Below are 144,179 nucleotides of genomic sequence, written 5' to 3' on the forward strand. Positions count from 1 at the left end.
GTTTATTAGATTTTGAGAATACAGTGATATCATCTAAGTATATTACTAGGAAGTCATGGATTTCCGTAGCAAAAGCTATATCCATAGCTCTTTGAAAAGTGGCCCCTACATTCTTTAATCCAAAAGGCACCTTTTCATACATGAAAGTGGCCCAAGTAGTAATGAATGCAGCTTTAACCTGGTCATCTAGGTGGACTAAGATCTGATTATAACTAGAAAGCCCATCCAACAATGAGATTCTAGTTGAACCTACTACCCTCTGTAATACGTGATCCATTTTGGGGAGAAGGTAGTTGTCCTTGAGTGAAACTTTATTGACATTCGTATGGTCAGCACACAGTCTAATTTCACCAGCTTTCTTTCTTGTGGGTACCAAAATTGAAACCCAATCAGAGAATCTAATTGGTGGTATTATTTTGGCTTCATACATTCTCTTGATTTCCTTTTCAATAGAAGGCAATAGAATAGGATTAATCCTCCTAAGCTTCTCTCTAAAATGTTTCTGGTTTTCTTTTAAGGGGATGGTATGTTGTATTATGCTGGTGTCATAGGACTTGAGGTCCTCATAACTCCAAGCGAAAACATCTTGAAATTCCTTTAACAGTTCAATGTATTTTACTTTTTTAGTAGGAGGTAAGGATTTTTAAAGTTTTATCAATTTAGGATCTTCCTCAGAGCCTATGTTACACTCCTCTATGTCAGATTTTAAGGGTTCCATTTTTAGTTTTCTAGGGACATCATTTGAATCAAACAAGTCTTCCAAAGGGGTTAATCCTTTGGGAAAAAAGTTGTCTTTGTGATTAATGATTTCAGAATCTTCGTCAATTATCTCATCAATTTCAACTTGCTTTAGGCCTTGATTATCTGATTTTCTAAACTTTGTGGGATGGAATCTATCTATCTCTTCATCTTCTAATTTGTTAATTTCTATTTTATCTATAAAATCAAGATCTAAATTTATGTCAGCATCTATGTTGCTAGTTACAAATTCCTCATCTAAAGTTAAAAAATTGTTTATTTGTTGATCATTAGCAAACACTTACCTGTTTTTAAAGTTATCTTGGATAGTAAGTCTGTGCCTAACCTCAACATTTTATTGATGGTTAGGTTGAAATGGTAACCTACAAGTGTTGGCAAACATTGCTAAACTATGAACCTGCATATTATGTTTCCTTGGAATGAATGCAAGCTTAGTTTCTAAAAAAGTGTTCAATATTTCTATAACAGTTCCTCTATAAAAACCTAACCTAGGATCTCTAGTAATATATACAATGTTGATTTGTTTTATAACCAACTCAGAATCTCCCATAATAGAAACTCTTAGGGCTCATAACCTTTTAACCAATTTGAGACCTAAAATAAGTGCTTCATACTCAGCCATGTTGTTGGTGCATTTGAAATTTAGTCTGTAAGCATGGCCCTCTGAGTAATCATTCTCTAAATTTTAAATCCACACTCCTCCTGCTGCTCCTAATTTGTTCACTAATCGATAAAATTCAAGATACCATAGTATTTCATGTTCATAATTCTTATTTTCTAGGGGAACAAAATATTCTTTGATTAAGGTATCTTGATCATCATTTTTATTTGAAAGCTCTTGAATTTGGACTATTTGATTTCTGCTGCAACTACAGTTTCTTTTGGTTCTGAAGTAATGTTGTTTGAAGTATTTTCTTGGTTTGGTTTAGCATTGTACATAATGAAAGAATCGATTTCAGAATGCATGGAATATATAGGAATGTTCTGAGGCCTCTCCTGGCTACTCACTAATATTTCATCAGGGTCTCTCTATACAATTTTTTAGGATGTGCAAAGACTGAGATTGTGGCATATGATGTGTCAAGTTGCAAATATCCTTGTAGTTTCCCCCCCATGATCTAGACAGTAGCATGCCATATTTATGCGGTATATCAGCAACAACTATGTCCATAACAATGGTCTTAGTAGGGTATTGTACTAGGGAAACACATAGGTCTATTATTAGTCCTAGGCACTTAACATGACTTGAATAAAATGAAAACAGGTCCTTGTAAGGCCATTTGATATCCAATTTCAATTTCTCCATAAGATATTTAGGCACTAGATTGTGTGAAGCCCTAGAGTCTAGCATAGCATTGTGTAGGATTTTATCGTGAATGTTAAGGCTAATGTAAAAGGGTGGTATACCTCCTTCCACTAGTTTTCCATTAACATCAGGACTGAAAATAAGCTTAGGCTGATCATTAAATAGTTTAACAGAGTCTTTATTCTCAACAAAGTTTAAGTATTTTCTTATTTGAGATTTGTAAGTTTCATGTTTAATCAACTATGTTAAGGGAATCGAGATTTTCAATTTGGCCACCTCTGCCCCCAAATTGAAAGGTAAAGGGAATTTCTCTATTTGAATGTTTGGAATTTTAACAGCAGGGTTTAGAGTAGGTTTCTCCTATTTTTTTGTATTTGAAGTCTTTTTTTGTGGTTTTTCTAATATAATGTTTGGAGTTTCTTCCAATGTCTCCTTGGAGGGATTGAAGTTGATGGTTGATTATGAGGGGGTTGGTCACTGGTTATATCTACAATGGTGGGACCAGAAGGGTTCTGATTTGGTATAGAGAGGATTTGGAGAGTTTTTGTAACTAGAACTACTTTACTTTTCTTAGGTTGACTTGGTACTTCTTTATTATTTTGGTCAGGAGTATCAGTGTTCTTTTTACTCCTAAAATTGCATTGTTTGTGCACTTTGAAGATAGTAGAATCATAGCCTTGATTGTAATCAAATGATTCTCCTCATTGTGTCTGCAATTGCTGAAGGATGTGTAATTACTAATCATCTTGAGTCAAAAAGACTTTTCCTCATCATGTAATCCCAGTAAGTTAATTTGGGTGTCTTGTTCAAGGTATTCTGAATGGGATGCCTCAGCAAAGTTTTCTTGAAAAGGAGGCCTAATATTCTGATCAGGCCCATTTTTTCCAATGTTTTGATTTTGATTATTTCTAAAGTTTGGATTTCTCACTGGAGGTGCCTATTGATTATCCCAGTGAGGCTTTCTTTCAATGTTCTCCATCATATCCATCAGTTTTTTCATTCCTTTGGCTAGGGCATCGATTTTACAGTCAAAGGGTGAGGCTTCATCTTTCAAGGGTTCTCTCCTTTCATTCCTAACCCTAGCTCCTTTTGCTAGAAAATTAGCTTCTACACTAACTGCTACACTCTTCATGTCTTCTAGAGTTGGAGGGTATTCCGAAAATGAGACCTGAGACAATTATTAAGGTATTATAGACTCATGTTCATGGATGGCCTATGTTACTTTGTGCAATGGACCGATACTCCTGGGCTATCTCTCGTGGTCTAGCCTTTAGTGGTGACCTCTCTATTATGTCTTCAAAATAGAGTTTTACAACAATGAGCTCAATTTGAGCCTCGACACAATAGATACAACAACAAGAGGTTTTCTTGAGCCCATCAAGCCTCTCTGAGTACACAAACTCTCTCTATCACTCTCTATCTATGTCTTTGCTCTATCTCAGTGCCGACTATCCCCATTTTCTCTTTGTCTAAGGCTTTAAAGCCAATCGGCACTATCTGTTCATTTCACCTTCTTGGGCTCTATCGTTTCCTGACCTCTGTCTGCTCAGACCCCCCTCTGAGCTTTAGCAATCATTGCTAACACTTTCAGCGATGGTGGCCACCTGTTCTATAACGAAATGGTCATCAAGCCTTTGAAGTCCTTCGAAATCACTGTTCTTTATTTATGCAAACAAATACGTTCAAACATAGGAAAAGTCCTCCAAGTATTGTTCATCATACTTCAAATATTATGAATCTACCTTATACTCCTATCAGGTTTACCTTTTGATCACATCACATCTCCACCATTGATCTGGGAGATCCAAGTCCAATGGTTGTGGTTCATTTCAGGTAGCCCTTTCATATGGGGGTTAATTGACCGATAAGGGTGGTTTTCTCTCTCCTCAACCTCGACACGTTGCAGCCATTGTATGAGCTCAGGCGGAGCCTAGCCCAAACCACTTACCGCCTTTGTCCCTCCTGAAATCCTACCTGTTTTGTGATTTCCCTTTTATATATATAAAAAAATAGAACATGGAATCCCGCTCATATCAGACTTGAAATAGTATTCAATAGCATTAATAAACCCTTTCGGGTCTGTAACATCGCATTGGCGCTTTATCCCTTGCATTTCATTTTTCTAACGAAAATATGGTTTACACTGAAAAACCGTTGTTTCCGGAATTGAAATATTATCAAATATCGTCCATAGTTTTATCAGGTCTGGCTATCGTGGTTGTTATAGCTCCAAATATCACCCTTGATATTTGTGATACTACATTTATGGCCTAGGGCAACCCCTCCTTCCAGACATAGTCCAAATACTTAAAAAACAGTGTTTTATTCCATGTACGCGACATTGCCCTTAGCTAAACCTGTGTGTACGTGGGTCAGTGTATAACCAACTCGCGTATATGTCATAAAACACTTAAAAAAAATTGAATCTCCTTAATTTTTGGTGGAGATCACGGGTTTTACCTGTTTATTACCTATTAGTGCTCATGACCCCAACTGTTCCCAACGAATTCCCAACTATAAAACTACTTTGGGAGAAGTGTAAAAAGACTTCAATGGGAAGGCGTTAGGGGGGAGAGATGATAGAGAATTACTCTGCTAAGATTATCACTGATCAAGTCTGAATATCCCTATGCTTCCAGCACTTCCCCCATCATAGGACACCCTTGTTTCCTTGAGTTTTGATGTCATTACACTAGTATAGATATCCTTGTGTGAGTCATGGAAGGATCCCTTTGAAGACATGGGATTGGATGGACTCGAAGGACGGTTCCACTTGGAGCCAGCAAGAGGAAGATTCAAGTGATATCATTCCTTGTTTTTGTTTAGTTATCTTCAATAAGGAAACATTTGTCCTATTCCTGAAATCAATCTTCTTTATGCATAAGATGTTATTGTTATGGTTTACATATGAATAATTGTTTCAATGTATAACCATCCTTCAATGAGTTATGAAGTTTATTTCTATATGATAATTTGTCCATATATTGCTATGCTTCTTTGAATTGGCTATTTTGCAGGTTCAAGGATCGAGAGGAACTCCAAGAGGGTTTGGACCCTGGCTGGATCTAACCAAATGAAGGACCCCCAAGTGCACCTCTCTTTATGTAGTTTGTTGATTTAAGTATCATGTCTACATGGAATGCTTGTCTTTTACTGTAGATAACCCCTTAGTCTGGTAGGGTGCCGACCCAAAGCCTTAAGGGACTTACTCCCTTAACAGAATTGGCAACTCCACTAAGGAAAACAATATTCTTGTTCCTAGTTAAGGTTAATTTAAGTCGATCAGGGCTCAGCTATTTATTTTCTTGTTGTAACTGATTTGTCTGTTACTATAGGAACTCAGACTTTAAGTCTGAGTAGTTTCTTCAGACCTCTTTTTTGTTTTTCTTGTGAACTATTATATACGCAGTTTTGTTAGGTTACAGTAGCATATGTATGCAAGTTTCCCCATATGAACCCACTTATACATAGGTTTATTTGGGTTGAATCATGTACACATGCAACTATGTATTGACACAGTCGTGTATACCCAAATTTTCCAAGATTTTTTCAAGTATTTCTGTCTCAGAAGATTTGTTTGCTGGTATGAGTATTTCCTGAGCAGTCAGTTTTTGTTTTCAGTCTTTTGTTTTGCAGCAAGTTTATGGTTTCGAATTATCTCATGTTGTGGAAAGTTTTAGTCTTGTTTTGCTTTGTTGCAAGTGTCATCATTTGTGTTTGAGCACACAAGATTTCTTTGTGAGAATCTTGGTTGTTCTAGTCTTCCAGAGAAGAAAGATTAACTTCAACCTTTGTGACAAACTTTATCTTTGTGATCTTCTTGCTTTATGTCAAAACTACATCTTGTGGTGATGTGCTTTTCTTGCTTTCTGAAAGTTGTTGATTGATGATTTTGAAAGTTGTCTTTCTTGTTTTTTTTATCATTGTCACCAAGCTCCTTTTGCTACTTTTTGGTCATTCAAGCATCTTGAAACACCTATTTTGTTGAGTTTCCGCCCATATTGATTTGATAACTTGCAAAGTGTTTTTGTTGCCTATTTTTCAGTCTTAAAGTCTTCAATAGTATTTGGAGCACTTTTGAAAATTTATGTTTTTGCTTTTATGAAAGAGAAAACTTCTTAAGAAAAAATAACTTGGTTGTTGCTTTCTTTTGCCTTGTTTTGATTTGGTTTCTTTTTATGAATGAGAGTGCATTTTGTTTGTCTTAAGATTTTCTTTTAGTGTTTGGACAAAAATTATCATTAGGAACTTATATTCTATCTGAACATCTAAGGTGGCTAATTAGAAGCGATAAACAATTTGCTTTCATTCTTTACTTTAGAGTAATATTAAATTCTTGCATCTTTATTACACCTTGCATTAGGGTAGTTTGCATGGTTAAAGCTTTAGTAATATTTTTGTGAGTGTGAAGTGTGTTGCAAGAAAAGAAAAGAAAAAAGTATTTTGTTTTCTAGGAGTTTCATAGAACCCACATAGAATTCTCTTTTCATCGAAGGAAAATGATTTCATTCATGTAGTTAATTCTTCATTGATTCTGATTGAGTCATACACACATCATTAGTTTCACTTCCATTTTGTCCCTTTGACTTAAAAAGAACAACCTTTAAAATCAAGTGCTAATAAAATATATTAGAACTTTTTTATATTGTCAATTTAGACACAACAAGTTTTAGGATATTTAGGGCCTTTGATTAGGCGAGTGGAGAGAAAAACACTCCAAGGGCATTTGAAACTATCAAACATAGAAGTCTGAATAAAGATTGCAAATCCAATAGTGTTGGGGAGACCAGGAAAGCTTCGGATTTGGGAGTTGGGCACGAGGGTTTTGAAAGATAAGGAAGAGAGATACCCCCTCTCCTACTAGTCGGATCTTACCTCAAGATTGTTCCACCTAGCTTCTGACACAAGTTGGTAACCTTAGTTGCTTATCCTAGGATCTACACAGGTGGATACAAAGGGGAATCCCATGGCACCTCAGGTCAACATTGTATCACTCTCATCAGTACTTCTGGAGGGCACCCTTGCGAAGCTCGGGGGCTTGCACTGGCATAGGCGGTTGTTTGGAGGTTAGTGTAACTTCCTTTGATACCTTCAATGGCAGGCCTGGGAAGTCATTATCCCAGACTATCTTCGGAAGGCCCCTACTTCATTTTATTATATTTTGGTGTCTGGTCCTCATCACCCGGAGTGGAAATACTTGAAAGTTGTTTAACTTGCTGACTTCTCTAGGGATTTTATAGTTGTGTTCTCTATGCTCCTTGTATATAGTTCGCTTTAGGTATTTTTTCCTAGTCACTTTTGGATTTTCAATTCTGAGTGAATGACCTACCACTTTGTCGATTTTGAAAGGCTTTTGATCTTTTTTCAAAAGTTGTGGAGTTTCCTCCTCAACGAAAAAGGTTTTCAGTGTGTGTCTATCTTCCTTGAAAAGTCATCTATGCATTCTTGTAAGGGAAGGATCTGCGAATAAATTAGATATGGCCCATATTCCCATGGAAACCAACCAAGGTACCCTCCCAAAAGGGGATCCTTGTGCTTTTACTTTCTTTGGAAACGCTGGTACTCCCTTGATCACCACTTTGAATATTCCTGGATTGAATGTGGGACTACCAGTTTGGCTGTGGTCTACTCCAAATGTTCCAGATGTTCTTGAAGCTTCTCAGATGAATGATTTATTTCAGGGGCATCATATGGATGTTAATTGTTCATATTCTTTCAAAGAGAAATATAGGATTCCTCTTTCTCCTCTTCTTGTAATAAGAAATCTAAAAAGAGGAGAAAGAGGAAGACGAAGAAGAAGAATAATTCTATCCATTCATCATCAACCTCTGTTAGCCATGTTGAAGATGAGCCTTCAGCTACTGCAAGTCATGTTGGGGGCACAAGTCTAGTCACTACGAGTCATACTAGCACCTCACCATCAACCTCTGCTAGTCATGTTGAAGATGAGCCTTTAGTCGCTGCAGGTCATGCTGGGGGCATAAGTCTAGTCACTGTAAATCATACTAGCAAAGAGTCACTGACCTCTGCAAGTCATGTTTAGGACTCTCCGCAAACCACTGCTAGTCATGTTGGTGGAATGGATGTTGATAAGAAACCTCGATGTAGAATTTTGAAACCTAATTTCCCTTGTAAGATATGCAAGGGAGAGCATCTTACTCATTTGTGCCTTGGTATTCGAGAGGTACAAAGGATATGGTCTGAGTTTGAAAGTTCTTCTACTCCTCGATCTGGTATGGTTTCCGAATAGTCCCATCAATGATTGGTCGATAATGTGGTTGAGCCAGTGCAATCTATGGCTAATTACACTCCTCTTTTGGGGGCTGAAATGCCTAACAAAAGAGTCTGTTTGATTTCTAGTACAGAGTCTTCTGGTATGGGGGCATTCAAGCTGCTTCGAATGTTCCCCATCCAAGTTCTAGGAGTGTATCCTTTGATTGGGATAGTCTCGTCAAGCCTCATCTTCCTTCCACTGCACCTTTCCAAATAAAGGTCAGAGTTAATTCCACAAGCGTCTATTGATATATGGTGGATGAATGATCCTCAGCAAGTATTATATCCTCTTTGACTTCGAAAGAATTGGGTTCCCCAAAGTTGTTGACAGCTGAAAGTTAGTTGTTAGCCTATGATAGAAGACCTAGTGAATCTATGGGTGTTCTTCCTCAATTGCCCCTTACATTAGGTGGGAAGACTGTCTTAATCGATATGATGGTGGTTGATAGCCCTTTAGACTTTAATATGCTACTTGGGTGTGATTATGTCTATGCTATAAATTTTGTGGTGTCTTCGCTCTCTCTAGTGATGTGCTTTCCTCATAAAGGGAATATTGTCACTATTGATCAGCTTGCATATGATAATTACCACCTTAATTCGAATTTACTGCATAGTAACCCTTCATTTGTTCCAAGTGTTCAAATAGACTCTACCGCGCCACGAGTGAATTATGTGACAATGAATCCTCAATGTTCAATTGCTTCGAAGAAGGATCCTTTGACCTATTATTCTCCTTCTTGGGACTTGTTCTCGACAGTTAAATGAGAGATTCTTCCTATAGGGACATGGGACCCTCTAATTCCCTCTTTTGATCCTTATAGTTCTCACGATTTCTCAAAATTTGATTTGCCGTCATAGAAGGAACTCTTTGAAGCTATGAGTTTTGACTACCAAATGAGTCCTTGGCTTGAGCCCTGCAAGGGGTTTGTCTAGCAGAACTATTATGCATAAGAAGCAAGGTTGCGTGGTTCCGTGTACCATAATGTATATATAAGGTATGCATTTTCAAGTTTTGTATTTTATAACACGATATTCTATATGAAGTTTATATGTGGGATGTATTAACTTCTTGTATAGTATTCCTTTTATGTTTACAGAACTTGGAAGATTTCCTCTTTGGAAAAAGTTATGGCTGATCCACTCTGAGAGGTAATGGTTCTCGAAATTGGAATATTGGTTAGGTTTTTCCACCTGCATTGTGCACTTATCAGTTTCCTTTCCCATTTTGGCCTTATGTTTGACCCCACCAAGTTATGGTGCAGAACCTTCTCATTGCTTAGAAGTATCATGACTTGTGTGGTAGAGCCTACCTTATCATGGGTGCCCTAGATAGTACCTTGTTGTCAGCTGACACCCATTCTGATTCATTGTTCTTAGGCTCAGGAGTCCTCTTTAGTGTTGCCATGACTTATGTGCTTCATTCTGGCCTCATACCCTAGAGGCTCCTTCATGTTGAGTTGTATTACTGCATTGCATATTGAGTATTTGCACCTTTTGGCCTTTAACCGGCTTCACTTGGACTCGTGTTTAAGCCAACTTTTGACCAAGTCATCTGTAAAATCAAGCTTGCACTCCCTTAACTTCTGCAACTTGACACACTATGACCCATCGAAGGAACATACCTTTGAGTGTCTTTGACCGGTTTTTTCCTCCCTGTATTGAGCATAGGATTGTTCCAATCCCAAGAACAAGATCATTTGCTTCACTGACACTCGTTCTTTCCACTGTATTATAGAATTTTTTTATTCCTTTTCAAGATTAATGAAAAAGACAAAAAAAATTATATATTCCAAAAAGAGCTAGAATGGGGCAATATTTCCATTTATTGTTGGCAGCTAGAGTCATGTCACCATTAAACAAATCACTCAAACAAAGTGTCTCCTCCATTTGGGTAGGATTTAGCTTGACTTAGGTATGCCTTAACCTTGTTGTTGAGTCAATCCTCCTCCAATTGGTTATCTCTTCCAATCATATGGATAGTTCTTTCATGCCTTCTCTGTGACGAGCTTATACAAAGCTATCATATGCTGCCACAAAGTCATTATTTGAGTCGTGCTTTTGTTTAAGAGAAGTAAGCCTGAGTCAGCCTCTCTACAGTGTCTTTTGACTCATTTTTCAGTCGGCCATTCATGGTTTTCAGTACATTATTTCGTATCACATCAGCTATATTCGTCCTTTACTCGTGCCAGTTTGAGAAGGTTCCCATTGACTTCTTACTGGCGGGTCTTGTCCTTAACGATCACGACATCTCGCTCTGAGGACAAACCTAGAGCCGCATCGTGGCACTATTTTCATTATTGATAGGTCACCTTGTGCTCAACATCGATCAATATCATGGGTCTTCGATTGAGTGGTTTCCCTTGTGTTACATGTTAGCATACATTGTCACACATTAGGATTCGTGTAGTACCTTGGTTTCCATTTGACCCTATTGGTGGATGCCTCACCTCTATGTCAGCTTTCATTATTGGTTGGTTTAGAGGGTTTCTGTTGTGCACTAGCAACATCTTGTGTACGCCGGAAACATGCTTTGGTTGGGTTACTACATTTTTTTTGTTTGATTCCTTCCACATTATTGGCCTGCAGGTTACACTCGTAGTAGATTGATGAAGGATGCCTTAATGCCTTCCTTCTAATAGATCTTTCCCTATCAACTATGACTCATTGCTTTGGGGCAAAGGTCTACAATCCATTTCACAGTACCTTGGGGTTTTCAGTCATCTATGGCAGATCCTTTGCTATCGACACTGGGAGGCCATCATTATCTCCTGATTGATAGATTCTTTGAGGTGTTCAACTTCAGATCATTTATTCGCACTTGTTAGATTGTACTGGGGTACCTTGTCTCTCATTATCATTATCGGTGAGTAGTCTCGCATTTGTTAATGGTATACATCAACGATCAGTAATCAAGAAATTTCTCACATCGTTGACTTCAACTCATTCATTCCCATTATGTAGAAATGTACCATGGTGGTCGGTGAACACCCTGGGTTACATCAACATTCATTGGTTCACCTGACAATTGCTCATGTTGCTACTAGTTAACACCATTCCACCATATATGTTGCAGTCATTCATGGCAACATTGTATATGCTGACACACGAATTTGTAGTGTAGTATCATCTTATTCCATCATGTTCATTTGGTATTATTAGGATCAGTTTTTGACATCAGTGATCAGCTTCACCTTTCAACTTCATTGATCTTCTTATATGTGATATTCAAACATGTACTTGTTCGATCGTGATCATATGATCCATTATGTATTTACAGTCTCCTATACTTATATACTTAGTGGATCCACTTGTGCTTCATATGCAGACATGCTTTACTTTCTCTGTGTTGGGTCCCTATAATACTAGTGATTACCCCATTACTATTGTAGTTATACCCTTTATTTATATTGTTGTGCCCCTATTACCCCCATATTGTTATTTCTGTGCCCCATAGAATCCCTCTATTGTTATTTTTGTGGCTTTATATTATTATTGTTAGGTCAGCTCGATTATATTGTGACTCCTTAGACTCCTGTATATAGAAAGGAGGTTTTGTCATTTGTATCATCCAAGAATTTTTCATTTATGTAATGTAAATGAGGTTGCCCCCTCGAAGAGGCTGAATCATAAGGCGTTGATCTTTCTTTTCTACCTTCTCTTGAGCTGGTTTCATAACATTTGGTAACAGAGCTTTGGATTCTAGGGTTTTGCTGCTCCAAACAGGTCATCGTGGCATTTTCGCTATAACGTTTTTTCTGTGACATTTCAGAAGTCGCAAAAAAAACCCATTTGAGAAGAAATCGCTCTGAACCTTGGGTCTGAATTTCAGATCTTTTCGCACGATATTTGCGGAGATATGATTTGAGGAAATTGGTCTTTTTGCAGACTCCTGAATTACATTCAAAACAGGTGACCTAGGGAAAATCATCATAACTTTCTCCCTAGGGATCGGATTTAAATTTCGTAAGAAGGTGTAGAAAGAGGATAGACTTTAGTTTCTTGTGTATCTGTTTCAGAACCAAAGGTCAAAAATTGTACACGTGGAACTTCATACAATTTCACTCTTCTGGAAAGGTCTATAATCAGGTCATCTTGGGAGAGTGTGCATAACTCTTTCTTGGAGAATCCAATTTGGATCAGACTGGTGGCATTGGAAAGAGGACACAGAGAGCTACTATAGGTCAAAATTTCAGAACTAGATGATTGGAAAGTACAGAGATTCATCAGAGGCAATATCAAGCTCCTACAAAGTGAAAAATGGTGTGTATATTTTTTTAAATTTTTGCTTAAGCTTGGTTTGAAAATTTATTTTGAAGGAATTCAAAGGGCATAGTAGAGCATTATTATCGGTAACTGATTCCCCGAGGAAAGAAAATGCAAACACCTAGTAAGGAACCTGAAAGCTCTAGCATGACTCATGAAGAAGAGGAAGAAATGCAACATGATATATCAAAATTACAAGACCAAGTGCAACAACTGTCCCTTGCACAAAAAGGAACAAAATCTAAGATGGATGGTTTAAAGAAAGATGTAGAAGATAATATGGATGGTTTAAAGAAAGGTGTAGAAGCTAAGATCAACTGTTTAAAGCAAGGCATAGAAGCTAAGATGGATGGCATGGAAGCTAAGGTGAATGGCATGGACGCTAAAATTGATGGCATGGATGATAAGATGGAAGAATTGAAGATAAATATGAATAAGTTGCTACAAGAAATGGTCACTAAGGGTGAAAGAGTACTAAAGGAAACTCATGATGGGAACAAAAGAAATGTTAATCATGATTCCATAGACTCTAATTTTGGATCGAAGACTCACCATGTTCCAAAAATCGATATGAGGAAGTTTGATGGCAAGGATCCCGCCACATGGATATTACAGATGGAGCAATTCTTCGATCTCAATAATGTGCAAAACACACAAAAGGTACGTTTGGCAACTTTATATTTGGAACCAAATCAGTTTGTATGGTATCAATGGCTTTGTTTTTGTAAACAATTTATCACTTGGGCAATTTTTACGAAAGAATTGATAGCACATTATGAGGATACAAAAAGCAACACTTTTTTTAGCCAATTGATAAGTCTCAAACAAAAGGTTTCAATAATGGAGCACATTGAGGAGTTCCAAAAATTGAACATAAGGGTAAAAGATATTCCAGAGGAGCATAGGATTGATGTGTTCATAGGGTCTTTAAAGGATAATATCCAACATGATGTGCGCCTTTGGGAACCCGATTCATTAGAGAAGGCATTCAAGTTAGCAAGAAAAATGGAAAGCAAAATTATGGCAACTAGGAAGCAGACCATTCACAACTATAAAGACGGAAGTTTTGTTGCCCATAGTCTTCCACAACCTACAAGGTTGACACCACAAAAATTGGAAGAGAAAAGAGCAAAAGGGCTTTGTTACAATTGTGATAGCAAATACACAAAAGGTCATAAGTGTGCTGAGAATAAATTATTCTACATAGATTGTGAAGAGGAAGAAGAAAAGGAGCAAGAAAGGTCAAAAGAAGAGGATATATTCCAGGAACAAAGCCTAGATGAAGAACAAATAAATCCGACCATATCTTGTAATGCATTGGCGGGAATTACCACTCCTCAAACCATCAAGATAGAAGGACAAATCAAGAAGAAAAAGGTAATACTGTTGATTGATTCAGGAAGCACCCACAATTTTATTCATTGTAGGGTAGCAAAAGAATTGAATTGCTTCCTGTATCCAGCACCAGTGTCAAGTGATGATTGCAAATGGAGGAACAATAAATTGTTCTGGAAAGTGCCATAATATCAAGCTATCCATGGGAGAATATGTATTGACTAGCCCAATGCTTTCCATTCCAATGGGAGGTGTTGATGTTGTACTAGGAGTCCAATGGCTACAATCCTTGGGTACAATAGCTTTTAATTTTCAAGAACTTTTCATGAAATTTTCTGTGGAAGGAAAGGAAGTTGAATTAAGGGGTATTGCAGGGAAACCAGGAAAGATAATCAGCTCTAATGGCATAACAAAGCTTCTAAAAAAGGAGCAAAGAGGTGTAATTGCACAATTATGTTCGCTAGATGTTTCCACATTGGAATCATCTATTTCTCCAGATCTCCAAAATGTCCCGGACAATCATTCCAAGGTATTTGAGACTCCCAAAGGTCTCCCACCTATGCGTGATCATGATCATGCTATTCATCTAATTCCAGGAAGTGTTCCTCCAAACATCAGGCCGTACAGATATCCCTATGTCCAAAAAAGTCAAATTGAACGTATGGTTGCAGAAATGCTAGAGGCTGGTATAATTCAACCGAGTCAAATTTCTTTCTCAGCTCCAGTAGTATTGGTGCACAAGAAGGATGGATCATGGCTGATGTGTCCAGATTATAGGGAGCTCAACAAGCTTACTATTAAAGATAAGTTCCCCATTCCTGTCATTGATGAATTACTGGATGAATTGCATGGATCAATTTACTTCACCAAGTTGGATCTTCATTCGGGATATCATCAAATCAGAATGAAGATTGAAGACATTTCGAAAACAGCATTTAGAACTCATGAGGGTCATTATGAATTTTTGGTCATGCCTTTTGGCCTTACCAATGCACCTTCAACATTTCAAGGTTTGATGAATTCAATTTTCAAACCATTGCTTAGAAAATTTGTGTTAGTATTTTTTGATGATATACTAATCTACAACAAGTCTTGGAAGGATCATGTTGAACATGTTGACATGGTGCTACAACTATTGGAGGAGAAACAATTATATGCAAAAAGATCCGAATGTTTCTTTGGAGTCTAGGAGGTGGAATATTTGGGTCATATTGTATCTCATGAAGGAGTTAAGGTAGACCCTAACAAAATTAAAGCCATTAAGGAATGGAAAATCCCCACATCCATAAAGCATCTGCGAGGATTTCTTGGGTTGACAGGGTATTATCGCAAGTTCATTAAGAATTATGGGAGAATAGCAGCACCTCTAACAACATTATTGAAGAAAGATTCATTTTCATGGACTCTGGAAGCAACAAAGGCCTTTAAACATCTTAAAGAGGCAATGTGCCAAGCACCGGTCTTAGCTACACCGGACTTCACAAAAACCTTTATTGTGGAATGTGATGCTTCAGGAAATGGAATTGGTGTTGTTCTAATGGAAGATGAAAGACCCATTGCTTTTGAAAGTCGTCCAATCAAGGGAAGGTTTTTAAGTAAAGCTATTTATGAGAAGGAAATGTTGGCAATACTCCATGCACTTAAAAAATGGCGACCCTACCTAATGGGAAGACACTTCTAGGTAAAAACAGATCATGATAGCCTTAAATACTTTTTAGAACAAAGATTATCCTCTGAAGAGAAACAAAAGTGGGTCACAAAGATGTTGGGTTATGACTTTGAAATCATCTACAAAAAAGGGAAGCAAAATGTGGTGGCAGATGCACTCTCAAGAAAGGATGAGGATATGGAAGCATTGTTGTGTGCCATTTCTATTATCCAACCAGATTGGATAAACAAAGCAAAGGAGGAATGGAAGAATGACGAAGAAGTGTGGGCACTTATTCGAAAGCTACAACAAGATTCCAGTACTTCTGATACATTTAGCTGGAAAAATGATTCGTTATGGTACAAAGATCGCTTATACCTCTGTAAGAATTCCTAGCTAAAACAAAAGATTCTTATGGAATTGCACACTTCTCCCTTAGGAGGGCACTCAGGATTTTTAAAAACTTACCACAGGGTTAAGAAGGAATTTTTTTGGGATGGCCTTAAATCAGATATTCAAAATTTTGTGGCGGAATGTTTGGTTTGCCAACAAAATAAAGTTGAAACAATTAAGACATCGGGCCTATTACAACCTTTATCCATTCCAAGCCAACGTTGGGAGGAGGTTTCAATGGATTTTATCATAGGTTTACCCAAGTCTGAGGGAAAGAGTGTCATCATGGTAGTAGTTGACAGACTTACCAAGTATGCACACTTTTGTGCATTATCACATCCATTTAAAGCCAGTACAGTTTCTACTGCATTTATGGAAATAGTTCAAAAGCTACATGGAAACCCAAAGATTATTGTAAGTGACAGAGATTCCATTTTCACTGGAAATTTTTGGACAAAATTATTTTCTTGTCTTGGTACTCAGTTACCTCATAGCTCATCTTATCATCCTCAATCTGATGGGCAAACTGAGATAGTAAACAAATGTTTGGAAGGATATCTTCGTTGCTTTGTATCTGATAAATAGACACAATGGGTCAAATGGTTGCCTCTGGCTGAATGGTGGTATAACACTTCCTTCCATACAGCAACAAAAATGACCCCATTTATGGCACTTTATGGGTACCAACCACCATCCATCACATCATATTTAAGAGAAAATTCTAAGGTTCAGGCAGTGGAACATCACATCGAACATCAACAACAAGTCCTCCAACTCTTAAAGGATAACCTCGTGTTGGCACAAAAGAGAATGAAGCAACAGGCAGATCAACATCTCAGTGAAAGAAGTTTTGATGTAGGTGATTGGGTATTCCTACGGCTACAACCATATAAGCAAATGTCCCTAAAGCAAGCTAAGAAGGATAATAAATTATCACCAAAGTATTATGGTCCGTACAAGGTGTTGCAAAAGATTGGTACTATGGCATACAAATTGGAGCTTCCTGCAGCTTCTCGATTGCACCCAGTTTTCCATGTTTCATGTTTAAAGAAGGCTATAGGCGACAAGCTCCCAGTTCAAACAATATTGCCAGAACTTGACGAGGAAGGAAAAATTATATTGGAACCAGAAGCAGTCACAGAAACAAGAACTCGACAGCTACGAAATCGATCAATTTCAGAGTATCTTATCAAGTGGAAGAACTTATCTGCTGAAGATTCCACATGGGAGGATGAAAATTTTATGCAGAAGTATCCAGAACTACTCAAGCGTTGAGGACAACACGTTTTTGAAGGAGAGGGGCATGTTGGGTCCCTATAATACTAGTGATTACCCCATTACTATTGTAGTTATACCCTTTATTTATATTGTTGTGCCCCTATTACCCCCGTATTGTTATTTCTGTGCCCCATAGAATCCCTCTATTGTTATTTTTGTGGCTTTATATTATTATTGTTAGGTCAGCTGGATTATATTGTGACTCCTTAGACTCCTATATATAGAAAGGAAGATTTGTCATTTCTATCATCCAAGAATTGTTCATTTATGTAATGTAAAGGAGGTTGCCCCCTCGAAGAGGCTGAATTCTAAGGCATTGATCTTTCTTTTCTACCTTTTCTTGAGCTAGTTTCATAACACTCTGAGCATGGGTATGCCTGCCTTAGATAGTTTTTCTTTCTAATCTCCTTTTGTGGCTTGGTAGGTTGAAATCTCGTGAAGTCCTTCTCCGTTTTTGACAGGTTTCCTTTCCATGTCCTTAATATGCTTTAGCCATCATGTACCCCTTTTGACCTCATATATTAGGGGACATATGTTATAGCTCCAAATCTCACCCTTGATATTTGTGATGCTGCATTTATGGCATAGGGCAACCCCACCTTCCTGACTTGGTCCAAATACTTAAAAAATAATGTTTTATTCCTTGTAAGCGACATTTCCCTGAGCTAAATGTGTGTGTACACAGGTCAGTGTATACCCAACCAGCGTATATGTCTTAAAACACTTAAAAAAAATTAATATCCTTAATTTTGAGCGAAGATCATGGGTTTTACTTGTTGAGTACCTATTAGTGCTCATGGCTCCAACTGTTCCCAATGAATTCCCAACTAAAAAACTACTTTGGGAGACGTATAAAAGGAATTCAATCGGAAGGCCTTAGGGGCGAGAGAAGAGAGATAATTACTCTACTGAGATTATCCCTGATTAAGTCTTAAGATCCCTATGCTTCCAGCGCTTCCCCGATCACAGGAAATAGTCATTTCTTGAGTTTTGATGTCGTTTCACTAGTTCAGATATCCTTGTGTGAGTCATGGAAGGAGCCTTTTGAAGACTTGGCATTGGACGAACCCGGAGGACAGTTTCACTTGGAGCCAGTAACAAGAAGATTCAGGTGATATCATTCATTTTTTTGTTTTTGTTATCTGTTCTTGTTCCTGAAATCAATCCTCTTTATGCATATGATGTTATCGTTATGGTTTACATATGAATAATTGTTTCAATGTATAATTAACCATCTTTCAATAAGTTATGAAGTTGATTTCTATATGATACTTTGTCCATATATTACTATGCTTCTTCGAATTGGCTATTTTGCTGGCTCAAGGACCGAGAGGAACTCCAAGAGGGTTTGGGCCCTAGCTGGATCTACCTGAACGAAGGACCCCTAGGTGCACCTCTCTTTTCATTGTTTGCTCATTTAAGTATCATGTCTGCATGGAATGCTTATCTTTTATTGTAGATAATCCCTCCCTCTATTAGGGTGTTGACCCAAAGCCCTAGGGGACTTAGTCCCTGAACAACAGTCATGGTTATTATCAGCCCCGCTCCATTGGAATGTTTCGATGTGATGTTGTGATGTGATTGACCGCAATCGCACATCACACATACCCCAGGCCATTCTAAGCGCTTATTTGTATTTGTTGATAGCGATACTGTGACGCAACTTGGGCCATCAATCTTCGCACTTGATCGATGGTCCTTGTTGACCTCACTGATTGCTATCATGTATTCTTTGTTGTCTCTGTCGATAGCCTCCCTTTTCCACTGCCGATTGTGATTCATCAATCAGATCTGGACCGTTGATCGGCCAGATCTGATGGCTCTGATTCAAAGTTGCTTTAAACTGTCAATACTCTTTTTTTCAATTATTTCTCTATGTTTTTTCCTCTCGATAGTGTTATCCGCCTTCTTTAAAGGTTTTTCTTCATGCAATAATTTTTCTCTTTTTAAGTGATTTTGAAGACTTAGATAGTTCTTGGATCCATTTTGGATCATGCCTTCCCACTCAAAAAGCTTTTGGACCACCAAAAGTTGGTTTTCAACCATCAATCAAGTGAGGATACAACTTCCTCACTTTTCCAATTTCCATCCATCATGCACTGCTGGGTTTTCAACCTTTAAGTCCAATTCTGAGGTACTCAATATCCCCTATGTGCATAGCTCTCACCTTTCTATCCAAAACTGTATATTCCTGCAACTCATTAAGATATTCAGGCAACAGATCATCAATATAAGGCAATTGACTTTGCTCTTCGATATCTTCAATCAATGTAGGCTCAAACAGTCTCAAATGTTTTGCATTAACCACTGAAGAGATGTGCACGTAAGCTGGAAAATCAAGGCAAAAAGCGTTCTCATCAATTTTTTCAAGTATCTTGAAAGGCCGATACCTTATTGGCTTAAACTTCTTCCCTTCACCTTGCATTCTGTCTTTACTGATGTACATATAGACTTGATCACCAACTTGGAGGCGATGCTCAATCCGATGATTATCATGCCTTGCTTTGTACCTTGACTGGCTCTTTTGCAGCTATTCCTGCAATACTTGGTTAATTTCTTGGATCTATTCAATGACCTTGGTTGGTCTGTCCACATCAATGTGTCCATCAACCGCTATGTCTTTAGTAAAGACAAAATCCAAGGGTGACCTTGGTGTAAAACCAAAACAAGTCTCAAAAGAAGATCTTTGTGTAGAATAATGTTTAGCACGGTTGTAAGCATGTTACACATAACATAAATGATCATCCCAAAGCTTGGTATGCTTGCTACAATAGCCCGTGAGCAACTGGATCACTGTCCCATTGACCACCTCTGTTTGGCCATCTGTTTGTGGATGAAAGGTTGTGCTCTTCTTCAGTCTTGTGTCCATCAATTCCCATAGACTTGACCAAAACTTCCCAACAAATAAGGAATCTTGATTAGATACAATAGAAATGGGTAACCCAAAATGAACCCAGACATGCTGGAAGAACAACTTCGCTATTTGTTCAGCTGTAATCTACTTGTTACAAGGTATTAAAATACACATTTTGCTGAACCTATCCACAATAACATATAAATAGTCATGACCTTTTCTAGATTTTGGCAATCCCCCAACAAAGTCTATGGAAACACTTTCTGAAGGATAGGAAGGAACTGGAAGTGGAGTGTACAAGCCTAATTTTCTATTGTTGGGCTTGCATTTAGCACACATGGTACACCGTTTAATATACCTAGAAATCATCCCATGCATTCTTGGCCAATAGCAGAATCTTTGCAGCTATGTAACTATTTTACTTACACTAAAATGACATAATATTAGAGAAGTGTGTGATTCTCTGATTACATTGACTCTTTCAGTTTGTGGAATGCATCTCTTTCCCAAATGATACAAGAGTTAGTCCTTAACATGATAATCCAATTCTTCTACTTGTTTTCCATGACTTAAAGTTGCATATATATCTTTAAAATCTACATCTTGAGCATATTGTTCAATGTAGCTTTCATGCAATACTGAATTATGTTCAAGTATAGTAGATGCATTTATGATTGGTTTGGAAGACATATCTACAACTTTATTATGTATGTCTTTCTTATATATCATGACAAGATGAAACTACTGTAGAAAACCCATCCACCTATAGTGTCTTGATTGCTACAATTTAGTTTGTGAGTGCAAATATTGAAGTGGTTGATGATCACTATGTATAATTGTTTCTTTGCCCATTAACTAATGTTTCCACTTTTTTACACTTTGTACTAATGCATACAATTCTTTTTCATATGTGGCATAATTAACTACTGTAGAATTAAATGTCTTAGAATGATAGCATATTGGTTTACCATGTTGCATCAACACTGCTCCCATGGCATAGTCACTAGCATCTGTTTCAATCTCAAATGGTCTTTGAAGATCTGGCAGTGCTAGTAGTGGTGTTGTACTAATTTTTTCTTTCAAGGTGTCGAAGGCTTTCTGCTATTTGCCTCCCCAATGAAACACCTTGTTCAATCCTGTTAAAGCATGGAAGGGAGTTGCAATCAAGGAAAAATTAGCAATGAACTTTCTCCAATATTGTGTTGCCCTAAGAAGGTCCGAACTTCTATAGCAGATTTGGGTTTAGGCTAGTTTACAATGACTACAACCTTAGAGGGATCTATCTTCAATTCACCAGCCCCTACAATATGACCCAAATAATTTAACGATGTTTTGTAAAATTCACATTTTGATAACATAACATAGAGATTTTCTCTTTTCAAAACATATAGAGTCTACTTTACATGCTTCAAATGTTCTACCCATGTTTTACTAAAAACAACAACGTCATCTAAATATACAATTACAAAATCATCAATAAAAGGCCAGAGTACATCATTCATAACTCTCATGAAAGTGGCAGGAGCATTAGTTAAGAAAAAAGACATAACCAACCATTCATACAACCCTTGCTTTGTTTTGAAAGCAGTCTTCCATGCATCTTATTCTACTACTCTGACCCGATAGTAGCCACTACGTAGGTACAACTTGGAAAAGTAAACAACTTATTTCAGCTGATCCAATAGATCATCAATGCGAGGAAGGGGATAACGATTCTTGATCATTATTTTATTCAGCACTCTATAATCAATGCACATCCTCCACGAACCATCTTTCTTTCTTACCAACACGATCGGAGATCCACATGGTGATGTGCTTTGTCTTATGAACCCTTTGTCAAGCAACTCCTATACCTGCTTCCTAATCTTTGCATTCTCTAAAGCGGATAACCTTTTATACCTGTAGCTGTGATTTTCGTTTCATCACATGATTCTGACCCCAAATCTTTCTCTATAGCAGCAACAATATTCTTCTTCTTGCCATCGAAATTCTTGGGTTTCAGTTCTGGATGCAAAGACTAGCAATGTTCATCATCATGTCCATCCTTCTTACAGTGAGTACTTGAAGGTTTGTTTTTCCGTACAGTGTTTTCCTTCCTCTCTTTCCATTTCTAATTCTTCTTTTCCTTGTTCTTTCTTGCAGTGGGTTTTGATGATCCCCCAATCTCCGGGTTGACATTATTACCTCTAACCTCTAGATGTGTAGCCTAAATGGATACCTCATCTATGCTAGTGCCGTTAAACATGAGAATGGTGTGCCTCAAATAGCTATGCAGACCACCTATATACTCCAGCAAAGTTTCACCTGAGTCTAGAGAAATGCCTAGAATTAAAGCTCCTTTTCTAAATTCCTGGGTATATCTTTGTACACTTTTCCTGTTTACTTAGTGAAGAGTTTGCCAACTCCTCATGGCTTGCTGCATATAAGCTAGTGGATAGAATTATTTTTTAATGGCAAAAACAAATTCACTCCTAGTAGAATGAATTTTACCATTCTTCTTCAAATAAGCTTGTGTCCTGCCTTCCCACCAAATTAGGGCAGTTCCTCCAAGGCGAAGGTTTTCTAGTTGAATCTTTCTCCTTTTGGAATCGATGTTCTGCACCCTGCAATATACATCAATCTGTCTAATCCAGTTATCTAGCTTTTCTACATTTAATTCTCCATCATATATTGGAAAGTCAAATTTTACATCTAATTTAATCACAGAAGTCTTATTCTTTTTATTTTCAGGGCTAGAAGGAGGTGTTGATGGAGGAGGTTCTTTGCCTTTCCATTTGCCTTCTAAATGGGAAACTAGAAGACATTCCTTTACTCTGTCTGTTTGAGATTCTGAAGGGCTTTTCCCTTGACCTTTCTTAAATTCTCGGTACATTTCTTCTACCATGGCTCTCATGGTCATGAAACTGTCCATGAACTGAGTTTCCGATTCCAAGGGAATTTCTTCTATCATTTTCCTCCTAGGATAGACTCTTCCAATTTCTGGGTTACCCTCAACCATTTCTCCTTCCTCTAGTTTGATATTTGACCTAGTTAGCATTCAACAATCCAGAACAAGCTTGTCTAACCTTAGCAAACCTAAATCTCTGATACCACTTGATCTAAAAATGAGACCTTAGACAATTATTAATGTATTACATAATCATGTGCATGGATGGCCTATGTTACTTTCTGCAATGGATCAATAAGATTGTGAAATACATAGACAATGAAGCAGTAAAAGGAACATAATAGACAACACACATAAACACAACAAGTTTAATAAGGAATTCACCCAACACTCTTGGGTTATGTCTCCTGGTCCAGCCTTCAGTGATGACCTCTCTATTATGTCTTCAAAATATATTCTTACAATAGTGAGCTCAATTTGAGCCTCAACACAATAGATACAAAAACAAGAGTTTTGCTTGAACCCCTCAAGCCTCTCTGAGTACACAAACTCTCTCTATCACTCTCCATCTCAGCACTACCTATCCCTGTTTTCTCTCTGTCTGTGGCTTTAAAGCCAATCGACGTTGTCTGTTCATTTCACCTTCTCAAGCTCTCTGGCTTCCTGACATCTGTTCGCTAAGATCCTCTATGAGCATTAGCAATAATTACTAACACTTTCAGGGATGGTGGCCACCTATTTTGTAATGGAATGGCCATTGGGCCTTTGAAATCCTTTGAAATTGATGTTCTCTGTTTACAAAGAGAAATACATTCAAACACAGGAAAATTCCATCAAACACTATTCCTCGAACTTCAAATATTATGAATCTTCCTTATACGTCCTATGAGGTCCGCCTTTTGATCACATGACATGTCCACTGTTGATCTGGGAGATCCAGATCTAACAACTGTGGTTCATTTCGGGTGTCCCTTTCGTACGAGGGTTAACTTATCAGGCAGGTTTCTCTCTCTTGAGCCTGGACATGTGGCAGCCATTGTATGGGCTCAGGCGGAGCCCGGCCCAAACCACTTACCACCTTTGGTCCTCCCGAAATCTTTCATGTTCTATGATTTCCCTTTTATATAAAAAATACATTAAAACATGAAATACCACTCATATCCTTGAAATAGTATTCAAGAGAATTAATAAACCCTTCTAGGTCTGTAACATCCCATCAATGCTTTATCCCTTGTATTTACCTTGTTTAACAAAAATGTGGTTTACACTGAAAAAATGTTGTTTCGAGACTTGAAATATTATAAAATATCGTCCATAGTTTTATCGAGTTTGGCTATCATGTTCATGGTTATTATCAACCCCACTGCATTGAAATGTTCCAATGCGATGTTGTGATGCGATTTACCACAATTGCACATCGCACATACCCCGGGCCGTTGTAAGCGCTCCTTTGTATTTGCCAATAGCAATACTACGATGCAACTTGGGCCATCGATCTGCACACTTGATCGACAGTCCTTGTTGACCCCACTAATCGTTGTCACATATTCTTTGTGGTTTCCGATGGTAGCCTCCCTTTTCCACCACCGATTGCGATTCATTGATCAGATCTAGATTGTTGATCGGCTAGATCTGATGGCTCCAATTCAAAGTTGCTTTAAACCACCGATACTCTATTTTTCAATGATTTCTATATGTTTTTTCCTCGTGATAGTGTTATCCGCCTTCTTTAAAGGTTTTTCTTTGTGCTATAGTTATGATCTTTTGAAATTATTTTGAACACTTAGAGAGTTCTTGGATCGATTTTGGATTACAGGGTTTCTCTCTCTAAGTTGGAATGCCATATCAGTGTCAAACCCATTATGAAACTTTGTCCGAGCTAAGCTAGGTGGGCGTCTAAGTTCGACTATTATTGCATTGTATATATTGTTAAATCTAGTAAAATAGTGCTGGATTGTTTCATTTGGTCCTCTCTTGATGTTTTCATATTCTGAAAGGATCTGCAGAGGATTCTTTTTCTTTTCCCATCTATTTAAAAATTGCTAGTAAAATAATTCTAAACTATCTATACTTTTAGCAGGTAAAGATCTCAACCACATCCTTACATCACCAGCTAGAGTATGAGAAAAAATTCTCATTTGGACATCTCCAAGATCAATTTAATGTAATTCAAAAGAACTTGTCATCTTTCTTTTGTGATGTTGTGTTGTATAGGGTCCTATGCCATCAAATTGGACAATTTTGTTCTGGTAGTCTTGTGGCATGGCACCTAGTGGAGTAGGTAACACAAGAGGGGCATATCTATTTGCCATGCCTCTAAGTTGCGCAGGACTGAGAACTCGAGTTGGGGTAACACGGGATGATATAAACGTTGATGGAGAATTGGGAGTGATAGGTGTTTGATGGGTAATAACGGGTTGGTGGGGGAGAGAAGGTATGAATGAAGGTGTGGAATTAAATTCATAGATGGAAGGGAATAATGGTGAACTAAAGGGAGTTGAAACTATTTCAAAGGGTTCAGGGATATTAGCAGTAGCGACAGATGACTAAGGGGAATTTACAATATATTATTTGGACTTCAAGTTCAGTTGTAAATCCTAGATCTAGAACTATGTCATCATGTGCACTCCTAGACTTGGTTCTAAATAGGGAAAGGTCAAAAGACTCATCAAAGGGTATGTCTTCTAAAAGCAACCACTCATCAGGGCACGAACCTTCTCTAATTGAAGGTGTAGGACTGACTGAACTTTCTTGTCTTCTGGACATCCTTAAAATAAGATTAGGATTATCAAATAATTGAGGAGGGTTTAAATCAGGGTTGGCCCTAGTATAGTGAGTTCTCCTTGAAGCCAAATTTCAAGATTTTTCTAATTATTTCTTTTCTGTGAAATTTTATAAATAACTTCTAATAAAACATTCGGGAGGCTTGAAATAAAAATTTGAAATTTCTCAAAGGTTTATTAAGACTGAGGATTTGATTCCCCAGTATGGTCGCCACTATGTTATCACTAGGAAGTCTTCCCTACAAGTTATCAAAAGAAGGAATAATCCAAGGTAACCACAAACCTAATCTCTTAGACTTGTGTTGTAGCCAACCTAAGTCCAAAGAGGGCTCTCTCTTTATAATTTAACTTTGTTTTGGGTGGAATTTTAGGCTAGTTCTTAGTGTTCATAAGGTATTGAATTTGGTTGGATGGTGTAATTCTAGGAACATATGGATGGAGCAAGGCCTTCAAGCCATTGGGCTATGGAGTCAATCAAAGGATGGCTTAACTAGACCAGATCACTAAAGGGACTTTTCACAGGGCAGGCTAGAAATGAAAAGGGAAAATCTTCAGGTTCAATGGATAAGATAGTCCTAACTAGGGTGAAAGGGCAATGAACAATCCTTAGACCGGGGTCAAGATGAAGAGCAGGAGGTGATCGTGCGGAAAGGGAAACTAAGAATCCTTTACTATAGACCGAGGGGGAAAACTGTGGAAGTAAGGGAGCATGAAAGAATTCCCTAACTAACATAGTTTAGCAGAAAACATTAATAATGTAAACAGTTAAGATAGAGAGCATTAAAGCCAATTCTGAAATATCATTCCTAGTTTACCATTGAGATTGTATAGAAGAAAATATGATTATTAATAAACATAAAGGAAAACAATAATACACATTATATAAATTACTTATTTGATTTCCTCTTTACACAAGAATCCTATGAAATGTCTTTACTTTATTCCTTGATCCAGCAAGCCAATCTAGCTGTTATCACTGAAGAAAAATTTCTAAATTGTTCACATCAGTTCGATTTTTTGCCAAAGGGTTGGTGTCGATTTTGGGTCTAGTCTTTTCATCTGGTTTTAGAGTCTAAATAGTTTGAATAGGAATCTTGTTAAGAGTATTGTTGGTATATATAACGGGGTCAATTCTCTGTTTTAGTCTATCATCGGTCCCACATCTCACATGGATATCATATGTCCAAACTCATTTCAAAGCCGAAATTGTCTAGGTGATTTCGTAGCACCTGTAATCATTTTAAAGTGGTTTTGCAGCACATAAATCCTTTTTAGCAGTTTCGCAGCGCAACATGTTTTAGATGATTTTGTAGCGCATAATTCATATTTTGCACTGGCTGCACTACGAAATTGGAGATTTGTTCGAATCCATATCCATTCTTTCACAGCTGTCATATCCATCAAAATCCATCAACAGTTGTCAGCCTATACACTTCGTCTATCATATCCGATAGTGCTGTAGTGCTAGCTACAATAAATTTGTTTCGTCTAGTCTTGAGCCATCTACATCTGTTGGTGACACGTGCTCCAATACTGTTTTCATCAGATTATAAGCATTTTTATTGTCGCTACAGTGACCTTTCATATGTGAAGAAATTGAAGCTTGAGATGCTTACAGCCGTGGCAAATGAGAGTAATACATATGATATTGTGACGGAGCTCAGTGAATATGCTGCAAATGTTGATTTGGCCATTGCAAGAGAGTCTGTCCGAGCAGTTGTAAAAATTGCATTGTAGCAGTATGATGTCAATGCCATTGTTGACCGCCTTCTTCAGTTCCTAGAGATGGAAAAGGATTATGTCACTGCAGAAACTCTGGTTCTCATGAAAGACCTTCTAAGGAAGTATCCGCAGAGCGTGTAATTAAGCCACCTAAACAAGCAGTTTCTGTATTTGTTGATACTCAAAGCAGTGAAGTCAAGGACCGTATATTTGATGAGTTCAACAGTCTTTCTGTTATTTATCGTGAGCCTTCATATATGTTTATTGATAAGGAACACCAGAGGATAAGGATAGATTTAGTTTTCGGAATTCCTTTAGTTATGGGACATTGGCTGCAGCTAATCGTGTTGAAGGAGCTCTCTATTTGGACTTTAGAGAAGATGGAGTTGATGACAATTGGATCATCAATCATAAAGCAAATATAGAGTCAAGTTCCAAGGTGATTGAGGAGCCATGTTCATCAGACTTTGATTATACTCTTGTACAGCCTCCTTCCATGCGGAGCCTTCTTTCTTGGAAAAAGAGGAAATTGAATTTTCGGTCACCACGAGCAAGGGGAGAGACGCTGTTGAATAAAGCATATGGAGAAGAGGGTGGAGATGATATTGATTTTGACCACCGACAATTATGTTGCCCTATCGACTCTCTTGCTTTGTATCATAAGAATGACAATGGAGTATCGCAGGACAGATGTGAATGTTTAGACTTTGGGGATGACGATTTCACCATAGGCAGCTGGGAACAGAAAGATTTTATTAGTAGAGATGGTTAGATGAAGTTGTCGTCTCAAGTTTTTTTTTTTTTTTATTCAATTGATCAGCGTAGTGAAAAGGCTGCGGGGAGAGTGCTTGTACTGCTTTGGTGACTGTTATTGTTGATTGGTTGCATGATAATCCCAATTCCATGCCTATAAAATCTCAGTTTGATACCTTGATACAAGATGGATCTTTAGAGTGGAGGAATCTTTGTGATGTATAAGATTACAGAGAGAAGTTCCCAGACAAACACTTTGATCTGGAGACAGTATTACAAGCAAAGGTTGAAAAGGAGGCATACTACATCGTTGACACCCTAGGAGAAAGATTGTTTGAAGGGTGCAACCAGGCTTATGTCTTGAAGTTTGATAAGGAGACAACTGCCTATCAGTTGCCAGAAGAACAGAAGTTGGAAGACGAAAAGTGTGGCAGCACACATCAATCTGCACCAACAGAGAATTTGAAATCTATACCTGTAGACATTTCAAAACCTTCACCAGCAGCCAATGGGAATTGACAGGGAATGGGCAGACACAATAGAAAACATCCTGTATGAGGATTCCCCTATGCATTCTCCGATGGAGAGCACAACCTTGAAGGATTATTCTAATGGAAGCATAGATTATTCCAGTGTTGCAAATATCTCTGATTCATGTTCTGTTTCACAAACTAATTCTTTGCAACAAGAAGCATATGCATCAACTGGTCACCGGCAAGATAATGTTCATACAGGGAGCTCTTCCAAGCAGTTGTTAGTTCAATGTGCAACTGCAATATCTGAAGGTAAAGAAGAAATGGTATCACATATAATCACAAAATTGAGAGAGACAGTCTCAATTCAAGGAGACCCAATGGAAAGACTTGCAACTTACATGGTGGAGGGTCTTGCTGCACGAATAGAATCTTCAGGAAATGGAATATACAAAGCTTTGAATTGTAAAGAGCCACCAAGCACTGATACTTTATCTGCCATGCAAATGTTATTTGAAGTTTTCCCATATTTCAAATTTGGTTGCATGGTGGCCAATGGTGCAATTTGTGAAGCCTTCAAGGATGAGCAGAAGGTTCATATGCTAGATTTTGATGTTGAGCAGAGTGATGCAAAGGTTTTTTTTTTGTACCATCATTTTGCTGCAGAAACGGGAAACTTTCTTTGTAGGTCAGAAGATAGAATAATCCTCTTTGATCTGCAACAGAGGATTGTACTTGGAGACCTCCATACTCCATTTGTGAAATACATTGTATGGTCAAATGATATGGAAAATGTAGCCTTGCTGAGCAAACATGCTATCATCATTGCAAGCAAGAAACTCGTACACAGGTGCACTCTACATGAGACTATTCGTGTTAAGAGTGGTGCTTGGGATGAAAATGGTGTTTTTATTTATACAACCTTGAATCACATTAAGTATTGCCTTCCGAATGGAGATAGTGGCATCATTAGAACACTTGATGTTCCTGTTTATATAACCAAGGTATCAGGGAATTCTGTCAGTTGCCTGGATCGGGATGGAAAGAACCATGTCATACAGGTTGATGCCACTGAATATGTATTCAAGCTGGCACTAATAAAAAAGAAGTATGACCATGTTATGAGCATGATCAGGAACTCTCAACTTTGTGGACAAGCAATGATTGCTTACCTACAGCAGAAGGGATTCCCGGAAGTGGCTCTTCACTTTGTCAAAGATAAGAAGACACGTTTCAACTTAGCAGTGGAGAGTGGAAATATTGAAATTGTTGTTACTTCTGCAAAGAAGATAGATGATAAGGATCACTGGTATAGACTTGGAATTGAGGCCCTTCGGCAAGGGAATGCTGGCATTGTTGAATATGCTTACCAGAGAACAAAGAATTTTGAAAGACTTTCATTTTTGTATCTTATTACAGGCAATATGGATAAGTTGTATGATTGTTTTCAAGTTAGAAAGAGAAATACCTGCCTTTGTTGTTTATGAGGGTAACCTATACTACATCAAAGATCGTTTTCTGCGGGCTTATGAATTTTCAACTCAAAAAGACACTCAACTTATACCAATAAGAAGGCCTGGATCCACGGGAATGAATCAAGGACCAAGATCATTGTCTTACAGTCCCTAGGAGAATGTTGTCCTGGTATGTTCAGATGTTGATGGTGGATCATATGAACTTTATCTTGTTCCAAAGGATAGTGTTGGCAGAAGTGATACAACACAGGAAGCAAAGAGAGGACTTGGAGGATCCGCTGTTTTTGTTGCTCGCAATCGATTTGCAGTCCTTGACAAGATTCATAACCAAGTGATGATAAAAAATCTTAGAAATGAGGTGACTAAGAAGTATAGTCTTCCAGCAACTGTAGATGCAATCTTTTATGCAGGTGAAAAACTTGTCAAGCAGTGCGAGGATCAACAAGTCTATTTATGCAAAGTTTAAAGTAGATGAGCCAAAACCATGTCAAGAGCTTGCAGAACTTTGAAGTGGAATATATGGCCCCCATGGTATGGACGTAGCAAATATGCATGTTTTCGTGGGAGAAACTGGTGATACAGATTATGAAGAAATGCTAGCCGTGCCAAATGGTTTTTCCCAAATGAGAGAGAGCCTTTTTTATTACAGAAGTAAACTTCGAAGGCAAAGGGTAAGTCCAGATTGGGGAAATGCAATTCCGCGCCCAAAGCAAAGACTTCAAGAAAGCAGTCAAACCATGTTCAAAGGTGTTAGAGTTTGAATCACAAATTATGGAAAGACAAATGGCATATTTGCAGATGCAGCTAAGCCAGCAGGAAAGTCTTCCTTAAGGAAATCATACAACAATTTTGAATAGCTTCAAGACAGTTGAAACAGATATGTCAGGATAAATGAGGCTCAAGACAGTCAGACTTTGATGTTAAACTGCTGGTAAAGAAGCATAATGCACAACAGTTTCGTGGCGCGCTACGAAACTGCTGAAGCTGCATAATTAACGTTCAGTTAACCAAATTTTGAAGGACTTTTCAATCAGCATTAAAATTTTTTGGCAGTACACATGTTCATCAAAAAAGCTTACAACGCATCGAGGACGTGGCAGTCTTACACATCTTGGGTAATCAAAGGCTAAAGAACATGCTTCTGTGCATTCGAAGATTTTGGAAAAAACTGAAGCCGAGAAGCAAGGGTAACTTCCTAATATTTCTGAGCAGTTTAAGAGTTTCAACATCCAAGGTCAACATGGGGCATTAAATACCTATCTCAGCCATCTCAGCCAAACTGAAAGAGGACCAGGTGTCAAAGAATGAGGAGAAGCCATGATACATATAATATGGAGTTAGGGTCATAGTAGATTTAGAACTCTTAAAAAGCTCCAGTCAACACTTTATTGTATTTATTAGTTAGTTAAATAGTTGATAGGTGTCATTAGAGGTAGTTATTGAATTCCCCTCATGCTGGAGGAGGAATCTCGATCAGTTAGAATAAGAATTCTATATATAGCTGAAACAGAAATGTAATGAGGGTTGGAAAACTTTATGACAAAGCATTGTATTTGGCTTATGTAAAGACAGAGTTTCAGTAATATAATTTGGCTTTACTTCTCAGGATTCATGAAGGATTTCTATGTTCAGAATGTGTGATCTTGTCCTTTCCTAAATTTTTACAGTTGTATAAATGTATAATCACTCAAAATTCACTGATTGTGCTCTGATTTCCTGTATGCATTTATAAACTGTGGTTTCATATGAGTTGTGTTTTGAATATTCAAATGCTGAATGCCCTGACTTCTATGTAAAGTCAAGATCCTTGTTTATTGAGGTGTTGTTGACTCCATAGGCCTAATGGAAACTTGTTTAATGTTTTTCCAGCATCTATATTTGTCACAGTTATTTCACAAAGAGTTAGCCATCTTATCTTAATCAAAATCATTAACCCATCTAGAGAGAGCCCTCTCAGGTTGAGGAGGCTAAGCCTCAGCCTAAAGTAGGTTTGAAATAGTTACTTGAAGTCTTCCTAGTCTGCAGCCTTCCAGGGCCTGATTTTGAGATAACATTTTGGTGCGTCTGCCGGGAGCCTGAAGTCTATTCATTCCCGAAATCAAGAGACTGAACTTACGAAGGTAGCAGGAGCTCAGAAATCTTTTTGAGGCTGCAAATCTACCTTGGCGACTCCATTGTTGAAGAATTCAAAATTCATACATTCATGGTGATTCCAATGGAGTTATGAAGGACCCAGATACTACCATTCATATTTCAAGGTATGCATGCATAAATTTTTCAGGAATTCATGGTTTCCCAAATCATTTTCCCAAGGATGCATATTTTCTAAGGAATGGTCCAAAATTCAACGGAGAAGATTTGGGTTTAACTTTGAAGCATCTATCTGAGTTCTGTGATTTTATCGAGCTTCTTAGAGTTAAAAATGAAGATGTTTGCATTATGTTGTTCTATGATTCATTTCAAGGGAAATGCAAACAGTGGATTGAAAGCTTTCCTGCCAAATCCATTAAGTCATTTGAAGACTTTTGGTTTATGTTTTTGGAGGAATGGATAGATAGATCAGAGTTGGTGGCAAAATCTCCTTCAATTCAAGGTTTCAAACAATGGAATAATGATCATAGTAATGGAGAAACAGATGAAAATTTTTCTTTGTCCTTGTCCTCGTATCTAAAATCATTTGAGTGTAAGGCAGAGGATAAGATGAAATTTTTGAATGAAGTTGCTAATGACATTGAGAAAGACATTGAAGGTTTACAAGGTCAAATTCAGGCATATAGTCTTCATAATCATGATCATTATTTTCAGAAGCTTTCTATGGCAGAACACAAGGAGAGAGTGTTGCTTCCTTTCTCTTTCACGATTGAGGAAGTGTACGCTGTTGTTGAAGATCAGTTTGCACAACCAGAAAGTTACAAGAATCATCAAGCTGATCATGTATTCTGGGATCCTATAGCTAAATACATGGAAGAGTTTTACTCTCCAGTGTTTCAGCTTTTCTATGAAGATCAGAGGCAATTTCAGTGGCAGTGGTCATCACAATATCATAGTTACTCTGAACTCCGAGGCAGTAAAAAAACTCAAATATCAGATAAGACAAATGATTGGCTGCATTGGAAATTTCACATTGATTGAGCTGAAAGAAGTTTGAAATTGGTAGGGTAGGTAGGTAGGAAAATGCACATAAGCTCAAGGTTGATTGAGCATTTTTTTCAGTAGATGTAGATTTCTTTCTCCTACAGTGGTCATCAAGCTTAAGCCCGAGGTGAAGGCCCAAGAAGCTGGAAAGGGATGTTTGTCAAGCAAATTTCCGTTTGTCATATAAAAAAAAAATAATGCACTGGACCTACGAGTTCTTAGTGTACTACAGGAGCACACTATCCCAAGTGGAGCCACTGTTATCACTGAAGAAAAATTTCTAAATTGTTCACATCAGTTCGATTGTTTGCCAAAGGGTTGGCGTCGATTTTGGGTCTAGTCTTTTCATCTGGTTTTAGAGTCTAAATAGTTTGAATAGGAATCTTGTTAAGAGTATTGTTGGTATATATAACGGGGTCAATTCTCTGTTTTATTCTATCATTGGTCCCACATCTCACATGGATATCATATGTCCAAACTCATTTCAAAGCCGAAATTGTCTAGGTGATTTCGTAGCGCCTGTAATCATTTTAAAGTGGTTTTGCAGCACATAAATCCTTTTTAGCAGTTTCGCAGTGCAACATGTTTTAGATGATTTTGTAGCGCAAAATTCATATTTTGCACTGGCTGCGCTACGAAATTGGAGATTTGTTCGAGTCCATAGCCATTCTTTCACAGTTGTCATATCCATCAAAATCCATCAACAGTTGTCAGCCTATACACTTCGTCTATCATATTCGATAGTGTTGTAGTGCTAGCTACAATCAATTTGTTTCGTCTAGTCTTGAGCCATCTACATCTGTTGGTGACACGTGCTCCAATACTGTTTTCATCAGATTATAAGCATTTTTATTATCGCTACAGTGACCTTTCATATGTGAAGAAATTGAAGCTTGAGATGCTTACAGCCGTGGCAAATGAGAGTAATACATATGATATTGTGACGGAGCTCAGTGAATATGCTGCAAATGTTGATTTGGCCATTGCAAGAGAGTCTGTCCGAGCAGTTGGAAAAATTGCATTGTAGCAGTATGATGTCAATGCCATTGTTGACTGCCTTCTTCAGTTCCTAGAGATGGAAAAGGATTATGTCACTGCAGAAACTCTGGTTCTCATGAAAGACCTTCTAAGGAAGTATCCGCAGAGCGTGTAATTAAGCCACCTAAACAAGCAGTTTCTGTATTTGTTGATACTCAGAGCAGTGAAGTCAAGGACCGTATATTTGATGAGTTCAACAGTCTTTCTGTTATTTATCGTGAGCCTTCATATATGTTTATTGATAAGGAACACCAGAGGATAAGGATAGATTTATTTTTCGGAATTCCTTTAGTTATGGGACATTGGCTGCAGCTAATCGTGTTGAAGGAGCTCTCTATTTGGACTTTAGAGAAGATGGAGTTGATGACAATTGGATCATCAATCATAAAGCAAATATAGAGTCAAGTTCCAAGGTGATTGAGGAGCCATGTTCATCAGACTCTGATTATACTCTTGTACAGCCTCCTTCCATGCGGAGCCTTCTTTCTTGGAAAAAGAGGAAATTGAATTTTCGGTCACCACGAGCAAGGGGAGAGACGCTGTTGAATAAAGCATATGGAGAAGAGGGTGGAGATGATATTGATTTTGACCACCGACAATTATGTTGCCCTATCGACTCTCTTCCTTTGTATCATAAGAATGACAATGGAGTATCGCAGGACAGATGTGAATGTTTAGACTTTTGCGATGACCATTTCACCATAGGCAGCTGGGAACAGAAAGATTTTATTAGTAGAGATGGTTAGATGAAGTTGTCGTCTCAAGTTTTTTTTTTTTTTGCTTCAATTGATCAGCGTAGTGAAAAGGCTGCCGGGGAGAGTGCTTGTACTGCTTTGGTGACTGTTATTGTTGATTGGTTGCATGATAATCCCAATTCCATGCCTATAAAATCTCAGTTTGATACCTTGATACGAGATGGATCTTTAGAGTGGAGGAATCTTTGTGATGTAGAAGCTTACAGAGAGAAGTTCCCAGACAGACACTTTGATCTAGAGACAGTATTAGAGGCAAAGGTTGAAAAGGAGGCATACTACATCATTGACACCCTAGGAGAAAGATTGTTTGAAGGGTGCAACCAGGCTTATGTATTGAAGTTTGATAAGGAGACAACTGTCTATCAGTTGCCAGAAGAACAGAAGTTGGAAGACGAAAAGTGTGGCAACACACATCAATCTGCACCAACAGAGAATTTGAAATCTATACCTGTAGACATTTCAAAACCTTCACCAGCAGCCAATGGGAATTGACAGGGAATGGGCAGACACAATAGAAAACCTCCTGTATGAGGATTCCCCTATGCATTCTCCGATGGAGAGCACAACCTTGAAGGATTATTCTAATGGAAGCATAGATTATTCCAGTGTTGCAAATATCTCTGATTCATGTTCTGTTTCACAAACTAATTCTTTGCAACAAGAAGCATATGCATCAATTGGTCACCGGCAAGATAATGTTCATACAGGGAGCTCTTCCAAGCAGCTGTTAGTTCAATGTGCAACTGCAATATCTGAAGGTAAAGAAGAAATGGTATCACATATAATCACAAAATTGAGAGAGACAGTCTCAATTCAAGGAGACCCAATGGAAAGACTTGCAGCTTACATGGTGGAGGGTCTTGCTGCACGAATAGAATCTTCAGGAAACGGAATATACAAAGCTTTGAATTGTAAAGAGCCACCAAGCACTGATACTTTATCTGCCATGCAAATGTTATTTGAAGTTTGCCCATATTTCAAATTTGGTTGCATGGTGGTCAATGGTGCAATTTGTGAAGCCTTCAAGGATGAGCAGAAGGTTCATATACTAGATTTTGATGTTGAGCAGAGTGATGCAAAGGTTTTTTTTTTTTGTATCATCATTTTGCTGCAGAAACGGGAAACTTTCTTTGTAGGTCAGAAGATAGAATAATCCTGTTTGATCTGCAACAGAGGATTGTACTTTGAGACCTCCATACTCCATTTGTGAAATACATTGTCTGGTCAAATGATATGGAAAATGTAGCCTTGCTGAGCAAACATGCTATCATCATTGCAAGCAAGAAACTCGTACACAGGTGCACTCTACATGAGACTATTCGTGTTAAGAGTGGTGCTTGGGATGAAAATGGTGTTTTTATTTATACAACCTTGAATCACATTAAGTATTGCCTTCCGAATGGAGATAGTGGCATCATTAGAACACTTGATGTTCCTGTTTATATAACCAAGGTATTAGGGAATTCTGTCAGTTGCCTGGATCGGGATGGAAAGAACCGTGTCATACAGATTGATGCCACTAAATATGTATTCAAGCTGGCACTAATAAAAAAGAAGTATGACCATGTTATGAGCATGATCAGGAACTCTCAACTTTGTGGACAAGCAATGATTGCTTACCTACAGCAGAAGGGATTCCCGGAAGTGGCTCTTCACTTTGTCAAAGATAAGAAGACACGTTTCAACTTAGCAGTGGAGAGTGGAAATATTGAAATTGATGTTGCTTCTGCAAAGAAGATAGATGATAAGGATCACTGGTATAGACTTGGAATTGAGGCCCTTCGGCAAGGGAATGCTGGCATTGTTGAATATGCTTACCAGAGAACAAAGAATTTTGAAAGACTTTCATTTTTGTATCTTATTACAGGCAATATGGATAAGTTGTATGATTGTTTTCAAGTTAGAAAGAGAAAGACCTGCCTTTGTTGTTTATGAGGGTAACCTATACTACATCAAAGATCGTTTTCTGCGGGCTTACGAATTTGAAACTCAAAAAGACACTCAACTTATACCAATAAGAAGGCCTGGATCCACGGGAATGAATCAAGGACCAAGATCATTGTCTTACAGTCCCTAGGAGAATGTTGTCCTGGTATGTTCAGATGTTGATGGTGGATCATATGAACTTTATCTTGTTCCAAAGGATAGTGTTGGCAGAAGTGATATAACACAGGAAGCAAAGAGAGGACTTGGAGGATCCGCTGTTTTTGTTGCTCGCAATCGATTTGCAGTCCTTGACAAGATTCATAACCAAGTGATGATAAAAAATCTTAGAAATGAGGTGACTAAGAAGTATAGTCTTCCAGCAACTGTAGATGCAATCTTTTATGCAGGTGAAAAACTTGTCAAGCAGTGCGAGGATCAACAAGTCTATTTATGCAAAGTTTAAAGTAGATGAGCCAAAACCATGTCAAGAGCTTGCAGAAATTTGAAGTGGAATATATGGCCCCCATGGTATGGACGTAGCAAATATGCATGTTTTCGTGGGAAAAACTGGTGATACAGATTATGAGGAAATGCTAGCCGTGCCAAATGGTTTTTCCTAAATGAGAGAGAGCCTTTTTTATTATAGAAGTAAACTTCGAAGGAAAAGGGTAAGTCCAGATTGGGGAAATGCAATTCCGCGCCCAATGCAAAGAATTCAAGAAAGCAGTAAAACCATGTTCAAAGGTGTTAGAGTTTGAATCACAAATTATGAAAAGACAAATGGCATATTTGCAGATGCAGCTAAGCCATCAGGAAAGTCTTCCTTAAGGAAATCATACAACAATTTTGAATAGCTTCAAGACAGTTGAAACGGATATGTCAGGATAAATGAGGCTCAAGACAGTCAGACTTTGATGTTAAACTACTGGTAAAGAAGCATAATGCACAACAGTTTCGTGGCACGCTACGAAACTGCTGAAGCTGCATAATTAACGTTCAGTCAACCAAATTTTGAAGGACTTTTCAATCAGCATTAAAAGTTTTTGGCAGTACACATGTTCATCAAAAAAGCTTACAACGCATCGAGGACGTGGCAGTCTTACACATCTTGGGTAATCAAAGGCTAAAGAACATGCTTCTGTGCATTCGAAGATTTTGGAAAAAACTGAAGCCGAGAAGCAAGGGTAACCTCCTAATATTTCTGAGCAGTTTAAGAGTTTCAACATCCAAGGTCAACATGGGGCATTAAATACCTATCTCAGCCATCTCAGCCAAACTGAAAGAGGACCAGGTGCCAAAGAATGAGGAGAAGCCATGATACATATAATATGGAGTTAGGGTCATAGTAGATTTAGAACTCTTAAAAAGCTCCAGTCAGCACTTTATTATATTTATTAGTTAGTTAAATAGTTGATAGGTGTCATTAGAGGTAGTTATCGAATTCCCCTCATGCTGGAGGAGGAATCTCGATCAGTTAGAATAAGAATTCTATATATAGCTGAAACAGAAATGTAATGAGGGTTGGAAAACTTTATGACAAAGCATTGTATTTGGCTTATGTAAAGAGAGAGTTTCAGTAATATAATTTGGCTTTACTTCTCAGGATTCATGAAGGATTTCTATGTTCAGAATGTGTGATCTTGTCCTTTCCTAAATTTTTACAGTTGTATAAATGTATAATCACTCAGAATTCACTGATTGTGCTCTTATTTCCTGTATGCATTTATAAATTGTGGTTTCATATGAGTTGTGTTTTGAATATTCAAATGCTGAATGCCCTGACTTCTATGTAAAGTCAAGATCCTTGTTTATTGAGGTGTTGTTGACTCCATAGGCCCAATGGAAACTTGTTTAATTTTTTTCCAGCATCTATATTTGTCACAGTTATTTCACAAAGAGTTAGCCATCTTATCTTAATCAAAATCATTAACCCATCTAGAGAGAGCCCTCTCAGGTTGAGGAGGCTAAGCCTCAGCCTAAAGTAGGTTTGAAATAGTTACTTGAAGTCTTCCTGGTCTGCAGCCTTCCAGGGCCTGATTTTGAGATAACACTAGCTTTGATACAATATTACTTTAACTTGATAGGAAAATGTTTATAGAAATGTATTTGAATCCACCCTAAATACTTCAAAAGGTGAAGCATTTATACAAAAAATATTACAAAATATCTGATAACGTTTTTAGAATTAGTCTAGGAAATCAAAATATCTTCAAGCATGAAGATAGAGACAGATGGAAAAGTCCATCATGTTATCACTTTTATTGTGATAGTGCTGGCTCTTTGTGGTTCAAATTTGAGCTCTTTAAGCTGGCTGATATTTGGATGTTGGAATCATATTTTTCTTTAACCTTTGACTGATACTCTTTAACCTTTTACTCTTTGACCCTGTTTATCTGTCTTTTCACCTGCTTTCAGATTAACTGTGATAACTTATAGTAAATCTATCATTTTTTCCCACCATTCATCTTAAGGTAACTTTACCTTGAGCATCCTTCTATATATATCGTATGCCTCAGTGTATTTGGAAAATTTTGGCTTCACGACAAATAGATCTTTCACCTCATGCTCTAGGAAGAATAGATGTTCTAAAGTATCATATAATACTTTTCCTGTTGGCAATGCCTTGACTTCTGAAGTGCTTGATTCTTCCTTCGACAATTTCTTTAATCTATCAACATAGTCCAAATGAGTCATAAGTTTTTCATTTATTACCATGGGACTGGGAAGGCCTTTATCGCTCAAAATTTGAAACTTTTCCATGAATCTGTCAATGCAAACCTACATGCTATGCTATTTTCCCTCTAGGTTAAGCATAAGGTTTCTTTTAGAAAGAACCATTTTGATTTTAATGATGGCTTCTATTATGTCCTCCACACCAAGCTCATTTAGTTCATGCATGTTCTTACTGTTCAAGAATTGGATGAGTTGATTAGCATCTTCGGGCTAGTCTCTTAGGTCTTCATTTACCTCTGTTATTGCTTCGATGGTCACTTTCACCAATTTGGTTTGCTAAAATTTTACTTGAATTAATGGCTAAATATCATTGACAGAGTCAATGATATTGGCCTAGAGAATTTCCCTAGTTTGTCCTAGTGGCCTTTGTAATGTTAGATCCTTCTCTAGGACCTTAATCTTGTCTCCCATCCTTAGGGCTTTTTGTGCTTCTTCTTTCTGTTGTACTTGGTCAAGATACCAGTCAGTTTCTAGGCTTGTTACTTTCTCTCTATGCATATTAAGTTCTGTTGCCTGGATGGATAATTCTTCCCTCGCTTTCACTAACACTATTGCGTTTTCTGTTGAGAAACCTGTAGTTGTAGACTCAGTTGTAACTAACAGTGCTATAGCATGTGGACCTGTTGGTGCTAAAGAGTCTCCCAATGTTGAAGGGGCTAGAGTTGTTACCATGCGAATGGCAGTTATGGAGGTAGTGGCTAATTCATTCTGTTTGTACTTAATCAATGTGCCCAATTATTTCTTTGTTTCTTTCAATTGGTTATTTAGCTTTAGGACCAAGTCCATGAGCTCCTCTTGTCCCTTTTGTGTTTCCAAGACTTCTACTATTTGTGGATGATAAAATGGTGGAATTTTGAGTTGCTTCCTCAAAGCCGCTATGTCATCATTCTTCTTCTTTATCAACTTTTCATTGGCCTTTACATCTTTGGGATCGTGTCCCAACTCAATGATTAAGTCCTCTAAGGACTTGATTCTGGTGTCTTTTGCCTGTGAAGAGGTCTTATCCAATTGGAACTGAATGGTTATATTATTCAAGGAGTTCTACAATTGGTGGGTTGTGATGGCTTTCCTTGTAAGGGAGGAGTAATTCATTTCCCCTATCTGTTTGTGCAACTCAATCTAGTCAATAGGATGTATGTCCTTTACTAGCACTTCAAAATCTATCTTCTGGAAGTCAATTGTTGATCTTTGTTGTTGTGTGGTAGGATTCATGAATGTCATTTGCATTTTTCGTTATTTCACATCATAGGCTGACATCAGCCTTTTTTTGTTGGTAGGTTCCATCTTGACATACTGTGCATAAGTCTGGGCCTTTAGCCTTTCGTTCCTGGCTTTGATGTCCCTGTACCTTTATCTGATATCCTAATCTTTGTACGTTGGCATCCTAAATGAGGACACTTTGATACTCTTTTGTCTCTCCAACATCTGAGTATTGCATGTGGAAGGTTCTAGTGTGCCCCTAGAAGGAGTGGCATGCCTACTTCTTTCATTCTCTGTGTTGGTGTCTCCTACTCTCTCTTCTGTGAATGCCTGCTAAGAGACAGGATTTAACCTTTGCCTTTTGACTAGGCTCGTTTCGGCATATGTCTGTATGGTTTCTTTACCTGATGTAGTTGCCTCTTCCCTGTTTCTTTTGAGGTTCTTCTCCTCATTTAGAGGAGTTTGCAAGGTAGGGGGAGTACTCATTATAGGCTCTGGCAGTCTTGTTTGGATCAGTTCTTCTGATAACTCTAGTTGTTCTAACTTTTCTTGTACCGAGGATTTTCCTTCTATGGGTTGTTGAGTGTGTTTATGTGATTCTCCTTATGCTTGAGATTCTCTTGGAACCTATAGGAAAGAACCTTCATCAATCCTTTTCTCTAGATCAATTACTGCATTTTCAACAACAACCACAGTGCTATCTCTGTCCACTAGAGTATTCTCCACCCATTCCAACTGATTTTCATATTTCTCTATTCCAGGGATTCGGTGGTGAATGTAGGGAGTCATCTTACTTTTCTATCTTCTATTGTAGATGAAGTCACAGGGGTCAAATCTCCACGTGAAGCTTTGTTTTAGTTTGAGTCTCTGAAGGATTTCTTCTTTTTCTCTTCCAACTTCTCTGCTATTGCATACAAAGGGGCCTACTTGATCTTTGATTCTGAGTTGTGCCATATTTTTGGCTTTAACAAAATGCACCTCATCTCAGTTGATTATCTGCCTGTAGTACTCGAGATAAAATAACCACAATGGGAGGTATCTCGGCAGTTTATATGGGGCAAAATCACAGTGATAGATCCTATTTTCTGTGTGATTTTGGTACAAGTACAAATCTCCCCCTTTGTGTTGTCTTGACAGCTACAGGATCCCCCTGATATCCGAACTGATTCTTGGAGGAGGACTTCCTAGTATCATGGTCACTACTAGATGTACAAAAAGTTTAAAGAAATATCTGTATGGATACAGGGAGTCATGCTTATGTACCAAAGGAATTCAAAAAATTACTGACCTAGGACGACCTTTAGTGTCAGGCTTTTGGAGAATGAATGGTAACTTGTCAGCTTGATAGTATAAGAAAAGGTGGTACAAAACTGGAGAATACTTAAACACTCTTCCATTACTCATTCTAAAAAATTGTTCATGCATGCTATCTACTATGTACTTGGCATAATCATACATTACAACAGGGGGCTATCCTGGAATGAAAATGGACATGAAGGCTAAAATAATTTCATCTATGTATTCCTTGGTGGTAAAGCCTAACACACAAGAAATCATTGCTACTATATCTTTACTAAATGGGGAAAACATGGTAGCCACATGAGGAGGAGGTTTTGTTGGGACATGCTTTTCCTCCCTGATGAAGGTCTGAAGCATTTCAACAATCTTGGCAGTGGTAAGCTTCAGGAATTTGTCTAGTAGGTCTCCAATTGAAATAGGGCTTACATTCTGACCTGGTTGTAGTTGCAACATTTCATTGGTTGGCTCGACAGTGATGGTGAAAAGTATGGTTTGGTGAGGCAACGTCAATACTCTTTCACTTGGAATGTAGTTTTCATGGCAATAATGAATGATTTTAGGGAAAATGTGCACCTCATGGAATTGATACTTGGGAAAATTAGATTCCCACAGACCTATTTTATCAGCTTGGTTTAGCTATTGGTCCATGTATTGGTAGTACAGTTTAATAGGGGCTTCAAGGATAAAGGTGTCCTTGATTTGGAAATATTTATCGGCAAGGGGGAGGTGGTCGAGATCCAAGTGAGGAGTAGTAATTGGCCTGACATCCATGGAAATAAGGGCAGACATTCTTAGTTCTTGTTGATTTAAGAATGGGGGAAAGTAAATTTCCAGTTTTTGAGGGTACTAGGGTTTTAGTGTAGAGTAGGTTGGGGCAGTTTCAAGTTCCTTTCAACTAATATTTCTTTTAATTTTTAAGAAACTGAGTAATTTTTCTAGTGTGTTATCCAAGGTTTTTTCAGTGGATTTTGGTCTAAATACCTAGAATTTTGAGGAAAATGTGTTTTGAACATGTTGACTGGAAACTACAAATGGTCGAAGACATTTAGCATTGGCTGGAAGGTGAACTAAATTTTCAATGGCATCTTTAGGGTGGCCAGTGGACATAGACTGTAACTTCAACATTTGTAGGTGTGTGTATGGCAGTTTTAATTAAATTCTCGATAAAAGAAATGATTTCAGGGTTTTGGCTTTATGTGTAAAGTCAAATTTTTGTCGGGTAATGTGAATAGTGACAGTTTTGGTATTTAGTAGGGTGGGGGGGTGGTAAGCAATTTCCATCACACCGCTTTTGGGCACCTGGTGGTATTGGGAGGAGGGCACCCAATTCCATTCATCAAGAACCATGTCACTTTGGGGGACCAGCGAAAAACATCCCATTTTGGGTGGGTAAGGTTCAGATTTCAGGCCCTCTTGATATGGCTAATAGCCGTTGAATCAATGGGAGGTGATCGCATGGTGATCAGGCATGGGACTTGTATAGAGGGTAATGGAGGGGCCCGAATGATGTTTAAGCACGGAGGGATTTAATTAAATGATGGATTAAGGCAAGGTTAGGGCATTGGGGCGATTAACAGAAGGTTAACTTTTAATTAATCGTAGATCGATTAATTACATGAGTTGTCAAGGTTTGGGGCAAAGTATATTTTATATTTAAAATGGGTTAGGGATATTAAATTAAAGGGTTTTAATATAACTATGTGAGAAAGGGTCTTTTCTTTGGGAATTAATATATATAACTGTTAGAAATTAATATGAGAATGGCGGAAATAAAATTGCGCTAAGTATAATGAATTCTTTGCATTTATTTTCTTTTAGCATACATACATCATAACTTAGGCTAAAAAGTATTTTTGGGTTTTTTGAGGAAAGGGGTTTTTGTCGTGGGGGTGATCACTTTTCCTAGGACAACAAGGTTTTATCCTTAGGAAAAGGGGTTTATTAGGGGAGAATGAATGAATTGTAGGGGGTTAGTGTTTATGAGGGGTTTTTAGTACTTAAGATCTATAAGTCATTGGGACGAGTGTCTGGTCCCTCCAAAAGTCATAGAAATGCTCTTAGCCCCTTTGACTTTAATATTTTGGGTACTTGAAACTTATTTTGGGAAATTAGTTAAGTAAAATGTGAAATGAGTGAGGGGAAATCAATCAATTTGACTTTGTGAACTTTATGCCAGTCCAATTTCTCATCCATAGTTAGAACTTTAGTGATGAAGGTCATCAATATGCTTTTACCTCACATTCATCACAGTTCTGCAACCTTTCTTCTACTTACCCACCGACTCATCCTACCATTTTTACTTCTGTTTATTAGGGTGCATTTGAGCTAGCAAACCCTTATCAAGCATTTTTCTTTCTTTTACAATGGTAACCTAACTAAATATAACCTTATTACATCCAAGGGCTCAGATTAAACAGTTGAGATCCTTTATTGACTCTACCTATCTACGTATCTGCCAAGGTTACACTGTTTGGTCAGATTTTATTCTCTATCTATAAGCATGAAATTGAAAGCATGAAATAGCTAAGTTTAGATATTTCAACTATCATGGATTTTGGCATAGGTTACAAACTTCACAAAATCATTTATTTTGTACAAAAAGTAAATAGTCGTGGCATTTTGACTTGCACACTTTCATGGTGTTTTCTTTCTTGGGGTTCATTTTTCATCATTTTTGACCTTTTTTATTCTTTTTGTCCTTTTATTTTTCTTTTTAGACATACTTTCTTTACATTTTTTTATTTTTTGAATATGGAAAACATTTGCAAAAAAGCAAACGTATGTACATATTACTGGTTTAATCTCAGCCGTTCAAAATTTATGAATCCTATTAGTATATGAACCTAACATAGATGTCAACACCCTTGTGTCCTTATAGAGGATTTGAAAATAGTGCAAGTTGTTACCCTCAAAATATTGCTTCCTCTACTTGGGTCCTCTTCTCACCCACACTTATGAGTTATGGGGGGTATTTGGCTTCACCCTCTCACAAAACATGTCGTTGAATATAATGTCATTACTGAGCTCTTAATCGAGCCCAGTCACCTTGTCATATGCCACTTCATTTTTCAGCTTGACTCTCAGGTCATCCATCTCTATTCCTTAAGAAACTAAATTGTCCCAAGCTATTTCTTGATGGTATGTTTCTTAGAACATTTATTTGATTTTATTGATTATTTTCATATTCCTTGATACCAAAACTGATTGGTTGATTCATTAGCTAATTACGTGTTGAATTTGAGTTTGTCACATCAATATTTTTAACAATGCACATGATACATTAAACATTCATTGTACATACATATCATTCACAAAAAAAAACATAAAAGTTGTCATTGTATTATAGATAAAAAAATATTGGGTACATAGTTTAAAAACTAATCAACTAATGCCCTCATTCTTATGCCATACATATGTGGATCCATAAAAAGCACACACCCCTATAGTACTACCTCTACACAGAGGTGCTCATGATAACATAACACCACATTCAGAATCTGGCAAAGTAGGGACTGATGATAGGATAAGTCAACACCAACTATATTACTTTGCCAACGTCTAGTGGTATCTTCGATACTGCTCAGAGGAACACCTAAATTAAGCCCCTCAACATTGTGGGTGAACTCTCACAAATCCTGGTCCCTATCCTCTATCTTTGTTGCAAGTGTTGTTGCGGCCTAGTTGGGTGGTACATGTGTACTTAAGAGAGAATACCCTACAGGATATATAGACCCCACATTTTCATATCATCAATTATTATGTGTTAATACATTTGTACCCATTCAAAAAAAATGAAATATTCCAAAAAATCAAAAAATTAAATCCAAAAAATTAAAAATAACAATTTTCTTTACTTCTATTATAAAAATCCTCACGAGGGGGCGGGACTGTGCTTGGATCTCCCTCAAAAATCCACTTTGTCATAAGGATAGTCATCCACTACCAATGTGTCTACCCTCAACCACTTCCAATATGTGTCCAGGTACTGGTCACTAGTGTGTACTTCAACCTCCCTAGCTATGATAGAATGCCACCTCACCATCCGAGGTTTAGTTGGTAGCGGATTGGCCATATAATCAAGAACCATTGGTCTCATGAGTGGGATCTTCTCAAAAAAGAAACATACAAGAAAGCTCTCATAGCCACATATCTGGTCTCTACCTCTCTTATCTTTATCAGTTGAGCTTTTACATTCTCCAACATTCCTTCACACCAGTTGCAAAGGGTGGGTTCTAAAAATCTTATGCAAAGCTCAAAGTCTGGTTTTGTCACAATATGGCGAGCTTGAGTGCTAGCTACCCTAGTTATAGTATATGATAAAGTTTACAAGGTTAGGTCTACTACATCATCGATATACATCTCCTCTTTCTCTCTTTGCACATGTTCCCTACAATGTTGTCACTTCAAACTCTGAACTACCTCTCCAATGGTACTTCATGCCACTGATAATACAAATGGAGCCCCCTACCCTGAAAAATATTGTGAGGAAGTAAATTTCCCCCACCTCTATGGGGAATGAATCCAAACCAACAATGAATTGTTTGGTATACACATCCCATCAATGAATGATTTCACAAAGAAGAAAGGTCTGTTTTGTCATGCTCGGGACCATAAAACCTTTACTAAAATGCAATTAGGGCATTGATTGTTGGTAGATGTCCCATGGCTTGAATTTCATATTGATTACGCTATATCTCCCTCCACTCCACCATGATTTCTTCTGCAACTACAACCTAGACTTCTCATTCATGGCTGTGTGTTGGCTTGATGGGGCATGACCTAGGTTTAGCATTAAGCAGCCAAGGAAATCCATAAACCACTGGCCCTTTCAGCATCATTCGATGAAGTGCGGATTGAAGTCTCACTCGAAGTAGTATGAGGGGATGCAAGAATCAAGTTTCCACACCATCAGATGGTTATCATGTCGATTATATTCCCTAACCCTTCCTTCGTACAGACCGATAAGACATTTAGGGCTTATTGATGTATTTCTCTTATTCTTCCTTGAAGCCTCCGCAAAGGTCTCTAATCATCCTTCACGAATCTTAAATAGATAGATTAGGCCCTTAAGTTCCTCTATAATTACTCTTACTTCTATATTTAATCAAATTCTCTTAGTTTCGTACTGTCTTAACATGTAATTATAATTATCGTGTGTGAAGAGATATTCTTACTTGCATTCATATAACAAAGAGAAACATATAGATTCATGCATTAGAGTAGTTAAGTAGCATGTAGTTAACAAAATTAAAATACACAGGTAATTCTAGGATACTTCTCTTTATTGATAATCTAGATTCCCTATACAGACTCTGAGTACCCTGCGCACATAGCTACATGGGTCCACGGACTCATCTGTAGACGTCTACGCTAGGCCTCTACCCACTCAGCTGCAGAGCCTCTACCTACGCTAAGAAACATTTCTCTTAGCTCTCACAAACCCATCAACTTACTCAGAACTCTACCAAAAACTTATGAACTGCCTTAGATTGTTATAAGACTCCATTATTATACAATCCCATCGTCTGCGGACCAAGCACAGATGTGATCAAGATGACGCAAACTATCTAGACTAAGGGTTGAAACCCTTTTTGGGGACAGATTCCCAATAGGCCCCCAACATAAATTTGGTGACTCTCCCTCGAGTCACTCTACTAGCATGGAGATCCTATCGTGAAGATCTACCAGCTCCACCTGTACCACTGCGACTTCGACGGTGCATTGTGTTGCTGCCTACTTTAGCTGCTCAACCAACTACTCTGTCATTGGATCTACACTGTCTACCTATATTCTCTACTATGTAGCCTGCAGACTGGCCAATTTCCATTCAATGGAGGTAGTGAGTACATAGGCCTCCTCTAGCTAAGGCCCCAATATTGCCTTGAGTATTGTCTCCTTACACTGAGCTACATCCACCTATTTTTTTAGTTCCTTTGCTTCCTACAACTTCGCTAACCTTTATGTAATGGCGATGGTGCATGCCGTCACTTTAGCCTCATCATATCTTTGCTACAGCTCTCACACCTCTGTTTTCAACCTTTGTAAAGTGGGCTCCTCCTGTAAGTTGGTGACTACTTCAAGCGACTGCTCGAAGAGTGTAGTGGACTCCTTCATGACGGCATCTATAGCTGGTACTTCATCTTTGACAGTGGTCGCATTTCTCTTTAACCTTTGGTGGATTCAAAGGCTGGGCCCTCAACTTGAGCTTTGTAGTTTTAAGGTTCAATTGAAACTGAACCTTAGCCAGCTCTGTTCTCACGTCATGCACTTCGGTAGCAAGCCTCCGAATTCTCACATCCACTCACGCATCTTTAGGAATATCCAGATCTAGCATAGGCCTGCATGCCTTAGCCATCACCTTGGTCATGTGCTCATTCTTTTCCATGGTGGCCTTAGGAAGGTCAATGATAGAATTCTTGTATGCAACCAACTCAATGTTGTTCACCTTCTGCTCATTGATAAAATTTAGGGTGCACTATTCTCGAGCCCAAAATTCCACGATCACACCATCTTGCAAGGTGTGAATGGCTTCACTTTGAAGCGTGGAAAAATTTGGCCCAACCCTCTTGAGGGTGCTGACACTGGCCCTCTTATCTTCTACTTCTACAGTCAATGCTCCATCCGGCAGCACCATGGCCGGAGGATCTAATGTGCACATCATTTCTACTGCCTCCAATGTTTCGGGAACCAAACTAGTTGACGCTGCACTGCTTTTCCCCACACTGGTATGTACCTATGATGCCTTGATCTGCAACTCATGTAGACCTATTTGAATGGCACTCAAGGCCAGTTGTTTTTGCTTCTTGAACTATTGCAGCAGTTGCACGGTCGCATACCTCACCGCATTTCCAATATCATTGAAATCACCCTCTATCAAGGTGATTTGGTCGAGGGACGTTTTGTTGGCTTTGGACTTCTTATGTGGTACTGCTTTTTCCTACTCCCTATTATTCTTAACCCGGAACAGATTAGTCTCTGGGTTTGGTCCTCCCTGGTCGGATCGCTTCTCTTCTTATTCTGTCTTCGGGGAAGGAGATTTCTAACTTGTATCTGAGTAGCACTCCTCCTCTTCTTCCAGACCTTATGTCTTGTTTTTGGCAGTGGACTCCACTTTGGCATTGTCCTCAACCTCTTTTTTCCTCTTCTCAGCCAACTGTTCCATCGTTAGTCTGGCCTCTTCCTTCTTACACTTCGCTAGAGACATGCTAGACCCAGTTGTCAAGTCTAAGGTGGTGCACCAATCTATTAGTTAGCGGTCGAGGACCGCTGCGGTCGCGTCATTTGTGGTAAGGTATGGAAGGTCATACCACTTTTTCTCAGCGTCTGTTCACGTTCACGTGGACACACATTGGAAGTCTGCCTTAAACTCCACATACTTTTCCAACTGGTTGAAGACATTCAGTGACAACTGCAGTTTGTAGTTGATGGCCATGTTGATACTCATCTCCATCAAGATTCAAAAGATCTTGATATCCTTAACCCTTTGGGTATCCCTGGTGGCCCAGAGTAAAGTGAACTTCGGTGCTTCTAGTAAATCCTACGCGACTGGGGGAAAACTAACTATCGTTCGGTAACTCCCATACGAGCAATACTATGGTTAGTAGTAGCCATGCATAGTGAATCGTTTTGTTGTGGTCCTACACCTATCTACAGTTACTGATGAACTCATTGCAGAGGAAGTGTTCCTAGTTGAATTGTATGCCCTTCGTGCAATGGATTGCTAATGGGACAACCCGTTACAGCACTTCATCTGTGCGATACTTTCTCATAATTTTGCCTGCCAAGATCTAGGTGGATACTTTGACCACAGGGTCAGTTATACTAGAAATGGAGTAGCCACATGGTTTCTTGACGACCTTAAATTTTTCCTTCATTTTCTCGATGAGGTTATGCTCACCTGTCTTTCTGATGAATTCCATGGCCAGATTTAATACTGAATGAGGTAGTCGAGTGATCTTATGGATCAGCATGTCAGTGATTAGTATTGGTTCTTCCAACCATAGGCACCCATCGAGTACCAAGCATAAAATTTGTCTGATCACTATCATGGTTATGGGTGCACGGTTGAAATGCAACACCCATAGCATGTTTAGAAATCCTCCCTTGTCCACCCCTTTTATCAATTTCCTTGGCTCCAGTGCGGTCACACCAGTGTCCTTATAGAAGACACAACGCATGAAATAATTAGTCGCTAAGTGGGGAAAGTGCTCTATATCGGACAAATCACAATCCTATAGCTTTAAAAGGGGGATGCATGCTAGGCATGGTCTATGAAATGTGATCTTGTCTAGCAGCAATGGTGTATGCAGCGTGACCTTTCTCTCATCAATGTCCTTGGGTACCTTTGCCTTACCTCGGTGCGGAGGAATGTCTTCGAGTAGTTTAGAGATAGCGTCGGACCCTTCAACGTCAACTTCCTCGGCCCCCATGTCAATTTTATCCCCACCCATATTGATTTCTTCACTATCTTCTTCAGGTTCCAAGTCAACTACATTTCCCTTCTCCTTTGCGGTGGGCTTTTCCTTTAGCGAGTGTTTTTTGGGTGACACTCGCCCCCGCAATGTTGCTTTCTTCTTATCTTTCTTCATTTTCAGACCCTCTTTGGTTGTCTTAGGCCTTAGCCTGGGCGACCTCGGCGATTTGGGTACCTTTGTAGGTACTTCAACACTTGCTATCTCCAAGGTAGCTTCCTCAGCTACCATTGCTTCTCTAGCACTCATGGTTTCTATGGTCACTGACATGATAATAGACAAAAACTCCTGCATTTCCTTTGGAAATGTCTCAAACATTGAACTCGCTATCAAAGTTTCAAAGTAATCACGGTTCATATGTGCCCGAGAGCTCAACACCTCAATTCTCAAAATTCCAAGTGTTTTTCGTTGGGTAGCCACCTATAATTTATAGGAATTTTTGAATTCAAATCTAACCATTCACCCAATAGTTTTTTTATAAATGTTTGACTGGCGGTAGATTTTCAAAGACCTTGCCCTTAAATTCTAACTTAAATGCAGCCCCCCATTCCATAGTCATTTTCCCACTATCAAGTCATGAACAACGACCATAACGGTCATTTTTGGCTTCCCTAAGTGGTCGCTTCTTCGATAGTGCAGCTCCCCATGCATTTCTACTGACACTATGACATTCCTTCACTCCACGGAGTTGCCCAATTACATAGCTCCACAACCCAGGTAGTGTATTTTATAGCCTCACACCTACTTTTAGATACCTAGAGTGCTAAGATTGTGCTTCCATCATGTAGTCATCTAGCCGGATTGCTGGTGTATGGCTTTAATCGACTGCCATTTACCCTCCTTGGGAATGGATATCCATTCAACTTCACCAACTAAAATACTCCACCATCGGTAATCTCCTTGATTGCATAAGGCCCTAGCCAATGCATCCAAAATTTTCCTGGAAATTTATCAAACCTGTAGTCATATAATAGAACAAATCATTTACCTTAAAGGTGCGCAGTTTGATGTGTCGATCGTGCCATGACTTTTCATGCTCCTTTTGAACTTTCTGATGGAATGTAGCTAGAAATATATCCTCTTCAAGCTCTGTTATATGTATGAGACTCTCCTCGAGGGCTCTAGGATCTACCATTCCTATGAATTCACTATGTGTAGACTAGGTACAATGTACTCAATAGGCATCACAACTTCTACGCCATCAACGAGTTTGAATGACTTTTCTCTAGTCAACTTCTTGAAAGTCATTCTATCAGACCATAGCACGACAGGCACACACACATCCCAGTCATTTCTTTCAGCGTCTTTGCTAGTGCTCTCTCCCATATTTTATTAAACACTTACATCATCCCATCAGCTTGTGGATGATATCACGTGCTCTTCTAATGGTAAACCTGAAATTCCTCTGTCATCTCACTTATCATCTCATTAAGGAAATGCATACCATGATCGCGCATTTAAATTTTTGGACAACCAAACCTTGTCAGTACGTGCTCAAAGATTATTTTTGTTGTTTTCGCACTTGTACAATCCTTCATAGGTTGTGCCTCTCCCATCTACTTAATTACTCAGTCGCGGTGATGATGTACTGTGCGCCTGTCTTCTTTCCTAAACATTGAATTTGTCCCACAAAGTCAATCACCCATTTATCAAAGGGATGTAATCATACCTATGGATTCAGTGGCAGCTCATCCCTATGTAAGGGTCTACCAGTCCTTTGGCATGCGTCGCATGCCCTACAATACACTTTTGAATCCTTATGCAAGGTCATCTACCACAACCCAACGCGTAGAATATTTTGTGCTATTGCTTTTTCTGCATAATGACTTCCCATGTCTCCGCCATGAGCCTCAATGAGGACAGTGTTTCATTCAAACTTTGGCACAAAACATCGTAATATTTCATCTGATCCCATTTTATACAAGTGCCTTGCAATGACAGAAAAGTTTGTCGCGGGCACCACAAGTTCCTTCTACTGTTGACCTGTATATCCTTCTGGAGTTGTTCTTGTCGTCAAGAAGTGTATAATATCTTCAAATTGGTTGTCCATGATGCGCAATGCAAATGGTTACGCATTATGTAAACCTTCCTCCAAATTAGTAGGCTTTTCTCTAGTTTCAATGCACGACAGATGATCTGGTCCTACATTCAATCATCCTAGTTTCACAATGACTTCAAAGTTATATTTGTCGAATGACAACAACCACCTGCATATATTGCCCCCAAACATAGCCTTGTTGACCAGGAATTTCAATGCGTAATGGTTTATATACATCTTAAAATGTCAGCCAAAAAGATAATGCCTAAACTTCTAAAGCACGTACACCATAGCTAATCCTTCGCGCTCTGTTATGGAATAATTTTTCTCAGCTTTGGACAACTTGCTACTTGCACACGCTATAGGGTGATCCAAGTACCCTTCATGAGCCTGTGTCAGTACCAGTACATGGACATGAAATTCCTTCTTCCAATCGAGGATGTCTAGGATTACCGCGGTGACCATTTTCTCCTTTAGCACATCCATGCTCTTCTGGAATTCTTCATTCCAACATAATGTAACATTTTCCTTTAATATTTTTTCCATCAGCATGGTGATCTGGGCATAGCTCTTGATGAATTTCCTATAGTATCCTGTATGCCCCAACGTTGCACGCAATTTTTTCACACTCATTGGTGCTTCCAAATTTATTATGAACACGAACTTTGCAGGGTCTACCATCAAGCCTTCTCTGCATACCACATGACCCAGAAAGATCCAAAAAGGTACATAGAACAAACATTTCTTCAAACTGAGTGCTATCTGGTACTTCCAGCATGTATCTATCATCAAGCGCAGACTTGCCACATGGCGCTTTACCAATTCAAACAATGTCCAACTGTCAAAGTATATGTACAAAAATTTGTGTGTCGTTGATGCGTTCTTCAACCCAAAAGGCATCATCATATACTAGAAGAATCCCCATTTAATCACTAAGGTCATCTTACTTCTATGCTCTAGTGTGATCTTGATTTGATGGTACCCAGAGAACCCATCACTGAAGGAATATGCTTCTTGGCAGCAATTGGAAATTGTTTGTCGCATGTTTCCCAACTACCTAACAGGTAGCACACCATAGCATGGGCCCTTTACCTGGCCCTACCATAGCTTCTGGCCTCAGAGGCATTGGTATTCCTGCTGCAACATAATTTGTGAAAAATGGATGTTCATCTTTGTCATGCCCCTAGCTTTTCCACTTTAGGCACTACACTTCTTCGCACACCTCTCGCCAAGCTGTTCTATCTTTTTTCATACTTTGCATTTCAAGCCAAAGGTTCTGTAACTGCATATGAATTTGCTAAACTCCCAGATTATCATTTTGCATTGGTGTATAGCACAATCTCATCGTGATTTCAAGAGCTTCCGTTCGGGTCCCAATCTTCTGTTGTGTTAACGCAAGCCTTAGATGGTGCAGGAGGGAGGTCACAAACCATTCGTAGTGCTGCCCATTAGTCAGATTCATCTTAGCCTCATGGATCATACACTTCAATTTCCGATCCAAATCCCAAGGTGTCTCACCAGGCTTCATCATGATCTCTTTGAATCCCACAATTGATTGTGCTTTATACTTAGGTCTACAGAATGCCTTACTCAGTGCAGTTTCGATATCTACCAACATGGACTTTGGGTTATCCGTGCAGTACTTAATGTACCAAGTCAGTGTGCTGTCTTGCAAAGCACTAACCAACATCGCTTTCTTCATTTTATCATTCGTGATACCCGGAGCTTCGCATGCAGTATTTAGGATGAACCAAAATTGGTCTGGATCTTCATTTCCCACGTCGTTGAACACATATAGATTTACAGAGTTCGCCATATTGAATGGTGGCGGAGGTGGCAGTGGTGTGGGTGAGGGTGTAAGCAGTGGAGGTGAATATGGATATGGTGTGGGTGGATGAGGTATTCACGAGAATGCTTGCTTTAGCATATAAATAGCACTCTACAGACAAGATTTTCCTGCTCCCTCATCGTCACTCAAAGGAGGTTCAATCAGCGGGCTATATCCAAGGCCTTTTCTTCCTCCTTCCATGAAAGTTCTTTCAATTCGCATAGCCCCAAACATCAATGTAATTTTATAACCCACTTTTCACAAAATAACATCTTAATCCAAGTATTTAATGATTTTAAATACTTACCTTGCGGCCCTTTGAAGAAGTGGCACTCTGCTTTGCTGTAACTAACCAAAGTATCGATCGCGAACACTGTCATAAATCCCCCTACGATATGATTGAGCCAATGATTGACAACATGCATGATCTTATCTTCAGAGGCTTCCAATCTCCGCACTAACTCCATGGTCCATACAATCAGATCATCAAGCCTCCACCTTCCTTGTCCCTCTGCCAACTTCATGATTGACTCGTATGGTTCAGTAGGCAAAGAAAAAAAATATTTCATGTATCTCTGTGTACATGTATCTATCTAACCACTATTCTTTCGTCAATCATGGATTCCTATTTTCTTGTGCCAAAAATTCGTGGATCTTTCTACCCAAACAGTCTTCGATCTCTTTCTTAGTTGGATTCCAATGATTTGAAATCAAACATCATTTTATGAAGATCCTAGTCCCAATAACAAAACCATTTGTTGCCTTGATGGGCCCTCACCTAGTTTCAACGTTAAGTAGCCATGAAAACCTCTCCACTACTAGCCCTTTGGACATCAATCCACGGAGTGCGAACTAAAGTATCACCTAAGGCAGTATGGGGGGATGTAGGAACCAAGTTTCCACACCCTAATATGGTTGTGATGTCGGTTATATGCCCTAACCCTTCTTTCGAATAGACTGATAAGCCCTTTACGACTTATCAAAGTATTTCTCTTCTTCATCCTTCAAGCCTCTTTGAAAATCTCTGATCATCCTTCGCGGACCCTAAATAGATATATCAGGCCCTTACGCGCATATGTAATTACTCTTACTTCTATATTTACTCATATTCTCTTAGATTTGTACTATCTTAACATGTAGTTATAATTGTCACGCATAAACAGATATTCTTACTTGGATTTATATAACAAAGAGAAACATATAGATTCACGCATCATAGTAGTATTAAAACATAAACCTAGTATTAAAAATAACATAATCGCATTGAGTTAACAAAAGTGAACTACACAGGTAATTCCAGAATAGTTCTCTTTATTAATAATCCAGGTTTCTAGTATAGACTCTGATTACTATGCGCACATAGCTGTAGGGGTGTGCATACTCAATTGCGGACTTCTATGCTAGGCCTCTACAGACTCAGCTGCAGAGCCTCTCCCTGGGCTAACAATCTTCACTCTTAGCTCTCACAGACCCTTCAACTTACTCATAACTCTACTGAAAACTTACAAACTACCTTAGACTCTTTGAAGGCTCCCTTTTTATACAATCCCATGGTCTGCAGACCAAGGGTAGATCTCATCAAGCCAAGACAAACTATCTAAACTAAGGGTGGAAACCATTTTTTAATGTTTACATCTTCGAGCTCCGTTACAACAAAATGTGGAGACTTTACATTCTTTACACAAAACTTTGGGCTTTTAGCACCAAAACTTGGGCTTTTAACCGCAAAATTGACCCCAGGTGACCCATTCCCAACATCGTGTAATTAACAAAGCAAGCCCCTGTAAAAAACTGAAAATTTGAACTTGGAAAAAAAAAATAAAAATTACATCCTGAATGCTAACTTCGAATAAAGAAAATTTGGACACAGTTACTCGCATGGCACAACATGCAAGGAAATGTGCTCTTTCATTCGAATTCAATCCTTTCCATGCACGTGACCGAGAAAATGTTTCACGAAAAAGTAAAAATTTCTTCAAGAAAAATCTATGGCCAAACGAAACTCATGCTTGATTGATTGATAGAGGGATGAAATCTCAATATGATCCTTTCTTGGCTCCTCTTACTCCTCCTCTTCCCAGTACACAATATATTGGAAGTTCTCTCTTTCTCTTTTCCTCAAAACACAATGACAAAATGAGGAGGTATGTGTTTCTTTATAATACGTTTGGCATATTAGAGAATATTCGAATTTTAATTTTTTGGCTTGAGAGGGTTTTGGCATTATAATTGTTTTTCTAGTTTACATTTCAATGAGGTTTTGTTAGTGATCCCTTTATTCTCCTTCTTGAAGGTCCCACTTCAATCAATGCGCTTGATGTACATTTTCTTTACTAGAATATAGGGGTAGGTCACTTCTTTGTCTCCACCGCATTCTGACCATCAATGCTATTTTTAGGCCTTTGTTCCCACCCCATTATGTTCCACTCGTAGCCCTTCTCCTTTATGCACATAGTAGCTTGGTAGTAGTGTGTAACTTCTCATGGATACCCTAGTTATCACCATTTTTCTATCTTGGTGTCCATGTAGTCATTTTATTACCTTTCAAAATCCCTCGTTTTGAACCCCCATGACCTATAATATGAGCCTCGCGTCATCTTCTTCATCGTATTTATGGCCTTTCCCCAAGAAGATTTCACGCTTTATCCCTTGTTATTGCCACTTTTTCTCAGCCTATTTTTGGAATTTGTGCCTTGGTTTTTCTATTCCATCGTCATAGTCTGCTCAACCTACCACTTTCTCTCACTTGGTGTTTTACCCTTTCTTGCAGAAACTGATGCGATAAGTGGTCCTATTAGACAACCTCTTATCATCACTATGTCATGAGCAGTTCCATCATTACGAGAATTTGTTTCCATCCTTTATACCACTCATTTATTCAGGAGGGGTTTCCTTTAAGCTCCTTTTAGACTCCTTAATTTAGAAGATATTGCCGAGTAAACTTGTCTCGTTCATGCTTGTAAAATTACTTGAAGGATCATCTATCTCATATAAGCTTAAACCTTTTCTACATTGATATGGACTAGTTATGAAAAAGGAATACCCTAGTCTACTATGTATAGGAAGTTCTCACTTGTATACTTTTATCTCTCTTTTCGGATCGAGGGACAAGTTTACGAAAAAGGAATTTATAAAAAGAGAAGGGAGGGAATATTTATTTCTATTAATAATCAAATGGAAACATTATTTGCATCACCCTTAAACATGAAAACTGCCTATTTTATTATCTCATAGTTGTGTTTGAGTTAACCTAGGAGTCATACCATCCATATGAGTGTCTCTACTCCTCTGACTAGTTACTCCTCCAATCACATGGAGCGTGCCTCAATGCCTCCTGCATCATTGCATGATATCACATTTTTCTCATTAGTCATGTTGTTGAGTCACTCTTGTGTCGTGTTGCTATGTGTTCAAGGGATGTCTCAGCCTATGTTAGCCATTTGCAATACCATATTGACCTTTTTTAGTCGAGCATCCTTGTGTCAGTTGTACTTCATCACTTCATGATTTAATCCTTGCATTACATCGACTTGGTATGTTTCATGATGTTTGACGGGGGATACATTAAATCCCTCCTTCGATAGATGTTCTCCTATCGACTTGAACTCATTATCTAGGAGCTTGATGTAGGATCCAGTAGTACATTTGAGCTTGTAGACCCTAGTGGAAATCTTCCTCACGATTAACAATGGGTTTACATCATTGGATGTTGATTGGTTGGGTCCACTAGTGTTTCATTTTAGCTCATGATTCACACTTCGTGGAATGTAATAGGTACCTTGGGGTCCCTTTTCCTTATTGATGGATTCCCTTGCATATGATATTGTTTCACCTCATTGGCTGGTCATAATGAATTTTCTATCAGGTTGCATATCATATCATCTATTGGCATGGTGTCCACTCATACCATTGGGGTTATGGTGAACACCCTAGGTTAGGGACATCTCATTGTTATATGACATCCTTCTGAGGTTCCGTTGGAGTTATGTATCATTTATCTACTTTGAGGACTATCTCAAGACACTTCTTTATTTCCCATGTGTCCATAGTCCTACTGATATATCTTATGACATAGATCAACATTGTATTTGCTTGTGGTTATGCTGTATTTATCAAATCAAGTGGATCCACTATGTATGAATGTCATGGCCATTTTCTAACGTTTCAAGTCACGGATCCATAGTGTATTTTATGGTGGCCATGCTCATTATCTTCTTCTGACCAATAATGTGTATGCTTATCTCAGTGATGTATTAGTACATATGATAATTTAGCTCCAGAGTCCTCTGAATGACATCTGTGTCTTTGTCTGCTCACTCTTATTTCTACCTCTGAGCTTTATCATAATTTATTTCGGCCATTACCTTCTCGTATGACCTAATAAAATAGGAGAAATCTATTATCAACCCCTTTTTCACCTAGGTTCAGTGTTCCTTAATCATCATTTCCATTTAATGTTTTCCACGCCTTAGACATTATTTGTCTAGTCATATATCCCAATCCCATGAATGGAGGTCCATGAGAGTGACTGGAACCTCCCAGTCACTTTTATGCCTTCCTTGTTTGAGTGAGTATAACCTTTTTTAGTATTTTCTATGCCTACAACTGGGGATGTCTTCTATAGTGTCTTGATCCTTAGGATATTAGTTTGACTCAACAGTTAGTCAAGCTAAACATGACTTATCGTTTAGAAATTTCCATGACTTCTCATCGTCTTGATCATCTACATTGATCCTCTTGGGATGTCTCTTTTGCCTATTTATACTAAACCATTTGAGAGGGCCAGGCTAGTTTTTGGAGAGCCGAATTTTGTGAGAGATAGATATATTGAGTCTATTCTGGCATTTTGCTACTAGAGAGCTAGCTTGTGAGGTTATTATTCTTGGGTTATTAATATTCATGCTCATTCCCTTGTCATAGAGGGAAGACTTTTCCAGATCACGTAGAGGAATATTTGAGGTGAAGATATAATGTTGTAATCCAATTTTGATCTCACATTAATAGAAATACATCTTCCTTCCCCATATTCATGTGTATTCAACAATTCTTCATAGCTTTTTATGATGCTTTGATCTAACAATCTTCGGACGAAGGTCACTTTTGGTCTCTATATTCTTGTAGTTGTATGTAGGTATCGATATTAATTGCAAATGATGTATACCTCTCAAGTGGAGCACGGGAGTCTGCATCAGACTCAACATCCTGCCCCAACCTCCAAGAAGGTCAGGTGCACACATTTTCCCTTATAACATCTGGGAATGTTTTATTTATACTTCATTGAACATTGGGTTGAGAGTCAATTATAGATATATTTTCTATTTTGATTTTTGTTTTTGGGTATCTTATTCCAATGAGCAATTGTATACCAATAACTCGCATCTAAATTTTGACACAACAAATGCCTTAGAGATTAACACCTAGGCCCATCCCTTCATATTATCTCTGATGAATTATATTTGAACCAATCCCTGTAGTTTACTTTTCAAATGCAACAAAAGCACCATCATAATGAAATTATGAAACTCAAGAATCACCAACACTATTTACCTCAGCTTCCAATTCTAAAGTTGGTGATGTTGGCTTCAGTAAGACTTAGTTTCTCTTCAACTTTTCCAAGGGATCTCACATGGATTGTAGTTGAAGCTACAATCCATGCTTCTACTCTTCTCCTTATCCTAAAAGTTTCCTCAGTTTAAAATTATCTTCTTGAATGCTTTGGGTATATCCTCATGTTCTTGGATACATGTAGTCTTGGGTGCTCTTATAATATTTGGTGCAACATTTGCTACAATATTTTTCTCATTTCTTAAATCATAACCCAAGTCAATTGGTCCATCTCCCACAATCCTAATAGTAGTGATATTGATGTCATCACCTAATTTAGAACCTAGGCCAATTCATCCAACACCTTAAAATTCAGAAGTTGTGACCACCACTTGATTGTATGAATCAGATTCATGGCCTTGTTGTATAGTAGAAGTTGTGTTATGTTGCCCTTTTCTTACATTCCTATTTATCTTCAATTTTTTATATAGTTGCGAGAAAGTCTCCTTATCATGCTGTTATTTCTTGGAATGAGTGCAAGAGGGATTTGATTCCTTTTCCTTTTTCACTATTGTCTTCTTCACATGGTTGTCTTGTTCATACTTTACCCTACTTTCAAAGTGAATGGATTTGACAATAGTCAAATGAGGAGTAGTGGGTTCAAACAATAAAAAAGAATGGAAGAGATGATTATGTAAAGAACCAACATATTTAATAAGAATATTCGGTGAATTTAAATGAATCCTGAATGCCAAAGATTGCTTCCAAAATTCCTTTGTCAAACTTTGAAAATTTTGACATTTTCCTAGTTTTGAATGTTCCGATTCTATCATATCTTTCTACTGCTAACCCAACAGATAAATTTATCCTTTTAAAGAAGAAATAAATTTAGAGTAATAAGAAAGGAGTTTACCCACTGATTTCTACCATTCTAAATTTTTCTCTCCTACCATACGAGAATGGTGCCTTCGATTCAAAGAGATGATAACTAGGCCTTGAAATCATCTTCCTCAATCTGTGAATCTAGAAATACACTTCAATCTCTCTAATCCAGTTTTTTAACTTTTCTGCATTATATTCTCCATTAAACATAGGAAAAATAAAACTTTGCATCCAACTTAAAAAAATTCTTTCTAGAAGCATTTTTATTGTGTCTATTAGAATGATGAGAATCTAATGATAAAGAAGATGAACATTCACTTGAAGATGGAGATGTAGGGTCAAGAGGTTCTCCTCCATTTTCATGATTTACTGAAGCATTGTCCTCTAGTTTCTCTTCCTTCTGATTTTCCTTCTTTGCCAATTTTTTCTCGTAATGTGAAATTAATTTTTCTACCTTATCTACCTTGGTGTGGAAATATTTCCAGAACTCTTCCCCACTCTTGGTATGAACAACATTATCTTCTATTTTCCTTCTTTGTGTTGCATGTCCAACCTCTAGATCAAAGTATTTATGTTTTCCTTATCCCTATTTGAGTTTATCCCTGTTTATCATGTACATTCACAATTCACATAAGCAAGAAGACCACTAAGATACCAAACTTGTTCTAGGATCTCTCATTTATCAACTTTATCTAAGATATTTTATTTGGTTGATGTTAGCATAATGACATGAAAGAGCATGTGAAAACCATGTATGAAAACACATATATAAGAATACATTTAAAGGAAATTATAAAGATAATGCACACAATGTTTGATAATTAAGTTCATCAAATGTAGACTTTGTCTCCAGGCTCTCCTTAACTAGTGGGGAGGTCACTTCATTCTTGTCATCAAAAGGAAAGAAAGAACATAATTGATCCGGATCCTAGTGGGAGGTGCCCAATATCTAAAAAAATTGAAATTAGAGAAGAAAAGAGGAGAACACGCAGTAAACAAATTCCCAAAGAAACGTTTTTTTAGTTAAAACAAGGAATAATTGTAAAATCAACATTGTGGTGCACAATCCTTCCTTTTGCAAAATTTTACTTGTTACTTATAGCCTTTTGTTTTGTTACAATACCAAAAGTAAACTCCATCGGTAGGTAAATAATATGGTTGAATAAATACCGTGGGTGGATGTCACTTACAATACCATGGGTAAATTCCATTAGTGGATAAATACCATGGCACAATGAATACCATGGCTAGATTCCACTTACACTACCATGGATAAATACCATGGGTGGTTGCCACTTACAATACCATGGGTATATTCCATGGGCAAATGAATACCATGCGTGGATGTCATTTTCCTTTTCGATCATTCCTCCCTCCATAAGAAGCAATAGTCCCCATTGCATGAAGTTCCCTCTTGAGAAGCCTCTGTTGAATATGAAGATCCACTGAAGAGAAGGGTTTTCTATGGTTAACCAATAACCATGATGAATGGAGATTTGAGGATAGAGATACCTTGTAATTCTTGTGATGAACTGTGATCCTAGTAGTGTGAGGCCTTGAAAATGGACTTCAATGAATCATGGGTTTATGGATGTCCCATAACAATGAAAAATGAAGATCCGAGGGTAGAGATACCATTTAATTCTTATGACCAACTATGATATTAATAGTGTGTGCCTAGCAAATGGACTTTGAAGACAAGGGTTTTGTGTGGTTGATCAATAACCTTGATGCTGCAATTGATGAAGTAGAAGGTGTCTACATAGCTTGGTGTGGGAGGTAACGTATCACAAGAACCAAATTCAAAGTTTCTATTGAGAAACTGATCAATATTTAGTAGGTGCCTACTAAAGTAGGGTGGGATGGCAGGTCTCGAAATGGAACCCACTATAAAATGTTACTCCAGATATAAAAAATCATGGTTTCTGGATGGGGTATAGAACCAAGACACACTATATATGTAGCTGAACTATAAATGTGCTGCAAAATTGTAATAAAAGTTTCCATGGGTGTTGTATATTCTCCTATCAATAGAGATGTTGTGAAACCTTCTTTCACATTATAGACCTGTTGCTAAAAATTTGTTGAAAACGTCTCCTACATGTGATGACAACAAAATCCCTCAAAGACCCATTTGAGGTATTAAAGAGATATTTCTATTGATATAATAAACTTCAAATTTCATGACCTATGGAGTGAAAAATTATTGTATTAACTCATAGTACACGCGGTTGCTCAACATTCTAGACATTTGTAACTTCAATTGCTCATATCTCTCAAACCAGGAAACAAAATCAAATTTCGTCTAAAACCTATTGCCGATAATGGAAAATGAATTCAAATAAGATATTTTGCACCTTCTATAATTCTATATGGAGGTCTTAGAACTTGCATTAACGTTTCTGAAGATTGCAGGAAAATTTTGAAAGTGTAATATGCTTTAAAGCGTCATTCCCATGGAGTCGTGACCTGAATCTGATACCATTGATCTAGATCTTGGGGCGTGGCCCCCAATATCAAAAAAAATGAAATTCTAGAATAAAAGATGAGAACACATAGTAAACAAAACCACACATAAACTTGTTTTTATTAAAAGAAAGAATAATTGTAAAAGCTACGTTGTGGTGGAAAACCTGTCGTTTTACAAAATGTGACTTGTTACTTATAGGCACTTTTTGGTTGAAATACAATAGATAAATTCCATGGGCGGGTCAATAAAATCGGTGGATGTCACTTATAATACCATGGGTAAATTTCATGGGTGGATAAATACCATGGGAGTATGAATACCATGGATTGATACCACTTATAATACCATGGATAGATACCATGGGTGGATTCCACTTACAATACGATGGGTAAATTTGATGGGTGGATGAATACCATGGGTGGTTGTCATCTCCATTCGTATCAATAAAAAAATGCATCATTATAATTCCAGCCTAAGAGCGATTTAAAATTCAGTTTCTTAGATCATAGTAATCATAGTTCAAGTAAAGCTATCCCATCCTCCTAATACTTTTGAATATAAACATGACCTACTTTTGAGAGACACATTTTTTCTAGAACTTTCTGACCAACAATTAATGATGAAGGATGGTTTCTAGCATGTGAAGAAATTTAATCAACTAATAAAACACTCATAAAATAAATAGCAGAAATACACCCAAACCAGACATGGTAGAAAAGGCCGGAGCCTCACTCTATTATATTCCTCACACTCTCAATGTAAACCAAATAGTGGTACTAATACAAATAAATACATGAGGAAGTTTGTCTCAAGGTAGTATGTCTATATTGGACACTATGGTTGAGAAAATATCTCAACAACACACTAATCTAGGAGCCTAACTAGTTAGAGAGAATCTCTCAACCAACTAGGCCTAAACTAACTCCTACCCATGAGGAAGAAACTCAATCTAGAAATGTAGGATTAAATCCTAACTTTCATGATTTTAATTAATTTAATTATTTGGACTTAGAATTGTTTTAACATATGAGTGTGAGGCTAGCATTCCCCCTCACAATGATAAGTCCAAAATAAGAACCTGGTACAATTTCCAAGTCGTCATGCTGAAAGTATTCATCCTAAAAAATCGCTCCCTAAAAAACACCGAAGCTGGATGATGAAAAAACACAAATCTCAAGATAACATGAGTCAATAGCAAGTCCGACTCATCTTTGAATTTTGCTTGATGACTCCATCACGTGCCAAGTTGCAAATGGATCCATCTGAACTTTCATTTCAATTAGCATCCTTTGTCCACTGACAAAATTTTGATGATGCACACTGGAGAATTTTCTTGTCCACTGAAATAATATTGAGAACGCTGGCTACGAATTTGTTGATGTCAAAACTCTCACTATTGTTTGTTGAAAACTACCCACTATTTATTTTGTTGTTGAACACCCACTGGCTAATTTGTTGATGATTCCCACTATATGATTTGAAGATGCCCACTAGCTGCTTTCGATGATGTTGTTGAGACTTTCAGTCTCACAACCACCTTCAATTCCATTATCATTTCCCCCCTCTGTCAGTTGAGAGAAGAGACAATTATTTTCACTTTATTTCTGAACTCCCCCCATTCAGGTGTAGGAGAGTTTCACCATCTTCATTTTACTATAGAATTGGTCTTCGTGTGAGATTGAATACTTTGGTAACACATAGAAAATTGTTTCACTATGGATGACCACTTCCAAGGATCAATCCATGAGTAATTGATCTTCACTCTGGATGGTTGATTTCACTTGCATCATCTTTCAGATGAATGATTTTTCTTGCCATAATGGTGACAAGGATGGAGGTCAAAAAAATTATTTTGCATATGGCCATTTCGCTTACAATGGTTACACTTAACCATATTCTCATTACTGTCTAGAAAACCAACACTTACAAACTGAATTGGCTTTGAGAAATCTGGAAAAAACAAAGTGTTTTCTTTGTTGTATCCTAGGCCATGTCGATCTTTCTTGAAGGAGATTTCTTCCCAAAGTCTAATCACCTATTTGGAAAGACTATCCTGTCATTTTTCTTCATACTTGTGGATGTTACTAACATTTTTTCATTGATTTATTAAACCTTCTGTATCACACTGCGCATCAAGCATTAACAATTTATCTATTTGACATGCTACATCAATTTGTCTTTTGTACTACTTGTTGCATCATTAAGTAGTACAACGAGTTGGATAAGATCACGTGTGTCATAGCTAACATCAACTTGTCTGATTAGTTCATCTGTGTCACATCTTTCATTAATATGATGAATAAGATCACTTGTATCACAACTTCCATTTGCTGTTGTGATGAGGTCTTTTGTGTCACAACTTGCATCTATCTTCTCTACACCATCTACATCTAGTAAAACTTTCTTTTCACTTAACTTAATTAGAAGTGTGTGAGTGAGTTTTTGTTTCACTTCAAGCTCAATTTGAAAGTATTTCACTACTTCTAATGTACTAGTCATTTGATTGATTAAGGTTTGATTATGCTTCAACTTCCATTCCAGTATTTCAACTTTGTTCTGTAACTCATGATTGCAATATTTCAAATATTTAATCTCCATTTCTACACTTCGAAGATGTTTTCCTCCCTTAACCATGTTGTTCTTTTACAAGTTCACTTGAACCTGCTTTAATGAATTTCACGCTCGCTTGATTTTCTTCAATTAACTTCACACTCGCTTGAATTTCGTACAAGGATGACGGTGTCAGATACCACCGAAAATGCACCCAATGTCTATAATGACAAGTTCAAATGATATTGAATCAATTGATTCACTTAATTGACTTAGTTGAGGAGAATTGACTCACCTTACCTCCTATAAATTCACAATTTTGGTGTCGGTTTCGACAGAGAATACTCCTTTACAATTCAACTCAATTTTATGTGAATTTGTTTACAACTTAACTTACAAAAAATAGATTTATTTGAAATTTAGACAATGACTAAGTGTCATTGAATGTTGATGTAGACTTTGCCTTGGAATGCTTGAGTTTTTAGCTTTATTAACTTGATTTACCTTGAGGGAATTTGCTTGTTGATGTAGAATGCTAATGTTGCCAACTTTGATAAAATGTAACGATGTCAATTTTGTTTATGTGTTGTAGTTGCGCAAATGCATGTGACTGTTTGTAGTTCACTTGATTACATAAGCTTGAATGAAAATGATTATGTGCATGAAATTCACTAATTTGTTGTGTGCTATAGGTGTATCATATTAGAAGGATACCACATGAATGTTAGTGTCAAAACTAGACACAAAACAAAAACAATATCAAGAATCATGCACGATCACAAACACTCTCACTGTGTACCTAAGATCCCCTTAATTAAGTATTGAAGTACATCAAATTTTCATCTTTGAGGCAAATTGTCTTCAAATTCTGGATGTTCACTTACTCAATCTCTCTCAAAGTAAAATATTACTTTGGAGTGCAACAATGAATTTGTGTAAAAAAATTCACTGATCACTCCAAATACAAAATATGGCACTTTATATGTATTTATAAAGGGTCGTGCATTATGAAAAAAATGAATTTATGAAAATGATCACTTTTCCGTAAAAGATTTGAGTAAAGTTTATCTAATGAACACTACACATTAACCAATATTCACTTACTAGGACACATATCTCCATCACAGTTGTATCTCCATTGCTCCTCCACACAGGTTCAAATGTCATGTTTGTTTGTAGAATCAAAAACTATTAAAATTCTTCTTCTCTCTTTTAATCTGATGGTGGGAAAATAATTTTGGTAGCATTCATTCACATTTGACTAGATTATAACCATGATTGGCAGCAGAGATCTATGCTAGGATTTTCTGGGGTTGTGAATGGACTTGCTCTGAGATACTTTAGCAGATGAATATGGCGAATTTTACGTCCTTCTGTTGCGCAACACTGATTGTAACTCAACATCGAATGAGTGCCTTTCAAATATTCACATACAGTGATCATCACTCCATCATGTGCTAGGTACATTGATTTTTAAGTCACACTTTCAATACAATTAATTAAGTTCTCCAACAAACAGCTAATGTTGATTTCATACCTCTCTGAAATGGTGGCTGGGAATTGAACTCATGATAACCACTTTCTGCTACCAGAATTACTAAATGTAAGACAGTTGTTTCTTTGCAGTTGACTTTTTAAATTTAACTTCAATTTCTGCTCCTTCACTCTCAAAATACTAAATTAATCAATCAAACAAATTCCTACAATGCATATTGGAATACACTCTTTGCAATGGAGGCACTAACTAATACCTAAACAATTTGAGCCTCACAATTTATGTAAAAATCACATAATTATCGGTGAAGAATCATCCTTGTAGCAGTATGAGTGCGAAATGATCATATATTCTGATATGAATCTAATCCATGGTCTTCTAGATACTGAAGAAACCTTTCTCAAAGACGCCTCAGATAGATTTAATAATAGAGTGTCACCAATGCATCTTCATGAAAGTTTGGAAAGGGCCTGTTGAATCCATTTCTAAAGGCATACCACATGCGGAGGCATGCAGGAAGCATGTGAATGCAACATTTCAACAAATTAAGCCCGATGTTGCCTGAAGGATATTCTAGTCCCCCATGAAGAATGTGAGACAAAAGTGACTACTAGGAAGAGGATGATTTTCAGCATTTTGTTGACTACTCCAACAACACGCTAATAAAAAATTTACACACGCAAAATACAATCTATCCATAAATTTGACACCATCACAACTTAGGAAAAATGTAATTTCTTTAAAAGAAAATGGCTACCACTCTCTCACCACAAACACACAAACTTGAGGGATGCTAGAAACACCCAACCATCGACAACAACACGACCTCTCCATGACATGGTTGAGAAAGCTATCAACCCAAAATCCATCAAAATGAAACCTTCTGTAAAATCCATTGCTCAATAAAATGTCACAAAATGCCACTTAAAAAAATGAACATGACTACACCTTTCTCAAAGCAATTTCCAAGTAGTATTGACCCACTTTTGCAATAAAATCAGACTATCCTAGTTTTCATGTGTTGTGTTAAATCAATGAGTTCTCTCTCAGTTTTAAAATCTATATCCTAAACACTTGACTTCAGATTTCTTCTCTCGATTTCCATGCCCAAGAACTCACAAATCGAGTTCATATGTCAAACCCTTCAGGCAGGTATGGAACTCAACACTGTTTGCTCCTTAACAATCTAAAACTGCAATGCTCCTTAGGCCCAAATTATGAATTCACTCAATGATCTAATAGTAGATGAAGAAATTTAATCAACTAATAAAAATCTCATAAAATAAATAGTAGAAATATACCCAAACCAGACCTAGTGGAAAATGCCAAAGCTTCACTCTATTATATTCCTCATACTCCCAATGTAATCCAAATAATGATAATAGTACAAATAAATACATGAGGAAGTTTTTCTCAAGATAGTACATCTATCTTGGACACTATGGTTGAGAAAATATCTCAACAACACACTAATCTAGGAGCCTAACTAGTTGGAGAGAATCTCTCAACCGACTAGGCCTAAACTGACTCCTACCCATGAGGAACAAACTCAATCTAGGAAGGTAGGATTAAATCCTATGTTTCGTTATTTTATCTAATTTAATTATTTGGACTTAGAATTGTTTTAACATATGAGAGTGAGGCTAACAACACAATGTACTTTCCTATTTTTCTAGTGTAATTTTGTCACTCCTATCAAGGGTTATATATATATGATAGGTTGATCACTTGATTGAGGAATAATTTTTTACATACATAGTTATATTTCCTTCTATGTTTATGTATGTCAGATTGATTACTGGATTGGTGAACGGTGTTTTATATAGTTATATTTCCTCTTATATGTGGCATCATTGATTATCTGTATTAGATGGTTTTGGCTAAGTACAATGTTATACATATGTTTTTATGTTTGTATCTGATTTATGAAGCAGGTGTATGACATGGATGGTGATCCATGATTGAGACACATATACCCATGGATTCTTATGGATATGCGGAATAGATGGCTAATTATGATTTATGGATGATACATGATTTGCATGATTATATATGACTAATATTGTACTAAGCAGGATGTGGTAGGGTAACTCGTCATTTTCCAACAAGGATGTTCAATTATGTATGACTCTAGAAGTCATTTCTTCAAAACCAAAATGATTGTGGAAGCCATGCACCATTCTAGGTAAAATGTGATTAAGTTAATTTCGTTATGAAATGCATTTGATTCCTTTGGTCTATGAGATTGTAATGTGTGCAGGTCTTTGAACAAGGCCTTACCAACGAACCATCAGATGGGTAAAAGCTCACAATCAATAGCATAAGGAGAAACACAAAGTTTCAAAGCATAATAGATGAGAGGGAATGAAAATTAGGGCGTGGAGTCCTAAATCCAATAAAGATAAAGACGTGGAGTCTTGTATATTTAGGTTGTGGAGTCCTGAATATTTAAAAAGATGAAGTTGTGGAATTTTGGATCTTTGGAGTAGATCAGGGCTCGTAGTCCTCAATCTACTAAGCCACGAAGAAGCATGAAATAGGGGTGTAGAATCCCTATTCTCCAGAATAAAAATACCACTCATGGATGGATTTTCTTAAATAAAATTTCATTCTCACAATTTAGGAATGACTTTTTAAAAATAGAAAGTCATGTCTAGCATCTCAAGCATGAATTTCCAAAAATAGTAAATCACATTACATAAATTGGTAATCAAGAGAAGTTGAAGAAAAAAAATTTAACTTATCTTTAATCAATCCTAATAGTTCAATCTCGATTGCATCCTCAATATTATTAATATTATTATTATCTTTTACGAGACTATGATATTATTATTAAAAAGGAATTACAAGTCAATTTTATCTCCTCCATCAATTCACACATCTCCTTCATGACTCTCATGGATCTATGTAACTCTCTCTCTCTCTCTCTCTCTCTCTCTCTCTCTCTCTCTTAAATAATTCATTATACTCTATTTCATGCACTCATCAAAGAATGACATATTCATTTTCACTCATTATAAATTTGTCATAAAATAGTCCTATTACGCTCTCTTTAATGCATATGTTACAATCTACTTAACTAAGGGATGCATACATCTCCTTAATGGCATAAGTTACACTCTTCTAAATGGAATCGAATACATGCACATTACTCCTCCTTTATGACAAGAATTTGTTTCTCCTCCTATATATGAGTCTGATGTGTTCTCACTTGGGGATTATGAGGCCAAGAGTGGAAGAGACTTGACGAAAATAGTGAGAAGGAGAGATATGGATAGTATCCAATTGCTTCCATAATAAATCTGAAATTATTGTTAAAATCCTAAGATCTCTAGCTATTGAGGTTGGTCGTGAGTGGTATTGAGAGCAAGTGAAGATTTTCTTCCTTAGTTTGCCTTACAAATCTCTCTACTATTGTATTTTGGTACTACTTGTGATCTTTTCTAGCTCGGGGCTTCTAGGGGGATAATTTCTTCCTAGATATGGTTGGGATGAAAACCCTGTGGTTCACAATGAGTTGGTAAGGATATTGGAGCTAGAGAAAACTCTCATTGGAGCTGCAGCATACTCCCATTTTTTTGAGTTGTATAAATTCACTGCGAGGTATGTTGATAACATTATATTATGTTTCCTTTTGTAGTTGATTACATGGTTTTTCTTATTTTCTTGTTGAATGAAACTTAGATGTATATCAAATGCTGCACAATAAATGTTGAAGGAACTTTGCAATAACTGTAGTTCATTTTATGTAAGTTTTTTTTTTTCATACAATTTCATTGCAAGTGGATTTACATCATGTCTTAATGGTTGAAGCATTCAGGATATCATGAGTTGTATGAAAACATGTTAATAGCATAAATTTGGTTCTTCCTTCTCTTTTTATTGTTGTAGATAAGTTTACACAATATATGTTTGACAAAAGGGATAAATGAGATAGTATGAATTTGTTTTTGGTTGTGGTTTTAAATAATCACATTTCTGGGAATTCTTGTTTCGATTTATTTTAACTTCACGGGGTATCTGTACCTTATGGCCATGCCGCCTCAACTTTGATTTCAAAAAATAGAGTTTTAGAATCCACTTCTATATTTTACAGATCTGTTGCTGCTAACTGGTGGTTTGTCTTGCTGCCTTTTTTTTGTAGTTGTGATTTACCTGGTAATCTCTTTTTATGAAACTAGTTTGTTATATAAAGTTGGAATTATAATATTAAAGTATCAATGGTTAATAAATTGATAGTTTAATAAACTTGTGACTATTTGTTTGATAGCTTAATAGATATCAGCTTTTCTTGTGACTACTAACCATTGTTCAAAATTCTGAATGGATGTAGTTACATCACTACGAGTTACTTGAATAAATTCATAAATATTTATAGTCATTATGTTCCTAAATTTTTGTATATGCACCAATCAAGATGGATGACAATTCTACTCATGTATTATTTCCACTTCTTGGCATTACTAACAAAGAAAAAGAAATTATGTAATCTTAGATTCATGTTAGTTAATTTTGGTGAAATTGCCTTCAGGGTTATGGTTGCAAGTGTTTGAAAAAATGCCTTAATGGCTATACATTTCATGCCTACAAATTATTTGACATAATGGTTCAATGGTTGTAGCTAAGTACATCTATGAATTGTCTATAAAAATGACTAGGTAAATTTAGGATTTGCAACCAAGGTGTTTCTGGAAATATCTCAAACATGATGATTCTATTGAATTAAAAACCATGGAAGGCAAATTGGTTAGGTGGAATTTTGTAATTGTTAGGTCAGATATGAATTCATAATAATTGGAAAACACTCATTTAGAAATTGAATTATCTTGTTTTTCTTCCCTTTGTTTTACCAAAGAATTCATAGGCATATTATCTAAAACAAAATCAAATTAGTCACTCTTAAACATGTTTAACTGCAATAGACTGAAAATTTACCTTATTGGAAATTTTTTTGTAAAGATTGATATTATTTATCCCACTAAAGACTCTGTCATTTAAATGTGATTTCAAGACTTATGGTTGTAAGTTTCGGATCTTGAGGAACCATGACCCTATAGCCTTAATTAGAAATTTAATATTACCATCGGTTAGTTCGTTAGTAGAAATTAGTATGTAGTGTGAAGAATACCAATAAAAACAAATATAAAAAATATAGATATATGAACTTGCATTAACTTTTACATCTTAAAAATTTAAACTTAAATTGCATTTTGAGTCAGCCTTACTATAATACTAATGGTTGCTAAGGTGGAACCTTACATATGGTATCGGAGACGAGTTAAAACTCTAGGACCTAGGGCTTTCCTGCTAATATTTATTTACATACCTAAATCTTTCCTTGGTCATGTTAAGTAATCATGGAGAGAACATCAAGGAGGAGGAAGGAAGTCTCATCTCCACCTCCCCAAGGTAAATAATCTGAGAAAATATCCATCGGAGAGGTAAGGGATATGATGTTATCTTTCCAAAATATGATTGAAGTCTTGATTAGTAGGGTTGGGGGAAATCCTTCAGTTCCTGGTTCTTCATTCCAATTAGAGAGGTAAGAAATACCATCTCATGGAGATGTACATAGAGAGTTGGAAAATGTTAAGCTTCCTATCTTTAAGGGTACCACAAAAGGGGGGGTAGCAAAAGCTTGGTTGGAAAATATTTGCCTATGTTTTGAGTTGGAGAATTATTCTAGCAACCAAAAGGAAAGTTGGCTATATACCAACTTAAGGATACTGCACTATTATGGTGGAGGAACATAGAATCCAAATTTGGATACTCCATGCCTACCTTGACATGGGATCAATTTGAAGAAGAATTTTGAGCAAGGTAGCTTTCTGTTGAATACTTGGAGAGGAAATTGAACGAGTTCCATGGTCTTAAGAAAGGAAGTAAAAAATCCTTGAATATGAAGCACGATTCATGGAGTTTCTTAGATATGCTAGCCATCTAAATACCTAAGCCCTCAAGGTAAACAACTTTTTGTATGGATTGAATCCTCTTATAAAGGAAAAGGTGTGCATTTTGAGGCCTACTACGTTGCATGAGGTAGTGCAAAAAAAAATTATAGCCGAGGAAGAATTATTGGGGAACAAAGGGGGGATAAAACCCCAAATCTATCATTCCATGGGAAACCTCCTCGAAAGGGAGGTTAATATTTAAGACATAAGTCAGGTGGCTCACATCGTCAGGGAATTCAAATGAATCATAAGTTTAAGAACCAAAGAAATAACCCAAGGCAACATCTTCAGCAAGGTAATGCTCGCACTCAAGAATCACCTAATAAAAGGGTAAAATTTATGAATGTTGCTCCCACTAATGGATGCTGGACTTGTGGAGGACCTCATTATGAGTGATATTGCCCTGAAAAGAATAATAAAGCACAATCAGAGTAAGAAAAAGCCAATGTTAGAGATATGGGCAGAGCCCATAGGATTCATGTAGTTGTGTAAAATCATCAGGTCAAGCATCAGTCTACAGTTCTTGAAGTATGCAGTAAGCTAAATGGTATGGTTATTACTATTTTGATTGATCCTGGTGCAAATGAATGTTTTATTTCTCCTAATTCTTTATTGAAATGTAAATTGGTGGCGATAGAGAAAAATGATTTTGATCAGGTTTAGATTGCCTCAAGGCGATCTCAAAAGGTTGAATGATTAGTGCAAAAGTTCCCTTTAGTCTTTGGAGTGTGTTTCACAAATGTGAATATTTATGTGAGGCCACTTGGCCACTATGATGTGATAATTGGGATGGACTGATTTGAATTCAACTGGGCTGTGCTCAGTTATCAAAGCAAAATCCTTCAATTTTTGAGTGATGAGGGCCAAGCTATGGTTACCCATGGGGAAAGGAGACATGTTTCTTTAAGACTTATCTCATTCTTGCAGATGAAGAGAAGTATTAAGAAAATATGTCAAATGTATATTGTAATGAATTTAAATGAGGGAGAGCTTTCGTCCATTGAACAATATCCTTTCCTTTCAGAATTCTCTGATGTCTTTCCAGAGGAATTGCCTAGTTTACCTCCAAAGCGGGAGATTGACTTCTCCATAGAGCTAAAGCCTGGTACCAAACCTATATCCAAATCCCCCTACCGAATATCTATTGTTGAACTTTGTGAGTTGCAAGTGCAACTTCAAGATTTATTGGACAGGGGTATGATTAGACCTAGTGTTTCAGCTTGGGGAGCTCCAGTGGTATTTGTATAGAGGAAGGATGGATCTCTTCGGCTCTGCGTTTACTACAGGCAATTGAATTGAGTAACTATTAGAAATCAATATCATTTGCCTTACATTGATTATCTATTTGATCAAATGAAAGGAGCCACCATATTATCCAAGATTGATCTTTGATTTGGATATCATCAACTCAGAGTTAAATAATAGGATATTTCAAAAATTGCTTTTCTAACTACTTTTGGTCATTATGAGTTCGTCAATGTTCCTTTTGGGTTATATAATGCCCCATGAGTGTTTATGAATCTAATGAATGGTGTATTTAGGAATTACTTGGAAAAATTTGTACAAGTGTTCCTCAATGACATCCTAATCCATTCAAAGTTCCCAGAAGAGCATGAGCAACACCTGAGATTGGTGTGACAATGCTTAAGATTAAACAAATTTATGCAAAAATTCCAAATGTTCTTTTTTCCAATTGAAAATCCATTATATTGGACACATTATCTCCAGTGAAGAAATTTTTGTTGACTCAGCAAAGATCGATGCAATTCTAGAATGGCCAACACCCTCTAATGTGCATGAAGTGCGTCGCTTCATGGGTATGGCAGGATACTATTGGAGATTTTTGGAGGGGTTTTCAAAAATAGCTAGCCCTATCACTTCATTGCTTAGGAAGGGAGTATGATTCAATTGGACAAATGAGTGTGAGAAAGCATTTTCAAAACTCAAACAATGTTTGACTACAACTCCGATACTTAAGGTTCCAGATATTGATATACCATTCATAGTATGTACCAATGAGTCAAAATATGGATTGGGTGTGGTATTATCACAATATGTTAGGGTGATTGCATATGCCTCTAGGAATTTAAAGACGCATGAGGGAAACTATGCAACCCATGATCTAGAACTAGCATCTATAGTTCGTGCCTTATGACTTTGGTGAAATTATATGTTGGGAAGTATTTTTAAATTGAAAATAGATCACAAAGGTTTGCAACATATATTTACTCAAAGTCATCTAAATGCTAGGCAAAAAAGGTGGTCAGAACTCCTAAGTGAATATGATTTTGACATATCTTACATCAAGGGTACATTGAACAAAGTAGTCGATGCACTCAGTCGAAGACAACAAATATTTTCAGTAATTCCATTGTAGATTGATTTATGGGAGGAGATCTTGAGGGCAAAAGATGTATATGAATGGTGCAAGAAAGTTAAAGTTTCTCCTTCTGGGGAGGGAGCTAAGAAAAATAAGGTAGAAGGATATTCTTGTGATGACGACGGTATGGTGAGAGTCATGCAAAAGATTGTAGTTCCATGTCAAGATGGGCTTCATGAGCTCATTTTGAAAGAAACTCACCATGTAACATATATGGCTCACCCAGGAGTCCAGAAGATGTATGTTAATTTAAAGAAAATTTTCTTTTGGGAAAGCATGAAGAATGATGTAGCAAATTTTGTGGCAAAATGTTTGGAATGTGAGCTAGTTAAAGCAAAACATGGTCATCCAACATGATTGTTGTAGCCGCACAACATTCCTTAGTCCAAATTGGAAGAAATATCTATGGACTTTATTGTTGAATTACCTGAAACAACCAAAAGGCATATCTCCATTTTGGTGGTGGTAGATAAACTTATTAAGAGTGCCCATTTTATACCCATTAGAGATACTTACAAAGCACCTGAAATAGCACAAGTATTTATCAAGGAGGTGGTTAGAATTCATGGTTTTCCTAAGAAAATCATATTAGATACGACCTCTATATTTATAGGAAGATTTTGGACTAGTTTCCAGGGAGACCTTGAGACACAATTAAATTTCAATACAGCTTATCATCTAGAGACTGATGGCCAAACTGAAAGAGTAAATTAAGTGTTAGAAGACATGCTCAGAATGTACGTAATGGATCAAAAATATATGTGGGAATATTATCTTCCTCTAGTGGATTTTTCTTATAATAACAGTTATCACCTCTCCCTTAGTATGGCACTTTATGAGTTGTTGTATGGAAGACCATGCAGAACACCTTCAAGTTGGGATATATTAGAGGACAAAATCTCAGTAGCTCCTGAAATTATTCAAGAAATAGAGGAACAAGTGTGTTTTAAGCAAAATATTAAAGAAGGCATAGGAAAGACATAAGAGCAATGCTAATATGAGTAGAATGGATTATAGTTTTAAAGAAGGGGAATTTGTTTTTCTTCGAGTAAAACCTCAGAAAATCTCTATTACATTTGTGAAACAAACTATGGTTCTCTCCTCGATTTGTTGGGCCTTTTGAGATCATTGAAGCGGTTGGACCTATGGCATATTGTCTTACTTCACCACCAGTTTTTCATCATATGCGTGATGTATTTCTGTTAGCACTCACGTTGTTCCCTTTGACTCCCAAGGGAATACGGCCGAGGTAACCACAGACCAATCTTTGGATCACAGGTTCTAGCCTACCTTGTTATAGACATTTTTGTGCCTCGCGTCAAGGAGCATGGAATGTCAATAATTACAGGGATCCTCAGTCCCTAAACATGTTGTTCTTACCCCTAAAAGAACAAGGTCATCAAACAACAGCACTTCCAATCAGTTCTCCACCTGAAAACACTTCAAAACAGGCTTATTTTGGATCATGTCAGCTGCTCCACTGAGCTTCTGCGCTGGAATGCAACTGTCCCTCCTTGTACCTGCGCTGGAAGTCAAAAGTAATGAAGGCTACCTGCGCTGGGCGAGATTGGCCAAGTGGCACAGTCATCCTGCAAGGTGTGAACTGCCCAGGAAGCTTCCAAACTGACACTTGGTTCATAAGATTCACCATGTGATGAGTAAGAGGTACTTGATCACCATGTGTAACCAAGGATCTCCAAGTGGACTCAAGAACTGAAGATTAACTGAAGAGGGAGAGGACACTAGTAAGCTCTATGCCAGCCTCAAGCTGACTCATCCTCTCTTCTTCTCTCCTATATATAGAGCTCTTCTATGAGGTCTAGGGAGGCTGGAATTTTGTGTTAAGCAAGGAGGTGCTGTTGGATTACAGTTAGAGCTATTGGGTGATTGTTTTACTAGAGGTGAAGAGGAGAGTTCTTGCTGCTGGGGAGGTGCTGCTGGATTGGAGCCATCATTGGTTGTAACCTTCTCAGAACCCTGTTACTTCTATCAATAAAGTTTTGCATGTTCTCCTATATACTTTTATTGCATTGATGTATTGTATTTACATGTATATTTGATTCACCCTAATCCATGATTCAGTTATGAGTACTTGTATCTTGTAGTTTCCTCTCTTGTTTTGTGCAGGATCTGTGTGTAGCTGGACCGGCAAAGAGAGCAAGGAGCTGGGAACAAGAGACAAAGAACGAGAACAAGGATCGACTAAGCGAAGGACACCAGGTTAGTTGACCTTCTTTTCCTTCTCTCTGTACTTTCATAAAGGAAATCATCAAAGCTTTACTTTCAGTTGTTGCTAAAGACTGTCACCTTTAGAGTAGGGATAGGGTCATCCGCATCGGATACTTTTCCCCACAACAAACTGGCGACTCCGCTGGGGAGCCTAGTATCTTGTTGGTGTTTGTAGTATTTTGCTATTCATTTCTTGAAGAAAAGAGTACCAAATCGAAAAGCTTTTGACTATATCAAAAGCGAAGTAGAGGGTCTGCTACTCTTGCTCATTTGCTGAGCAGATTCAAGATTTGAAGAGCTTATCTACAAAAGACTCTTTACTCTTTGTGATAGATCTTCATCCTCTTGATCATCCCTTAGCCTGTACTTGACCTATAGCTTTTTATTTCAGCAAAAACAGTACATTTTTGAGCTTTTTATGACCCGGAAAACTTTGTAGATGAAACTCTCGTGAGTCAGTGCAGGCTGTCCACTGGCAGTCTGCATTACAGCGCAGGTGCTCCCTTCGGGAACTGCGCTGAGAGTCAAACTGGCAGACTAGAACCTGCGCTGGTCCAATTAGCCATTGTCTTGCTCAGCTTTCCCTTTGTGTCTTAGCCCTGTTTTCACTTGTTTTTTGCTGATTGCTTGCTGGTCATTGTACTTGCTGTAAACCACTTCTCCTTGACATTATTCCGCCTCAGTTGTGTGATGAAACTGTGAATGTTCTTTCAGTATTTCTTGTTTCAATTACAGTTTCCCATTGTGAAAAGCGAACCAGTATAGTTGTGGCCTCTTAGATCCTGAACTGTAAAAGTGTCTTTGTGATCTTATGAGCTAGTTTTATTACTGTTCATGGCTGTTTGAGTTTGTTTGCTCTTCATTTCTATGGTTTGAATCTATACATTTCTTGTGTTTAAACAAGTCTATCATAAGGTGTCTTTTTGATTGTGGACAAGCTTGTTTATTTCTACTTGAAATTAGATTCAAAATCATACAACAGTTTCCTTTTTGTCTAGCATCAACATTAAGGATAACGAAAAGAAATACATGCATTGTGCATTTTGCATTTGACTGTATGCTTGACGATTTAGGAAAATGTGCATTTTAGTGTGTGTTCTTTGATCTGTGGAAAAAGTTGTGTCCTTCTTTTCCCTCAGTAGATTAAGGTTTTCAAAGTTGAAAGATTGAAAAGATTTGCTTCTCATTCTTAGATTGCATATAGGAAGTTGTATATATACATCTCGTGGCGAACCTGAAAGGCAAACTGTTAAGAAAGATCAACATTAAAATAAACTCAATTTACATAACAACGCTTTGGAATTTAACGCAAACATCTAGAGGTCTAGGTAGAGACGTGTTCCGGCGTCGTTAAACATAGTGACTGTCGATCTCTACGAAGGTGGGTGATTCCTCCTGAGAGTCGGTGGCACTAACACGGACTTGAGCTCCCGCGTACCGTCACGTATATTGGGAGACCCCTATAGGCTTTTATCCTTTATCCTTAGGAAACCGTGTCGGCCGCCCTACTGATCGCGATGCAGTGAACACAGCATTCACGAAGATCGACCACCCGTACCGTAAAACGTATTCTGTGGTTTCGCGAAAGGTTTGGCACACCCTCTGCCTAGATCTCCAGAGCAGTTTCTTTTGGCCTTTTTCAAACTCTATAACTGAAAAAGTCCAACCGAGCATTTGTCACTTCGGGCTCGTTAATACATCGAAGGCGACTAGAGTCATCTTTAGCTTTTTCTCGACTCTTAAAACATGAAAAAGCAAGTTTGTGTCTAAAAGCGTCATTAATAAAAATTTATTTTAAGCGGAACATAATCACCTGTTATTCCCACGTTGATCTTTCAGTTGAAAAGTATGGAGCCCACCAACCAAGGAAGTAACCTTGGCGGAAGTCCAAATCCCTTCTCCTCTTGGGGAGATGTTGGTGCGCCTCATATGGCTACATTGTCGCTTCCAGGATTGACAATCGGCCTCCCTGTATGGCTCTTTTCAACTAATGTAGTCCAAATCGCCACTAATCCTGAGCAGTCGAATCAACAGTCAGAACAATCTAGAACTACTCACCAGCCTTCCACTTCTTATGATACTTCTTCTGATCCTTCATCTTCGCAAGGTAGAGCCGGCAAAAGTCAGCCTCCCAAGGAGAAGAAGGAAAAGAAGAAGAGAGAAAAGAAGCAGAAGGAGCCTCTGGCGAAGGCGACTGGGGGCAAGCAGAAGAAAGCTGACAAAAACCCACACACTGCACCGACCGGGCCTAAATCGCCATGTGTCATTTGCAAAGGGATCCACTTCCATCGTGATTGTCCTTGTATTCCCCGGATACTAAGGGACTGGTCCCCAAGGTTGCACAATCCGGTAGCATCAACCTCTGGTTGTCATGTTGATTGCATTCCGTCAACTAGCGAGAGTGAAGGACGAAGAAGGGGACCAAGATCACCCTGTCTATTGTGTGAAGGCAATCATGCCATCCACAAATGTCCATTCTTAGATGAGGCAAAGAGAGTTTTGGAAGATCGCCCGGTGTCACCGGTGCAACTTCCTCCTGGATACCGAAAACTCGCGCCTAATCCCTCGATAGTTGAAAATCCAGTTGAACCACTCAAGTGGTCAGCTGAAGTGTCGGTCATTGAGAATGAACCTATTGAATCTAGACCAGATAAAAGTCTAAAGGTCGAAACGGCAGTTGACCCGGTTCTTCCTTCAGAGGTTCTATCGTCCAATGACTCCGTCATTGAAGACCCGTCTCCAAATGACACCGTCGTCGAAGAGTCATCTTCATGCGACACCCTCACTGATGAGAACAAAGATGACACCATTCAGGTTCTCTTCATCAGCACCGACTCCGATGAGCATCCGGGCAATGCGCCCATTCCTTTATCGCAGGAAGGAACATCATCAGAGTCATATCCGGCCGTATATTCGGTCCCACCACCAAGCAACCTGGTTGTATCCTTTGATTGGAATCAACTAGGCAGACCCCGGTTACCAGCCAGCACACCATTCAGAATCATTGTCCAGATCTATAGAATGATTATGGCTGGTACTATCATTGATGAAGGGGCGTCTGTGAGTATCCTTTCCTCTGTTGCTTGGAAAGCACTGGGTTCCCCAGCGCTTTTACCTGAGTTGAGAAATCTCTCAGGTTTTGATAAAGGAACCAGTCGACCATTAGGGATCCTCCCCGATGTACCTGTTACATTGAAAGGGAAGACCGTCAGGATGAACATGTTGGTAGTTCAAGGACCCTTGGATTATAACCTACTCCTTGGACGCGACTATATTTATTGCATGGGAGCGATAGTCTCCTCACTCTTTAGAGTAATGTGTTTTCCACACGAAGGAAGGGTGGTCAAGCTCGTAGACCAACTTTCATTTCCAGGATCTCGCATTGCAAATAGTCAAATACCAATCCTAAATGGTCTGTTCACTCAAGATTCGCCTCCGCCCCCGGTCCTCCTTCCCGATGAGCGCGAGTGATTCGGAAAGAAAGACTAGGACCCAGGGGGCATGCACCCTGGTCTGCTTCGGGCAGAAGAAACTCCGGGTATAAGAAAGAATTTCCGCAGAAGAACATGACTAGTCTGTACCCCGTCCGTAGGAAGTGGGGTTGTTCTAGAATAATGATCTTTTGTTAAAGTTATGTGTCTGGGAATCATTCACCTTTGTCTTAAAAAGTGGGCAATGCCCAAGTAGGAATTCCCTTATTGCAACAAGTAGTCACCATCTTTGAATTCAAGCCTCGCCCATCGAAACATATGTTTTGAAGGATAAGCAGGGGCAGTCTACGAAGAAGGAGACCGTATTGTTGTGACAGAGGGTAACCATCTTTGGACAACCCAATGATAGACATCGTCGAAGAAAGAGATTGATTTACGGCAGCAAATCGAACCTTCTTTGGAATAATAAGAAAGAGGCAAGCCTCCCTCAATAATGCCAATGTTTTATCTTTGAGTGATATTCTTCTATTGTCACAAATAGCTGTTTGTTAAAAGTGGGCCGATGGGAAGCCTGAGTACTGCGTAAGACCCCTTAAAATAACGAGAAGACAAGTATCGTTAGCATTAGATTGGCAAGGTGACAAGTAAATGTGAACACCCAAAGAAAAGCAGAGGTAGGGGAGAGGAGGGGCAGCCTCGAAATTCTATCCTATACCTGGGGGCATGCAAACATTCTGGAGTGCAAGCTAGGGGCGGTTATTTATCTGGTTTTAAGATTAGCCGTTTCCAAACTTGCATGAAAGAAGCCTGTGGGGCAAAAGTAAAATTTGCCAAAAGTGAGCACAGCTGTGGTAAGGCATAAGCTCTATAAAAATTGGTCCTTACAGGAGGCGTTCTTTTTATGACTGGTATATCGAGCAGTTTTAGCATATAGTTCATGCTCGTTAAAAAATAAATGCAAATCCGAGCAGTTTTAAGACTGAATTTATGCTCGTTAAAAAATAGAAAAGTGTGAGCAAAAGTTTCCCCCAGAGTTCAAGCTCATGGAAAAAATGAACCGGTAAATGACCTTTTGAGATCGTAAATTCATCAGCCATAAGAGCCTTGGTCGTGTTTTCATCCATCACCTCCACCATCATTTGGCCGATCATTCACTTCCATTTGTGTGTTTACCTCTTTTGAGAAACAGCTGCGAAGAGTGATTTCACCTAGCCATCCTTGTAACACTGCCGTGATTGGAAAATTCCAACCTGTACCTGGAATCTGTAGCTATCCCTGTTTATCACTCGTTCCTCAAAAGACGAGTCTTCTTTCAGCTCTTTTCACTGACTTGTAAAATATGAAAAGTTTGCCGAGCTTTGGCCTTCCAGCTCGTTAAATGACCGGAACGCTATCCCTCCTCTAAATTTTAATCTTTTTGGACCTGAGGGATTATTGCACAAAAGGATCGAGCGCTTGTCTTGTTCGGCTCGTTAAAAGTACCGAACAGCCATCCCTTCTGTATTGTTTTATACTTTTTCGGACTTAAGGGATTAGCTGACGAAAAAGGAATTATGGAGTTAACTTTCTGTACCTTTTCAGACTCTCTAAAAATGAAAAGGACCGAGTTTTCCTTGTCGTTAGACTCGTTAAAATGATTAAATAGCGACAAACTTGTCTTTAGACGAGAACGAGTTTCCCTATCGCTAGGCTCGTTAAATCGTAGCGATGGGCTTGCCCGAAGGGCAGGTTATAGAACAAGCATATGTTATCCTCCTCAAGCTTGACAAAAATAAAGAGGTACTGGTCAGAAATGACTGGGGAAAAATTGGGAGAACATTCAAAGTTTAAAGGTAGCAAGTCACTCTTGAACATGACACTTTTCCTCCGTACCACATCGGGTTGGGTTGTTTCATTCACCGGTCTCATCACCATGGTCCTCGCCACACCATCCACATTTGGGGTAATGCTACCGATCCATCGCATCAGTGTCGTTATATGTTCAAGAGGGGTCATTCTGAAAGTGTCAACCGTGTCCCATCCACTACCATACACTATCCTTCATCCATTCATGATCGCCACCCTGAATCATATGTCACAGTTTGTTTTCACCTCCACTAAATTCATTAGCTCCGTTCCGTGTCAATGATGTGGGATTCATTAAGGCCCTCCTTTGACGGATCACTTCTTGTCGACTTCAGCTCATTATCCAAGAAGTTGATCTAGGAACACCCCCATCAGTGCTTTGAAGCTTGCATGCCTCAATGGCAAGTTTCTCACTTCCGGCGACAGGTATACATCAATGACCTTAACCCAGAAGATTTTGCGTGGCGTTCGACACCAAGTCCTTTATTCACGCCACGTGAATTGTACTGCCGTACCTTGAGGGTCATCGTCATTATTGGTGATTCCTCTCGCACTTGTTAACGTTTTTCATTATTGACCGGTAATCAAGCGATGTCTTTCCATGTTCGACTTCAGCGCAATTCTCACATGGATCGACTTGTACTTAGAGTGAAGATCGAACGAGTTTGAAGACCCCGGATCTAGTTTCATCCATCCGGGCTGCGATATATATTCAGGAAATATAAAAGCATTTGCCATGTACATCATTGCAGCAGATGATCGTCCTATTCAAAGGATGATAATTTCAGCAGAAAATTATCAGTCTACCTTCAGACGATCGTCTGTCATATGTACCAAAATGTATTTATAAAAGCTGAGCATGGGAATGCCCGCCTCAGCTAGATCATGAAAATTGAATGAAAAATAATGTATTGTATTGTATTGTATTACAGGGCACTCTCCTCAGCACTGGAACGAACTTCGGACCCTCTAGCTAAAGCATTTCACCCGATAAACGGCCTCATACTTTAGGGGGCAACTGTTATAGACATTTTTGTGCCTCGCGTCAAGGAGCATGGAATGTCAATAATTACAGGGATCCTCAGTCCCTAAACATGTTGTTCTTACCCCTAAAAGAACAAGGTCATCAAACAACAGCACTTCCAATCAGTTCTCCACCTGAAAACACTTCAAAACAGGCTTATTTTGGATCATGTCAGCTGCTCCACTGAGCTTCTGTGCTGGAATGCAACTGTCCCTCCTTGTACCTGCGCTGGAAGTCAAAAGTAATGAAGGCTACCTGCGCTGGGCGAGATTGGCCAAGTGGCACAGTCATCCTGTAAGGTGTCAACTGCCCAGGAAGCTTCCAAACTGACACTTGGTTCATAAGATTCGCCCTGTGATGAGTAAGAGGTACTTGATCACCATGTGTAACCAAGGATCTCCAAGTGGACTCAAGAACTGAAGATTAACTGAAGAGGGAGAGGACACTAGTCAGCTCTATGCCAGCCTCAAGCTGACTCATCCTCTCTTCTTCTCTCCTATATATAGAGCTCTTCTATGAGGTCTAGGGAGGCTGGAATTTTGTGTTAAGCAAGGAGGTGCTGTTGGATTACAGTTAGAGCTATTGGGTGATTGTTTTACTAGAGGTGAAGAGGAGAGTTCTTGCTGCTGGGGAGGTGCTGCTGGATTGGAGCCATCATTGGTTGTAACCTTCTCAGAACCCTGTTACTTCTATCAATAAAGTTTTGCATGTTCTCCTATATACTTGTATTGCATTGATGTATTGTATTTACATGTATATTTGATTCACCCTAATCCATGATTCAGTTATGAGTACTTGTATCTTGTAGTTTCCTCTCTTGTTTTGTACAGGATCTGTGTGTAGCTGGACCGACAAAGAGAGCAAGGAGCTGGGAACAAGAGACAAAGAAAGAGAACAAGGATCGACTAAGCGAAGGACACCAGGTTAGTTGACCTTCTTTTCCTTCTCTCTGTACTTTCATAAAGGAAATCATCAAAGCTTTACTTTCAGTTGTTGCTAAAGACTGTCACCTTTAGAGTAGGGATAGGGTCATCCGCATCGGATACTTTTCCCCACAACATACCTGCAATCAGAGAGGGCTCTCTCTTTAGAATTTAGCTTTTTTTTGTAATGTTTTAGGCTAGTTATGATGCACTGAATTTTGTTTAAACTTTTGGTTGAATGATATCTTCCAACAGCTGAAATGCAATGTTCAGTTTTTTTTTTGTTTTTAGTCCATTGGGCATTGGAGTCTGTGATTATGTGTTGCTTGAGGTATTTAGTGAGAATGATGATACTGCAGGGCCAGATGGGCACTCATGAAACAATCTTCAAATTTGGGAATATGGACTGTTACCAGCCAGTGAGAGGCAACTAAGAATCTTTCACTATGCTGGTGATATGGAGAAACGAAATATTACTCAGGAGCAACTCAGAATTCCTGAACAATATTTACTATGAAAGATTCAGTATAAATGTGAGCAATTAAGAATTTCACATTCATAACTAATTCTGAAGAAGACATAATTAACAGCAGAGATTGAGGTTAGGGTGCTCAATAAACAAATCCTGAACTATTCTTTTTCTCTAATGCTAAGAATAAGAAATATACAACATAGGCATATTATGTAAGAGAAAAGCACATAATGACACGGTTCAGAAAACTTATTGTAACATGAAATAACGCAGGAATCCTGCAGCAGCAAGCAATCTCATCACAACACTTCAAACAACGCAGAACTTCAGAAATTCCATCAGCTTCTTGTATTGAAAGTCTGAAATTTCAGTATAGCTCTTGAGAAGAGAAATCAACAACCCCAACAAGTTTATGCGTGGGGATATATATACAACTGTTTTACAAAAATATCTTAACGATGAGTCATTTGATTAATAACTTTCTTTACCAACTCTCCAAAATGGCAGATTCAATAGTTATTGCTACTTTAAATGAACAATCAATGGTTGTTCACTTCTGTCAGTAATCCTTTGACTTTTGGAGGCAACCGGGGTCGGTCGAGTGCTTTGCATTGATTTTGAGAAATCTGCCTTTTACTGCCTTGTCATGGTGCGGCTGTCTTAGCCTCGTCATCTGCATTTGTAGGTCCTGCTTTGGTCGCCAAATTTGATTTCTGAGTTGGCCTTTTTCGCTCCTTTTCCCAGTCAGAGCAACTTATATCAATATTTTTGAAAATGCTGACTTGTGATTGAAACACAAAAACCTGGTAAATAAACCTGTTTCTTCACAGCAAAGTTTGTATCATGCCCATCCACCATTCCTGCGTAGGCAATTGGTGTCTCAGGATTTTACCTAAGGTCTCATCTGCCTCATTGTATTTGTAATAGTTTGGAGGCACTTCAAAAAGATGTTTAATCTCATTCATAATAAAGAATAAATTCTCTAGCTTGTCATAGAGACTCTGCCCAGATGGAGGCTCTGTTTCCTCTGGGGTACTTGCTGATGCAGTGATCTGATTTGTGGCATATGTATTGACCCTTTTGGCATAGTTCTCATGTGATAGTAACCTTCCTGCACTAGTTACCAAGCTGGGAAGACCTCTGTTATGTAATGTTGTGATTTTTCCAATTAATTTATTCACATCTGCCTGCATTTCTTGACACCTTCTGCCCAATGTCTGCACATAATTTCTTAATCTAAGCACCCTCTTTACTAGTAAAAAAGTATCAGTTCTACTGGTGATACCCATTCCTGCCAGCTTGGGGCCAGTGCGATTGTTAAGGACATTAATCATCCTGTTGGCTATTTCAGGCATATTTTCTAGAGATGCCCTGACTCTCTGATTTTCTGATTGGGCCCTGCCTATGAGATCCATATGCTCATGGATAGTTTAAATATACTGCCTCTGGTATGTAATGGATTGACCAATGTTGGCCCATAGGATTTTCTTAACTTCAATTATAACGTTATCAAGGGAAAGCTCTTTCTCTAGTTCCTTTATTCTTTTTTCAAGAGCCCTTACCTCTCTTGTTCTTTCAGCTATGCTCTGATTTGATTTATCATATTTTTCTTCAATAGCAGCCAATTGTTCTTTGGTCTCATTCAGTTCAGCCATCTGTGCTTCTAGTGCTTCAAGCTCCTTCATCATTTTCTGCATGCTAAGGCTGGGCACCTGTTCTGATGTTGTTGTTGGTGTTGTTACTTCTGTAGCTGGTGCTGAACCTGAAGGGCATGCCTCTGATGTTTTTCTGGTGGGAGGACCTGCTGCAGTAGTTACAAGTGGCACACCTTCAATGGATGCAGATGTCTGTGCTGGCTGATTTGGTACTTCACCTTGTTTTGTTCTTATTGCTACTTCTAATGCACCCTCTGTCTCCATCAAACTCTTATATAAACTCAGGAGTAAAGCAACCACATCCTGATCCTTCTTTTGTTCTGCAACCTCTCCAGTCTGAGGGTGAAGGGTAGTTGGCAGGTTGATATGCTTTCTCAGAGCTGCTATGTCTTCATCTCTTTTCTTCAATAGTGCCTGCACACCCTTGGGGTCTTTTGGATCATGTCCCAGCTCTATAATAATTTCTTCGAAGGACTTGATTCTGTTGTCCTTGGCTTGAGATGATGCCTTTTCTAATTCTAGTTGAGCAGTAGTATTGTGTAAAGAATTTTGCAATTGGTGTGCTAATAGAGTTTTATCAGCCAATGTGGAATAGAGCATCTCCCCTATTTGCCTGTGTAGCTCGATCTGGTCCATGAGGTGGATGTCTTTGGCGAAAATTTCCAAATTGGTTCTGATATAATCAGCAGCTGATTGAGGTTGCTGCATAGTAGGCCTAAAATGACTGAGAGTCATTTTTTGTTCTTGAATATCATAAGCAGACATTAGCCTCCGCTGATTAGTTGGTGCCATCTTTAAGAGTTGATTGTAGATCTGGTATTTGAGAGGCTCATTTCTTTTCTTGATGTCTATGAACTGCTTCTTGATGCTAGAGTCTGCCTTGGATCGTTGCCTTGAAGAGCTTACTTCTGCCCCATGTGGCATCTCTTGTCCTTGCTGCAACGAGCTGGCCGATGTTTCAACGCTAGGAGGGAGCATAGTATCGGTTGGTCTCTCCGGCAATTCCTCCTCCGAAAAGGGATTTAGCCTTTGTCTCTTCTCACCTTGCTGATCCATTGAAGTAGTAGGAGGAGTATCTTCTTGCCTATCTCTTTTCCTCATTCTTTCCTCATTAGCTGGTGTTTGTAAAACTGTAGACTCAACTGTTACCTCCTGCCTTGGAGGGATTTTCTCTTGTGTTTGCTGCTCTGTGGAGGCAGGTGCCTTAGCCATGCCTTCTTGCTGTTCTACTTGCTGCTCTAAATTAGGAGGTGACTCCTCTTGTTGTAATGCTTTGCCTTTAGCCATGTTTGTTGTTTGATTAGTTGCTTTGGCAGACTGCTGGGGAACAGTGGACGATGAGGTAGTTTCTCCAAGATGCTGAGGGGCTGAAGACCAAACCTGTCCAAAATATTCCAAGTCAACTGCTTTTTCTAATTTCTTAATGGCTCTTTCTGCTAATTCCTCTTCAGAATAATCCTCCACTAATGTGCCCTCTCTCCACCATAGTTGGTTAGCATGTTTTTCAATTTCTGGAATGCTAAAGTGATCATAGGTAGCAAGCCTATACTTGATTCTTCTTAGGCTTAGGAAATGGTTAGGGTCATAGGGTGCCCAATAGAAGCTTGTCTTGAGGAGGAGGCCTTTTAAAATTTTGTCTGCCTCTTCCCAAGCTTCTTCCCTCTTGTTAAAGATAAATGGACCCAACTGGTGCTTAATTTTCAGCTGTGCTTTCTTATTTCTGCTATGAAAGTGGATCATGTCTGCTTTGCCAAACTGCTAGAAGTATTCTAATGCAAAAGGTCTCATGGGAACATACTTTGGCAGTCTGTATGGGGCTAGCTCACAGCCATATATTCTGATCACTGTGTGGTCTTGGTAGAAGTACCAATCTCCAATACTATAGTTCTTTGAAATCTGGAGGATTTTCTGCATATCATCGGTGAGTCTAGGAGGAGGGGAACTCTGCAGCAGGGACAAGGCTGGATGAATGAACAGGTCAATGAACTCATAGTAGTTGTATGGTGAGTAATGAATATGATGATAGACTGATGTCCAAAACATTACAGATCTTCTATTTCCCTTTGCATCTAACTTCTTGATGGAAACAGGAAAGCTATCAGGATGATTGTACAATAGCAGATGATATATATAAGAGGTGTATTTGAATACCCTCTCTCTCTCCAGGTTCATGAACTGTTCATGAATCTTGTCAGCTATAAATGTAGCATAGTCATACTGGACAACAGGGGGTTGTCCTAGAGTGAACATGGATAGCATTACCAAGGTTGTCTCATCCACAAACTCACTGGTTTTGAATCATAAGGTGGAGGATATCTTGTCTACTAGTAGTCTCCCTATGTCATTGAACCGGTCATGTAGATATTGGGGAGGCTGCCGAGGCTGGAAATTTGGGAGCATGAACAATTGGCCAATTCTTGTAATTTGTGTGTTGGACAGCTTGGTACCTTGCTCCAGCAAAAGTTGCATAGAAAGAGGAATCAGTGGATTTGCAGATTGAAACTGTAGCATTTGGTTGATGGCTTCAGGAGTGATATGGAATAATATAGAGCCTGAAGGACTCAGAACAACCCTTTGATTGGGGTCATAACTTGTGCAACATTGGTGAATCAAATCAGGGAACTCATTCACTTGAGGGAGATAATAGATTGGTAAGTGGGACTTCGAGGTTCCCAGGAGGTCAGTACCATCTCTGTGTTTTTTCGTTAGCTCACAAATGGTCTCTATGTGGTATTTGTTACATAGTTCAACTGTTTCTTTCATTTGATAATCTCTGACAACAAGGGCCAACCATTCTAGGTCTTTATGTGGGGCATTCAAAGGTGCAATATTCAATGCTACAGGGGTCTCCATTGTTAACTGTTATTTGGAGTTGTATTGAACTTGAATTTCTGGAAAAGGTAACACAGAGCAGTGAATTTCAATGGATAAGGCAATTTGCAGAGAGAAAACAGGTAAATTGGGGTAAAACAGAGTTAAAATGCTCCTGAGGAAGGCTAAAAGATCCAATGCTGGGACTGAGTTACAGTGGAATTTGTTTGGTAATGGCTTTAAGTCGCAGATTCACAATAAGCTGTGGAAGCTTGGTAATTTTGAACAATGGGAGCCCCTACAGGTGAATTTGGGGCTTAAAGTGGGAGATGGAGGTTCTTCCTGCTTAGGACTTTTTAGCAGTTCTTATGTTTTCCCTTTTCTCTCATTTGATACAGTGAACTTGGAAGGACCAGGGTATGCAGAGGGAATTGATAAATACCTGGGGACTGTGTGGCCGATGGAGTTTGAAGGTCGATTGAACACACGGCGCCGACAGCTAGGGAGCAAGCTTTGGAGCTGGCAGACAGGTGACGTACACGGCATGCAGGAAATACAGTGCGCGTTTGGTAAGAAAAATGGAAAAAAAAACGATTTTTCCGCAATAATATGGAAAAAATGATATTTGGCACCTTTTTGATGGATGACATCAGCATGACGTCATTGGTCCGGTCGGGTACGGAGGAATGACGTGTCGATTGGTGATTGGCTTGTGATGGACGAGCGACGTGGCGGACAGGTCGGAGAAATGGCGGAAGGTAGGGTGACGTAATGCTAATGCGGAGATGACATGGGGCGGAAAGGGAGAGCGGTAACAAAGGGTGGTTAGCGGTATTATCGGACCACTTAATGTATGGGCCTAGTAATGGTCAGAGGCCGCCCACTCCAGTAACAAATGGGCATGCGTCCCAGGCCCTACGTCACCCTCTGACAGATTTTGGGTGGTAATGGACGGACGGAGGGGGTGGTCCGAAATTGCTGTGGACAGTCGGATGGGAGGGCCCGGATTTGACGGATGACGGGCCGCAAACATGTCAGCATGATACGGCAGGACCCGACGGGTATTTCCTTAATATTTTCTGCTTTTTGGTGAGGCACGCCGAAATATAAACATTGGGAAAATGGATTAAAGTGGGGTTTTGTTTTTCTTAAATTCACATAATGAGCGAGGACAATACGATACTGCGGTTTATAAGGTGAATAAGGGTTATTGAACTAACCAAATTTTAATTTAATTCCCAACTAGAGTATTAACCGAATACATGAAAGCCTTTGATTCTGTAATGTTTGCCGAAATTTAAATATATGGCTATAATGCCCAAGGGGGGTATTGACATATTTTTTGGTTTTTTCACAATAATGTTTATAATAGTAGGGGAAGAGGAGCAGTTAGGGAGTTAGATAATAGGGTTAGAAGTCAATGTGAATTGGGGATGTGAAAGATTGAAGGTGAGGAATGGTTTTCCACCAGAAATGTGGCTTCTTTTCGGAGAAGAAGGTCAAAACTTGTCATGAATTTTTCCAAGGAGAAATACAAGGAGGACTATTTTAGGAAGGTCCTAAAGTCCTCAAGGGAATGTTAGAAAGAGAGTCTCTAGGGAGAACAGGGGAAGTTAGGCATGCTTCCATATTTTGTCTTCAAAATGCTGCATAGATACCTATGCAAATGCTAATATGTGCCTTCTTGATCAAGGCCAAAACTGAATAGAATCAGGCTTCTGCAACTTCTGGCTACCTACCCAGCTTAGTACCTAGCATTTTTTGTTACTTCAGGGAGGGTGCACTTAGACTTGCAAGCCCTCATATGCTATTTTCTTTTTTATTTCCCTCCTATCTAAATCTACCCTTATATCTTACAAGGGCCCAGATTAAGCTGATGGGCTCCTTCCTTTCTCTATCCAGCTACTCATCTGTCAAGCTTGAACTGTTTGAATAGGTACTCATTCTCTAGTCTAGAACAGGCAATTTAAAACATGGCATGGCCCAGTTTGAACTGTTGAGCGATCCATCAAGATAGCAGTGGCATTTGGGTTGGCCACTTTCCTGGTCTTTTTATGGGGTTCATTTCCATTATTTTTTCTGACCAATTCATTTTCTTGCCTTTTGATTATTCTTTTAAGGCATACCCTCTTTACATGTTTTAACTGTTTGCTTCTTTCACAAAAATGGAACCTTTGTATCATCAAAGATGAACATTTTTGGCACTCCTACTGTCAATCATGAAAAATGAAACCCTATTGGTATAGGAGGATAACAGTGGCTCCACTTGGGGATGACTTTTCCAGATGAAAAGTCAAGATCAGCAGGTCATACTGCCTTGTTTTTCCATTCTTCTTGCAGTCTGAAACTTTCCATTTGTTAAAGACTATCCATCTGAATCCAAGAAACTTGTATGAAATACTCATTAAGCTGATCTACTGTGAAATCACAACATTGTTCTTACCTTGCTTCTTTGAGTGTTTCTCATCACCTAGATAGTTCCCAAGTACCTTCTCTTGCTTTCCCATGACAAGGTCAATAATATACATAAAAAAAATGCAGCACCTTAGTCTTTCTCAAAATCTACTTCATTTGGACCTTCATCTATCCGCTGTAAATAAACATACTGGAAATACAAATTTTATGTACAATATACAATTGAGCAGTGCTTGATCAAAGGGGGTCAAAATAATGCTTGAGCATCCTCCCATTGACTGGGCCTTCCTCAGTGTTTGAGCCATCCAAACTCTTTAGAAAATAGGTTTAATTACCTTGTACAACATAAATTACATAAGGCCCCTTCCACAAGAAGTCAAATTTACCATGTTTTCCTTTGTCCTCCCTCCTGGAATCCCATCTCAGCACTTTGTTTCCTATAAAGAAGTCTTCAGCTTTGGTTCTTTTGTCAAATACTCTTTTGAGCTTTTCATGCAGTACTTGGGTTCTTTGATAAACTTCCTCTCTTGTTTGCTGTAGGTGGATTGTCTGATTGATCCTTCTTTGAATGTCATTGGGCTCAGCTTGTATTTCTTGTAGCAACTTGATTATAGGAATACCTAAAGATGAAGGAAACCTTGCTTCCATTCCATAAACTAGTTCATATGGACTTGTACCAATGGATCTCTTGGTGGTCAATCTGTCTGCCCACAGTGCATTCACCAACTTCTTATGCCAATTTTTTTTATTTTCCTCCAAAACTTTCTTGATGATGTTGATGAGGCTTTTATTGGAAGACTCAGCTAGGCCGTTACCTTGAGGATAGTAAGCAGTGGAATGACCTAAGGTCATATGATATTTGTGGCAAAAGCTGATCATCTTTTTGGACTTGAAAGCGGTAGCATTGTCTGTGATAATTTTGTCTGGACAACCAAACCTGGACAAGATGTTGGTTTCTAGAAATTATATAATAATGGAGTCATTGGCCTGTCTACAGGGGATAGCTTCTATCCATTTGGTGAAATAGTCTGTAGCAGTCAGAATCCACCTATGCTGGCCATAGGATGGGGGGTGAATTTCACCAATAAAGTCTAAACCCCATTGCTGGAATGGTCTCTCAGTTGAAACAGGTTTGAGTGGTAAAGGCAGCAGCTTTCTCTTGCCTTCAAAAATTTGACATTTGTGACAAGACATTACAAATTTTCTCACATCAGTAAACAAGGAAGGCCAATAAAATCCAGCCCTTAGGATTTTATCAGCTGTGGATTTCCAGTATAAGTGTCCTCCACAGTCACCTGCATGAATGTCCTTGAGGACATTGTCATTTTCATCCAATGTTAAGCAATTAAGTAAGATTCCTTCATGATTTCTCCAAAACAAAACATTGTCTATAATACAAAATTTTGATGCTTTCATTTTCAAGAACATTTTCTTAGTTCTGGACAACCCTGGAGGAGCTTGCAGGTTTAGCAATACAAAACATATATCAGCATACCAAGGAGATTGCATAAAGGCTTGGTTGATTTGTGGAGTCGCCATCTCCTTTTCGTTGTCCAGTTCATTAATGTCAAGGGCTTGGAAATTGGTTTCAGTCATCAGCTTGGCTAGACCTTGTCCTTTTATCAGTTTGGTAGGCTTGATTTCCATGTCATATTCTAAGATATTGGCAATCCACTTGCCCCTTCTACCTTCAATTCCTTCTTGGGTTAAAATGTCCTTAACCACTGGATTTGGGATGTAGGAAATGACATGAGAGCACAAGATATAGATTCTAAAGTCTTTGATTGCTTTTACCAATGCATAGGCTTGTTTTTCCATGATCTGATACTTCAAGGGGGCATCTCTAAGGGCTCTGCTAAAGAATGCAATGGGTGTTTTACAACCTTGGTCATCTTTTTGTAACAGAACAACAACAATTGTATGCTCAGATGCAAAAGAAAAAATGATGAAATCTCTATCAAACCTAAGGCTTGTTAGGACTGGTGTGTTTGTCAATGCTCTTTTGATATCCTCAAAAGCTTGTCTAGCTTCCATGGTCCATTTGACCTTGGAATCATTTTTCAGCATATTGTTTAACAGTCTTGTGAGCTCAGCCAAATTAGGAATGAACCTTCTCAAGAAGTTAATTTTTCCTACAAAGCTTTGTAGTTCTTTGATGTTTCTCAGATGAGGTACTTGTAGGATAGCTTGAATTTTGTCTGGATCGATCCTAATACCATCTTTTGAGATTATATGCCCTAGGAGTTTACCTTCTTCCAGGCCGAAAAGTGATTTTTTTGGATTTAAAGATATGCCATATTTTCTACAAATTGTGAAAACCTGCCTCAAGTGTTCTAAGTGTTCTTGGTCTGATTTTGAAAAGGCAGTAAGATCATCCAGGTAGATCACCAAAAAATCATGAATTTCCTTGGCGAAGGCTATATCCATTGCTCTTTGGAAGGTCGCCCCTGCGTTGTTAAGCCCAAAAGGCATTTTGACATATTTGAAAGTTCCAAAAGGTGTTGTGAAGGCAGTTTTGTCTTGATCATCCGGGTGTACTAGAATCTGATTGAATCTAGAGAATCCATCTAATAATGAGATCCTAGAGGCTCCCCCCACCCTTTGTAGGATATGATCCATCTTTGGTAAGGGGTAATGGTCTTTGAGAGAGACTTTATTCAAATTTCTTAGGTCAACACACAGTCTGATCTCTCCCGTCTTTTTCCTAGTAGGCACTAGGTTTGAAATCCACTCTGAGAACCTGATTGGAGCAATGATTCCTGCTTCATACATACGTTTCACTTCCTTTTCAATGAGAGGAAGGAGCACAGGGTTCACTCTTCTAAGTTTTTGTTTGAAAGGCTTTTGGTTTTCTTTTAAAGGTATGGTGTGCTGGATGACTGAGGTATCATAGGATTTGAGGTCCTCATAGCTCCAGGCAAAGACATCTTGGAACTCTTTAAATAACTCAATGTATTTCAATTTCTGATCAGGTGGTAATGCTTTAGATAATTTTATCATTTTGGGATTTTCTGTAGTTCCAATGTTACAATCTTCAATTTCGGCATTCAGCGGTTGCATTTTTGGTTTTCTTGAGATATCATTTGAATCAAATAGATCCTCCAAAGGGGTTAGATATGTGGGCATAAAATTATATTTTAACTCAATTACCTCTGCTTCTGTTTCAGCCAGTTCATCTTCATCTATTTGTCTCAACTTTTGTATACTTTGGTTGTTAAAGGTGGTGGGATGCAAAACCAGATTAGCTATTTCAGCGGATATATTCTGTGTAATTGTGTGTGCCTGTTGTTGATCATATCTAGTGGTTGAATCAATGTTAGTTCCGGAGAATTCCTCTTTTAGAGTGAGGAAATTATTTATTTGTGTGTCACTCTCAAAGACTTGCCAATTCTTGATGTTGTCCGGAACTGCAGGTCTATGTTTGATTTCAGCAGTGAAAGTGTAATTGGGTTTGAAAGGCATTATGCAAGTGCTGGCGAAGGTTGCCAAGCTATGAGCATGTAGATTGAGCTCTCTAGAAATTTTAGTTAACTGGGATTCTGAGAAGGTATCAAGTACCTGGATAGCTGCTCCCTTATATGCTCTCAACCTTAGATCATTTGTGGTAAAGTTTCCTTTCATCTGTTGTATGATCAGATCTGAATCTCCTAAAATTGAAACTTTGGTTGCACCCAAATTTTTTATGAGTTTGATACCTAACAAAAGGGCCTCATAGTCATCCATATTGTTTGTGCATCGAAAGTTTAACCTATATGCATGACCCTCAGCCTGGTCATTGTGCATATTGTGGATCCAGACTCCTGCTCCAGCTCCTAACTTGTTTACAGAACCATCAAATTCTAAGTACCATAAGGTTTCATGATCAATATTTGTAATGAGATCTTTAGAAAGTTCTATCATGGGCAGATTGGTTTCTTGCAAGTTGCTTGATACATTGTGCTCCTTCATTATATCAGTTTTGCCTAAAGTCCTTTGGTCTTGGGGGGAAAATTGTTCATTTAATTCCTCTATCTTCGCTGCCGTTAATAGTTCATAATAAACCTTGTTGCAGATGTCAGCATTATAGAGAATAAATGAATCCATGTCAGAGTGTATTGAATAGATTGGGAAGTTTTGGGGTTTCTCTTGACTGCTTACCACATATTTCATTAATGTTTCGCGGTATAATCTCTTTGGTTGTCCGAAGACTGAAATAGTAGCATAGGACATGTCTAATTGCAAAGATCCTTGGAGTTTGGCCCCTCAGGATCTGGACAAGAGCATACCATACTTAGGAGGTATGTCAACTACTACTACATCCATCAAAATTGTTTTGGTTGGGTATTGGACCAGGGAGACACATAAATCTTTAATCAAGCCTAAGCACCTGACTTGGCTTGAATAAAACGAGAATAGATCTTTATAAGGTCTTGTGACGTCTAAGTCGAGTTTTTCCATTACATATTTGGGCATTAAGTTGTGTGAGGCCCCGGAATCAAACATTGCATTGTGTAGAATCTTATCATGAATGTTTAAACTCACATAGAAGGGTGGAACCCCTCCATTTGTTGTTTTTCCATTAACCTCAGGACCAAACAGTAACTCCGGTTGATCATCTAGGACATTGACAACATCTTTATTGTCTGATATTTGGAGTGACCAATTAATCTGTTGTCTGTACACTTGATGCTTGGCCAATTTAGAAAGAGGGACTGATATCTTTAGCTTACTTATTTCTGTTTCCAAGTTAAAGGGCTTTTCTATTTGAATCTTGGCATTAAGTGCAGCAGGTTTTTCCTTTTCGGCTGGGTTGTCAGTGGTCCTTTCTTCATGGTTGGTATTATTTTGAGTGAAATTGGTACCATATTTGTTTTCCGGGGTGGTATCTGCCCTTGCCTTTGAAGGATGGAGTGGGGCTGGCTGGTTTTCAAAGGGCTGTTGTTCTGAGATATCTTCCACAGTGACTTTTGTGGTATGTGGGTTTGAGTTGCCAGCAGATTGTGGAAGGACAGTCTTGTCATTGGTATTTTTTGGCTGCTTACTGTCCCTTGGTTTAAGAGGTTCAGGTACATCTATAGTTCTAGTCCTTAGTTTATACTGTTTGTGTACCTCATAGACTGCTGCATCATAACCTTCTTTAAAATCAAATGATTCTCCTGACTTAGTGTGAAATTGATTGTCATTATAAACCTCTTGATCTTCTTGTGTTAAAAAGACCTGATGTGAGGTTCCTCAGTTGGTTCGTTAGATGTTGAGGCCTCAACATAATTTTCTTGGAAAGGAGGTCTAATGTGCTGGTCAGGATCAGTCCTTCGAACATTAGGATTTTGATTCTTTCTAAAATTTGGATTTATAGCATTGCTTGGTTGACCTTCCCATGATGATTTTCTTTCTATGGTTTCTACCCTGTCCCCAAGTCTGTCCATACCTTTGATGATTGCATCTAGCTTTTGCTAAAATGCTGAGGGTTCTTCCTTAAAAGTGGTTCTTCGTTCAGCTCTTGCCCGATTTCTCTTGGCAATCAGATTTGCCTCTACACTTATAGCTATGTTTTGCATGTCTGGCAGGGTTGCAGGGGCTCTTTCCCTTAGTTGATATGCCATATCAACATCAAAACCATCTGGAAATTTGATTAAGGCTAAATCAGGTGGTGGCCTGAGATTTTGAGGAATGGCATTATAAACAGTGTTGAATCTGGTACAATAATCTAGGACAGTTTCTTGTGGGCATCTCCTTATGGTGTCATACTCAGATAAAATTTGTAGAGCATCCTTTTTCTTTTCCCATCTGTTCAGGAAGGATTGATAAAGAGCGCCCGAATCAGCTATGGAATTTGCAACAAGTGCTCTGAACCAAGTTCTTACTTCACCTGTTAAACTTTGGACACAAATTTTCATTCTCACATCATCATCATCTATTTCATAGTTTTCAAAGTAATCTTGCATTTTCTTGGTATGTTGTAAGGTAGTATATGTATTGGTTCCATCAAAATAAGTGATCTTACTTTCGTAGTCCTGAGGCATGGCCCCAGGATTAGCAGGTAGCTGAAGGGGGGCATAACGATTAGCCATATTTGCAGGGATCAATGGGACAACAGGTAGAAGGGGAACAACTGGAACAACACGGACAACAATAGGAGTTTGTGTATTGGTTGGAGGTGTGAATAGTATATTTTGGGAAGCGGATGAGGAAGAGGGGGAAGACCGGGTTATGTGAGGATGAACCGATGGTTTGGCAGGGGTTGGGATATAACTTTGCTGAACTACCTCAGGGCTGGACTCAACAAATTCTTCTGGTTCCTTTTGGTTCCTAAGAGTCTTGGGAATCAGATTAGGGTTATCGAAAACAGGTGGAGGATTTGGGTCAGGATTTGACCTAGTATTCCTAGTTCTCTTTTTAGGAACCAGCTTCTGAACTTGTTTTTAGTATTTTTAAGAATATTTTCAGAATGGTCAAGGAACTGCTTAAATTTTGGAACCGCTATCTAAAGCAGACAATAGTTGAAAAAATTGTTCTATCCCCAGTGGAGTCGCCAATTATGTTAGCACTCAGGTTGTTCCCTTTGACTCCCAAGGGAATACAGCCGAGGAAACCACAAACCAATCTTTGGATCACAGGTTCTAGCCTACATGCAATCAGAGAGGGCTCTCTCTTTAGAATTTAGCTTTGTTTTGTAATGTTTTAGGCTAGTTATGATGCACTGAATTTTGTTTAAAGTTTTGGTTGAATGATATCTTCCAACAGCTGAAATGCAATGTTCAGTTTGTTTTTTTTTTTAGTCCATTGGGCATTGGAGTCTGTGATTATGTGTTGCTTGAGGTATTTAGTGAGAATGATGATACTGCAGGGCCAAATGGGCACTCATGAAACAATCTTCAAATTTGGGAATATGGACTGTTACCAGCCAGTGAGAGGCAACTAAGAATCTTTCACTATGCTGGTGATATGGAGAAATGAAATATTACTCAGGAGCAACTCAGAATTCCTGAACAGTATTTACTATGAAAGATTCAGTGTAAATGTGAGCAATTAAGAATTTCACATTCATAACTAATTCTGAAGAAGACATATTTAACAACATAGATTGAGTATAGGGTGTTCAATAAACAAATCCTGAACTATTCTTTTTCTCTAATGCTAAGACTAAGAAATATACAACATAGGCGGATTATGTAAGAGAAAAGCACATAATGACATGGTTCAGAAAACTTATTGTAACGTGAAATAAAGAAGGAATCCTGCAGCAGTAAGCGATCTCATCACAACACTTCAAACAACGCAGAACTTCAGAAATTCCATCAGCTTCTTGTATTGAAAGTCTGAAATTACAGTATAGCTCTTCAGAAGAGAAATCAACAACCCCAACAAGTTTATGCGTGGGGATATATATACAACTGTTTTACAAAAATATCTTAACGATGAGTCATTTGCTTAATAACTTTCTTTACCAACTCTCCAAAATGGCAGATGCAATATTTATTGCTACTTTAAATCAACAATCAATAGTTGTTTACTTCTGTCAGTAATCCTTTGACTTTTGGAGGCAACCGGGGTCGGTCGAGTGCTTTGCATTGATTTTGAGAAATCTGCCTTTTACTAGCCTTGTCATGGTGCGGCTGCCTTAGCCTCGTCATCTGCATTTGTAGGTACTGCTTTGGTCGCCAAATTTGATTGTTGAGTTGGCCTTTTTCGCTCCTTTTCCCAGTCAGAGCAACTTATATCAATATTTTTGAAAATGCTGACTTGTGATCGAAACACAAAAACCTGGTAAATAAACCTATTTCTTCACAGCAAAGTTTGTATCATGCCCTTCCACCATTGCTGCGTAGGCAATTAGTGTCTCAGGATTTTACCTAAGGTCTCATCTGCCTCAGTGTATTTGTAATAGTTTGGAGGCACTTCAAAAAGATGTTTAATCTCATTCATAATAAAGAATAAATTCTCTAGCTTTTCATAGAGACTCTGCCCAGATGGAGGCCCTGTTTCCTCTGAGGTACTTGCTGATGTAGTGATCTAGTTTGTGGCATAGGTATTGATCCTTTTGGCATAGTGCTCATGTGATAGTAACCTTCCTGCACTAGTTACCAAGCTGGGAAGACCTCTGTTATGTAATGCTGTGATTTTTTCAATAAATTTATTCACATATGCCTGCATTTCTTGACACCTTCTGTCCAATGTCTGCACATAATTTCTTAAGGTAAGCACCCTCTTTACTAGTAAAATAGTATCATTTCTACTGGTGATACCCATTCATGCCAGCTGGGGGCTAGTGCGATTGTTAAGGACATTAATCATCCTGTTGGGTATTTCAGGCATATTTCCTAGAGATGCCCTAGCTCTCTGATTTTCTGATTGGGCCCTGCCTGTGAGATCCATATGCTCATGGATAGTTTCAATATATTGCCACTAGTCTGTAATGGATTGACCAATGTTGGCCCATAGGATTTTCTTAACTTCAATTATAACCTTATCAAGAGAAATATCTTTCTCTAGTTCCTTTATTCTTTTTTCAAGAGCCCTTACCTCTCTTGTTCTTTCAGCTATGCTCTGCTTTGATTTATCATATTTTTCTTCAATAGCAGCCAATTTTTCTTTGGTCTCATTCAGTTCAGCCATCTGTGCTTCTAGTGCTTCAAGCTCCTTCATCATATTCTGCATGCTAAGGCTGGGCACCTGTTCTGATGTTGTTGTTGGTGTTGTTACTTCTGTAGCTGGTGCTGAACCTGAAGGGCCTGCCTTTGATGTTTTTCCGATGGGAGGACCTGCTGCTGTAGTTGCAAGTGGCACACCTTCAGTGGATGCAAATGTCTGTGTTGGCTGAGTTGGTACTTCACCTTGTTTTGTTCTTATTGCTACTTCTAATGCACCCTCTGTCTCCATCAATCTCTTATCTAAACTCAGGAGTAAAGCAACCACATCTTGATCCTTCTTTTGTTCTGCAACCTCTCCAGTCTGAGGGTGAAGGGTAGCTGGCAGCTTGATATGCTTTCTCAGAGCTGCTATGTCTTCATCTCTTTTCTTCAATAGTGCCTGCACACCCTTGGGGTATTTTGGATCATGTCCCAGCTCTATAATAATTTCTTCCAAGGACTTGATTCTGTTGTCCTTGGCTTGAGATGATGCCTTTTCTAATTCTAGCTGAGCAGTAGTATTGTGTAAAGAATTTTGCAATTGGTGTGCTAATAGAGTTTTATCAGCCAATGTGGAATAGAGCATCTCCCCTCTTTTCCTGTGTAGCTCGATCTGGTCCATGGGGTGGATGTATTTGGTGAAAATTTCCTAATTGGTTCTGATATAATCAGCAGCTGATTGAGGTTGCTGCATAGTAGGCCTAAAATGACTGAGAGTCATTTTTTGTTCTTTAATATCATAAGCAGACATTAGCCTCTACTGATTAGTTGGTGCCATATTTAAGAGTTGATTGTAGATCTGGTATTTGAGAGGCTCATTTCTTTTCTTGATGTCTATGAACTGCTTCTTGATGCTAGAGTCCGCATTAGATCGCTGCCTTGAAGAGCTTACCTCTGCCCCATGTGGCATCTCTTGTCCTTGCTACAAGGAGCTGGTTGATGTTTCAACGCTAGGAGGGGGCATAGTATCGGTTGGTCTCTCTGGCAATTCCTCCTCCGAAAAGGGATTTAGCCTTTGTCTCTTCTCACCTTGCTGATCCGTTGAAGTAGTAGGAGGAGTATCTTCTTGCCTATCTATTTTCCTCATTCTTTCCTCATTAGCTGGTGTTTGTAAAATTGTAGACTCAACTGTTGCCTCCTGCCTTGGAGGGATTTGCTCTTGTGTTTGCTGCTCTGTGGAGGCAGGTGCCTTAGCCATGCCTTCTTGTTGTTCTACTTGCTGCTCTAAATTAGGAGGTGACTCCTCTTGTTGTACTGCTTTGCCTTTAGCCATGTTTGTTGCTTGATTAGTTGCTTTGGAAGACTGCTGGGGAATAGTGGACAATGAGGCAGTTTCTCCAAGATGCTGAGGGGCTGAAGACCAAACCTGTCCAAAATATTCCAAGTCAACTGCTTTTTCTAATTTCTTAATGGCTCTTTCTGCTAATTCCTCTTCAGAATAATCCTCCACTAATGTGCCCTCTCTCCACTCTAGTTGGTTAGCATGTTTTTCAATTTTTGGAATGCTAAAGTGATCATAGTTAGCAAGCCTATACTTGATTCTTCTGAGGCTTAGGAAATGGTTAGGGTCATAGGGTGCCCAATAGAAGCTTGTCTTGAGGAGGAGGCCTTTTAAAATTTTGTCTGCCTCTTCCCAAGCTTCTTCCCTCTTGTTAAAGATAAATGGACCCAATTGGTGCTTAGTTTTCAGCTGTGCTTTCTTATTTCTGCTATGAAAGTGGATCATATCTGCATTTCCAAACTGCCGGAAGTATTCTAATGCAAAACGTCTCATGGGAACATACTTTGGCAGTCCGTATGGGGCTAGCTCACAGCCATATATTCTGATCACTATGTGGTCTTGGTAGAACTACCAATCTCCAATGCTATATTTCTTTGAAAGCTGGAGGATTTTCTGCATATCATTAGTGAGTCTAGGAGGAGGGGAACTCTGTAGCAGGGACAAGGTTGGATGAATGAATAGGTCAATGAACTCATAATAGTTGTATGGTGAGTAATGAATATGATGACAAACTGATGTCCAGAACATTACAGATCTTTTGTTTCCCTTTGCATCTAACTTCTTGAGGGAAACAGGAAAGCTATCAGGCTAATTGTACAATAGCAGATGATATATATAAGAGGTGTATTTGAATACCCTCTCTCTCTCCAGGTTCATGAACTGTTCATGAATCTTGTCGGCTATAAATGTAGCATAGTCATACTGGATAGCAGGGGGCTGTCCCGAGTGAACATGGATAGCATTACCCAGGTTGTCTCATCCACAAACTCACTGGTTTTGAATCCTAGGATGGAGGATATCTTGTCTACTAGCAGTCTACCTATGTCTCTGAACCAGTCATGTAGATATGGGGGAGGCTGCCGGGGCTGGAAATCTGGGAGCATGAACAATTGGCCAATTCTTGTAATTTGTGTGTTGGACAGCTTGGTACCTTGCTCCAGCAAAAGTTGCATAGAAAGAGGAATTAGTGGCTTTGCAGATTGAAACTGTGGCATTTGGTTGATGGCTTCAGGAGTGATATGGAATAATACAGAGCGTGAAGGACTCAGAACAGCCCTTTGATTAGGGTCATAACTTGTGCAACATTGGTGAATCAAATCAGGGAACTCATTCACTTGAGGGAGATAATAGATTGGTAAGTGGGACTTCCAGGTTCCCAGGAGGTCAGTACCATCTCTGTGTTTTTTCTTTAGCTCACAAACGGTTTCTATGTGGTATTTTTTACATAGTTCAATTGTTTCTTTCATTTGATAATCTCTGTCAGCAAGGGCCAACCATTCTAGGTCTTTATGTGGGGCATTCAAAGGTGCAATATTCAATGCTACAGGGGTCTCCATTGTTAACTGTTATTTGGAGTTGTTTTGAACTTGACTTTCTGGAAAAGGTAACACAGAGCAGTGAATTTCAATGGATAAGGCAATTTGCAGAGAGAAAACAGGTAAATTGGGGTAAAACAGAGTTAAAATGCTCCTGAGGAAGGTTAAAAGAGCCAATGCTGGGACTGAGTTACAGTGGAATTGTCTGGTAATGGCTTTAAGTCGCAGATGCGCAATAAGCTGTCAAAGCTTGGTAATTTTGAACAATGGGAGCCCCTACAGGTGAATTTGGGGCTTAAAGTTGGAGATGGAGGTTCTTCCTGCTTAGGACTTTTTAGCAGTTCTTATGTTTTCCCTTTCCTCTCATTTGATACAGTGAACTTGGAAGGACCAGGGTATGCAGAGGGAATTGATAAATACCTGGGGACTGTGTGGTCGATGGAGTTTGAAGGTCGATTGAACACACGGCGCCGACAGCTAGGGAGCAAGCTTTGGAGCTAGCGGACAGGCGACGTAAACGGCATGCAGGAAATACACTGCGCGTTTGGTAAGAAAAATGGAAAAAAAACGATCTTTGCGCGATAATATGGAAAAATTGATATTTGGTGCCTTTTTGATGGATGACGTCAGCATGACATCATTGGTCCGATTGGGTACGAAGGAATGATGTGTCGATTGGTGATTGGCTTGACACGGACGAGCGACGTGGCAGACATGTTGGAGAAATGGCGAAAGGTAGGGTGACGTAATGCTGAAGCGGAGATGACGTGGGGCAGAAAGGGAGAGCAGTAACAAAGGGTGGTTAGCGGTATTATCGGACTGCTTAATGTACGGGCCCAGTAATGGTCAGAGGTCGCCCGCTCTTGTAACAAATGGGCACGCGTCCCAGACCCTACATCACCCTCTGACAGATTTCGGGCGGTAATGGACGGACGGAGGGGGTGGTCCGAAATTGCTGTGGACAGTCGGATGGGAGGGCCCGGATCCAACGGATGACAGGCCGCGAACATGTCAGCATGATACGGCGGGACCCGGCAGGTATTTCTTTAATATTTTCTGCTTTTTGGTGAGGCGCGCCGAAATATAAACACTGGGAAACGACTAAAAGTGGGTTTTTTTTTTTTAAATTCACATAATGAGCGGGGACAATACGATACTGCGGTTTATAAGGTGGATAAGGATTATTGAACTAACCAAATGTTAATTTAATTCCCAACTAGAGTATGAACCGAATACATGAAAGCCTTTGATTCTGTAATGTTTGCCGAACTTTAAATATATGGCTATAATGCCCAAGGGGGGTATTTACATATTTTTTGGTTTTTTCACAATAATGTTTATAATAGTAGGGGAAGAGGAGCACTTAGGGAGTTAGATAATAGGGTTAGAAGTCAATGTGAATTGGGGATGTGAAATATTGAAGGTGAGGAATGGTTTTACACCATAAATGTGGCTTCTTTTCGGAGAAGAAGGTCAAAACTTGTCGTGAATTTTTCCAAGGAGAAATACAAGGAGGACAATTTTAGGAAGGCCCTAAAGTCCTCAAGGGAATGTTAGAAAGAGAGTCTCTAGGGAGAACAGGGGAAGTTAGACATGCTTCCATATTTTGTCTTCAAAATACTGGATAGATACCTCTGCAAATGCTAATATGTGCATTCTTGATCAAGGCCAAAACTGAATAGAATCAGGCTTCTGCAACTTCTGGCTACCTACCCAGTTTAGTACCTAGCATTTTTTGTTACTTCAGGGAGGGTGCACTTAGACTTGCAAACCCTCATATGCTATTTTCTTTTTTGCTGCCCTCCTATCTAAATCTACCCTTATATCTTCCAAGGGCCCAGATTAAGCTGATGGGCTCCTTCCTTTCTCTATCCAGCTACTCATCTGTCAAGCTTGAACTGCTTGAACAAGTACTCATTCTCTAGTCTAGAACAGGCAATTTAAAATATGGCATGGCCCAGTTTGAACTGTTGAGCGATCCATCAAGATAGCAGTGGCATTTGGGTTGGCCACTTTCCTGGTCTTTCTTTGGGGTTCATTTCCATTATTTTTTCTGACCAATTCATTTTCTTTCCTTTTGATTATTCTTTTAAGGCATACCCTCTTTACATGTTTTAACTGTTTGCTTCTTTCACAAAAATGGAACCTTTGTATCATCAAAGATGAACATTTTTGGCACTCCTACTGTCAATCATGAAAAATGAAACCCTATTGGTATAGGAGGATAACAATTTCAATTTGAATTTTCAACCATCGCACTCGCCAGCTCAGACGTCGCATGGTGGACCAAGTAAAGGTCGAATGGGACCAGTACAGTCCTAGTTCCGCCACTTGAGAAGATGCATCTTCTATGCGTCTTTAGTTTCATTTCTTGTTTTGTTAAATTTCGGGTCAAGTTTACTCCAAGAGGGGGAGTATGTAGTGTCCTATTTTTCTAGTATAGTTTTGTCAATCCTTTCAAGGGTTATATATATATATATATATATATATATATATATATATATATATATATATATATATATATATATATATATATATATATATATATATATATATATATATATCTATATATATATATACACACGATAGGTTCATCACTTGATTGAGGAGTAATGTTTTACATACATAGTTATATTTCCTCTTATATGTGGCATCATTGATTTTATGTATTACATGGTTTTGGTTAAATAAAATGTTATACATATGTTTTTCTGTCTGTATTTGATTTATGAAGCAGGTGTATGACATGGATGGTGATCCATGGTTGAGATACATATACCCATGGATTCTCATGGTTATGCATAATAGATGTTTAATTATGATTTATGGATGATACATTATTTGTGTGATTATGTATGTCTAATATTGTACTTATCAAGATGTGGTAGGGTACCTGGTCATTTTCCAAATAAGATGTTCAATTATGAATGGCCTTGGAAGTCATTTCTTCGAAACCAAAATTACCGTGGAAGCCATGCACCATTCTAGGTCAAATGTGATTAAGTTAACTTCATTATGAAATTCATTTGATTCCTTTGATCTATGAGATCATAATGTGTACAGGTCTTTGTACAAGGCCTTACCAATGAACCGTCAAATGGGTAAAAGCTCACAATTAGTACCATAAGGAGAAACTCAAAGTTTCAAAGCATAGTAGATGAGAGGGCATGGAAATTAAGGTGTGGAGTCCTAAATCCAAGAATGATAAAGACGTGGAGTCTTGTATACTTAGGGCATTTAGTCCTAAATATTTAAAAAGATCAAGTTGTGAAATCCTGGGTCTTTGGAGCAAAATCAGGGCACGGAGTCCTCAATCTACTAAGGCACGAAGATGCATGAAATAGGGGTGTGGAATACCTATTCTATAGAATAAAAATACCACTCATGTATGAATTTCCTTAAATAAAATTTCATTCTCACAATTCTATAATTAATTTCTAAAAATAGAAAGTCATGTCGAGCATCTCAAGCACGATTTTCCAAAAATAGTAAATCACTTTACATAAATTGGTAATCAAGCGGAGTTGAAGAAAAATGAATTAACTTATCATTAATCATTCCTAATAGTTCAATCTTGATTGAATCCTCAATATTATTAATATTATTATTATCTTTTATGAGACTATGATATTATTATTAAAAAGGAATTACAAGTCAATTTTATCTCCTCAATTAATTAACACATCTCCTTCATGACTCTCATGGCTCTCTCTCTCTCTCTCTCTCTCTCTCTCTCTCTCTCTCTCTTAAATAACGCATTATACTCTATTTTATTCACTCATCAAAGAATGGCATATTCCTTTTCACTCATTAAAAATATGTCATAAAATATTCCTCTTACGCTCTCTTTAATGCATATGTTACACTCTCCTTAACTACGGCATGGATACCTCTCCTTAATGGAATAAGTTACACTCCTCTAAATGGAATCTAATGCTTGCACATTACTCCTCCTATATATGAATCTCATGTATTCTCACTTGGGGATTATGAGTCCAAGGGTGGAAAACACTTGAGGAAAATAGTGAGAGGCAGAGATATGGAGAGTAGCCAATTGCTTCCTTAATAAATTTGAAATTATTGTTAAAATCCTAAGATCTCCAGCTATTGAGGTTGGCAATGAGTGGTATTCAGAGGAAGTGAAAATTTGCTTCCTTAGTTTTCCTTGAAAATCTCTCTACTGTTGTCTTTTGGTATTTCTTGAGAGATTTTACGGCCCGGGGGTTCCAGGGGAAGAAGTTCTTCCTCGATATGTTTGGGAGGAAAACTAGGTGGTTCACAATGAGTTGGTAAGGATATTGGAGTTGGAGAATAATCTCATTGGAGCTACAAAATACTCACAATCTTTTGAGTTGTATAAATTCACTGCGAGTTACGTTGACAACATTATATTGTGTTTCTTTTTGTAGTCCATTACATGGTTTTTCTTATTTGGTTGTTGACTAAAACTTAGATGTATGTCAAACACTACACACTAAATGTTGCATAGTTTCATTGCAAGTTGATTTACATTATGTCTTAATGGCTGAAGCATTGAGGCTATCATGAGTTGTATGAAAACATGTTAATAGCGCAAATTTTATTTTTCCTTCTCTTTTTACAGTTGTAGATAAGTTTTCATAGTATATGTTTGACAAAAGAGATAAATGAGATGGTATGAATTTGTTTTTGGTTGTGGTTTTAAATAATCACATTTCTAGGTGTTTCTGTTTCGATTTATTTTAACTTCATTGGGTATCTATACCCTATGGTCATGTCACCCCAACTTTGGTTTCAAAATAGAGTTTCAGAATCCGGTTCTATAATCTTCTATATTTTATAGATTTGTTGTTGTTGCCTTGTGTTTTGTCTTGCTGTTGTTTTTTTTTTGTAGCTGTGATTTACCTGGTAAACTATTTTTATGAAACGAGTCTGTCATATAAGCTTGGATTTATTATTTTAAAGTATCAATGGTTAATACATTGGTAGTTTAATAAACTTGTGACTGCTTGTTTGATAGTTTAATAGCTAACAACTTGTTTTGTGACTGTTAACCGTTGTTCAAAATTCCCAATGGTTGTACCTACTTCATTGCAAGCTATTTGTAAAAATTATTATATATCTATAGTCATTATGTGCCTAAATTTTTGTATATGCAACAATCAAGATGGATGACACTTCTACTTATCTATTAGGTTCACTTCTTGGCATTACTGACAAAGAAAAAAAATTATGTGATCTTAGATTCATGTTAGTTAATTTTCGTGAAATTGCCTTAAGGGTTATGGTTGTAAGTGTTTGAAAAAATGCCTCAATGGTTTTACATTTCATGCTTGCAAACAGTTTGACATAATGCTTCAATGGTTGTAGCTAATTACATCTATGAATTTTATATAAAAATGACTAAGTAAATTTAGGATTTGCAACCAAGGTGTTTCCGGAAATATATCAAAGGATAAGCATGATGATTCTATTGAATTAGAAATCCATGGAAGGAAAATTGGTTAGGTAAAATGTTGTAATTGTCAGGTCACATGTTAATTCATAATAATTGGAAACTACTCCTTTCGAAGTTAAATTATCTTGTTTTTCTTCACTTTGTTTTACCAAAGAATTCATAGGCATATTATCTAAAACAAAATCAAATTAGTCACTCTTAAACACACTTAATTGCAATAGAATGAACGATTAGCTTATTGGAAATTGTCGATTGTAAAGATTGATATTATTTATCCCACTAAAGACTATCATTTAAATGTGATTTTAAGACTTATGGTTGTAAGTTTTTGATCTTGAGGAACCATGACCCTGTAGCCTTAATGACAAGTTTAATATTACAATGGGTTACTTAGTTAGAAGAAATTAGTATGTAGTGTGAAGAATACCAATAAAAATAAAAATAAAAAATGTAGATGTATGACCTTGCATTAACTTTTACATCTTAAAAATGTAAACTTAAATCACATTTCGAGTCAGCCTTAGTATAATACTAATGGTGAGGTGGGACCTTACACAAAACAACTAAAATCCACTATTTAGATGTAAAAACTTATTGCACCATTATGATGCTTTTGAAATTATGGTTAAAATGACTGTAAAGTTGACCCCATTCTCACACTATCAATTTTGGCCCCACAGAGAATATTCAAGATTCCTTAGAGATGCTGCATAAAATATTCTTTAAAATATTCTAGGGAATATTCTGCTAGAATATTCTCTATCAAAATTGTGTCCTTCCTAGTTTTACCAGGTGAGGTTCTGAACCTTTTTCCTAGTTGTTCATACCTCGTTCTGTCGGCCATCAATACTTTATGTTCTGCCATGGCTCCCTTTGAATTGAAAAGGAAGGCTCGATATGTATTCCACTCATCTTGGAGTTATAAAAGCCATGTCCCATAGTGTAATGGAAAACGGGCATTGGTTAATATGTGGTTGGAATAGGGTCAAATTCAGTAGCTCCATGAACTTGACATGTTTTTTTTTCAAATAAAACGCCATTGACTATTCTCAAAACTCCACATTTGAAATGTTGACAAAATGGCACCAAAATTTAAACTGTCTGCTGAACGTTTCGCCAACCGTATTACTGTACAGAGAATGTGACCTTGTTGGTTTTCATAAGAAATGGTGGAACTTTCATTTTGATATGCCTATATTTAAATTCCCATGGATCTGTTGTTATTGTATAAAACCAACTATTATAATTGGAAACAACAACATAACATTTTTCCTTTTATATATAACCATTGGTTATAGTGGTATCAACTGGCATGTATATTCATTGGATGTTTTATGTGACCATAAAACATTTGTTGTCATATAGTTATAACCATAAATTGACGTCATTTTGTTTTAAAAACCAATCCCAAAAACCATAATGAATTCGTTGGGATTTATATGGGGTAATCTATATATATATATATATATATATATATATATATATATATATATATATATATATATATATATATTGTTAGAACCATAATTTTTTTTTTTTCCACTGGAAAAATCTGTAATATTTCATTATAAATATGAAAGATTACATATGTAGATGTTTTGTCGCATATGCCAAACTGTTCAGTGCATTTTCAAGATATTTTCAGATCAGTGCTGTATATCTGTCTGTTACATTTACAAAAATTGTGCAAAAATGGTGCCATTTAAGGCAAACCTCGATATATTTACATATATATCATATTGTGCAGTCAAAAAACAAAAAAGACTGATTGTTAAGTCGCTTGTAGACCCGCAGTAGGATATGACGGGTCTATATATGGCCGATGGTGGTATTTCTGCTCCTGCTCTTCCAAAGATTCAGTGATTTCCCATAAGCCATTTTCCATCACCGCGGCCTCCTTGGAAAGCTTGTCAGCAGTCTGGTTATGTTCTCTGTATATATGAGATATGTGAAATGAGTTAAAAGCCTCCATTAGTATAAAGACTTCATCAAGCAGTATATTTAGAGTGTGTGAGTGACATGTAGTAACTCTATTGACCCAATTAACGACAATCTGAGAATCTCCATAGATGTTGATGCTGGTGCAATGATGGCTGAGTGCAAAATGAAGTAAGTGGCGGAGAGATATGAGCTCAGAGTAATTGTTTGTGCCAGCCCCCAGTCCTACTTTGATGTGATAGAAGTGCCTCAATGATTTGTGTATAATGATGCCCCCTCCACAACCATGTTCGTTTGCAGCCCCATCGAAGAAAGCCCAAGGTGAGCTCATGTCGATATTGGGAGGAGGGGTCGGTCGTCGCTGTTTTGGGGGAGGGGGATTCGGTAGTTCGTTATATGCTGTAATGATACCAGCTTCAACGAGAGACCATGTAGGCTCCCATCCATCGAATATCATTCTGTTCCTAGTCTTCCATATAGACCAATTTACTATGATCGGAAGGTTTACAGATTTCGAACCACTGTGTCTGTTCCCCCAATCCATCCACGCGTTGATAAGGTCTGTACCAGACCAATCGCCCGAAAACTATATGTGATGTTTGATATGACGCCATAATTGATTTACAATGGGGCATCTTAAAAATAGGTGTTCGGTGGTCTCTGTGTCTGCTTTGCACAGCACACAACGCGAAGGACCGGATACCGCCCTGCGCTTGAGGTGTTCGTCAGTGGGAATGCGGTTGCGAAGGACACACCAAGTAAATAACTTAGACCTGGGAGATGCATTAAGCTTCCAAATCTGGTGCCACCATCTATCAAGCACCTCCGGCTTTCTGTGAGAAATAATGACTTTGTATCCCTCACGAGGAGAGTAAATCCCACTATCAGCAATCTGCCAGATGAGTTCATCCGGTCCTTCCACAATTCTGATATGGGATTCTAAGAGGGCATCACAGTATGCTTTCCATGGTTCGTGCCATCTGATCGGGATGTCTAACTGTGTGCCAGATTTCCAAGCCTGATGCAATATGTCCGAGCCCTCAGGGTCAGCGATCTTCGCAAGCACTCTAATGCCACGGGAGTTTAGGAGGGCAATCAGGTTTGAGTGAAGTCTGTGTCTTCCTCCGCATCCACTCCATGGATCCATTCCGATGCGTGCTCTGTCCCCACTTTTTATGCGCCATATGATGTTGCTCCTGAGGAGGGGGAGGGAGTGTAGGAGGGCTTTCCAAATGGAAGAGATGCCCGTTCTGTTCCAGCTTGGGAGTCTGGCCCAATCGATGATGTCGAGAGGCCAGATGTACTTATGGTATACAATCTCTGTCCATAAACTGTGGGAAGTCAGCAATGCCCAACCCATTTTAGCAGCGAGGGCTTTTGCAAAGGATGCCAGGTCCTTTAATCCCCAGCCCCCCCACTTCTTAGGGAGGGCAATCTTACTCCAGGAGATCCAAGCAAAGGTGCGCTTCTCTTCCTTTCCAGCCCACAAATATCTGTTGCAGAGTCTCTGAATCTTTGAGAGAATGTTTCGGGGAATCCATGCTAAAGCCATCCAAAAAACAGGAGTTGCTTCCAGCACAGATTTGATCAGAGTTAATCTGCCTGCTCTGGATAGGTATCTGAAGTACCAACAAGTTATTTTCTTTTCAATCTTGGTGACAAGCCATACCCAGTCGGCAATTTTTTGGTTTGTAGGCTTTAGCCAATATCCAAGGTATTTAAGACCTCGATCCAGAGGTTGTGTGATAAATGGAAAAGCCTGCATAGCCGATTGTGATTCAGCTACAGATGTACCAACCATAGTGATGGAAGACTTCTCATGGTTGACCACCATGCCCGTGGCATGTGAAAAAAGATTAAGGATTCTGTTGAAAGATGAGGTATCCCGAATACTTCCATCGAGAAGTATAAGGACATCGTCCACGAATAGAAGGTGAGTTAGGAAGCAAGCTTCTGAGATCTTTAGGCCCCGGATAGTTCCTTCCCTCTTTGCATCAATGATGAGACGACTGAGCGCTTCTGTAACCAATAGGAACAAGAGATTGTTAGAACCATATTTATTTCAACCTTTTTTAAATATATATTTTAATAATAAACCATATTCTTCTGTTTTGTATGGTTTTGGATATATATATTTTGTCTCTTTTTGGACATTTCAATATTATTTTTTTGTCTCTTTGTACAAAAAGAGACAATGAATTGTGACCATGTGTCAATGACTGCTAGGCTAATAATTGGTTTCCACACATGTCATGGGTCCTGCCTATCATGTTGTAGGCCCTCCATTCTTGTGTGTCCTCGGAGCTTCAAAGTACAATAAGCTGGCCATGTATACTCATACTTGAGTGTTTTATGTGCCACTGGAAAAATAACGATAAGCACTATAACTTGGTGATGTATCAATTGAATTTTTAGCACTTTGATTTTTGAGGTTTCATGGAGTCACCTAGATCATTACTTTAGGTAGATTAAAGTGCATAGTGCACATGAGTACAGAAAATTCAAGAGGATGAAATTTTTTTGGGTATCTCCACTAAGAACTTAGATATGCTCCTCAATTATATGTTGTGTCTACATACTTGTTTGCAAATTAAAGTGACATTTTTCAGGCTTGGAATGGTGGATAAGGCTTATGTGTTTGCATAATACTTGGAAAACAAAGGCTAGAAGAGAGGGAAATAAAATTGTTCAAAGTAGAAGGAACAAACAAATGCTTACAAGGAGGGGAAAAGAAGTGAAAAGGATGGTATAATAAAAATAAAATAATATCGATGCAAAGATCTTAGGACGCACTAAAATGTTTATGGTAATTTATAAGAGGACTACTAGAAATTACATCTAGATATGAACAAGAAGAATGGTAAAAATGATTAAATAAAAGAGAAATATCATAGCCACAGATTTGAGTAATTGGGTGAAAATAAGAGTGTATTTAGATGAGAATAATGGGAATGCATCAGTTAACAAGGGTAGAATATTATTAGCCCTCAACAATGGGAGCATAACAATATGACCCAAATCTTCCATATAAAAATAAATAAAAGAGGATTAATGCTTTTATGATAAAATTTCATAGGAAAATATGATATCAATAGATCTAGTGAACAAAATTGTATGATAGGTTAAGGACCATCATAACCAATATCCATCAAGATGGGTCAAGAAGGAGGTAGAGATAGAGGTAACCAATCAATGTAAAATTAATTTTATTATTAATGATTGTTTTATTGGTGAGGTATAATACATGTAGTTCCACATTACGTACATGGATTTGTTTTTATGAGTTCCTATTTGTGGAGAGCCAACTATTTCTACCTTGTCTAGGATGGAAAATACATCATTGTTAATGCACACAAGGGAAAGTGAGAGATTTCACTCGTAAGTACCATTCATGCCAAGCAATTTTTTAGTCCAACAAAAAATTATGTTTTATAATTCTTAAGAGAAAATAAATCTATATAAGAGCCAACAAGAGCAAGGGAACAAGGTTTCCCTGAATTTTATGCCTTATGATGTAATGAATTAAAAGCAAATTTGAGTTTTCTTAATTTTAGAATGACTATTTACATGATATGAAGACAGAAAGTGAAATAATATACAAAATTCACATCAAAATGTGAGAAACTTTATAAAAATACAAGGATATAAATAAACACATTAAAATTTGCATATATAAGTTAAAAATTAAAGCATAGATAGTAGCAAAGTAATCATCTCTTCAAGACTTCTAGGGTCTCAAAAGATATAGAGCCCCTGCTACCTTAAGTCACAACTAAATAAGTTAAAATATTTCAATAAAAATATAAAATCATGTGAGAGTATGCGCATAACATTTAGGTAAAAGAAACTAAGTCTATTAATAAAAATATTTGTGGCTACAACATAATCGTAAAGGTAGGTCCCTATGAAGAACCATTAACCGAATCAATTTATCAAATTTTGCATTGGAAAAAATCATATACAGAAATTCAAGAAAGAAAACAAATAATGAAACAACTTTCAAAACATCTTCAGATGCTTTGGTATAAGCATAGACAACCTATTGTTCTAAAACATTAATAGATGTTAGAACTTATCACGTTAGGTCCTTATACTACTAGTGTAACCCCTTATTGTTATTAGTGCAACCCTCTTATTATATTATTGTGCCCATATAGTCCCCATGTTGTTATTATTATGCCCCATAGAAGCCCACTACTATTATTGTTGTGCCCCTACAATATTATTGTTATGTTGGCTCTGATTGTATTGGGGCTCGTTAGACTCCTATATATATAAAGGAGGTATTTTCATTTGTATCAACCGAGAATTTTTCATTTGTGTAATGTAAAGGAGGTTTCCCCATAAAAGAGGTTGATTTAGAAGTCGTTCATCTACCTTTTATAACTTTTTTTGTGTTGGTTTCATAGCATTTGTTATCAGAGCTTTGGATTTTAGGGTTTTGTTGCTCCAAACTAATCATGATGGCGTGTTCACGATAACATTTTATCTACGCAGTTTCAGAATCTAAATAAAAAACCCATTTGAGCCGAAATCATTCTAAACCTCCGGTCTGATTGTCAGATCTTGTATCGCTAGATTTTTAGAGATATGATTTCAGGAAGTTAGGGTTTTTTAGAGCTCTACAATTCCATCACAAATAGGTCATCGTCAAATTTTCACTATACGTTTCGTTCTACAAAGGTACAGAATCTGAAATTAAAATATATTTGAGAAGAAATTTTGATGAAGCTCGGACTCGAACTTTCGATATTTTTTCACTATAGTTTCAGAGATATGGTCCAAGACATCTAGGGTTTTTATATGCTCCTGAATTACATCCCAAACAGGCGACCTAGGGAAAATAATAATAGATATATCTTTTAGCATCAGATTGAAATTTCATAGCAAGTTATAGAAAGAGGAGGACCTGCATTATTTTTTGTATCGATTTCAGTCCCTAAGATCGACACAAGGACACATGGTACTCCATACAAGTTCTCTCTACTGAACTAGTCAATAATCAAATCATCGTGGTAGATTTAGCATAACTCTTCCTTCGAGAATTGAATATTGCTCAGAATTCTGGGGTTGAAAAGAGGACTTAGAGGGCTACCACATGAGGTAACTTCATACTTTGGAGATAAAAAATTACAGAGATACAAAAAAGCCAATATCAAGCGCCTACAAAGTGAAAAATGGTGTGTACTTTTTTTAAAATTTCGTGTAAGTTTGGTTGAAAAATGATTTGAAGGAATTCAAAGGGCATAGTGAAGCATTATTATCATTAATTGATGCGTCGAAGAAAGAAAACAGAAACACCTAGTAAGCAACTTGAAGTCTCTAGCATGACTCATGAAGAAGTGGAAGAAATGCAACATGATATATCAAAATTACGGAAACAAGTACACGAAAATTCACTCTCAAAAAAAGTAATAGAAGCTAAGATGGATGGCATGGAAGCTAAGATGGATGGTTTAAAGAAAGGCATGGAAGCTAAGAGGGATGGTTTAAAGAAAGGCGTGGATGTTAAGATGAATGGCATGGAAGCTAAGATGGATGGTATAGAAGAAAAGCTTAAAGGCAACATGGAATATTTGAAGACAAATTTAACAAAGTTGGCACAAGAAATTCTTACTAATGATGAAAGGATAGTAAAGGAAACTCATGACAAGAACAAAAGAAATATTAATCATGATTTCATATACTCTAGGATTGGATTGAAGACCCACTATGTTCCAAATATCATTATGTGGAATATTGATGGCAAGGATCTCGTAACATGGATACTAAATATGGAGCAATATTTTGGTCTCCACAATGTGTAAAAACACACAAAAGTTACACATTACAACTTTATATTTGGAACCAAATCAGTTTGTATGGTATCGATGGTTTTTCTGTCATAAAAAATTCGTCACTTAGGCAATTTTTATAGAAGAAATGATAAAACATTCTGAGGATACAAAAAAAAACATTTTTTTTAGCCAATTGATAAATCTCAAACAAAATGTTTCAATGATGGAGCACATTGAGGACTTCCAAAAATGGAATATAAGGGTAAAATATATTCCAAAGGCACATAGGATTGATGTGTTCATAGGGAATTTAAAGGATAACATGCAACATGAGGTTCACCTTTGGTAACCTGATTCATTGGAGAAGGAATTTAGGTTGGCAAGAAAAATGGAAAGAAAAATTATGGCAACAAGGAAGCCTACACTCAAAACTATAAAGATGGAAGTGTTGTTGCTCCTAGCCTTTCACCACCTATAAGGTTGACACAACAACAATTGGAAGAAAAAAGAGAGAAAAAGATTTCTTACAATAATGATAAGTGTGTTGAGAGAAAATTAATTTACATAGATGCGGAAGAGGAGAAAGAAAAGTAACAAGAAATGTCAAAAGAAGAGGATATACACTAGGAACCAATCCGAGAGAAAGAAGAAATGAATCTAGCCATATCTTGTAATGCATTGATAGGAATTAAACTCCTTAAACTCTCAAGATAGAAGGGAATAACAAGGGAAAAAGTTAATAGTGTTGATTGATTGAGGTAGTACCAATAATTTTATTCATTGTAAGATAGCGAAGGAATTGAATTGCTTCCTATATCAAATACCAGAGTGTCAAGTAATGGTTTCAAATGGAGGAAACATAAATTTCTTTGGAAAGTTCCATGCTATCAAGCTATCCATGGTAAAATATGTCTTCAATAGTTGAATGGTTTCCATTCAAATGGGTGGTGAAGATGTTGTACTAGGAGTCCAATGGCTACAATCTTTGGGTACGATAACTTTTAATTTTCAAGAACTTTTCTTGATTTTTTTTGGGAAGGAAATGAAATGGAATTAAGGGGTATCGCAAAGAATCCATGAAAGATAATAAGCTCTGAAATCATGGAAAGTATTTTAAATAAAGAACAATGGGGCATAATTCCATAATTCTATTCACTAGATGTTCCTATATCGAATCATCTATTTCGCCAGATCTCCAAAACGTTTTGGACAATCATTTCAAGGTATTCTAGACTCCCAGAGGCCTCCCACCTATTTGTGATCATGATCATCATATTCATTGGATTCTAGGAAGCTTTCCCTCAAACATCATTCCTTACAGATATCCATATGCCAAAAAGAGTGAAATTGAACGTATGGTTGCAGATTCGCTACAGGTTGGTATAATTCAACCTAGTCAAAGTTCTTTCTCTGCTCTAGTGGTATTGGTACACACAAACAATGGATAATGGAACATATGTCTGGATTACAGGGAGCTCAACAATATTACTATGAAAGATAAATTTCCCATTCGTGTCATTGATGAATTATTTGATGAATTACATGGAGAAATTTACTTTACCAAGTTGGAACATCGTTCAGGATATCATGAAATCATAATGAAGACTGAAGGCATTTGAAAAACAACATTTAGAATTCATGAGGGTCATTATGATTTTTTTGTTATTCCTTTTGGACTTACTAATGAACCTTCTACATTTCAAGGTTTCATGAATTCCATTTTCAAACCCTTCCTTAGAAAAATTTTGTTAGTATTTTTACATGATATACTAATCTATAGTGATTCTTGGAAGGATCATGTTCAACATGTTGACAAGGTTCTCAAACTGTTAGAGGAGAAACAATTATATCCAAACAGCATCAAATGTTTTTTTGGAGTACAAAGGTGGAATATTTGGGTACTTAGTTAGCTCATAGCTCATCTTATCCTTCTCAATATGAAGGGAAAACTGAGATAGTGAACAATGGTTGGAAGGATATATTTGTTGTTTTGTATCTGATAAACAAACACAATGGGTCAAGTGGTTGCCTCTATCTGAATGGTGGTATTACACTTCCGTCCATACTGCAGCAAAAATGATCCCATTTATAGCACTTTATGGATATCATCCATCACCCACCACATCATATTTAAAAGAAAATTGTAAGGTTCAAGTTGTGGAAGATCACATCGAGCATCAACAACAAGTTCTCAAACTCTTAAAGGATAACCTCACTTTGGTGCATAATAGAATGAAACACTACGCAGATCAACATTGCAAAAAAATAAGTTCTAACGTAGGTGATTGGGTATTTATATGACTGCAACCATACAAACAAATGTCTCTCAAGGAAGCTAAGAAGGATAATAAATTATTACCAAAGTATTATGGTCCATACAAGGTGTTACAAAATATTGCTACTATGGTATGCAACATGGAGCTTGTTGCATATTCCCGAGTGCACCCAACTTTTCCATGTTTCATACTTAAAGAATGTTATAGATGAGAAGATCCAAGTTCAAACAATATTGCAAGAACTTGACGAGGAAGGAAAAATCATATTGGAACCAGAAGAAGTCATAAAAACAAGAAATCGACAACTACAAAATTGATAAATTTTAGAGTATCTCATAAGTGGAAGGACTTACGCACTCAAGATTCCACATGGGAGGATGGGAATTTTATAGAGAAGCATCCATAACTATTGAAGCATTGAGGAAAAAAAAAATTAATGAGAGGGGCATGTTAGGTCCCTATACTACTAGTGTAACCCCTTATTGTTATTAGTGCAACCCCCTTATTGTATTATTGTGCCACTACAATATTATTTTTATGTAGGCTCTAATTGTATTGGGACCTATTCTACTGTACAACAACCTCCCCATTTCCAAATTTTTTATGAAAACTTTAAATAGAAATAGGTCCCCATTTAAGAGTTAGTTGAATTCAATTGTTCAATAATAATCACATGCCTACATTAATCATATCACACATAAAAAACCCTTATCAAAAGGCCCAATGTAATAGATATATTATCCAAAACCTTTTGATAAAATATGAAACATCCTTTTAGAAAGCTATCATAAGTAAACCTTCGATGCGATAATGCGATTAGAGATCGCATATCACTAATTTAAGCCACAATGCATCTTAAACGCTCTTTTCTAAACCTCTGATGCGATAACATAATTGCAATTGGCAATCATGCATATTAACTGACACATAGCGGAAGCCCTTTCGAACTTCCCAATTGCGATATCATAAAGTAAGGCACATGTTTCAAGAACCTCCAAAATGTTTTATTGGCAGGAGGAAACGATAAAAGCAGTAATAGATGAAAAGGTAATAAATCAAACAATGTGCTGATTACACCCCTACCTTATTATATTATTTTATCACGTTCGGAGCTACTAGTCCGAAATGTTAAGCTTAACCCATTGAATCTCTTGATTGCGATTTGTGATTTATTGTTGATCGCTGATTGGGAAAATCCAAAGATACATTTGAAGGGATCAATGGGAATATGTCCAATGCGACGGGTAATTGTTACTTTTATTTACTACGATCGGTGGTTATTATGGTCATTAATTTCGTAGTTAAGGGTCAATCCTTCTAGGATTTCACCCGTCGTGATACTTAATTACATTGGGTTTATCATATGCGAATTACCTTAACTGTTTTCATTCTATATTAGCTTTTAGCAGAAATGTTTCTTTGTTACATTTTCCAATGTTTGTGCAAAGCTACTCTGAGCTTATGAATCTGGAAAAAATGGGAAAGATGGTGAAGAAAGACAAGGGCCCTGTCGTAGTCAAACAACCAGAACCGAATAAGAAAGGATTGGTATCAGATACAACTTGCCTCGGTTTAGGAAAAACAAGCTGGGGGAGTATCTATAATTTACTAGAAGAAGAAGAGCCTGAAAAACTCCAAGTAGAAGCTACAACAGATTCTACAAGCAAATCAGAGAATACGTTGAAAGAATTGGCTTGCTCATACCTACACAGAACAACACCGCGTGCCAAGGTTTTTCCATATAATGACATGGTCAGGTGGATTGTTGAGAGCATTGCAACCATAGAAAGGACATTTACTACAGCTGATGGAAAAATGTTCGGGTTGTTTAGAGCAGAGAATCTTAGACAAATGTACCATTTACCCAAGCCAGAGAAGTAGTATAATAAAGCATTCTTAGAAGCTTTTTCCAAGGAAAATGACATTGAATCTAACCCTATCTGTCAATGGAGACATTTTCCGACCAAGCACAAGCATGAGACATCGGGTATGTACTCAGTAGATTCATTAACCTCTCCTTATTGTTATGCTCGTGCAATGATGTGCAGACTCTTCGGACTCCACGATTCTGCTAAATTCTCTATAGATATGGTTCATTTAATGGAGGCTATAGTTTATGGCTATATCACGGACTGGGAAAATATTTTGTCTAATAAAATGGCCACCGGGATACTTGAATATAGAAGAAATAAGTTTGTGACTTCCCGAGTGATACCTCCCTTTTACTTCATTGCATATATTATGGACACCATCTATTTTCATTTTGAATACCCCATTCTTGGATGGAAATGGACTCCCCAGGATCCTAATCCCATTCACATCTATCACAAGGATCCATGGAAAGCATATTATAAGAACCACTTGTATAGAATCTGTCATGGTTTTATTCTTCTTGCACATTATGCCATTTTCAATAAGCGTGCTCCTAGATTATCCGAGGAGGAAATGTTCAACTTAACTACAGTTCGCAGTTGGTTTGGAGAAGAAAAAATCACCTATATAAGGATTTTCAGCAATCTTACTAATCCTCATGTTCTTCCTCTGTACATCCCTGATAAACTACTGGCCTAGGAATTAGCATAACAGATAACAGTTGCAAGGATGTCAAAGACCCTTAGGATTCCAAGAAACGCATGTGGCCTACATTTCCCCTTCAGTGTGGTGCCTTTACCTTGCATGATTTTAAACATGCAGAGAAAGAGACCAAGAAAATAAAGTTGTTAAACCTTTCAACTATTCCAAAAAGGCAGTATGACCCTAAAAAGGTTGCCTACAATGTGACCTCTCACGCTAAAATTGCCAGATTTGATCATGAAGAGGATAGATTTGATGACTTGTTTGCTTCAGAAGATATATTTTCCTAGGTCAAAGAAATGTCTAAGACTAAATTGGGAACAGAAGGATTAGAGAAATTCAATAGGCTCAGGGCCGAGCGATTGGAAACCCTACCCCTAGATTTATTAAAAACGACATCTATGGTACAACCTCAAGGCTAAGTTGAGGAGAAAATTACTGAGAATGCTCCTAAAATTGGAAAGGCTCCTAAGAAGAGGAGGACACCAAAACAAGAGTAGAAGCAGGTAACAGTTAGTGAACCCCTTGATACACACATTAATGTTGACCCTAAGTTAATCAAGGAATGGGAAAAATTTGATTCTATTTTCAGTAATCCAGAGAACACCCAAGGGTTCACTACACCAGAGGTGTCTACTCCACAGAAATTAGTAGTCAACAAAGTTTCAATTGTAGGAACAAGAAGCCCACCCAAGATTCATAAAGACATAGATATCATCGCTGAAAATCCCATTGATGAGATTATTTCGCATGTAGAAGAAATACCACCACTGGATGTCTTCTACAACCCTAAGCATAGGGCTATAGTCAAAAGATAGAGGAAGAAGAGGAAGATTCATCACATTCCTCTTTTGACTTCTTAGATGGAAATTATGAATGTGGTATGGAAGGAGGAAATAAATCCCTTTAAAGGTTTAACCAAACTTTCTCAGTATGCCAGAGCATATACAATCGCAATAATAGACAAGGTTTCAAAGGTTAATCATCTATTTAAGGAAAAATACCAAGAAATCATTCAATTAGAGGACCAATTGGTAGAACGAAAACAAAAAATAGAGCAGCTTGAAGAAAAGTTGGCGGAACAGAGACAACTTAATGAGCAGTTGAATGAGCAATTAATTAATGAAAAGCAGAGAATTGATGAACAGGCCATCCATAAGCAGCAAGAGTTATCTCAAACATTGAGTAAACTACAACTATTGAATGAACAGGTGAATAAATCAAAAGAAGAGAAAATTTTTCAAATGAAGGATCAAATAGAGCGATTCAAAGGATATCCCAAGGTAGAAGATTTCAAAATTGAAGACATGGAGATGACCAAGGCTCTATCCTAGAAGTTGGACCTTCTGTGTCATAATATATTGTTGGTTGTTCTTTTATGTGATATTTCAGCATCTATGATCGAAAAATCAATAGATGCAAGACTCGAGTTAGAGAATGAAGATGAAAGAATAACAAATTTTCTGTCATAGCAAGATTCAAAAGAGGGAAAAGCTACCAATTTGCCAAAGATACAGGAGTCACGTAAAAAGATTTTGTTTTCTGAATAGGAATCTCAATTAATGATAGCTGAGGGAGCTACATCTAGATGCATATTAGCAACAAACAATATTATTGAATTAATCAATAATAGTGTGTATTTATCTAATCTAATAACAAAATGCTCCCCAAGAAAACTCCCAAAATTAAAATCATTAGAACAACAATGGAAATAGGAACTGGAACAAGGAGAGAAAATGATCAGAGGCATTCACAGCTTAACATGGGAAACAATTTGGTTTTTCCTTGTAAAACCACATAGTCGGCAAATGGCAATGAAGTGTCTTGTAGATGTGATCAACCACATGATCCCGAAACTTGTTGATGCCATGTTTACAACTTAGTTACACTCTCGTATGAGTCAGCCATAAGAGGTCTAGTCAAAGCTTGACATTTCTCAACTTGATCACAAGAAGATAAGCCCATACAATAAATCCTTTTGACCGACTGTAGCACTGCTATTTCAAGATAAATCCCATACTTTTATGTTTTTGGTTAGACCATCTCATAGCGACTTTCTTTCTTAGTTTGTTAACTTTTATAGTATTTATATACCCTTTCATCTTTTTAGAAAGGGTCCTTAATTTTGTATTAAGACTTAAATCGAAGGTTGCACTATTGTGCTTCTGATATAAATTTTTTATAGAAGATTGGACCAGAATTCTAAATTTTGATAAAGAAGGCTTTTATGAGATATCCACTTTTGCTACCTATGAAAGTATTTCCAAAATAGAAGGAAAAATTTGAATTTGATTCACATTGGAGGAGATCGAAATGCATACGATACTACTATATATGTTTTCACTTTATCTCTCTATGTGAATTAGCATTTATCAACTTTGCTATTATTGATATATGTATACATGCGTACAAGAATTCTTTAACTTATCACTATTGAATATTTCTAAATTGTCATCTTTCATATATATATGTGAGTGATATATTACTATGAGTGTGATAATGTTTTAATTATTACTTTGTTCAATTAATTGAACAAAGTAGTTATCATATGAATGCATAATTTTATTTATGAGTATGTCATCTTCATGTTTGCTTGTGAATAAAGACAATCAAGAATCAAATTGTTAGAATAATTCCCACGATAGATTAGTTATCTTTGTATATTTTTTCACTTTAGAATAGAGCACTTATCACTCTCGTTACCCATTCCAAATCAATCATCCATCAACTCATATATCACTAGGAAACGGGTACCATTACATCTAGTGAGAGCCACCACACCAAACAAAAAAGGAGCTATTTTAAGGTCACGACCAGGTGGTTTTCCTTGACGTTGATGCAGTGATTTTAGAGGCATCAAGAGGACCACTTAGACTCCTATATATAGAAAGGAGGTCATGTCTTTTGTATCATCATTGAATTGTTCACTTGTGTAGATTAAAGGAGATTTCCCCTTTGAAGAGACTAATTTTGAAGTCGTTGATCTATCTTTTCTAACTGTTTGTGAGTTGGTTTCATAACAGATCATATTGAAATTAGGCTTTCAAATAGAAAGTATAATATTAGAAAAACAAGTTGCCTAAAATAATGTGTCAAATATATGAGTGAAGTTTCTCATGAGCCATGTACTTCATTTGAAATTGACCTTATATCACTAGTAGGTTGAAATTCTTGTAACTCACACAAAAATTTTAATCAAGAGGGATGAATGACAACAACTTAGTGTGTACCTCTCATAACCAAATTCTTTTCATTGCCTACATATTCCCCTCCCTCTTTTATACTATATGAAAGTGGTTAGGCACTTAAACCACTTTGATCAACTAATCATGCCATATTCTCTAATCTAATTTGGATTAGTGGTTGATTGTGGGGTCCTCATGGTGAAGTTAAATAAATGAAGTTTATCAATTATATGTGTATTTTTTCTAGCCATTAGAGAAATGTTGAGGTTAAAAAGGGGCCTAAAAACAAAAATGTAAAACTAAAGTCAACTTTATATGAAGCGATAGGATTAAATACGATGATGTCAACCATGGGGGATGATTCACCATTTCTTAATTACAAAGTAAAAACATAAAAGATTAAATTAGTTTTTCAATTCGGATTTTCAACTTACGTCCCTATCATTTTGCAGAAATTTTGAGTGAGAGTGATTGTTGGGTGAAATTTTTAATTCCTTATCGAAGGAGTACCCATGTTACATAGTTTTGATGGACCCTCCTATACAAAAAATGAGAAATACATCAAAAGCATTGCTTGCAATCACTCTTTTTCATGTATTTCTCATTTTTCGTGTAGCACGGTGCATAGAAAGTACGCAACATGGGTACTCCTTGATTAACCAATTCAATGCCTCATCCAACGAGTGCTCGTGCTCAAAATTTTAGTATAACCATAGGGAGATAAGTTGAAAATATGAGCTGAAAAAGTAGTTTTTCCTTTTTTCTCTAATCTTCTTTTACTATTTCCACTATTAGTTTATAGTATTTCTTATGATTCCCATTCTAGACCTACAAATTTATCTAATGAAATGGGGCATCCTTGTTCCATAATATAAGTCTTTAAGTATGAATTTTAGATAATGAGAATATATCTATTATAAAGTATGTATGCCATGTAGTAATATGTAAAATAAGCATGTTGTCATGTAATGAGCATAACAAAAAAAAAACATTCAACATGCAAATGTGTGATGATATTAACATCACTAATTAGTAATGTTAAGACTCCTTGTGCATCATTAAAATCCCCTTGTCCCTCCATATGATCATGATCCATTTATAGCAATATATTCTCCATAATATTTCTCAAAATAACTTAACATATGCATAATATTACCCACCAAAAATTATCATATAAATATGTGTTGTAAACATATCTATATAAATATAAAAAAAAATTGCACATGTCCATGTGAACTTGTGTACATCATGTAAACAATAGTAAGAAGCAAATAACATAAATCAATGCATCAAAATTATACTAAAATAATTCATAATACATCATTTCAACTTGTGGGCTGGACAACTTTCAACCTTTGCCCTTCGTGGTGAGGGTGAGATGTCATTGACTCTGAGGAACCATGAGAAGAATCAAATAGGACAACTTGATATTTAGGTCATTTATCACTTGCAATAGGATCGGGGCTAACAACACGCTTAAAGGATTGACCAGCTAGATTGGAAACTACAATATGTTTCTTTGGTACTTCCACAACAAATGGGAGATGTTGATTAGCAACAACTATAGAAGATTGAGGTGCCTCCTATGGGGAATGTACAATGTGTGAAGCAAAAAACTACAAGTGGTGAGATATATTTGCTTCTAGAGGTTGAGGTAATGAAACATTGGGCTAGGCTTAAACACAACACAAAGGTTATGTTGGAATTGAATTTTTCCAACCGTCATAGTTAGAAACAATAAGAGGGGTAGACATATGTATGTGGTGGCATAGGGATTTCAATGCTTGGTCCATGATGAATAGGAGGTTGTTGATTAGGAACGGTATGTTAGCAGATAGGTTTACTTGTAAGGTTCACTACATCAGTGTGAAGAAACATCCTAAGTTCTTTTGAATCCCCATAAAATTGAATGTACACCTTGGGTAGCCTTTCTCCCATTATCCCCAACTTCCCGTCTATTTTTTCTTACTTTTCCTTTGTTTCTATAAAAAAAAAAAAACTTACTCTAATCATAAAATTATAGGTTACTTGCAGGTGATATTAAATAAGGAATTCCAACATTAATAAATTAATTATTAACCGAGTTAAAAACATGCATATAGGAATAGAATTTGCAAGGAAAAAGGAAGTTGCTTAGAATTTTGAGTAGAACAAATATAATATCACAATTTTGTATTGAAACAAAATTAAGACTTCCTTTATAATTTTTAGAGGTTGTGCTATATGTCTAATAGTGTTTGTGAAAGTCAAAATCTTAAACGAATAAGATTTTGATAGTTTTCTTTGTTTGCAGAAACAAAGATAGTGAAAGTATTTAATGAAAGTGAAAGGGTTCCATAACCCTTGTCCATGGGTAAATCAAAGAATTAAATTACAATGTGCTTCTCAAAAGTTGAGACAAGAGATTCGCTATGTAGGTAACTATAATGACGCAAATTCAAATTTAAGAGAATATCAATGCGTACTTTTCTATGGGTGGGATAACCCCATTTTTTTTATTACATTATCGACTTAGGGAAACTGAGACTCATTCTTTCGAATGCAAGGGCACAATAAATCTGTAATGAAACTAAATTATTATGACAACAAAACCCAAAGAGGTTGTATCCTTTTTTACTAAACCAACAAAGACGTAGCGATTTTCATTATTGAGTAGTTATATTGAAATGGTCTTATATATGAAATGTGTTGGTGTGAAAAGAAAATTTAGTTTTTCCAAATTCATCTGTAGTAAAGGTAAAGAGTCTTACACACCAAAAAATTCCCATGGTTTCCTACTTGAGGCACGAGGTCTCAAGGGCTCCCATGGATGGTCAAATAGAAAAAGGCCAATTATGGTTTATGGTTTTATTGAAAAGGATATGAATGCCCCATGTAATATCGTTTTCATATTAACTAATGATTTAAAGAAAAAAACACAATCCTAGTTCCTAAGCTATGAATATATTTAGTAAAATACCTATGAATATATCTAGTAAAATAATTGTGGGTCATCACAAATTACAGGCCAAAAATGCACTTGTGAAGAGTCAAAGCAATATAGTTATGTCAGTCGCTTTGTATAACTACATTTTTTATAGAAAAATCATTTTCTTTTTTATGCAGACAGAGCCTTGATTTCATCAACAGACATGATAATCCTTTCCAAATTTGTAGCATTATAATGCAATACATATTTTTTTCTGGAAAGTTAAGAAAGATGTTTGGGTCTTTTGTACATAAAATTATACATTTAGACCATGAAGTGAAGAAAACTTACAATGTTTAATTGATAAGTTTCAGTTTCATTTTTTGCAGACATTAGTCTTTTACACACATTCATAATGTATAACTAAAAGAAAAATATGTTTCATGGCATTAAATATGAAACATAACATGATTCTCGAAAAGCTCTACAACTATGCCAAAAAAATACAGGTGGTTTAGAACTCAGAGTAATCACAAATCTATCAATGCTTAGATCAACCTCTTTAAAACAAATAAACATGGTAACTCATCATTGAGGAAACTAATGTCATGGACCTTAGACAATATCCTTCGTCTTTCTACCTCGAGTACGAACTAGTAAGAATTTTGTAGCATAACTGAAAAATAGAAAACCCAGGGTCAAAACACCCACATGAAAAACAAAGGAGTAATGAAAAGTTGGCATCAAAATGAAAAGGTTCATGATGTATTATAGGAGTTAATGACAGCATAAATGTCACCGTCATGCTTAGCGAGCTGGACGAGGGAGTCAGAAGGGAAATGATGTTCAAAATACAATTCAAATCTCCATGCTGAAAGCAAAAACAACTCTTTACAAATGAATGGATTCCACATTGAAGAAGGCTAGACAAATGAGACAATGAGTAAAACACATAGTCGAATGATGTTTTAATGAACAATAAATTTTTCCATAATGATACATGAATGGTTATATATGTTATTTATTGATGGATTTGAATGACAAGCAAAGCATTTAAACAAAAAATATGGTTAATCCAAGGCAAAAATCTTTATGTGTAGATAAACATCATTATTAGGTGAGATGGAGGACATAGAAACCCATTTTAGAAATATCATGTATGATCATCCTCTTCTTCCACAACATATAGTATTGTTATGTACTTTCCCTGCAACCATGTTTGTCACACTATAATTTATCTTGCATGATGATATATAAAATAAACAAATTCATCACTGTAATCAACTTGGGGACTCTAACATACCTTCAATAATTAGACATGCCTCTCTATTTATTACTTCTAGCTTAGTGCATGTGAGTTATTTGACATCGATTGAGGCCATTCTCTTACTTCACTAAATAGAAACAAATGATCTACCCTCCCTTATGAGTAGATAACCCTCCTTCCAAACCTTCCATAGTTGAGTCAAGTAAGGAGAATTACTTCCAGTTTCTTCCTTACTTATGTTTGGGTTTCTGTTTTGCTACGCATAGCTAGAGAACTTTATCCTTAAAATCATCTTTCATCACCCAAGTCTTCTTGCTTCCTTTTTCTCTTACAAAGGGGTGTGCTACAAAAGAAAGAGGATCATTCTTCTTAGATTTATTTTTATTTCTTTTACCACTTTCCATCTCGTTATTTTGACACAAAGCATTAAGATAAACTTGTACTCCTATTCTCTACTATTTATTCTTGTCTTCAAATCTTGAGCTACTACATTTGCATGTATACGTTAAGAAGCATCCTTTTTCTCTCCATTTGTAGAATGTTTCCCATGTCTTCCCTCACTCGCAAGGCTTCCATAGTTGTAGCATTCGATATGGCTTAAGAATGGGGCAGAGGAGCTACTATTATTGACAACATCCTTATCAAGCTCTCTATTACTACAAAAATGCCTTATCCTAGCCTGTTTATACATTCACGTGTTGCTACTACCCAATGCATCTCATTTTATTGCATGCCATCTACAGTCTATGGCCTGATGCCCAAAATTATTGCAAGAAAAAAAGTAAACATGAAAAGTCTTTTGATGACTGCAGATAGAAAAGGGATTTATCCTCCAGTGAGAAAGGACCTCATGTGTCCTCCATTGATGTCTAGAATGCTTTATTACATTGTTTCTTGTAACTACGTAAATCTCTTGTGATGCTCTTCTTGTTGTTGATTCTTAGCATGTTGCTACTACCTTGTCTTTTCTTGCTATTGATGCTTTTCTATATGCTTTCATTTTCCAACAACTTATTTTCCTTGTTGTTGGGATAGAAGCCAGTCTCGATGACAGGTTATCTCCTCTTAAAAACCATCTCGTCTAAGAAATTTCTACTTTACTCAAGCTTTTGATATTTAGACAACTATTTATTTTTATTTTATAGGTCATGTGTTCATGAGACTACTTCAACTTGTAGCCTCTCACATAGAGCTTATCATTCATCTAGGTGATTGGTTAGCCTCCCATTCAATCTACTAGCCTCTTCTTGTTGAGCATTTAAATCTACAAATATTTTTCTCAACTTGTCATTCTCAAGCTCATAAATTTTCAATTGCTTGTCTTGCTTGAGATTTTCCTATGATAGGTACATGATCTCATTTACAACAGAGGTCAACGTCCTTCTAATATATATCCTTTCATTCAGGTCCTTCTCTTCACTAATATAAGTATTAGCTGAGCAACCAAAAATATATAAACCCATATATGTATCCATGGAATATTCCACAGGTGTGAAGAGTATTTCATCGTCATCACTTCCAGTGATACCTTTATTTTCTCCACGTGATAGACTCTCTTCTTCTTCATAGGATCGCTCATTTGTTATTGCTGCTAAATTAAGTATATATTCATTACTACTACTACTATATTCATGTTTATTTCTATCTTCAAGTGATTCATAAGAACACCCAGATAATCAATGACCTATTTCTTTACATTGATCAAATAGGAATCACTTAACTTCTTAGCAACATTGTCTCTCATCTAGGTCTTCTTCTTCACCATTCTTAGAGTGAAGATCAATAGTTTTCTCATAGGAATAATTATCTTCGATATTTTGAGAATCTTTCTTTTTAGATGTCTTCTCCTTTTTGTTCCTTTTCTTCTTATCACCAGTGGATACATGTTCTGGTTCACTACTTGATCGACACATTTCTTTTGCCTTCTCTTGATCCACAATACAATCTTCTCAATACAAACATTGCAATTTGTATAGAATATCCTTTAGTCTCTCATAGTGCCTTACCTTCTCAACATCTAGCTTAGACAACTCTTTCATGATGTTTCCTTGACTTCTTCATTCTTCTCACTCTTTTCTCCATTCAGTAAGGAGAACCATACACCAACACCTAAAGTCATTAAATGGGCTTCCACTATAACCTTCGAGAGTACATACTTTGATATATTTAAAAATGAAACTCCTTATATTGTCAACCAACCTTAATTAGCAATTATTTCCGGATGATCTACCTTTGAGCCATTAAGTAGTTCCCTAAGGAATCTAGCTCTGATACCAATTGTTGGAAACAATGTTGATACTGAGAGGGGGGGTGAATCAATATTAAGGCTAATTTAAAACTTTATGCCAATTTATCTTCATTCATTAAAAGTTGGAATCAATTATATGAGATCAACCTTTAACTAACCATAACAACATCCATATAAACCAATACAATCATAAACGTCATGAGAAGCAAACACATGAGACATGGAGGCTTAATGTGGAAACCCTCCTGCGAAAAAAAATACTAAAAGTTGTTTTTGTTATTGATGTAAAAGTAAGAGCACCTAATCTATTGCATCAATATGTTTATGAGCCACCACTCACACGAATCACTCAATCCCTTTGATTGTTTTCTAGCACCCACTAGCATGAAGCTACAACTCCCTCCTTTTGAAGACACCTAATCAGGTTACCAAAATCACCATCTCAGGCACTAACTTCTTGGATTTTTTTCATTTACCAACTTTTAGCTCCTTGGATTTATGAAAGAACCAACTTGCAAGAGGTGCCAACCCTCAAACCTTCTTAGACAACCCTTACATATGGAAGCACAAAATTCCTATATGTCAGCTCTAACCCACACTCAAAAGAAAAATTACTGCTCACTATAACTTCCAACCTCTCTGCATGTTTTCAGCTATGTTATCCTCAATGATCTTTTGGGCCACACAAAATTTTGTCCTCTTCTCACTTTGTAGAAAACCACTCTTCATCTCAACAATATTCACTCATCACAACCCTTGCAACTCTCTCTCCATAATATAACATAATGCTTCTTCTCCCAATCCTCTTCTATTCAAAAGGCTCTATGGGCCTCACATAGCACCATCAGTGCACTCAACCCCTTTCCTATGCAAAATAGGCACACACCCCCTCTCTCTAGAACAAGAACACATGGCCTCTTCTCAACAGTTCTCACACACAAATATCTTCCACACTGCTCAATCAGCAATGTTGTATACATGCCCAATTCTCTCTACTGAACTAAGTGCTAGCAACAATGCTACTTTTTGACAACTTTCCCAATGGAAATGCTAGGTTTTATTCCACTATAACACAATGAATGATGTAGTCCTTATTAACCATCAACCTTCAATTCACTCTACCTAAGAATGTACTCTTAACAAGGCTCTCCATTGTATTGTTGTGTACAAAACATGGCCAATGCAACCATATTAAAGATTGAGAATGGACTTCTCAACATTTCTTCTCCACTCAAATATTCAACAACTATAGCTACAACACAATCAATTTAGAGAATAGACACCTGTGTGATATTGCATACTAGGAACTAATTCTCAGTCAACCTTCACACTAAAGGAAGCTCTCCATGTTGAACTATTACTCACAAACCTTGAGATGTACACAAACATGGCTTAGCTGAACTTCATCTGATCTCCATTAATTCTTTCTACAAGTCATGGGTCTCATTAGCTTCATCTATTAATCTTTGTAGCTTCCATTAAGTTCATTAACTAAGTCTATGCATTAGTGGTCCTAGTTTCTCAATCATTCCATCCATCACACATATACCCCAAAGGCCTATGATAATGAAAAGAAAAAGACCTACCACATAACCATGTTCACTAGGACCCACTTTATATATGCCACCACTAGTTAAAATCCTGGATCCCCACATCCCCGTAACTTTTATAGATAACCTTCCTTGTAAAATATGGTCTTGCATGATTCCAGGGTGGGGACACTTGGGCTTAGAACCCTTCTCTTAGCACCTTTACCTATTATTCTACACAATACTATGTGTTATGTCCTACGGCTAGGCTGTTGGGTGCTAGACCTCTCTGTCAACTTACGGGGATAAACTCACTTTTTTAATTGCATAAGGACCTTGGTCACCAAAACACTAAAAACTACCATAGAAAGAAGCCTTGAGTGCACCTTTTGACTTTTGAAATAATGTAAAATGTTAACAGAAACTCTGTCACCTGACTTTGTTAATTACTGCACAATCTTGATGTTTTGTCATTTTAACTCTATTCCATGTGCTTTCGATGGCAAATCAAATGCCCCGCTAATATGATATGTATAACTGATGTGTCTCAATTCTTATTTCCTCGTGCATCCTTTCTATATACATTTCTAATCCTTGAGAGGTAGCACCTGTAGGATGATGTCATGCTTATGCCATCAACCTCACGTGCTGCCTGCTCAATGGTTACACATATCACCTTGATTTGGACCATTACACTACACAAAAATGTTGAAATTTCATGTCATGTTGCCAACATTATGTCATGGTGATGCTATCTCTAATCAATAGCATGTTTCCAGCTATCTTGTTGGAGGAGAGAGAAATAGTCCCTCAATCCTTGGCTTTGAAAGAGATTTCCCTTGTAATTCCCTACTCCCCCAACATCAACACTTATAAGAAATTTATTTAGCAATAATCTATGTGGCTCTAAACTTCTAGGATATCATGTTTATGGGTCTTCTCGGGTTTCAGGCTTCCCACATCCCCGGCTCACATTATTCCTATAGCCCCTTTCTAAATACACTTTTGGGCTTCTGTCATTATTCGGTTACAAGGTCTTGTGCTTCCCATTACTCCAACTAATTGTATTCCCATTACCATTTTTGAATACGCTTCCAGGATTTCATCCTTATGTGGTTTCAAACCTTCTAATATTTTGATCTTTTGTGCACCAAACATTAGCTACCAATAAATCATATTCTAGGAAGACATTTTCATACGTTCATTTACTGTGAGTAAGCTCTTTTTGAGTTATATCCAATTGTGTTGTCTCCAAGAGTATTTGAGTTGATACCTTAAAGTATATTCGCCTACAAAGTCTAGGACTCCAAAACCTCATAGCCATTATTTTATGGCTTCTCCAATAAGCCTGCTAATTTGATTATTCAGTACAAGAGACTCAAGTAACCATAGGGGCTCTATTTGGTAAATTAATTGTTCTTAATTAACTTCATTAATTCTCAACCAAATTAGTCTACTTATGAAATGTATGTGCACTATATATTGTAGGATTATTTCTGTGAATTAATTGATTCTAGAATGAAGCTAATTATAATTATGTACACAATTTAGAGAATAATTATGCACATTTTCTTTCAATCCAAAATTATATTAAATCCTAATTAATGAATTTAAATTCACTACTTTGGAGAATTCTAAAATGCCTCTAATTTGTAGAAATTGAAACTTTATTCTAATTGCATGAAAGGAAAATGATTAGAACCAAATTTCAAGAAAGAAACACTCTAATTCTATCTTTTATAATTTAAAATATTCTACCTTAAATTGTAGAAAGAAACTTTTATACTAAATTGAAGGAAATTCTATACTAATTGCATGAAAGAGAAATAACAATAAAAATGATCTAATTCCTACTTGCAGAAAATGAAATTAAAACCTTTAGGCATTGATAATTAATTCTTATGTGTGCATTTATTCTATAAATAGTATTTCATCAATATTTAAGAAATCAAATTAAGTTATGAAGTAATTAAGTGCTGGAAAGAAGATGCATTCAATAATTGAAATATTTTTAGTGTTTTTCTTTTGATAAGTACGTTGCAATCGAAATGAGAATCCTCATAAATGTAATTACAAAGGAAAAAAATTATGGAAGAAACTATAACACTAAAAATAAGTAGTGAAAAACAAAACCATAAACCAAACCTCACAGCTTGACAGAGTGCCCTCCTGTGACTGCAGGTCAGCTAGTAATCAAAATATATTCTTGCACAGATTGAGAAAAAAGTAACTTATGTTAAGATGGAATAAAGTATCAACGGTATTTACAACAAAACAATTATAAACTTAATATTCAAGAAACTTTTGTCTTCACTCTTGCCTTACAACCTTTATACAAATTTTATAAATTGATTTTAAGAGTTTTAAGCTGATACAACATGAACTATTTTGACATCTATGAGATAGATTAAATTTGAAACTTTATTTCTTTATGACTTTCTTCAAGAAGAGAAAACCATAAGTGATTCATCTATATCCAAAATCTAACATCTAAACAAGTCTTCAACCTCACTCGCTTGATGTTGTTTTATTCATCCATTTCTTTAACTTGATCGATCTACATTATTTTCAGAATTTCACTCTGAATTTGACTTGTAGATTTATCAATCCTCATAGATTTCTAGGTTATGTTGGTAGGGGGTTATCCATATGGTGGAAAATTTTCATCTCTAGATAGGCTTCATCATTTTATTGAAGTGCTTCAACCTATCTGACAATGAATAGTTCTACAGAAACCAATATTAGTTGTCGAATGTTTATGATTATGTCATTTATAAGAACATTTTCATTATAATTCATTAAGAAGGAGAGATTCTAATTATGGATGATTGATACCTTTTTAAGAGTTGAACCTGAACTTAAACATGTTGAGATTGCTATAAAATGGTGATAAGAAGGTGAAATGAGATGGAAAAAAGGATAGTAAAAGATAGACAATTCCAGAATTCGAAATTCCCCAGACCAAAGGTTGTTGATGCCCTCATGCACCAAAAAATCAAAATGGTGTCTTCTTTTCTCCTTTAGTGAATGATCCCTGAAACTTGTGCAAGCACATATAGTTTAGTGCTTTCTTTCTTCTTTTTAACCCTAAAATTAGTCCTTGGTTTCTTCATCATAATTTTTCCTTGTAACCTTTTGATTATGTTCTTGAGAAATTTGTTTATAACCTTAAGTTTCTTATTCTTCTTATATCAATGACCAAGGTGTATAAGTATATAGTAATTTTGGGTTTTGAGTATCTCATTCTGAACATTAGCTACTTCCCTTTCATGAATTAATTGTTTGTTCAATTTTTCTAGCTGATATATGTCTTTCTTTAGATTTTCTACATTTTTTTTTGTTCATGTTCTAATTTTTTTTATTGGTGAAGTTTCACCCATTTCACACGAATAATTTTTTTTCTTTTGTTGTAGCCTTTGCTCCAGGGATTCCACATAGTCATAAAGATCTTGCTCGACTGGATCAATTTCTATAGTTTGTCTTATTGGACTAACTTTATGAGGTGGTCTATTATACCTTTCTTCTTCAATATCATTCATTTCTTGTGACTATGTACTTGAAATTTTTGAAATTCGTTTGCTTCTCCTCAATTTGTCTTTTGAGCTTCTAGAGTCTCTCCCTTTTGTTTTATTATCCTCTATTTTCTTCTTTTCCTTAGGTAATTTTTGGCAGTTGGCTTTCTTTCTTCGAAGGTCCTATTTGTGATTTTTCTAATTAAATTTCCCAAGATACTTGGATAAAGAGGTATCATCTTCAAATGGATCTTCTGATGTTTTAGTTACATTCTACTTTCAAATGTATTCTTCAATTATTCAATTTAGATGGATTAGGGCCTAACATTCTTCCACTTATTTTAACCCTACTGGTTATTTCTTCCTCTAGACGTTCAACAAAATGGTTTCTCACTAAGAAATTTTTCTAGTTATCTCCTCTAGATTCCAAATGTGCTTCTACAAGAATATTTATGAGTTCATAATGGTAAAGAGATTTATCAATGGACCTAGATTCTCTTTGTATACTAAATTCAATTTTCTTTAAACTTTGAAGTAGAAAGTAAGGAAAATTAATCTCATTTCCATCAAAAAAATGCATGATAAGTTTGGCATTGGTAGAAAAACATTGTCCCAAATCTTCCTTCACTTGTCACAATTTTTTGAATAACTAGAAAGACATTTTTCTCTTTAATGCAGTAACTTGAATACCATTTTTGAAAATGTATAAATCCATACCTGGTTCTCTAAGGAAATGGAACTGGACATTCTCTTTAATTCTTCTATTCTTGAACTAGATTTCCTCATTTCTTGGTAGTACTATTGCTTCTACTACAATATATTCTATGAGGATGACATTAATATCTCTACCTCTTCGTATACTCCATCAAATACTCGGACAAAGCCTTTGGTAACTTATGCTTCATACCCGTTGAATTTCTCAAAATATTGCAGCCATCTCACTTGTTGCAACTAGTCTTTAACCATTGGATATGCTTGGAAAAATTTTACTCCATTTGGTTCAGAATGAATAAGAATTCCCATGGTGAGGAGAAGTATCGCCTTGACTGTATTCTTTCGATTGAAATAATGAAAGATTTCAAAGAGGGAATCAATGAAATGTGAATTGGAATGAGAGAACTGGATATGAAATGGGGTTAAATGATAGAAAGGTAAGGTGTTTCTAGAAGAGGTTGTGTTGCATTCAGATTTTACTTCACAATTTCCCAGATCTGATTTCCAAGGAGTGGTATTGTTTTTTTAATTCCAATCAGACTTGATGTGACTAGTGGTGTAATGATGAGGAGGTATGGTATAATGGTTATGAATATGATAGAGAATTTATAGGGTCGTCAGCTTGTTAATATAGTCACCCATAAATTAAAGCCTAATCTCCTATATGAAATATAATTTTAAAATTCTTACAAACCTTTTTTTATGTGTTTCCATGATATTCTTTTTCTATAGAAATTAAATTTGGTTGCAAAATTTAAGATTGATTGTAGAATTATAGGAATTCTATGTTCTACTTATTGTTCTCATATTTTCTTTATCTGATCGAGAGTCAGTAGAAGACTTCTTTATTTTTATTTTTTTATGGTTAGTGAAGATATTGATATTTATGAATATGTCTTGGCACCTGAAAAGAAAAAGAAGAAAAAAGAGAAATAGGGACAAGAAAGAGGGTGTTTTGAAAATAAAAATTGCTAAGATATCTTGGTTTTCAGTTAATATTTTCTCTATAAACATGCCAACATTGTTAGCATTCATGTTTATAATTTTATTATATATTTAATTTTTATTTGTTTTTTGAAAAATTACAATGAAGTTGGAGATTCAAGAGAAGGATCCCCTTCCTTGACAAACTTGGATTAATAATTCTCTTGCACATATTTAAGAAATTCTTCCTTTGCTAATTGTTTGTTGGTATTGATTTTGAATTCAACATTATCAAAAATAGTATCAATCTCATAAGGACCAAGCCAATGAGTTTGAAATTTTTGTTGAAAGTATTTAAACTTTGAATAAAATAGAAGAGCCCAATCAGGTTGTTTGAACATTTTATCTTCCATGAATTTGGCAAGCCACTTAGATCTTTGATGCTCAATTATGCTAGTTCATTGAATAACAACTTGTTGGATCTCCTATAGGTCATTCAATTCTGATAATATTTGTTTCTAAGATTTTGATAGATCAAGGCAAAGTTTAGCTGATGTTCTGAAGGTCTCAAGTTGGAATTCAATTGGAAATAAAACTTGAATTCCATAGAGAATCTCACAAGGAGTATGTCAAGTTGTATTCGTCCATGTAGTTTAGTATTCCCATAATGGTTTTGGAAGATTTTCTGCCCAAACTTTTCTATAAAAATGCATATTTATGGTAATAATTACTTTAATAACTTTATTGATATATTCTTCTTTTCCATTGGATTGTGGATCAAATGAAGTAGACTTCTAATACTTGATTTTATACTATTCCATGACATTTTCTACCAACTGACATGTGAATTGGGTACCTTGATCTATTACATTTTCTCTTCGAATAGAAAAATAAGTAAGGATATCCTCAAAATGAATTGTAACTACAACACTTTTAGTCACAAATAAAAAGGGTTTAGCTTCTAGCCATTTTGTAACATAATTCCTGAAAACAAGTATGTACCTTTTCTATTTACATGGACAATTTATTAGTCCAACAAAATCTAAAGCCCACTTTTTAAAGGATTCTATAAGTACCTATGGTTGTAGAGACATTTCATCTAGTTGAAATGGGTTCCCCTTCTTTGATAACTATCATGTCTTTTGACATATTCTTTGGAATCCTTGAAAATAGATGGTTAATAATATCCTAAAAGAAGGGTTTTGTAAGCAATTTTTTTCCAACAAAATGTCCTCCACATGACTCATCATGGAAAGCATTCACGATTTCATGTACTTCATCTTCTCAAATGCATATTTGGATAATGAAATCAGCTCCAATTTTGTACAATTAGACATCTTTCCAAGAATAAGGTGCACTAGTTTTGATCACCTTTTTCTTTTCTCTAAATGATAGTTGTGGAGGTAACTTTCTTTTAGCTAAATAATTAGTAATATCTACAAACCAAGGTTTCTTAGTAGATACTACAAAAATATATTCATCAGGGAAGTTATATTTTACAGGAACACCTCATTATTATTCTGCATTCTAGAAATAAAATCAACAACTCTATTTTCTTTTCATGATATATCAAGAATAGTAATGTTGAATTCTGGTAAAAATAGAAACAATATTGTAATTATATTATTAGTGATTGATTTGTTCATTATATATATAATGGAAGAGTGATATGTATGAATGAAAGTTTCACAACCAGTAATATAATGACGAAATTTATTAATGGCATTAACAACAACTAAAACCTTGTTTTCAGTTACAGTGTAATTTAACTCTATGAGAGTCAAACTTTTTCTTGTATGGTAAATAACATAAGGAGTTAAATATTTTTGTCGCAATACATCTCCTAGATTTGTATCTAAAGCATCAGTAGAAATATGGAAAGGAAGAGCCGAGTTAGGTCATCTTAGAATTGTGCTTTACTAATCTTTTGTATCAATGTCTCAAATCTGTTACGAAAGTAAGAATTCCAATAAAATTCGCAATCTTTTGTAGGGAGTTTGAAAAGTTGAGAGGATATTTTGTGTAATTTTCAATGAAACTCCTATAATATCTAGTAAATCCAAGACAACTTCTAACATTTCTTTTACAAACAGGAATTGAAATTTTAGAAGTTATTTATACTTTAGAGGTATCTACTTTAATTACATCACTCGAAATATGGTGGCCTAAGGCAATCACTTCATTGAAAATCATAAACCATTTCTAATGGCTTAATGAAATGTTTTCCTCTTTACATCTAACATGAATGTTTTCCAAATTTCAGTAGCTTCTTCAAAAGTATCATCATACCCAGTAAATTCATCAATGTATACTTCCACACAATCATGAATTAGATCATAAACAATACCTAAAACTCCTCTTTGAAACGTGGAAGGTGAATTACATAATCAAAAGGGAAGAAACCTATAGGCATATTTTCCTCATGGGAATGTAAAAATAGTTTTATCTTGATCTTTTGATGCTAGGTGGATTTGGTTATATCTAGTAAAATGATATAAAAATGAAGAATACTTCTTTCCTCCCATGGTATATAATACTTGATTGATAAGAGGTTATGGAAAATGACATTTCAAAATATATTTGTTTAATTACCTATAGTTAATACACACTCTACATTTTCCATTATTCTTAGGAAAAATCAGTAAAGGTGACAACTATTGACTATCTCATGTTGATGTTGGATAGATAAAATTTACTGTAAGTAATTTTTGTATTTTGTCTTTAAAAATTTCTCTCATAATAGGATTTATCCTTCTCTGAGGTTGTCTAACTAGTTGCCATTTTCTTTAATATAAATATGATACATACAAGTTTGAGGATCAATCCCTTTCATGTCACTATACTCCAATGCATAATGAGAAGAATGCTTTTGTAGAATCTATATCAATTTTCTCTTTTGAAACTCTTCCAAATTATTGTTAACATTTAATGTTTTAGCTGAAAAAATTCTACTTGATAATTTCGAAACTTTTCCATAGAATTTAAATCCATTTGGTGAGATGATAAATTTTAAATATTTCATTGTTCTTGAAAAAGTTGATCTTGCTCATACTATGAAGAAGTTTCATTATTGTTCATTAAATTTATCAATTGGTCTTCTTCATCTAATTGTGAAACAGTATAAACTCGTTGCAAATCATTAAAGTATTCATTATCATCATTTATCTAAATCCCACTTTCTACTTCAGTTGTTGTTTTGGCAAGAAGATATAGTGTAAATTTCATAGCAGAACTTCCATTAGAGGTATACATATAACTAGATCTACAACTTATAAATGCATCAATTGTAGCTAGCCAAGGTCTACAAAGGATCAATGGATGGCCTCCTAAATTATTATTATGGGTTAAAATCATGAAATCTATAGGATATTCCCAAGCATATGGAGAAACAGATACATCTTCTAATACTCCATGTGGTTTGATAACAGATATATCTGCTCATTGTAATAATGTAGGAGTATATTGATGCTTTGGAATCTTAAGTTGCTCCATTGTTTGTTTATTCATAATTCTAATGGATTATCCTAGATCAATTAGAGTGTTTGGAATCTCAATATCATTGGTATGAAATTTCATAATGGGACTACTAAGATCTAGATATTTTTGAACAATAGTTTTTCCCATCATGATATCAACAATTTTTCCTACCAATTGAATCTTTTTAATATATTTTATTTTGCTTCTTGGTTTTCTAATGCATAGCTCCTTAATATATTTAGAAAATATTTGTGTTTCATTTATACTTGTAATAAAGGAATTTTAATGAAGATATTATTAAGTTCATCTAGCATATCATAATCCAGTAAAATAATGTTTCTTTTTATTCCTTATCAATTTTGAGCCTTTAAGGAAGAGGTGGATCTTGTAAACAAACAAAAGGTTGTTCTACTAGAGGAAATGTAGGAGCTTACTTTATTTTCATCCTTTCATGGTATAGGAACATCCTCCTTTAGAGCAATAATTTGTGATCAACATTTGCGTATTTCTCATGAACTTCATACCCTTTAGAATTTATGATGGTTGTTGTTGGTGAGTCTTTTGGCAAAAACCTGTCAGATCTATGTTGAACATCATTTAGACCTAATGGGGTAATCATACAAGCTTCAAAATTTTCTCCTTCCACACTATAAATAGCTTTTTGATTTTTTTTTTTTTGATTTGGAAGTGGTTGGGTACATAATTGATTGGGTTTTTGAGGAAATGGTAATGAAGGTTGTTAATTTGGAATTTGAAATTGAGAAAGTTGAGTTGGTTGAGAAGGATAATATTGTGGTGAAAAATAAGGACATTGTTTTTGGAATTGAGGATATTGAGGATATTTTACATAAGTATTTTTCCAACCTTGAGCCCAATATGAATTGTGGGGGCTAAGGTTGTCATTGTAACTCATTTTAATTTTTTCCTATCAAGATGCCTAGAACATATTCTGTAAAAAATTAAAAATCAAATATTCAAGAAAAAAATAAAAAAAATATGCATAGAAATCATTTGGGGTTTGTTTTATTAATGAAATATTTTTAAAAATAATAAACAAACCTTACAATGCTAATCATAAATAGCATAGCCCAAAATCCTAATACTGGCTTATAGTACCAATGGTTAAGAGTTAAAGTACACACACATATAACAACAGGAATGAGTTTGTGCAATGGAGCCCATGGAATCGTGCAAACCCGACATCACAAACTGCATGAAGGTTAATGAGATGTGTGCCTCCACAAATATTTTCAAATGAGCATGTTGAATTTAGATCTATGGCTAAGATTGACTACAGAGCTACTCTCAAGATGTCCTGTAAAGATGATTTCCCCCATAATGTCATCAACACCTGAGCATAATGTTGTTAGCAAAAAAGCTCGCCTGCACCACTCATCCCACCATGTAACCTTTGCCTCCACCACCTGTCACTAATGCATGTTATTTCATTTATTTAATTTCACTTTGAAAAAAACTTAATATTCTACGTAAGCATTAATTTTTCGTCTCCCCCTCCTGCTCTTCCATTTAACCTATAAATTCCCATGTTAGTTCATTTTCATGTAGTTTTTCTACCTCTCTCATTGTCGTTGCCTGTAAATTTTCTAGCAAACATCCAAGTCAACACTATCTACGACTGCGAGTTTATTAAGAACTGAAATAAAAAAAAGATATCTGGAAGAGGTGCAAAGAATGGATGTCACTGCAACTAGCAATTGATGTAACAGAACCTTCTTATGTTCCCAGGTGACAAATCATTTTCCAAGGACAGTGTTTTATAATTTTTAGCATAAATGTTTTATTTGGTTGCAATTTTATTTTATAAATGTAATATTCGAATAGGAGGACAGTTGGTCCTGAAGTAGTTTAGAAGGTTGATAGTTTTATAACCGTACTATTTGACATTTTGTATAAGGAAAAAACATTCTAAGGAATTCACGGGGTTCCAGAATTTTTGACCTGAAAGGTAAACACAATATTTTACTTTCACTTTTCATGTGTTCATGAATAATGTTTTCACAGTGATTTCAGAATTTGTTGGGTATGATAAGTCTTTCCTGTTTCATCTTATGTTAATTTTTCTTTTTAGAAAAGAGTACACAATTGTTGGGCTTTGATTTTACAGTGTTGTGAGTTGAAGTTTTTGTAAATTAATGTTAAAACCTATTAATGATTTGGTAGTAGTTTTTAAATTTCATTACGTGATAAACATATTTCTTCTCAGGTTGAAGATAAAAGATTCTGTGCAGGGCAACCTATTATCTAAAAATTTCAACCATCATTTT

This window comes from Pinus tabuliformis, chromosome 2_1, assembly GCF_031772625.1.
Source record: "Pinus tabuliformis cultivar Carrire ecotype Pingquan chromosome 2_1, CPIR1, whole genome shotgun sequence".
Classification (NCBI taxonomy): domain Eukaryota; kingdom Viridiplantae; phylum Streptophyta; class Pinopsida; order Pinales; family Pinaceae; genus Pinus; species Pinus tabuliformis.